At 38.1% G+C, this 144179-nt stretch overlaps 1 protein-coding gene across 1 annotated transcript; it reads left to right on the forward strand.

Annotated features, from left to right (window-relative positions):
• Positions 1-27282: 27282 nt before the first annotated feature.
• Positions 27283-81784, forward strand: LOC131658876 (uncharacterized). Its single transcript, XM_058928128.1, has 3 exons — positions 27283-27475; positions 80023-81394; positions 81436-81784. Exons 1-3 carry the CDS (start codon positions 27283-27285, stop codon positions 81782-81784), a joined length of 1914 nt encoding a protein of 637 aa, XP_058784111.1.
• The last annotated feature ends 62395 nt before the right edge of the window (positions 81785-144179 follow it).

Genomic DNA, 144179 nt, shown 5'->3' on the forward strand with positions numbered 1-144179 from the left:
CAGGACATGACGCAGATCACTGCTGGGCCCTGAAAAATAAAATACAAGATATGATAGATGCTGGGGAAATTGAGTTCGATCCTCCAGAAACTCCAAATGTCATCACAGCACCTATGCCAAAGCATGACAAAACTGTCAACGCTATCCTGGACACTGTTTACATCTATGATGTGAACGAATTATCAACTCCACTCTGCGAAGTCAAAGGAAAGCTAATCCGAGCTGGTTACTTCCCAGGATGTGACCCCGACTGCTTTTACTGCTCCTGCCTACCCAATGGAAATTGCATAGTATTAGAGTACCACATTATCTCATACAAAATTCATATACATTATTATTATCAAAACTAAGAATATTGATCAGAACAAATATTATTCTAACATGGCGGTGGTATGAAGCTACGTCTCTTTGGTACGTTAGTCCCCTGGCAGTAACTTAGATCTATTTCTATCGTGTTAGTCCCTTGGCAATGATACACAACTACGACTTATTACGTTAGTCCCCGAGCAGTAATGAGTTATTTCTTATCACGTTAGTCCCCTGGCGGTGGTATGAAGCTACGTCTCTTTGGTACGTTAGTCCCCTGGCAGTAACCAAGATCTATTTCTATCATGTTAGTCCCCTGGCAATGATACACAACTACGACTTATTACGTTAGTCCCCAAGCATTAATGAGTTACGTCTTATCACGTTAGTCCCCCGGCGGTGATATGAAGCTACGTCTCTTTGGTACGTTAGGCCCCTGGCAGTAACCAAGATCTATTTCTATCATGTTTGGCCCCTGGAAATGATACACAACTACGACTTATTGCGTTAGTCCCCGAGCAGTAATGAGTTATGTAATATCACGTTAGTCCTTTGGCAGTGATCTCCTTCAAATCATCCCGCTGATTAGTATCACGTTAGTCCCCTGGAAGTGATATAAAGCTACGCCTCTTTGCAAATAGGGATTTATTTTCCCTAATCACAAGGTTTCTCAAACAGTTCTCCAATTGGGTTTATCACGTTAGTCCCTCGGCAGTGATCTTCTTCAAAATTTCATCAATTACAAACAAGGTTCTGTTTTTTTTTTCTTTTCCAAAGTTACTAACTTTAACTAACATAACTAGCAATCATGCATCATTCAATTAACATACCTCATTCATACATAATGCATATACATACATCGCTCTCATTTATTTTGAGAAGCTCATTGCATCATACATCACATGCATCATAACATTGCATAAAATCCAGGTTGCCTTTTTAGGCCTTGCTACAACCAAGACACAGTGGTTCCTCGCAAAAGCATCTGCTTCACATCCAAGAAAAAGAGGGGTATTTACCTTGGATGGCATCTTTAAAGCCCATTTCCCACGGACCTCTTTCCCAACACAAGCAAATTTCAGGGCATTTCAGTGTTCAATCATCTTCTACCTTTAGACCACGATAGGCAGACGTGCCTATCTGATTCTTCAGGTTTAAGAAGATTGAACAGGGGCAGATGTCATACCCCAAAATTTGCCCTCCTCTATGCAACTTCAATGGCTCAAGGTTCAAAGGCTTATTCAGGTCGCTCCCTCTCCTAATCAAAGATCTCCAAAACTAGGGTTTTCATTTTATCAAAGGATTGTGAATGTTCAAGGCCTCAAATGGATCTCAAGGTGTATCACATATATCAAGGCACCTCCATGTCAAAAGTCAAGCTTCCATTCCAAAGATTGCTCAATCAATGGCTCAGATGACCAATAATCGACTATGTTGACCTAAAAGTCAACCATAGTCAAACTACAGTCAAACTTCAAGATTTTTGGTCAACATCAAGTATGTGAGGTTATATCCATCATTTGATCAAAGGTTGATCATGATCCATCAATAGAAACTCAGAAATGAACAAATTCAAATGGTTCAAATTAGGTTTTTTTATAGGAAAAGTCAACTCAACTTTGACTGCGCATAACTCTCTCATACTTTATCACAAATTCCTCACTCAAAGCCTATTCTGAAGGAAATTAGATTCTCTACAACTTTGTCTCTCACAAGCCAAGGTCAGAAATGCTTCATTCAAGAGATATGGTCCAAGAGATTATACAACTAATGGGCCTAAGATTGTCATTCCAAGCATGGCCATGACCCATAATTTGACCTCTAAATCCATCCCCATATTTTTATCATTTTTATTTATATTTATTTGAATTTTAGTCAAATTAAAATAAAAATAAATTAAATAAAATATAGGAAAGATGGATAAAATCTATGGCTTTAGTATGGGATCACATTTGCAGCCCAATTAACACCATGAGGTCCACAAAAACATGCAAGGCTAGGGCATGAGGAGAGACTTCAAAAATAGAAAGTTTGGTGCCATATTTGCCCTAAGATTTATAAGGATTTAAACAAGAAAACCTAGGCCATTGAGAACCCTAATTGGTTGGCCTATATATTCATGGTATTTGTCACGCAAAAAGGGGTTGGAGGATGGCTGAAAAGGAGCGCTTGTCAAAAGAGAAAAATTAGAAAGAATGAGAGCATGATCCATGGCATGATCTATCACGTTTCAGCGGACTCCAGACATCTACATGTATTCCTAGAGTTCCAAAGGGTTGAACCAGGTGGTCGCACGAAACCAAAGCCACTCAGATTGCTCTTCCAAGACCGCACCATTTGATGAAAGGTTCAATTTCGAATTCTCTTTATTTCTTGCGATATAAATCGGTTTTATGCACCCAGATATGTGGAGAGTCCTCTTTAGAATTGTTTAGAATCGTTGCCCTTGAGTTTATACGTGGGAATGGAACAGTGCCATTGTTAGGGCATAAGGTTTGTACCGGTTCGTATTGCCACTTGCAGGGAGTTTCATATCAAAAGGACCTCACCATCGAATTCGTGGGGTCCGAATTAGTGGGTAAGGGTACCTTTGGACTTCGTTTTGTGCAGGTTCGCCGGCTGAGCAAAATCATTCCATCGGAGAAGATGGATGAAACCACCGCCGGTGGTGGTTTGACCCTTCAAGGGCTGGTCAGAAGCCATCGTGGCACGTTCAAGCGCCTCCATTGGCCAGTCAGCGAACCCAGACTCTCTCTCCCCTTGTGATTGGATGCGCGCAGATCCTTGGGTCCCACGTGGATATTTGGTTTGACTGCCTATTAATTCTTTGTCTTTTCTATATAATTGATGCTGTGTATATTACAAATAACAAGTTATTCTCAACATAGTTGGCAAGGGACAAAGATGAGGCTCTGCTAGGGCACGAGCTCGATCCCTGGTAAGGGATTTGTTTTTTTTACAAATTAGTTGATGGTTGATCCGGTATGCATGCCCGATGCGTGTCTATGATAGACGCTTATCTTTCAGCCATTGGATCATCATGAAAGCAGATCCAACGTATCAGGGATTGGAGGAGTACCATGGACACCCAAGGAGCCAACGCACAGGATCTTGCCCCAGGTGTCTTTGTTTTATTGTTTTATTTTTGTTTTTTCATAACTAGATTAAAAACATCAAATTCAATTAATTTGTTTAAATAGGATTATTATATAATTAGGATTATAATAAAACTAGGATTAGGGCCATAGCTATTTCCCCGATTATCTTTCCGACTAGTCGATTTATTTATTTTAATTGATTTTAATTGATTAAAATCATAAAAAACCTAGGAAATTGTTATCAACTAGGATTTTTATTTATTATTCGTTCCGACTAAATCCATTAGTCGCAATGGTTAATAATCGATTAATTTAATTAATCAAATCCAACAATAAAATACAATTATATTTTGCTAAATGGTTTTAACCAAAGCTATTGGTTACGATGATTAGCATTTCTCCTTATCAATTCGTTATTATTCGTAATCAAATCTATTGATTATGAGGGGTAACAATCAAATTAATTATTTAAAATACACACATTTGTTATTCGTGATAATCGAATCCATCGATTATAGTGGTTAGCAATCCTTCCTTCAATCTGTTAACCATGGTGATCAAACCTATTGATCATCGCAACTAATGGTAACACATTAAATCAGGGTTGTACGCCCAAAACCTTAAAACATTTCCCAAACCTTTTCAAACTACGAATTATCACAACTACGATAGGCCACTCAAAAAGCCTCCAAAACCATATCAAATCAAATTTCGACCCTAAGGGCGTACAACCCTTTCCCGAACTACGTAGACTCTGATCCTCCATAAGGAGGTACGTAGGCACTTGGCAACAAGGCGAGTCCCCTTCCCCACAAATATCATTTTTTCCCGATTTTATTTCCTAAATCATAAACCTTTAATCTTAATAATTTGCCATTTACCCTATTAACTGTCTGTTACCTTTCTTTATGTTAGCCATAAACCTAACCTTATAGTGTAAACCTTAGGAAAAGGGTTGAGGGTGCCTAACACCTTCCTTCGACCTGAATATAGTATCTTATCATGAATCTCAGTAACTGCGCAAGGTTTCCTATTCGCCTTGGTAGAATAGGTGGCGACTCTAAAGGTTAATTTTTTAGGGCAAGTTGCTACACGTAGTAACTGAATTAGATCTTGGAAGGATGATCGTGTCTACACCGTTCGTGATGATAGAATTAGATCTTTGAATGTCGATCGTGTCAGCATCGTTCGTAGTAACTGAATTAGATCTTGGAAGATTGGAGATTTTGTTTATCTGCTTGTAGCTGTATCCTGAAAAAGTAAAATTAGTGTTTATGCAATGTCATGATGCATGTATTATGTGACGAGTCTCTCAAAATAAATGAGAAACTTGCGTGTTATGTATGAATTCATTATGAGGTAATGTATGCATATGATATGTGAATGTGATTTATGTTGTCTTGATTGAGAAAATAAATCTCTATGTCCTTGTGATTTTGTTGTCTGATCTTGTCTTGAAGATGCTCAGCTGGAGATTTGTGATTTTTGTTTGGGGATGAAAGCAATTTGAATGACTGATCTTGATGTACCTTGACCGGGGATAAGAGAGATGAATAACCCTATTTGGAGAAGAGAAAAAGTGTCGGGGAACCGACAATGTCGAAGATGTAAACTCCGTTGAGGAACTAAGTCTTTGTTGGGACGAGAATATTTGAAGGTATCGTCTTAATGATTACTCTGTGGGGATATGATCCTGTGTAACCGGCTTTGTGGGAAGGCATGAATGCTTTGAATATTGCCCCCAGTGATTTATAGCTCTTGCCATTCCTGGACTTATATTGATTAGGACACACCACTGAGTATTGATCAAGATGTCAAACTGGACTTGCATAGATTTGCCTCTGCTAGTAGGGACTTTTGGAAAGATTCGCCTCGCGAGGACTTTATGAGATGTGCACTATGGGCGACATGCCCCTAGTAATCATAGGCCCAAGACAATGTCCCATGTTGATTGGGAAGTAGCTTCAGATCTACTTGGATGCATGCCCTTGATTGTTTTGGCATCCTTGAGAGATTCTCAGACTCTGGACTTGATTGCCCTAAATTGGTCGGATAAACCATGTCATGCCCCTCCTATACATAAGAGACATTGCTTCTGAAGTGATTTTGTCTGTCGGGATAACTTTCAGTCATTAGTTGTACCATTTTCAAATTCTTCCTGATGCTAACATTCGAAATTATGTAGCAAAATATGTTTAATAATGAATTCATGAGATGCAGTGCATATGTCTGTCTTGAGTTTCTGAAAAACATTAAAACAGGAGATGTAAAAGCGTGATATTTGTAAAACGTGATGTTTGTAAAAACGAAATATCAACAGCATTTTTGGCAAACCTTAAGGAGTCAGGATACCCTTTTGGTGACAGTATGCTTTCGAACTAACCATGCTTTAGTTAGGACTTTCAAGGGTTGTAACGTGGCTTGGTTCACGGTTTAAGAAACAAGGGATAATAGCTCAAATTTTATTTGTACCCATCCCAATCTTCGTGATGTTCTTCGATCCTATGCTCAGTTAACTTTGCGTTTAAGTTCTAGTAGAGCTTTGTAATATTGACATTTGATGATGGTTAAAGCACCGACAGTTTATTTGGACAGGCAGTCATCCTTTTTTGTAATTCTTTTTCTTTTGTCGAGGATTTGTAGTGACCTCTTTTAAAATGTGTTCTTTTGTTGAGGATTTTTAGCAACCTCCTTTTTGACTTTGTTATCCCTAACTTTTGCCTGGTATGTTTATTTTGATATTATAGTCAGCGGGATGTTTCAATTTTATATAAGTCTCTTTCATAGGTTTTGACTTAATAGCTTTTTTTTTTATAGATGTTGACTGCCTGACTTAATGATTACGGGAAACCATCATTATTTGAATAAAAGCGTAATGGCATGACTGAGTTAACTGAGTAACTACCCTGCCCTAGGTTATGATCAAAGGTTTTAAATTTTTCAAGAAAGAAAACTCCTACACCTTAGGCTCAAAGGGTTTACGAGGGATTAACATCCTTATATCTCCACTGTTTAGGAATTGAAACAATGCCTGTACATCGTCAGCACAGTCTATTCAAAAGCACACTGTATGAGGTTGAGGTATCATTTTTGTCATCCTCCCTCAAATGGCATACATCTTTAGCAGGAGTTGAGTATCACAAAACATATGCAAAGTAAAGACACAATTTAAAATGAGTGATAGAGAAATAATTTATTCAAGGCAAACATATGCAATGCACTGATGATGATTATTAAAACAGATAATGTCTATCATAAGTCGAATGTTTAAACAAACAGAATAGAAATTTGCAAATGAAAGTAAAACTAATGATCTGAAAGTCCCTCCTTCTAGCCATCCACAACATTAGCAGTTACGTTAAGATTATCAGGAGGATTAAATTCAATTTCCCCAGCGTCGATCATATCTTGGATCTTGTTCCTCAATGTCCAGCAGCTATTCGTATCGTGACCAGGACTATCAGAGTGATATTCACATCTCACATTGGGATTATAGCTACGAGCAGAAGTACTAGGATTCTTAGGGGGGTCCTTTAAAGTGATCAACTCTGACTTCAATAGGTATTGTAATGCTTGAGCCAGTGACATATTGATCTTTGTGAACTGACGCCTAGGCATGTCTTGCTTGTTTTGACGACCTTTTTAAGGCGCCGATGTGGAGATCAGAACTGCCCCAACAGATTGGTCATGGTTACTCCTTTTCTGACCATGCACCTCATATGAATCTGACTTCCCATTGAGATGCTTCTTTGTAACACCTGGGGATGTAGCAGCTTGAATCTTTCCACTTTGGATGCCGTTCTAGACACGTTCCCCAGTCAGTATAAGCTCGGTGAATCCAGATGATGAACTCCCCAGCAAATGGCTATAGAAAGGACCAGTCAGTGTACTCATAAACATATCTACCAACTCTCTGTCATCTAAGGGAGGTTGAACTCTTCCAGCCAGGTCTCTCCATTTTTTAGCATGCTCCTTGAAGCTTTCGTTAGAACCTATAGACATGCTTTGTAGTTGCACGCGGGTTGGCGCGAGATCAGCATTGTATTGGTATTGCTTGTAGAAAGCACCGGCCAAGTCTTCCCATGTATGAATGTTGGCACCATCCAATTGATAGTACCACTCTAGTGGAGTTCCAGATAAGCTCTCTTGAAAAAAGTGGACCCATAGCATCTTGTCAGCAGTATGAGGCTGAATCTTCCTCACATAGGACTTTAAGTGCAGCTTAGGACAAGAGACTCCATCATACTTAGCAAAGGTCGGAGTCTTGAATTTAGGGGGAATAATAACCCCTGAGATGAGTCCTAGTTCTTCAAAGTCTAGCCCGGGTACCTTTTGAATTTCCATGGCTTTCACACGTTCTTCCAGCAACTTGTATTTGTCATCAGGATGTTCATCCTCATGGTAATAGTCCTCTTCTTCTTCAAAGGGCTTGGCAGAATCGTGGTTACTTTTCGCATTAGTTTTGACACTAGCATCATCATCTTGTTCATCGTCGTCACTGTCTTCAGAGACTTCGGCTTCCCTGAGTTGCAAGATCTATCTAAGCTTTTTCCCCAGAGTCTTCTTGCCCCTCTTCTTCTTCTTCTTCTTGGTAAGGATGGTCTTCAGCTCTTCTTGCCCCTTGGACAAATTCAGAATCAAGGCTTGGAACTCAGCATTCTGAGCCTGAAGGTCTTTGACTGATTGCTCGAGATCCATTGGTGCTGAAATAAACAGCGGGAGAAGATGAGAGACCTGTTATGGAAACCTGTTATGCGATGATATGAATGCAAATGCAATGCTTTCAAGGATCTTTAGGAAATTTAGTTAGCAACGTCGAAAAATGATTTGGTCGCATCTTCGTTTGAAGAACTTTGATTCTTGGATGTTCTTCTATGGGACGTCCTTCTTTGGGAATCAAGCTCACCATACCGAGTGGGTCATCGCCTCTGATTAGGGATACTTCTGAATTTGAAGGTACATGGCTAGAGGAAAATAAATCCTCTTTCCCCTTGATAGGTACTGAGTCTCTGAATTGGAAGGTATGTGGCAAGAGGAAAATAAATCCTTTTGCCCCTTGATAGGAATTCAGTCCTTGATAAGAGCACCTAACATTGTGCGTCCTAAATCCCTAAGATCCTTGAAAGGTTTAGTTAAATCATGTTATACTTATGATGTCATGATGTTATGCGAATGCAATGCATCAGGCAAAGCGTAAGATAGTAAGGATGAGTGAGTCCCACAAGAAAAACCTGCAAGAAAACCAAAGAGTTAGTAGCAAGCACAGACAAGTCACACAAGTGTCCTTAGGTTTAAAGGCTTGCATGAAGTTTGTAGGTAAGTACCCTCCCCATTGAAGTTAAGTTGGTTCAACCTGTCCTATATAAAGACCGGGTTCTAGGGAGCTCATATCATTGACCTTTCTCGAAGGCGCTTATCTCAGTTCGGCAATCGAATCACCAACCGAGAAGGTCCTGAAAGTCCAGTCCATATGAGTGTAGCTTCAAGTATCAATCAACTTTAGTCGGAACCAAAGCCAGCCATCTCGCTACTTTCTAATAGGCCAAAGTCAAGTTCAACTAGGGTTCTAGGGGCAAATTAGTGCTTAATGACACCACGCAGCAGCCAAGTGTTTCCTCAAGTCAAATCTCAAGGAACACCAGGACAAACCAATGTGTCAAACTAACGATGGCCACCATATCAACCACATCAGTATACGCTGTGCAGTCTCCTTGGTCTCATGCCATTTACCTAAGGTTCTCAGATTCGGGTTAGGATCTTACACACAAGTAAACCCAAACAGGCCCACAAATATAAAGCAAACAAATCAAAAATTTTTAAAGTGAATCCTAAACTTTAAGGTAACCCCTCTTTTTAATCGAATAAATCCCAGCAGAGTCGCCAGTTCTGTAATACGGTGAACTGACTTTATTGAAATGTCGCGGTAAGCAAGAGTCGCCACCGAATTTTATTTTATCCAATCAGGAAAGGCTAAAAGAACAGGAAAAGACCTTTTAAAAAGATTTTGAGTTCGGGGGTAAGTTATACAAAGGGAAGGTGTAAGGCACCCTTTGCATCCATGGTTATCCATGGGCTCTTAATTGCTTAGCTCACTCTGTTTTTAAAATGTTTGAATTGTTTGAAAAGTAGGGTGTGAATAGAAAAACCTTTGAAGAAGAACTTTAGCTTGTAAATAAGCGTAGCCTTTTTGAATTTGATTTGAAAAAGGAGTGGGAAAAGAGTTTTGAATTTAGAGCAAGCAATTAGTAGCAACTACCCTAAGTTTTGAAAGATCGTTCTTTTAGATTTTCGGGCGAAAGGGTCTATCCATACCATGAGAGGGCAGGGAGTCTTTCAATTGGATGTTAAGGGTCATCGAGAAAAGTATCGTTCGCCATAAAACTGTCCCTACCATAAAGGGGTAGATAGTCTAAGGGAAGGATATAATAGTCATTAATCTTTTAGGCATCATGCGAGGATACCTTAGCAATTGGGACAATCATCTTTTACCGAGGCAACTTCAAGGGACTAGATGATTTTAAATCTCTTTAGGCAACCTTGCTTTAGGTATCCTCGGAATCGAGGGACGTGACTATTTAGTACAATTAGAGGCAACAGGCAACATATAAATAAGGCAACAAGGCAACGAGAGGGATTACCCTAAAGGTGTGTGGGTGCACAATCACGTGGTTAACTTCGATGATATTTATCTTGTAAATTATTGATCTATCTTCAATTCATGGTTTATCACTCCCTAGGGTTACTATCCACGCAGTTTAAAATTGCAGAAATTAAAGGCAGAAAAAAAATAAAGTCCTACGCTATTACAATAAACACCTACGGGGAAAGGGAAATAAAAGCAAAAAATAAGAGGGATAAATAATTAATTTAAATATCTTGAATGCCTTGATCTTCCTCAATCTCTGAAAATTAAAAGGAAAATAATAAGGGTTAGTGTATGAGTGATTCATGGACTATTGATGTAAACCCTATTTTAATCAAGAGGAGAAATAAAAATAAAATGATGTTTAAACAAAAGAAATTAGAAACTTAGCTTTTTTTGATCTGGTAGGGCGCGTGGCTGAAAGATCTTGATTAACCCTGAAAATTAGCCACGAAGAAGAGAAAAAAAATGTTAGTGCATTAACTGATCTAAACCCTAATTGATTACAAACCCTAAAAAGTTTACAAACCCTAAAAAGTTTACCTAAAAGGGTTATTTAAGAAAACTTATTGTGACCAACAAGGTTTATAAGGCTTAAAAATGCATTAGTGGATAACACCTACCTGAGGATTCTAGGGTTTATAAATGAATCGAGGTTAACAAACCTAAAAATTAAATATTAATTTTCAACCTAATCAATTAATTGATTAAAAGTATATATGAAAATAGAATTGAATTTTAAATAAAAAACAACTATTAATAGAATAAAAAAAGTCGAGTTTATGATTAAAATCAATAATTATAAAAATTAACATTATTTAGTAAATATAACCCTTTTTAGAAAAGTAATTAATAATAAAAAAGAAAATAAAATAGAGAGAGATTATAATTAAAGAAAATTAAAAGAATTTAAAACTCAGCTTTGGATTTGGTGTAGTTGAGTCTTGAGGACATATGGTGGACTTGCGTGCCTGGAAGCGTTGGATCTGGCCACATGAATATCTGGTGGTTGATGGGTGAGGTATGCTGTGGTCCTCCCTGAGCGTGTTGCATGGAATCTGTAAGAAAAACATTGTAAAATTAAATTGCCACTGAGGGGGCTCGAACATGGTCCCCTTAAGTCATCAGGGTCTCTCTCTTGCCAACCGTACTAGAAGTATTAGCTGTTAATGGTAAGGAGACAAACAAATAAATATTAAAACACAATAATGGTGTAAACTCAAAAAGGGATAGTCAACGTGGTCCCCACATGCGCTGTCAACCACTCGGAGAGAGAGAGAAAAGTTGGATTGTTTGACTGGCCCATAAGGATACACCACGCGTCCATCTTCTTCACCATTCTAGGCATAGAAATTGCTACGGAATTGCTAGACAATTGGCTTCGATATTTCTGTGGTTAAACCTGCAAATCACACAATTCATGCAGGGGCTATGGTTCAGCTACCATTTAGCGGCGGTTGCATCCGTAGCTATACCTGTAAAACCAAAATTTATCGAAACAGCATCTAACAACTAATAAAAGCACCCGGATTACTTAATTAAGGTTCCCTGAATTCAAATATAGTGTTAGTTTTTAATGAAACCTCCTATAAGTATGAAAACGAGAATGAACAAGTTCCATGCCCTAATAATGGTGAATTCTTCCTTGCGTGTTATGGCAGCGTCCCATCGATCCAGGCTTCCTCTAAATAAACCATAAAGCTCAAATATGTAGTTAGATTTGATTAAAACACGTTAAATCATGGCAAACGAGATTCAAGTATGCATGGAATAATATGAACATGGTGCACTCATGCTACACGTTATGGGGCTTCAACCATGATCCATACTTACTCTATACTACCTGGAGAGGGGATTGGAAGGATCGTTTGGCCTTGAAAGTGGCTCCAATAGGGAATACGAATTTCAAACTTTTCTTTGGAATTTTGGAAGCATGGAAACCCTAGTACTTTGTCCTTTTTTCGTCCTCCTTTGCTGTCTAGAATTGTTAGGTATATATAGTGGGATGATTTAGGTTAAAAAGAATGGAAAGAAATCATGCCCTTGGAAAGATTGAAATTTGATTTGAATTAAGTTTAAAATTTCTATTTTTGCACCATATCTTTCCTATCATCAAACCAATGAATTTAAATTATTTAAATTATATATAATATTCATGATTTGATTGGAAAAATAATCTTTGAGAATCCCTTGAATATCTTCATTATTTATTTAATTAAGTTTGATTTTTAATGGATAAAAATAAAAAAATAATGAAATAAATAAAAGAATAATGCATGGATGGGTTTATTGGTCGTGGACCATGTTAGAAACAAGTTCCTAACATAAAAAGATAGGCCCATTTAGAAGAAAACCCTTTTTGCTCAATATTGACTTTATGCGCTTTCTCCGAAATTAGTCAACTTCAACAAGTCATAACTCATTCAATTTTTATCATATGGAGATGTTCTAGGTCTTTTTGGAAAGCCCAAGATGTCTTCTACAAGCCACTTTGGAACATATTTTGCATTTGGAGATTTTATCTTGATGATATGGCTCCTGACAAAAAATAGCTTTTGCGATCTTTTAGAAGGACCTGTAATGTATTGGCTCATATCTCTTATGCGGAAGTATTTCTTGACCTTGGGCCCAACATCAAAGTTGTAGAGAATCAAATTTCCTTGAGAATAAGCTTTCGTTGAGGAATTTCTGAGAAAGTATGAGAGAGTTATGGCTGGTCAAAGTCCGGTTGACTTTTACCTAGAAACCCTAATTTAGCAACTTTGTACTTTTGATGATTTCTGAGCTTTCCTTGATGAATCATGATCGATCCTTAATCAATTGATGAATGATACTTCAAAATATTGATGTTGACAAAAAATCAGGAGCTTTGACTGTGGTTTGACCATAGTTTGACTTTTAGGTCAACTAGTCGATTATTGACCATTTTAGCTGTTGATTGATCAATCTTATGAATCAGAGCTTGAAACTTGGCATGAGGACCCTTTGAAGCATATGAGAGGCCATGGTATCCATTTGAGGCATTATAATTTGATTTCTCCTTGAGAAAAACAAATCCCTAGTTGGAGGGTTGTTGTTTAGGAGAATGTGCAGTTAGTCAAGTCTTGAGCTTTTGACATCTTGAATATGGTGGGCAAATTTTGGGGTATGACACAAGCCTTGAAGATCCATCTGATTAGGTACGATAAAAAATGGTAAACCATAAATAGAGAAAACAGGTAATAACAATGTTTTGATTATTGATTATATATCAGATCAAACAAATTGATTAACCTTCTGATTTAAAAACATATTCAGAACACCAAGATAAAAGTGAAAATAAAGAACATTAAACAACTTATATAAGTAGAAATGCCAGTAGTTAACAACATTAAAAGGCAATTGAAAGCATAAAGACCAAAGATAAATTCAACATACTGAGCCAGACATCCAAAAGGTAATTCGAAAAGCTAATTCCAGCCCCTATAGTAGTAATCCCCTTTATCCATTTTGAAAATTTGAATTTCCAGCATAAACCTCAGAATCAGCACCCCTCAGAATCAGAATCGGGAGCCCCAATTGTACTAAGTTGTCGGAGTTCTTCCTCGGGACCCCCAGTTGTACTAAGTTGTTTGAGTTCTTCCTTAGATGTTGGAGATCCTCCAGATATGAGATCACGGAAAAGCCCTACGCTCTTGGCAAGTGCAAGTAAGGATGGTTTATATACCTTTCGGAATAGTACAAGAAGAATATTATAGCTACTCATCCAGAGATGATCGATGGCATAAGTAAATTTGCCATGATCCAAAATAAAAAAGTAATTTGTAGGTGGAGGGTTTAGATCTCCCTAGTGCAGCATGTCGACAATGAGCATCATATGTTTCTCATCTATTACCAAACATGAAATAAACTTTAGCATGAAAACAAAACAAAACAGAATTATGTTAAAAACAGATTATAAAAACATGAAATTAAGGTTTTAAGTTGCGAAACCCTGATATTGCAGTTGCAATAAATTGATCAGCCCTTTCAATTGCGCTCTAATTGTAAACCATAGAAATAAATTCCCACATGACAACATCACAGTAACTAAATTCCAATTTCAATTTAGGTTAAAACCAATTATAGTTTACCTTTACGACAATGTTTGATGGAAATTTCGGCCAACGAGAGACCACTGCGCACACATTCAGGAATTTCATTTGTGTCCCCGTAGCTAAAGATGGAAATGGTACCATGGTAGTTCATCTGAGTAAGTGTTGTACGGATGTTATCTTCTATATGAAGAGGATCAAAAATCTCGAAAACATCATAGTTTTTTAAGTTTTCTAAATCCCACCACACAGATACATTTGCATCTTTGTTTTCCTTCTCCTCTACATTATACAAGTCCAATTTCACATCTGAGTCCTCTTCCACCTTCGATTTTGTTACTGCTTCATAATCACCAAGTCGTTGTTGTAGATGTTTTCATATTGGTTGCATTTTGTGGTAAAACATTCCTGTGTGTGTGATGTCTTGACTAATGTCATGACATGCTATGTGTAGTGTTGTGCAGGAATTGACTGCTTAAGCTAATACAAGTTTTTGGTTGGATGTCATGCTCGATGTCATGACATCCATATCTGACAGCAGTAGTTATTATGTTTCCTTATTTATCTCAGGCTACAATTTAGAAAACTATATATTTAGTGATGTATGTTTCACGCAAAAAGATCTCGTCTACAACACATATGTTAACACCCTGATGATGTGGAAATTAGGTTAACCCTAATTTATGTTTGGAAGGCCCAAGGCCCAATTGCTTCCTATAAGAATATTGCTAATCCTACTTTCAGAGGCAAAGATTTTTGGCGTGAAGAATTTTGTGCATTGTGTTTATTTTCAGGTGTGTTTGTGTTAGTGTTTACTTGTAATCCAAACAATTGTCACTTTGATGATTGTATTGGAATAAGGTGTTTTGATTTATAATTGTTTGTGTCACTCTAAGCTTTTAAGCATGAGTGTTGTGTCTCTTGATTGAAGCTTTTAAGCTAGATCAAGATTTGTTTGAAGTGTGTCTTCAATTTGCTTTTCATAGTTTTCTGTTTGTTATCACTGTTGTGATTGAGGGGGAGTGAGTAGGGACTCAGGTCTAGCACTAGATTGAAATTGCATTGGGTAGGTCTTAAGTGAAGAGTTGTAAACAAGTAATTTAGCTCTGAATTAATACTGCTTATAGTGGATTTCCTCCCTGGCTTGGTTGCCCTCAAAGTAGGTGTTGTTGTACACCGAACTGGGTAAACAATCATCTGCTTTTGTTTACTCTCTGCAAAATTTTATAATTAATTCTGAAGTGGATGTCATAACATCCGATACGACATTCATCGTGTGTTACTAGAATTTTCAATTGGTATCAGAGCAGGCACCCTGCCTGTTTATTTTTGGGTGAGATCTAGGGACAATAAATTCTGGTACTATGGACAAGGATGTAATAGTATTTGGGAATAGACCACCCATTCTGGATGGATATAACTATGACTACTGGAAACCTCGTATGGTAGATGTTCTGAAGTCCGTGGACAGCAAGGCTTGGAGAGCTGTGAACAAAGGATGGGAACATCCTACGAAGAAAGATAAAGATGGAATAACTGTGTTAATACCCGAAGAAGAATGGAGAAAAAACGAGGAAGAGTTGGCTTTGGGCAACTCCAAGGCTCTAAATGCATTGCTCAATGGAATAGACAAGAACATATTCAGACTTGTGCAGCACTGCGAACTGGCCAAAGATGTTTGGGATACTTTCAAAACAACGCATGAAGGCACATCCAAGGTAAAGATGTCTAGACTTCAGATGTTAACTACTAAGTTTGAGAATATCAAGATGAAAGAGGATGAGACCATTCATGATTTCTACATGAATATTCTTGAAATTGCCAATACCTCATGAGCCTTAGGAGTGAAAATGTCTGAAGAAAAGCTGGTGAGAAAGATCCTCAGATCTCTTCCTAAGAGATTTGCTATGAAGGTTACTGCTATAGAAGAAGCTCAGGATATCAGCAAAATGAGGGTAGATGAACTCATTGGTTCCCTCCAAACATTTGAGATGAGCATATGTGACAATGTTGAAAAGAAGAACAAGAGCATATCGTTTGTATCTAACATTGAAGAGGACTAAAAAGAAATCAATGGTGGAAGCGATGAAAATCTATCAGAAGGCATAGCTATGCCTGGAAGACAATTCAACAAGTTTATTAAAAGAATATATCAGAAATCCAGACCAAATGTCAAGAACACTTCCTCTGACAACAGCAAGTCTTATGACTCTAGTAGAAGATCTAAATCTGAAGAGAAGCCCAACCAAGGTAAAGGGATTCAGTGCCATGGATGTGAAGGCTATGGACATGAAGGTGTTTGCATGTTGGCTGCATTATTGGTAAAACATATCTGGTTGATTGTGTATATGCAGGTTGCATATATGTGTGGAGCTAATACAGGTTTTGTAGTGAATGTCATGATCGATGTCATGACATCCATGTGTGACAGCAGGAGTTGTTAGTGTTTATTAATTGTGTTTCCTGATTTATCACTTTTATCTATTTAGGAAACTTTTTATTGAGTGCTACAAATTTCGTTCAGAAGATCCTACTGACAGCACATTGTGTAACAGACAGTTGGCGTGTGAATTAGGTTAACTTTGTTAACCCTAATATGTTTCTTAAAAAGCCTAAGGCCCAAGACTGCATATAAAAGACCTGCAATCCTAATTCGGAATGCAGACAGAAGATTGTGTATTGTGAAGAATTGCTGTTCTGTAACTGTCTCTTGTGATCCACGCTATTATCTTTGATGATTGCGTTGGAATTAGTTTGTGTTTTTGTTGTGTCACTCTAAGCTTTTAAGCACAGGTGTGTGTCTCTTGATTGAAGCTTTTAAGCAGATCAAGGTGTGTTTTGAAGTGTGTCTTCTATCTGTAATTGTTTATTGTTTATGTGCAATCATTGTTGTGATTGAGGGGGAGTGGAATGGAGATATTCCATATCTAGGTAGAACCTAGGTAAAAGGGTCATTGGGTAGTGATTAAGTGAGAAGTTGTAAACGGGGGAGTTTAGCTTTGAATTCATACTACTGATAGTGGACTTCATCCCTGGCTTGGTAGCCCCCAGAGTAGGTTGTTTGAACCGAACTGGGTAAATAATTATGTGTGTTCTTTACTGTTTTATGCTGTTTTGTTATTACTGTCCGTGTTGCATAATTGTGAATGTCATAACATCCAGTTTGACATCGAGCGTGTGTTACTAGAATTTTTAATTGGCATCAGAGCAGGCACCCTTCCTGTTTACATCTGGGTGAGATCTAGGGATAACAAAATTATGGTACTATGGAGAAGGAACGGTTAGTGTTTGGAAACAGACCACCTATCCTGAATGGCTCTAACTATGACTACTGGAAACCTCGTATGGTAGCAGTCATTAAGTCAGTGGACAACAAGGCCTGGAGAGCTGTTGAAAGTGGAAAGGAAAAACAGACTATACAAGAATCAGCCAGAGCAATGATTCATGCTAAGAAACTTCTCATGTATTTTTTGGCTGAGGCTATGAACACAGCCTGCTATGTCCATAACAGAGTAACATTGAGAAAAGGAACCTCCTCAACTCTGTATGAACTCTGGAGAGGAAAGAAACCAAGTGTCAAGTACTTTCATGTTTTTGGGAGCAAGTGCTATATCCTAACAGATCGAGATCAAAGGAGAAAAATGGACTCCAAAAGTGATGAAGGCATATTCTTGGGATATTCAACAAACAACAGGGCTTATAGAGTGTTCAACATCAAAACACAAGTGATGATGGAATCCATCAATGTGGTCGTTGATGATCAACATGGAGAATTCGATGTCATAGAGAATGTGGAATCATTCATTAAAATTCAGGCTGAACAGACAAACCAACCTGAAGCAGGCAATGAAACTCCTTCAGAACCAGAACCTGAGCCAATCAGCAAAGATCTATCTATTAGAATTCAGAAAGATCACCCCAAGGAACTGATCATAGGAGATCTCAACAGTGGAATAATGACCAGGTCAAAAGGAACTATAGCTAATTCCTGCTTTGTGTCCAAAGTCGAACCAAAAAGTGTAAAGGAAGCCCTGACAGATGAGTTTTGGATCAATGCCATGCAAGAGGAACTTGCACAGTTCAAAAGAAACGAAGTATGGAAAATAGTACCTAGACTAGAAGGGACAAATATCATAGGTACCAAATGGATATACAAGAACAAGACAAATGAACAAGGAGTCAGAACAAGAAATAAGGCCAGGTTAGTGGCTCAAGGATACACTCAAGTGGAGGGAGTAGACTTTGACGAGACTTTTGCTCCTGTAGCAAGACTTGAGTCAATCAAACTTCTACTAGGAGTATCTTGCATTCTGAATTTCAAACTTTATCAGATGGATGTAAAAAGTGAATTTCTAAATGGATATTTGAACGAAGAAGTTTATGTAGAACAACCTAAAGGGTTTGCTGATCCAAACTTGTCTGATCATGTATACAAACTGAGAAAAGCTCTCTATGGGTTGAAACAAGCTCCAAGAGCTTGGTATGAAAGATTAACTGAATTTCTGACCATAAATGGATATAAGAAAGGTGGAATAGACAAAACCCTCTTTGTCAAAAACATAGATGGAAGAATCATGATTGCTCAGATATATGTGGATGACATAGTGTTTGGAGGAATGTCAGATACAATGGTAAAACACTTTGTTGGTCAAATGCAGACTGAATTTGAAATGAGTATGGTTGGGGAACTGACTTACTTTCTTGGTCTTCAAATCAAGCAAATGGAAGACTCCACATTCATGTCTCAAAGAAAATATGCCAAGAATATAGTAAAGAAATTTGGTATGGACAATGCAAGTCACAAAAGAACTCCTGCACCAACTCATCAAAAACTATCTAAAGATGAAGGAGGCATAAGTGTTGACCAGAGTCTGTACAGAAGTATGATTGGTAGCTTGTTATATCTGACAGCCAGCAGACCAGATATTACATTTGCAGTTGGAGTGTGTGCCAGATATCAAGCAGAGCCAAAGGCAAGTCACTTAAATTAAGTCAAGAGAATTCTTAAATATGTAAATGGGACTTCAGACTATGGCATACTGTACACAAACATAAGTAACCCTGTCTTGACTGGATATTGTGATGCTGACTGGGCTGGAAGTGCTGATGACAAAAAGAGCACATCTGGAGGATGTTTCTTTCTAGGTAGCAACCTTATATCGTGGTTCAGCAAGAAACAAAATTGTGTCTCCTTATCTACTGCTGAAGCAGAGTACATAGCAGCTGGTAGTAGTTGTTCACAATTGGTCTGGATGAAACAAATGCTGACTGAGTACAATGTTCCACAAGATGTCATGACTTTATATTGTGACAATCTCAGTGCTATCAATATCTCCAAAAATCCAATTCAGCATAGCAGAACCAAACATATTGATATCCGACACCATTTTATCAAAGAGCTTGTCGAAGACAAGGTAATTTGCCTATAGCACATAAACACTAAACTTAAGCTACCTGACATCTTCACAAAAGCTCTTGATGCTACACAGTTTGAGAACTTGCGAAGCAAGTTGGGACTCTGCATCCTTGAAGAACTATAGAGTCAACAACAACAAAAAAACAAAAAACAAAAAAAATACAGGTGGAGAAGACACTTCTGTTGGTTTTGGCAACATTTATGGCCAAACAGGGGGAGAAGTATTATGTGTCACCCCAGAACAACAAGAACGGTGGTTGTGTGTAATCAACAATTCTATTTGCTTATCTTTGTGTTGATCTGTTTGTGGTTGTGCTACTCTTGTGGCTGTCTGTCTGTTTTTGTCTGAGCACTGTGTGCATACTGGTGATGTATGTTGTTTGTTTGTATTAGCTTGTGTTATTGTGTTTCGATTATCCGCTGCAAGTTTTTCTCTTGTATGGTGTGACATGATGTTTTAGCCAAAAATTTGCCAAAGGGGGAGATTGAAGGTGTTTGCACATTGGCTGCATTATTGGTAAAACATACCTGGTTGATTGTGTATATGCAGGTTGTATATATGTGTGGAGCTAATACAGGTTTTGTAGTGAATGTCATGATCGATGTCATGACATCCATGTGTGACAGCAAGAGCTGTTAGTGTTTATTAATTGTGTTTCCTGATTTATCACTTTTATCTATTTAGGAAACTTTTTATTGAGTGCTGCAAATTTCGTTCAGAAGATCCTACGGACAGCACATTGTGTAACAGACAATTGGCGTGTGAATTAGGTTAACTTTGTTAACCCTAATGTGTTTCTTAAAAAGCCCAAGGCCCAAGACTGCATATAAAAAGACCTGCAATCCTAATTTGGAACGCAGACAGAAGATTGTGTATTGTGAAGAACTGCTGTTCTGTAACTGTCTCTTGTGATCCACGCTATTATCTTTGATGATTGCGTTGGAATTAGTTTGTGTTTTTGTTGTGTCACTCTAAGCTTTTAAGCATGAGTGTGTGTCTCTTGATTGAAGCATTTAAGTAGATCAAGGTGTGTTTTGAAGTGTGTCTTCTATCTGTAATTGTTTATTGTTTATTTGTAATCACTGCTGTGATTGAGGGGAGTGGAATGGAGATATTCCATATCTAGGTAGAACCTAGGTAGAAGGGTCATTGGGTAGTGATTAAGTGAGAAGTTGTAAACAGGGGAGTTTATCTTTGAATTGATACTAGTGATAGTGGACTTCATCCCTGGCTTGGTAGCCCCCAAAGTAGGTTGTTTGAACCGAACTGGGTAAACAATTATGTGTGTTCTTTACTGTTTTATGCTATTTTGTTATTACTGTCTGTGCTGCATAATTATGAATGTCATAACATCCAGTTTGACATCGAGCGTGTGTTACTAGAATTTTCAGGACACATTAGAACTGAATGTCCCACCTACCTCAAGGAGCAGAAGAAAGGACTATCTGTCACCTGGTCTGATGGAGATTCTGAGAGTGAGTCTGAAGAGGAAACTGCAAAACACATCACAACAGTGACGAGTGTATGTGCATCTGATGATAATTCCAGTGAAGATGAACTGTCCTTTGATGAACTTGCAGCCTCATATAAAGAGCTACGTGTCAGGAGTGCTAAAGATTGTAAACAAGTGGAGAAGCAAAAGAAACTCATAAAGGAGTTGGAAACTGAGAAGAAAGAGCATCTTGCAAATACAAACTCACTAAATGGTGAAATTAACATGTTGAACTCCAAGCTTGATCAGATGTCAAAATCTGTCAGAACGTTGAACACTAGAACTGACACCCTGGAAGAAATTTTGTAGGTTGGACAAAGATCAGGAGACATGTCTGGAATAGGGTTTGTGGGTAAATTAGATGCCATTTTAAGGTCAAAACCTGAAGCTCACATGTCAAACCTGATGTCAAGACCAATGTCACAACATCATGGAAACAGAAACATGAACCAGACAAAGAGGAAATTTCAAAGATTGAAGTGTCACTATTATGGAAGATTTGGACACATAAAGCCATTTTGCTTCAGACTATTTGGATATCCTAACAATACTCATCAAGCCAAACCCAAATAGGATACTCCTGTCAAGAATCAACAATGGGTGGCCAAGAGTGTTGCTCTAATAGCTCACACCTCTCTAAGAGTATCAGCCAAAGAAAACTTGTATCTTGACAGTGGATGTTCAAAACATATGACTGGAATGAAGAACCTCTTGGTGGATATCAAAACTCATTCCACTAAGTATGTGACCCTTAGTGATGGAGCAAATAGGGAAATCATAGGTGTTGGAAAGTTAGAAGGTCATGGTGTCCCTAATCTGGATAATGTCTTGCTGGTAAAAGGACTGACTGCAAATCTTATTAGTATTAGTCAAATATGTGATCAAGGGTTCAATGTCAGATTCACTAAAGAAGGATGTGTTATCACCAGTGGAGAAAATGAGGAAGTCATGAAGGGATCTAGATCTAAGGATAATTGCTACTTATGGGAGCCTAAAACCTTAAATTACTCCTCTACATGTTCTATGGCCAAAGAAGAAATTGAGGGTAACCATCAAGAAAGACTTGTCAAACCAGAGGTTCCCTTTGCCAAGATAAAGAATCCTGTTGAGGAAGTGGATGAATCTGATGATGAGTCTTATGTTGGAGAACTCAACATTAATGAAATTGCTGCTGGGTTCTCTTAGACTTGCCTAAGGAATGAAAGACCGTGTAGAAGATTATTGGAATATAAGAATGCTCATACACTTCTACAAGAAGAAAGAGTAAGTCTCCTGTCAAACATTGCTGCCCTGGAGAGAAAGTTGCTAAACACAAGATCTAACAAACAGGCAACAATGGGAAGTAATCAAACTATAAATATCAACAAGTCAGAGGTAAGAGTCATTCCTAAGAAGATGAAGCAAAAGATGTCTAATCAAAGGCTCCAACATTTGGAAAAACATCAAGAAAATGGTACATCTCTCTCAGTCAATAGATGCTATCAATGTGGCAAGATAGGTCACTTGAGATCCACATGTCTTGAACCTCGTGCACCTACCAAAAGGAAGATCTCTCAACAGAAAAATCTTGCCAGAATAGAGCCACCTCAGCATGAGCTATGTGTTGACATTGAACACTCCAGTTTTGGCTTAAATGAAAAGAATTCTAGAGGCAAAACAGGAAGTTCTAAAAGAAGGAGACCAAAACAAGCTGAAGGTCCCAGAGAACAGGAGATCACCCCTGCTATAACCAATAACCCAACAATGAAGATTTATGCTCTAGAAGAAGCTGAGACAACTATCTCAGTAGTTTATGGGAATGTCAAAACAGATGTCTTAACATCTGAACATGTTAGAGAATCAAGTGTGTGCACTGAGATAAAAGGTTCCTTTGGAATCGGTAAAAGCTCATCTTTCAGTATTCAAAGTGTTCTCCATAAAGAGATTATAATTGAAAACCAACTACCAGAAGCTATCAGAAGATCAAGGGAAACATCTGCAACTAGCTGGACTATATGCAACCTTGACTTAAAGAAGATAATGGTGGTTCTTATTAATGACATATGGACTAGAGATATGCAAAAGGAATTGTGCCTGTTCAAGAGAAGCACAACATGGAACATGGTACCAAGGGGGTTTGTCTCTGTCAGTCTTGTTAGATATGAAGACTCCAAAGTAAGAAGTCTCTATGATAGTGATCCTTTTAATCTTATGGTGGACTCAGAACTTACCAGGATATCCGTTGATCACATAACCTCTGATAATGACTGGTCTCAATTAGGGTGGATACAACAAAGTCTTTTTAAGTATAATGTCAAAGAGGATGTCGTAACATTATTCTGCAACATCACTAGACATCTCTTCATCAAAGATTTAGTGGAGGACAAAGATATTACATTGAAGCATGTGGCCACTGATCTATAGATTGCTGATATTTTTACAAAGGCCTTAGTTGCAAATCAATTTGAAAAGTTAAAGGGTAAGTTAGACATTTGCCCTCATGTAAAATTATAGCAATTAATTCTATTTGGGGAATATATTTTGGGCTTTTTTATTCAATATTTGAAATATCCCCCAATTGATTACTATATCAAGTTCCCTCTTATTTCTCCATCACACCAAAAGGCTGCTCTCTACCCTATTGTCCTCAACAACCCAAATTTGCTCTTGAAATGATCTCTCACTCTCCACTATCGTGTCTCACGAATTGTTCTGGAATACTTCAAGATGTCGCAACAATCAGATTCTTCCTCTCCCAAGAAGTTGTCCCTCACCGATGTTCCTGACTCTGTTCCAAGGACTGAACTGGTTAACCCTAATCAAGTTCTTAATATTTCTCCATTAAGAATGGTTAGTGTTGATGATCTAAATTTCAAGAAATCTCGTACTCCACATGCAAGAAGACCCAAGGAAACATTTCAAGCTAAGGACACTAATCCTTCTTTGTCCACTTCTCGTGCGAACTTACCCAAGGAAGGATCTGAAGGATAGAAAAACACTTAGAAAGGGGGGGTTTGAATAAGTGTATCTTTAAAAACTTGTAAGATAAAAACTATTTGCACAATGATTTTTATCCTGGTTCGTTGTTAACTAAACTACTCCAGTCCACCCCCTTGGAGTGATTTACCTCACCTGAGGATTTAATCCACTAATCACACGAGATTACAATGGTTTTCCACTTAGCCAACTGCTAAGTCTTCTAGAGTATCCTGATCACAACTTGATCACTCTAGGGACAATCTGCTTAGATACCTTCTAAGACTTTCTAGAGTATACTGATCAACAACCTGATCAGTCTAGTTCTTACAACTTAATGTAAACAAATTCTAAGAGTTACAATGCTTCTTATAAAGCTATTATCACAACTGTGATTTTCTCTTAAGTTTAAGCTTAAATCTCACTAAGATATTACAACAACAATGTAGTGAGTTTGATGAAGTTTGAGAGCTTTTGAATTCGACAGCGTTTCTGTATAATGCGCAAGTGTTGTTTTTAGCTTCTCATCAGAACTTCATATTTATAGGCGCTTGAGAAAATGACCGTTGGGAGCATTTAATGCTTTGCGTAATTCGTACAGCATTGCATTTAATGTTTCACTCTTTTGTCAACTACCTCGAGCCTTGTTTTCGCTGTGTCTACTGGCGTTGCCTTTAATAGCTTCCAACGTTCCTTTTGTCAGTCAGCGTAGCCTGCCAGTCTAGTACTTGCTTCTGATCTGATGTTTGTGTAAACAACGTTTGAATATCATCAGAGTCAAACAGCTTGGTGCAGAGCATCTTCTTGTCTTCTGACCTTGAAGTGCTTATGAGCGTGATACCATGAGAACTTCAGTGCTTCTGCTTCTGATCTCAAGTTCTTCTGATGCTTCCATAGACCCATGTTCTGATTCTGCTTCTGATCTCAAGTTCTTCTGATGCTTCCATAGACCCATGTTCTGATTCTGCTTGACCATCTTCTGATGTCTTGCCAGACCATGTTCTGATGTTGCATGCTGAACCTTCTGAGTCAGTGCTTCTTGCGCTGATTTTGTGCATACTCATTATATAATTCCTGAAATGGAAATTGCATAGTATTAGAGTACCACATTATCTCATACAAAATTCATATGCTTGTTATCATCAAAACTAAGAATATTGATCAGAACAAATCTTGTTCTAACAATCTCCCCCTTTTTGATGATGACAAAAACATACATAAATGATATGAATTTGCGATCAGAATATCAGACGGCTAAAGACAATTACACAACTATAGCATAAGCATATAAACATAGTGTGTGAATATGTCTCCCCCTGAGATTAACAATCTCCCCCTGAGATAAATAATCTCCCCCTGAAATAAATAATCTCCCCCTGAAATAAATACTGGAAGAAATTTATAAATAAAGGACTTCCCTGAGTATTTTCCATTTCAGTTGAGACGATCACATATGCTTAGATCTTCAGAACATTCACAGCTTCTGATTCTTGCTTCCATAGGACAGCTTCAGAACTTGAATTTCTTCGATCTTCAGAACATTCAGCTTCTGATTCTTGCTTCCATTGGACAGCTTCAGAGCTTGAATTTTTTCTTGAATCATTGCATGCTAGATTGTATCAGAACATTGTTGAATGTACCAGAGCATCATCAGAGCATCTCTACATCCTGAAATGTTACAGAACAAGCTAATCGACAAAAGTCAGCATGAATGAATCAGAACATAAAATATGTATCAGAACATATAATATGTATCAGAGCAAACAACAGTAATGTTTCAGAGCATATTTTATAACTAAAAACATGCATCAGAACATATAAGGAATAAGAATGTGTTAGAGCATATTCTATCATCAGAATATCAGAACATTCTTCCTTCTTGCTTATGATCTTGAAGCCTTACAGCACTCAGCTTGCTTCAAGTTCCATGAGCTTGTTTCTATACAGAATTGCTTTTCCCCATGTCTTTGCTTCTCATGTTGAGCTTTAAAGAGGATCTTCAATTCCTGCAAAACACTCAAAGACACAGAAACTTGCAATTTCTTGTAAGAAATGTGGAGCCTTTCTCCCAGCAACTGATAATATAAATCAGATCATTTATCACATTTTCTCCCCCTTTTTGTCATAACATCAAAAAACATAAAAGATTCAGATGAAAAACAAGACAAACAATATGAGAGAAGAAAAGATAAATTTCATTGATTGCCAGAGAGAGAAATTATCAGAGGTACAAGAGGGATGCTAAGAAAACAGATGCAGCAAACAAAGAAAACAACTAAGACTCAAAGACTAAGATGACCCTAGCTTGGACATGATCTTGGCCAGCATGTCATGAATCCCATTGTTGCTCTCAGTCTGCCTCTCCATGAAGGTGCGGAACTCAGCATTGATCGTTCGTTGCTCATCCATGCGAGAAGATAGCTCAGCCTGGTTCTTCTGAATAACTTCCAGAGTCCTTGCGAGACGAGAAGGTTCATCAGAAGAAGCTTCACAACTTCTGTCCAGAGGGATAGCATTCTGAACCGCAGCTTCCATTGTCAGATCATCACCTTGATTTTCCTCAACAGGAATAGTTTGAGCAGGATGATCTTCAGCATCTGCTTCTTCCATAGAAGCATCTCCATACTCTGCAGCAGGCACCTCAGAATCTCCATTCTCAAGAACCTGAAGAATGGCAGCCAGATTCCTTGGGGCAGAAGGACCCTCAACTTCTGGTGGGTCAACAACTTCTGGAATGACCAAGTTTGGGTCTTCCTCAGAAGGATTTTCCCTCAGAAAGTCAAAGAGTGACTTGAAGTCTCCAATCAGAATTGGATACTGAGGTCTCCAGACCACCATATCTCTGCAAGGGTTAGCTTCCATTGCTGCAACCATTCTTGCTTCTTCAAGTTCATCAGTGAACTGCTTCTCCTCAAGAACTCTCCTGTTTATGATGGGATGATAGTAGATACCATTATCACCCTCAAGAAGATAACCAGCATAGCCAGGAGCAGCACCCACTAGTCTCTTCTGAACAGCCATAGCTTCCACTTGAAAATCCTTGCGAAAGCTTCTCCAGATGTTTCTTGTAGAGACATCATCAAGACCATTTAAGAAAGCATCCTTCAAAAGATCCATCCTACTGATCACTTCGTTTCTGAACATCTCCAGGTAGATATGGGGTTCAGGTTCAGGTGGGTTGAAAGTGAATTTGTAGTCAGGGTAGAGAAGGCAGTATGGGTTGGATTTTCTGGTAGCTATGGGATGGGATAGAGAAGGTGGAGGTGCAGTGGTTGAAGAAGATGGGATATCTGTGGGAATGATTGAGGAGGAAGGAATATCTGTGATGGGAGTTGATGAGGATGGCATATTTATAATGGGGGTTGATGAGTATGGCATATCAGAAAGAGTTGGGGGATGGATATTTAGTGGTGTATGGTTTAAGACAGGTGTAGACAGAGATGGTGGAGGTGGATTTGGTATGGTGAAGTTGTTTTGTGGTTCAGAAGGAGGTGGTTGATATACCTGCCTGGAGAAGTTACTAGAACGTATTGCTTGGAACGAATCTACTTTGAGAGGATCATAAGTGACCTTCTGCCTCTTAGCTTCTCTAGCCGCTTCTTCTGCAGCCTTCCTCTTCAGCCTTGCTTCTTGCTTCTTCTGATCCTTCTTCTGAAGATCAGCAAGAGAAGGAAGAACTCTACCACGAATCCACGCAGGATCAACGGCAGATTGAGTCCTAATAGAAGCTTCCAAGTAATGCTTGACTGCCTTGTGAAGTTCTAAATGAAACATAGTAGCAAAGCCTTCAACAGGAACTCTTCTTGACAGAATGTCTGGGAAGCTTGTACCAACAGAAGTTACCTCCCTGATGAGATCAAGTCTGAACAGATCAACACCATTGAAGACAGGACCTTGAACAACTCCAAGGAATTGGGACGCTCCAGTGGTCCTTATAGAATCCAACAAATTACTTTCTATCAGAATATCAGAGATCATTCTGGCATAGGGAATAATATTTCTTGGAATGTGAGGACACTTCGCACATTCTTCATCTCTAGACTCTACAATAGACGTCTTCAGATTCTCAAACAGAATGTGAGAAATGTTGAGTTCCAATCTTCTTCCAATGCAGAAGAGAGTGTATTTGTGATCAGGACTGATGTAGGCGGAGGAGGAGAATAACTTCTTTCTGTGATGAAGAGAACCCGGAATAATTTCAGCCCACACCTGATAAAACGCCCTCAATGTACCAGTTTTATGAGATTCAATACCGGTAGCCAATGAGATTTGTTGTTCAACCTGAAACCAGTTAACTCTTCCAGTAAGAGGACCGGTGCAACCTTCTTCATCATCCAGGTTGTATAACTTCCTGATCAGTTTTTCAGTAACTACAACTTCATGCCCTAACACGAAGGAGATGATTGCAGTTGGAGTAACCGTTGCATGAACCCAGAAGTCCTTCACCAGGTTAGGATAAATTGGTCCAACCAATCTATCAAGATAGTTTGACCATCCTTGTACTAAGATCCTTGCATCAGTATGGAAACCATTTGCTCTTAGGTTTTCGAAGTCCAGAGTGGACTCACACAGAACTTCCAAATCGTTAGTGGGTATCATGCATGTCTTCAATGGAGCATACCCATGCTTTCTCAGAAGTATTTGAGTGGAAGTGAGTCTTTCTGCTGGGCTAGAGGAACTTGATGAAGAATGCATGATGATTTGCTTGGTTACAAATCAAAGCTAGGGTTTGAGAGAGAAATGCAAAGAGAGAGAGACACAAGAATAGAGAGAGAGCGAAAAAGATGAAATGAAAATGAAGCGGGTTATTTAAACGGTTTGAATAAAAGAAAAAAAATGATTACAGAAAAAACATGACATTAATATGCATTTAATGAGAAATGACGTTAGGAGAGATAAAGTGACAAAATGAACTGATTTGCACAGTTACCTAGGGCGGCGTCTCCTCAACTGCACGCATGCTTGTCCAAAAATAGTGAACACGTGTTCATTTTCTGGAAAGATTGGTGACAGCTGTTTTGCTTTAAAAGAGCTTATGAATCAACTTAGATAATGAAACGTTAGTAATAACAGAATCAGAACTTCTAATTGATCATTATCAGAACTTCTTATAAACATAAAATCCTAACGCATTTCAGAAGATACCCATACATGAGATATTCTCATCTTCTCATTCTGGGCATGAATCCATACTGATATTTTTCAGAATGAACTTAAACCTATCTTCAGCAAGGGGTTTTGTAAAGATATCAGCCCATTGATGGTCTGTATCCACAAAGTTCAAAGAGAGAACACCCTTATGAACATAGTCCCTCATAAAATGATGTTTAATCTCAATATGTGTAGCTTTAGAATGCAAGATAGAATTCTTAGATAAACATATAGCAGAAGTATTACGACAGAAAATAGGAATGTTACTCTCATATATCTGATAATCTTCTAGCTGACTCTTCATCCAGAGCATTTGTGTGCTACAACCAGCAGCAGCGACATATTCTGCTTCTGTTGTTGAGAGGGCTATGGTAGCTTGCTTCTTGCTGTACCAGGAGATCAAATGACTTCCAAGAAATTGACAACTTCCAGAAGTACTCTTCCTTTCAATTCTATCTCCAGCATAGTCAGCATCACAGAATCCTACTAAGTTGTATTCTTTAGATCTTCTGTAGACTAAACCAACATCAGTAGTACCTTTCAGATACCTCAGAATTCTCTTAACAGCAGTTAAGTGAGATTCTCTAGGATCTGATTGGAATCTAGCACACAAACAAACACTAAATAGAATGTCAGGTCTAGAAGCAGTTAAATATAGAAGAGATCCAATCATACCTCTGTACAACTTCTGATCTACCTTCTTACTTACCTCATCCTTACCTAGAACACACGTTGGATGCATAGGAGTTTTGGCTTCTTTGCTTTCAGAAAGATTAAACTTCTTCAGAAGTTCTTTCACATACTTCGTTTGATGAACATAAGTTCCAGAAGTTTGGTTGATTTGAATCCCAAGAAAATACTTGAGTTCACCCATCATACTCATTTCAAATTCAGCCTGCATAGACTTAGCAAACTCCTTTCCAAGTGAAGCATTAGATGTTCCAAAGATAATATCATCAACATAAATTTGATAAATTAAAATTTCCTTCTTAGACGTTTTACAGAAAAGAGTCGTGTCCACTTGTCCTCTAGTGAAACCATTGTCCAGAAGGAAAGAACTTAATCTTTCATACCAAGCTCTAGGAGCTTACTTCAGTCCATACAATGATTTCTTTAGTTTGAAAACATGTTCTAGAGACTTGGAGTCTTCAAAATCAGGAGGTTGGTGGACATAGACTTCCTCATCTATATAACCATTTAAGAAGGCACTCTTAACATCCATCTGATACAGAGTGATGTTATGCTGAGTGGCAAAAGAAATTAATAAGCGGATAGATTCTAACCTGGCCACTGGTGCAAAGGTTTCTGTATAGTCAATCCCTTCTTGCTGACTATATCCCTGAGCCACCAGTCTGGCTTTGTTTCTTACCACTTCTCCCTTCTCACTAAGCTTGTTTCTGAACACCCACTTTGTACCAATGATGTTGAATCCTTTTAGTCTAGGAACCAAATCCCATACATCATTCCTTGTAAACTGATTTAGTTCTTCTTGCATGGCAATTATCCAGTCTGGATCTTCTAGAGCTTGATCAACAGAAGTTAGCTCGATCAAAGAAACAAGACCTAATTGACATTCTGCATTGTTCTTAAGGAATGCCCTTGTTCTGATAGGATCGTCTTTCTTTCCAAGGATCAAATCTTCTGAATGAGCTGAGGTGAGTCTAGAAGATCTTCTGACTGTTGGTTCTTCAGAAATTCTGAGATTCTCTAAAGATGCAGCAACTTGATCTTCTGATTCTTTGCTTCTGAGACTTTCAGCTTCTGGAGCTTTGCTTCTTGGTTCTACAACTTCTGATATGTCAATATCTATATCTGCAAAATTCTCAAACTGCTTTGGCTTTTCAAGACCAAGCTTATCATCAAATCTGATATTGATTGATTCTTCTACAACCAATGTTTCAGTATTGTATACTCTGTAGCCTTTAGAGCGTTCAGAATATCCAAGAAGAAAACATTTTTGTGCCTTAGAATCAAACTTACCAAGATGATCTTTAGTATTCAGAATAAAACACACACATCCAAAAGGATGAAAATATGAAATGTTGGGCTTTCTGTTCTTCCACAATTCATAAGGAGTCTTATTTAGAATAGGTCTTATAGAGATTCTATTCTGAATATAACATGCAGTGTTTATTGCTTCTGCCCAGAAGTGCTTAGCCATATTGGTCTCATTGATCATGGTTCTGGCCATTTCTTGCAAAGTCCTATTCTTTCGCTCTACAACTCCATTTTGCTGTGGAGTTCTAGGGCAAGAGAAATCATGGGCAATACCATTTTCTTTGAAGAAATCCTCAAAGTATCTGTTCTCAAATTCGCCACCATGATCACTTCTGACCTTTATGATTTTGCACTCCTTCTCAGATTGGATCTGAGTGCAGAATTCAAAGAACACTGAATGAGACTCATCCTTGTGTTTTAAGAACTTTACCCATGTCCAGCGGCTATAATCATCTATGATGACTAATCCATATTTCTTCCCTCTCACATATGCTGTTTTGACTGGTCCAAACAGATCAATGTGCAGAAGTTCTAACGACCTTGAGGAAGAGACAACATTCTTAGATTTGAATGCAGGTCTGGAGAACTTGCCCTTCTGACATGCTTCACAAAGAGCATCTGATTTGTATTTCAGATTTGGGAGTCCTCTGACCAGATTTAGTTTGTTAATCTGAGAAATCTTTCTCAAACTAGCATGTCCTAATCTTCTGTGCCAGACCCATTGCTCTTTAGAAACAGACATAAGACAAGTCACCTTCTGCTTCTCAAGATCAGAAAGATCAATCTTATAAATGTTCTTTCTCTTGCCTGTAAATAGGATTGAGCCATCCTTCTGACTTACAGCCTTGCAAGACTTTTGATTGAAGATTATGTCATAACCATTGTCACTTAATTGACTTATGGACAATAAGTTATGCGCTAATCCTTCTACAAGAAGTACATTAGTTATGGAAGGAGAGTTACCAATACTTATGGTTACAGAGCCAATAATCTTGCCCTTCTGATCTCCTCCAAACTTGACTTCTCCACCAGACTTAAGCACCAGGTCTTGGAACATAGACCTTCTTCCCATCATGTGTCGCGAGCACCCAGAGTCCAGGTACCATGACATTTTGTGCTTTGCCTTCTTTGCTGCTAAGGATATCTGCAACATAAATTATCTCCTCCTTAGGTACCCACAATTTCTTGGGTCCTTTCTTGTTAGTTTTCCTCAAATTCTAATTGAACTTGGGTTTAGCATGATAAGTAACAGGAGGAACAACATGATATTCTTTGGGTTTGGCAGCATGATATCTTTTAGGTTGTGTCACATGCTTCTTGGTGTGTGTCGTGTTAAAGCTCTGTGCATGTGATGTGAGCTTGATATCATGTGAGTGGCCATATTTGAACTGATCATACAATGGCTTGTATGTGATTTTCAAATCATCAACAGGTTCAAATTTATGTGAGGTATCACCCTCATAGCCAAAACCAAACCTTTTATTTCCAGAAACACCATATATCATATAAGCAAGATGACTTCTGCCAATACTTCTAGATAGAAACTTTCTGAAGCTCGAGTCATATTTGTTGCACCCCAAAATTTGCCCATCTAATTTTATTTCTAACTGGCTTATACATCTCATAATCTCATCTATTAGGTCAGCCCACGCATCATGCATTCATTCATCAATAATAATATTGGTTCATTAAATCAGTGGTAATAGATTAAATGCTTGATCATGGTTTATTTCCATATTCATCTGATAACCAAGAGAATCTTCCCTATGAAGTTGGACATAATTATTTAGTGTACTTCTTGAATTATATGTTATGGTGTAATACTTGGCAAATCAGCTTGGACAAAGATGTTAGCGTACGACGAGTCTTGTGAGATTGAGATCCTTATGGCATTTGTTTGAATAGAAAGAAATTAAGCACCTTTTGGTTATTGCTACGTTTTGGCAAGAGAAGACCTTTGGAAGTTATTCACAACTTTGACTTTTGACTAAAGTCACGTTGACCTGTATCTTTGATCATCATTCCAATTGGGTTTTATTCATTCAAGATTGCACATTGAAAAGAAAAAAAAAGGAGAATCATTTCAAATGTCAAAGGCATCCATTTGGAAACATGCCGAGTTCATATCCAAAAGACAATTACATAAAAATTCAGCAATAAACTCCAAGTATTTATTCTTCAAAATCCTTCCTAAACTTATGCTATTCAAACCCTATGACACATTCAAGCTAATCCAAAGAAAATTACCCACAACATCATTTACATCAAAATACATTCAAGTGCATTACACCTTTTAATACAAAAATAATTGTCCTAAATCTATCTTCAATTTCTTTTCATCTTTGAGACCCCCACCACCTGTATCATGTAACCATTGTTATCCAAGTGTGGAATAAGTGTGTTATACACCAGTTGCTATGTGCTATACATACTTTCCTTCTTCACCAACCTATTGCACATATAACATACCAAATCTGCCCCAATTCTACCATAACCTGCATCATTAATATACAAAACAGTCTATTCAATACCAACCAAATAACACTAAATTTATAAATGCATACATTAGCGGACCTACGTATTCATGCGCAATAGTGGTAAATACCATTAACATCAAGCATATGGCCCTGCAAGTGATAACAGTTGGCTCATAAAAACAGTCAGAGAAAAAAAACCAAAGATCCTACATGTTCAGAACTGAACCGGGCAAGTTACGTGCAAATCAAATGCACTGAATCTTCATCCAATCAGTTCACACAGAATCAATTTAAGAGCTGCACATGTAATCGGCCCTGCAACACACACGAAAATATATTCAGCATACTTCGTCCATATTCAATTATCCGGTTTCAAACTTTCATCAACACCAGAAGAAAACGATTCAAAAAAAAATAGGCATTATGTCATTCAGTTCGTCAGTTAAATATCATACAAATTAATCAGGTTCATTGACAACCAAAGATTCACGTCGGTTCCCATCTTGTGATATCACGCAGAATATATATCAGGATTTAATATGTGTATCGGTATAGCCCATTCATCATCAAGCGTGTGGGTTCGTGATTCATATTGCAGAGGCCAGAATATTACGCAATCAAACAGAACAGAAACAATGCATACGGCAAAAGACAACCCATATAAGTCCAACAGAAAATCAAATAATCCAAAACCTTCATAACCAGCATATAACCAACTAACAGAAATATCCTAACTTCTCACAACCTTCTAACAACCTAGTACAACTTCCTAACCTCCTAACTGCCATAACAGAAAGACAGGTGTAACTGATTCCCTAACAGTCTCTAACCAACCCTAACTAACTTCCAAAATCAGTTACAGTCCCTAACAAATCCTATAACAGAATTTAACTGAAACAGTTAACAGAAAATCAGAGAAAAACTCACTGCTATAAATCAGAATGTCTTCACCATTTTTCATCTTCTTCACTTCCCACTCCACCATTTTCACTAATCCTCCACCATTTTCCACCTTCACTTCTTAACTTCTCTTCTCGACCATTTTCTTCACCATTTCATAATCTTCGTCTTCCTCCTCTTTCCACTCTCTCTGAATTTTCCCATCTCCTCCTTAACCAAACCCACTCAAAGCTTCTTGAACCGTCCTCTTCAGAGCATTGATCAAGCTCTGAAAGAGGTGAAGCATAGCCTCCTTCGACCTTCACCTTCTTCACCACCAAAGCCTCACTCACACTCTATTCAACAACAACGAACACACACAACAACATCTCATCCACACAAAAAATCAGAAATCCGGGAAGAAGAAGAATGAAGAGCTAAAGAAGAAACACAAGTTGGAAAGAATCAAGATTACCTGAAGAATTTAGCCATTCTTCCGCATTCACCTCGCATCAACTCCGGTTGTGCGTCAACTCCGATTGGAAGCTTCTCCGGTCTTCTTGATCTCCAATTGTCTTCTGCGAATCCAGGTTCTATCTCAATTTAAGCTCGATTTTGAACTAGGTAGGGTTTTTGTGAGTCAAAGTTAAGGCTTTGAAGGTTGAGTAGTATGGACAATTTCGTTTGATTGAGAGGGCGAGGCAACGAGTGTTGTGTTAGTGGTGGCCGAACGGTGGTGTTTTGAATCACGGCGGAGAAGAAGGATTCTCCGTCGCGCCGTCGCCGTTGGAGAGAAGAGAGAGGCGAGAATGAGAGTCTGAGAAATTGAATAGGGAACGACGCTTCTAAACCCTAATTATCCCCTTTCTTCTTTTTTATTAGTAGTATTAATTAATTGATTAATTGAGTTTTAGAGGTTTAAAATGCGTGATTAACGTTAATCAGATTTGGTAAATAGAGATTAAATCATTTTGTTAAAAACCTAAGATAACAAAATCTGCACATGATAAGTCTGTTGGATCATCACAACTGGGCCACGAAACTGCTAAGTCACACCCCCACTGGCCCGTGTACCGTTTTCTTTCACTACAAAAATTGCAACAAAAACAGCTCCTGGTCTCATGCTTTTGGGCCCTGCGCCCCAATTTGCTATCTACACCTTAAACTCATTTTGCACCCCCTGTTCATGTTAGATTTAGGTTTTAATTAGTTTTTTTTCCTATTTCTTTTAGGTACTAAAAATACTAATTTTCTACCATCATTTTAGACCTTTAATACACAATTTTGACATAGAGAATAATCATAAAAAATATTAGTTTAGGCTAATTCATTCTTTTAATTCTTTTTGCTTAATTTGTAATTCAATTCCTCTCATTAAAATCAATATAAAATATTCTTAGGCCACTTTTGTACTATATTTTTTGGCTTGTTGCTTCATGCTTGTGTATAATTTGGTACCATTATACCATTCTCAATTTTGCTCATGTATCTTACTTATGACTTCTAATTGTGACTTCATTTTCATGTCTCTTTAATTCCTAACTTTAGGTAGAAACCATGACAACATTAGGACTTAGAAGTTCCCTTCATGACACTTAAGCTAGTTATTCATTTTAGGCTAGTTTTCCTTTCCTTTTTCTTTGCAACATTAAAACATTAACAAATGGAGATGCGAATCACATTAAGAAAGTGATAGAGAAATGAGTGGGATTCATTCCCTAATCTGTTTCTCAATCACTTAGTGGCATAGAAATGAGTGGGATTCATTCCCTAATCTGTTTCTCGGTCACTACTTAATGGGAGGGAAATGAGTGGGATTCATTCCCTAATCTGTTTCTCGAACATTAACTAATGGGATAGAAATGAGTGGGATTCATTCCCTAATCTGTTTCTCGAACATTACATAATGGGATAGAAGTGAGTGGGATTCATTCCCTAATCTGCTTCTCGATCATTATACATTTTATGTGATTCGAATCACAAAGTAAATTCCCTTAAAAAACACTCAACCAAAAACACTTAAAACACTTAATAAAGGCTCAGACCTAAATCAAAGTAATGAAGTGGTGCGAAGCCTTGTATTGGGTTTTGTTCATCATGGAATTACATCTAAAAGACACAAACCAAGTTTCTCTCTTCTCTCTCTTGCCTCCGAGGCATTCTTTCTCTTGCCTTCAGGGCATTCTTTCTCCTAATCGGACACGTTATTTCCGCTCCATTCCCAACTTAAGACTCCAGAGGTCGAGCAGCGGAGTGCGAATGTAACTTCGTCCACTAAAAAACACAAAAACAAACAAAAGCTAAAGAGCCGAACTACGGCGCTCTGATTCCTGAAAAGGATACGTAGGCATTGGGTCGCGGGGCCTAAGCGAGCACAACTATTTATAAACCTTATTTTCCCCGTGTTTCTTTTCTTTCATTTTCATGCATTCCCTTAGTAATTAAGCTTTAGATTTATACACCCTTTAGATAGCAACAAACATAGGTGGATACCATCGAGTACGATGGGCGTGAGGGGTGCTAGCACCTTCCCCTTGCGTAACCGACTCCCGTACCCTATCTCTGGTCGAAAGACCTCGTTCTTATTCATCTTAGGTTTTCTGATATTCCTTTCCCACTTTGGGATAAATATATTGGTGGCGACTCTGTTCATCATTTCGCGAGCGTGCGACAGCTGGTGACTCTGCTGGGGACCTAGCTTAGTCGATCCTAGCTTTTGTTTGTTTTCTTTTCTTTGGGTGTTTATTTATTGCTTTATTGCTTTATTTCTTTATTGCTTTATTTCTTTATGTATCGCATTTTATTTTCATATACTATGATTATTATTATGCTATTCTGTTGGGATGGGATGTTACTGATTTGAGGTAAAAGGCCCAATACCCAGGCCAGAGTGTTACTTAGGCTACCTAGGATAGAGTGGATAGTCATGACGCCAACAGAATGTCAGGTTCTGTTGATTGCGATCATGAGACCCACGACCAGTTGAGGTTCAAATGGGATACCATTGTTGGCATGTATTTGCAACAATGATGGTGTCTCAGGAGAACTGTTAACGCTGGAGACCTATTAACCTACCTTATACTAGATCCTACTTGTGAGAGGGGTTGGGAAATTTTTTTTTGTAGGAAAACATGCCTCCATCCCACCCTATGCCCATTCAGACTATCTATCATAATCAACGTCGAACCTCTGAATCTGGAGGGTTCGACCTTATGTGACTTATGCAAAGGTTATCTATCCTGAATCAACGTCGAACCTCTGAATCTGGAGGATTCGACCATCTTTGACTTATACAGAAGTTTTACATCAGTTATCTATCAGAATCCACGTCGAACCTCTGAATCTGGAGGGTTCGACCATCTTTGACTTATGCACCGCCTATTTATCAGGAAAGCAACGTCGAACCTCTGAATCTAGAGGATTCGACCATATCTTATCGACCATGAGAAGTTATTATCACAAGAGGCCTTGATCCTTGATCCTGATTTATGTTGCATTTGCATCTTCATTGACATTTTTGCATTCATGCATGTGCATCCATGGTGACCAAGACTCTTACCACTATTCCTCTCCATCAGATCAGACAAGGTGATTCCTCGATATCGATATCTGACAAGCGCCAACATACAAAGAATCATGGGGAATTGCGAATAAGATCAAGCTTCTATCAGAGAAACCCATGCCTCTTCATGGGGGCACCTTCCACCATTGGAGCCTAAAGACTTTGTGTTTGTCAGAGAACATTTCATTTGCATCAAAATAAGGCCAAACTTGCCATTGTATAGATTTCTCTAGTATTTTCAATTGTATTACTTTTGTTGTTATCAAGTACTTCTCATTGTAAGAAACTCATTCTCTTTGAATAAATAAAAATAATGCAATATACATGTTTTTCTCAAGTCATTTCATCTTTGTCATTATGTTCATTGATACTTCACTCATTTGTCTTAAGCAACTAAAAAAGGAGAATGATGAAAAATCAAAAATACATGAACTACTAACTGTATGCTTTTGGAACAAAGATCCTGCTGACGATGTACAGGCATTGTTTTAATTCCTAAACACCGGAGTTATAAGGGAGTGAAACCTTCGTAAACCCCTTTGAGCCTAAGGAGTAGTAGTTTCTTTTCAAAAAAAAAAAATACAATGAAACCCTTCATCTTAACCAGGGGCAGGGTAGTCTTCAGTCAGTGCGACCGAGTGCTCAACTTTCAGGTATTCCATCAGAGGATCAATCATATTCCATCTCTCACAACAAAAGCAGAAGAGTACAATCCACAATGGATGCCTCTCACTCACCAAGAACAAGGCAGTCGCTACCTTTTCATCAAGTCAATCACAAATGTCATACAACTTGTTCCCGAACGAGACAAAAAAAAAAGAATGAAAAGAAAGTCATGAATAATCAAAAAAAAAGAAAAGAAACAATAGCCCGCTAAGTCAAAAAGAAAAAAGGAAAAGCTTTGAAGCAAATGACTTAGGCAAAAATTAGGGCATACCCCGCTGGACAACAGAAACCAAATTCAAAAGAAACTTCTGTCCAAGCAAAAATTAGGGAAGGCAAAAGACAAAGCAAAAGAAAATTCCTCCAAAGGGACAAGTTGTTGTGACCATCAACAAAATCACCAAAGGTGAATGCCACCTCCATCAAAGCCATAAAGGATCCTCATCCATCACAATCCTTCCTAAAAGGTGAACACTCGTGTCAAACTAGCTGAACGTAGGACTGGAGAACATCACGAAGAAGGGGTGGGTTAAGTAGAACTTGAGCCTTTATCCTTTGTTTCTTAAACCGTGAACCCGACCACGTTACAACCCTAAAAAGTCCTAATTGAAGCAGGGTTCATTCCGAAAGCATACAAACTGTGAAATCATGTCAAACTGACTCCCAACGTTGCTTGTCACTTGTGTTAGTATCAGTACAACATTTTGACAAATAAAGCTTTTCTTGTGAGATTAACGTGCGCATTGCATTCTCATTATCGTTTTCAAAACAGAATTGTCTCTAACTTGAAAGTAAGTACTTGATACCAAGGAAAGTTCAACATTGAAATTCCATCGAGTAGTCTTACAAAGGCAAAGGTTGGTCATCCACTGAGCAAATACCTGAAGCATCCATTAGGTGGAAGAGTTCCTTTCAATCTGGGGCATCCATTCCATGATCTACACTGGGGCAGACCATCGCAAATCTCCATGATTCAAGCATTATCAAAGTTCTATCTCAAGAGATCATACACGCTGGGGCAAGCTGTAACACCCTTCTAAACCCCCGCGGAAAATATAATAATAATAATAATAATCAGAGTAAACATGAAATACAAGGATGTCACAATTTCTTTAACATAAAATACCATAGTCATTTGTCATGCCACATGAGGAACCATTTAATATAAACAAAATTCATGTTCAACACAGCGGATTATAACTCATAACATTGCATATTAATCATCCATGCAAGTTACTATAATACAATTATAAAACAACAAAGCCAACAGAGTAATTCGTCTCTAAACTAGCGTTCCCCAGTGTTACAATCAGAGCATGACTCGACACGAACTATGGACTAGCCTACGAGCTATCCGTACCCAATCAAGAAGCCGCTACATCCTTAATCTGAAATCATCAAAGTAAGGGTGAGTTTCATTCGAATTAATAAGCATTATGCAGTCATAAGCAATAAAATCTCATAGTAATTATCATCCACTCAATCATACATATAATCGGAATTATTACAACAAGCAAGCATCAATTCAACAATATTGGCCATCGGCCCACAACTCATCAATTTCATCAATGATCAAGTTATATTAACAACATCACCTTAATACATCAATCATGTAAACACACCAAGGCATAACACTGGATCTCATCCAATCATGTTATAACCAATGCATATGATTCAACTGACACTATGCATGTGGTACCAAAATTCGTGAATCACATTCACAGGACTTATCTCTTTGATACTGCCCTCTAGTCGCTCACACCCCACATGGGCACACGACTACTGCCTCATCGCTCACACCCCACATGGGCACACGATGACTTCCCGCTAATCTCCGCACAATGGGAATTAGCCTTCCAATGCAAATGATTTATGAATAATGCACACATGACACATACTTACATCATCATACCTCATCATCATTCCGATGCTTAACATCGCTTATCACCTCTTACCAATAAAGTCACAACAAGTATGTACATGTATAGGCATAATTAAATCATTCACATACATACACCACATCATCACAATAACATACACATCATATTAATGTTCACAATCATCAATCATCACCATCATCATACATCGTTACATCTATCATCATTACACACCATATAATAAATTGTTAAAACAACCCAACAACATAATCACAAAACATGTATTCATTTACGACATGTTATAAACCAACATCACCCAATGAATATCATAATCCCATCACCAATACAAAACATGTATCAATAATCATATATAAATAAGCACATATACATATACTATATTCCAATTCATCAACAATCAAATCGAATTAAAATAAAGTCGGCCACTGCCCATTTCATCACTTTATCAATTAAAGCATCTCATTAGCTTCGCAACGCCCAAAACGGCACATAAATCGGATACTCGGATCAAAAGTTATGGGTTTTTAAAGATAAAACATTTTTAGAAAAAATGCTGCAGAACCCGGGTTGTCCCTACATGGGAACCGGTTCCTGGCAGCTTCCCAAACCTCGTTTCTTATTTTTACTATGGGGAACCGGGTTGTCCCACATGGGAACCGGTTCCTACGTACCTGCACAGCCAAATTCACCATTTTGACAGCATTTACCCTATCCCATTTCCCCAATTTCAGGTACATACGAACATAGCACACAAATACCATCAATTTTCACATAATCACACATTTCAGACAAGTTTTATCCAAGTATTAACAGCATATATCATGAGTATTAACAGAATCATGTAATTCATACAAATTCATCAAAACCTAACAAAATTCCCAAACCCGACACATACGATTGAACTAGACCACAATCCTAATCAATCATACTACCTACAATCACATAAGGAATACTAACCCGAAGAATCCCCCCTTACCTCAGAGTCGAATCTTCGAAGGTCTTCTTCCCCTTTGACTCTTCTCTCTTTCACGTGTTCTTCTTTTCCTCAGACTCTGTCACTAGTGCTTCCACTTCCTCTTTTCCCAATTCCTTTATTTTATGAAAAATAAAATAAAATATTATAATGGGCTTGCTTAGTTAACACCCCCTTACTGCTAACCACCACTCTAGGCCCAATGCCAATATTTCATCATTTTCTAAATAATTCCAAATAAAAATACTAAAATTCCAATTATTTAATTTAAATCCAAATTAAATTAATAAACTGAAATTATGGGGTGTTACAACTCTCCCATACTAAAAGAGTTTTCGTCCTCGAAAACATACTTCAAGTGAAAAGTCCCAGATAAGAGTACTTCATTTGACTCTCCCATTCTCCGTTAACACCTTCTTAGTCGAGTCTCAAAATTCATCTGACATAACCAACACAAGCATATCTCATGCATTCAATCTCAGTTCTTACGTTGCATTTGACCATCCCCAGGTGTACCACTCGCTATAACTCCAACGGTTAACAACAATGAAACTTCGAGGTGCGATCCATACAATACGCTCAACAATTGAATAATACAATTACACAATCCATGGTATGATCACAACTGATCAACACTGTAGTAATGGATTCCATTTACCCACGTACCAACCTTAGGCACACTCTTCCAATTGAGCGATAAAGTAATACTTACACTTACTCAGAGCAAATTCCCGAGTTACTTCATCTATTAAAAACATTCCCACTATCGGAACAAACACACATCAGTAGTTATAATTACATAGCTCATTATCCTCAATATATCATTGCTTACAAGATAGCTCAATTGAGTCCCATTCTCCACTAAGAATCAAATTAACTTCGTCCTTCGCAGAGTATAATTCCTCATTATATTCATAAATTTACATAACACCTTACAACAGTACAAAATTATTATGGCATTACATAGTATCAACTCGTTGTCTTAACTTCTCCGAACACATACTCATTAACTACATACAACCATAACAACATATTCATCGTCTCGGCAATTATTCAAAAGGGTCTGAATCCTTTGGCACGACATCTTTACGTCCACGAGATTCTAAACCCAACATATAGATAAACACATATTCTCTATGTAGGATTCCGACATATTAATTCCTCACTGGTCACGAGTAACACTCATCACACCACTCTACATCATACTTTCGCTGTGCGACTACAATTACCCGTCTTAAGTCACCGCCAATACTTTGCACTTTTTCATATTCACTTCCTCATAAGTTCCTACAATATGGTGAGTGGTTATTCTCACATCTCAGCATTCATCACATCTTATACCATTAAGGTAACAAGCAATCTTATACCATCTATATGATTCCGCCTATTATCAACAAGAGATTAAGGGTGATCAAGTCCTCAATTTGTCAATAGATAGCCGACAATCATATTTAAGCATAAACCGTTGTTACTACATAATAGTGTCTTTTCCGAGTTTGCACCCAAACTCATTAACATTGTCATAGTCTTAAAATTCTCTATGGTGTCCTTCTTCTAGAATATTCTTTCTCAACTTGGTAACATCTGGAACACAAACGCAACTTCTAGACCTCATTACACCATCCTCGTCAATTCTGAATTCACCGTCTTTACCTTGGTAATTCAAATTCGACTTATCGATCAACTCAACATCAGCTTTCTGACTTTCTCTAATCTCGTCAAGAACACCATTTCTCTGAATTGTTCAATTAAATCAAACTCTTTCACCATCAGCATCGACATTTTTAGAGGTAACCTCGAACCATACAAATAATGTCACTGCAACATCAAAACAAAACCATGGCTGCCAATTCTAAATCATGAGTCAGATAATTCCTTTCATGCGTTTTCAATCGTCCCGACGCATAAGTTACTACTTACTGGTTTTACATCAACACACCATCCAAACCCATCAACGACGCATCACAATATACCACAAATGGTTCCAAAGTCCATTTCACTTTTTCTACTGATTTACTCATCACTCAAATCCATCGATACTTAAATCATCTTTATCATCTTATTCATCAACGACATATTCTACTCGACTTCGTTTCAAACAATCGCGGTAATAGGCATCCCTATTCAACACTTGTTCATGCTTCTTTAACCGACATCATAATATCTCCTCATAGGACCACTCTATGGTATTTATAACTCTTCCACAATGTAGAACATAATCTCTCCTCTTCGTGGGTTCAAACGGTACATTAATCCGACACTAAGAGCTCAAGACATGAATTTTCTAATTGTTATCCAAAAATGCAACACCGACGCCATGCTGCTACACTCTATAGGATATCTCCAGAACTCCTCAATTGGAACACCTATTCCTAAAATTGCTTCACAACAAGCCTTCTCATTATCCTCTCAATCCGTTCAACTCTGACGCTGAAGTCTCGTGCGGTACCAATGAACAAGTCTAGTTCTAAGGACAAGTGTAGTCGTAACTTCACCTCTTTCTAACATCATCCTGACACAATTAAATATGTTACAGCTGCTGCAACCATTTTTATAACAAATTTCATCTCGTTAGCTTTCCGACGCTTCAAACGGAACTCAAATCGGATGTCCAGAACTCCAGTTATGAATTTTTGAAATTTCATAACGATTCAGCAATCTTCCTGCGATTTGCTTACGGAAATTCTGCTCCAAAACTCATCCTTTTCAAATTAATCTCATTATTAACATCATCTTATCACATCTCTTCGCTTCCAAACTTCTTATAACTTAAATAACACATTTCATCGCTGAAGTTCGATTTCTGCAACATCCTGAAACCAAATTCATGTACGCCATCATCAACCTTCTTATCCTTGGGATCATATTCGTCTCTTTGCATTACTCGCACTTCGAAACTTTCTCAACAACATCGATAACCTCTACTATCATCTCAATTACTTACTAGTAATCCTACGACAAGGTCTACGACAATACTTCCTTTAATCATTGCTTCAACAGCGACCTTTCACATAGGGCTACTCACACCACAACATCACAGTCCATCAGTAGCACTTGAAGCATCACAGCTTCGAAATTCCATTTCTCAGAAATAACCATTATCTACTCCGAGACACTCCAACGGAATAAAAACCACAGTCTTCAGCCCATGTCACCTTCACTTCAGAAAACAATAACTCCACACTCTTGTACTGCTGCCCTACGCATCACTCTAACATCTTGCATCTGAGACATATCCGAGAAGCATGACTTCCCCCCCACTAGTTTCAATCCCACTCTGCAGGCAAACAGTTAGAACACACTGAGTACCGACAGTGTTTCACACACATGTCGCATACCGAAAGGAAAAATTAACAACAAGACTCTGGTCACAACGACCGACTATGCTCTGATACCACTATTGTAGCACCCTTCTAAACCCCCGCGGAAAATATAATAATAATAATAATAATCAGAGTAAACATGAAATACAAGGATGTCACAATTTCTTTAACATAAAATACCATAGTCATTTGTCATGCCACATGAGGAACCATTTAATATAAACAAAATTCATGTTCAACACAGCGGATTATAACTCATAACATTGCATATTCATCATCCATGCAAGTTACTATAATACAATTATAAAACAACAAAGCCAACAGAGTAATTTGTCTCTAAACTAGCGTTCCCCAGTGTTACAATCAGAGCATGACTCGACACGAACTATGGACTAGCCTACGAGCTATCCGTACCCAATCAAGAAGCCGCTACATCCTTAATCTGAAATCATCAAAGTAAGGGTGAGTTTCATTCGAATTAATAAGCATTATGCAGTCATAAGCAATAAAATCTCATAGTAATTATCATCCACTCAATCATACATATAATCGGAATTATTACAACAAGCAAGCATCAATTCAACAATATTGGCCATCGGCCCACAACTCATCAATTTCATCAATGATCAAGTTATATTAACAATATCACCTTAATACATCAATCATGTAAACACACCAAGGCATAACACTGGATCTCATCCAATCATGTTATAACCAATGCATATGATTCAACTGACACTATGCATGTGGTACCAAAATTCGTGAATCACATTCACAGGACTTATCTCTTTGATACTGCCCTCTAGTCGCTCACACCCCACATGGGCACACGACTACTGCCTCATCGCTCACACCCCACATGGGCACACGATGACTTCCCGCTAATCTCCGCACAATGGGAATTAGCCTTCCAATGCAAATGATTTATGAATAATGCACACATGACACATACTTACATCATCATACCTCATCATCATTCCGATGCTTAACATCGCTTATCACCTCTTACCAATAACGTCACAACAAGTATGTACATGTATAGGCATCATTAAATCATTCACATACATACACCACATCATCACAATAACATACACATCATATTAATGTTCACAATCATCAATCATCACCATCATCATACATCGTTACATCTATCATCATTACACACCATATAATAAATTGTTAAAACAACCCAACAACATAATCACAAAACATGTATTCATTTACGACATGTTATAAACCAACATCACCCAATGAATATCATAATCCCATCACCAATACAAAACATGTATCAATAATCATATATAAATAAGCACATATACATATACTATATTCCAATTCATCAACAATCAAATCGAATTAAAATAAAGTCGGCCACTGCCCATTTCATCACTTTATCAATTAAAGCATCTCATTAGCTTCGCAACGCCCAAAACGGCACATAAATCGGATACTCGGATCAAAAGTTATGGGTTTTTAAAGATAAAACATTTTTAGAAAAAATGCTGCAGAACCCGGGTTGTCCCTACATGGGAACCGGTTCCTGGCAGCTTCCCAAACCTCGTTTCTGATTTTTACTATGGGGAACCGGGTTGTCCCACATGGGAACCGGTTCCTACGTACCTGCACAGCCAAATTCACCATTTTGACAGCATTTACCCTATCCCATTTCCCCAATTTCAGGTACATACGAACATAGCACACAAATACCATCAATTTTCACATAATCACACATTTCAGACAAGTTTTATCCAAGTATTAACAGCATATATCATGAGTATTAACAGAATCATGTAATTCATACAAATTCATCAAAACCTAACAAAATTCCCAAACCCGACACATACGATTGAACTAGACCACAATCCTAATCAATCATACTACCTACAATCACATAAGGAATACTAACCCGAAGAATCCCCCTTACCTCAGAGTCGAATCTTCGAAGGTCTTCTTCCCCTTTGACTCTTCTCTCTTTCACGTGTTCTTCTTTTCCTCAGACTCTGTCACTAGTGCTTCCACTTCCTCTTTTCCCAATTCCTTTATTTTATGAAAAATAAAATAAAATATTATAATGGGCTTGCTTAGTTAACACCCCCTTACTGCTAACCACCACTCTAGGCCCAATGCCAATATTTCATCATTTTCCAAATAATTCCAAATAAAAATACTAAAATTCCAATTATTTAATTTAAATCCAAATTAAATTAATAAACTGAAATTATGGGGTGTTACACAAGCTAGTAACAATTCATCTCTTCATCTTCAATCAAGTGTCAGATATCAAGACAAGTGTCGAGGAGTCAAGCCCAACACCTTCACAAGTTCTATCCTTCAAGAAACAACCTTTCCGCAAGGGCATCCTCCCTCAACTCCTTGTATCTTGGAAGCAATCATTCCATTCATAATCATGCATGCATCATACATGTCATTGCATTCACATCTAATCATCAATAAAGCAGGGGCATCCACCTTACCTTGATTCTCAAACAGAGTTTCTGAACTCCACCTAATCTATTCCCCGCACAAAAGCAGAAACCCCGATCAATCAATCAGTACACTGCATATAGAATTCATTGCATTGAATCTCCAGAAGTGCATAAAACAAATCAAACATTTCATGTGAAGCATAAGCCAAGTTACTCATCAGATGAGGTCCCTACAAAGTATTCAAGTGGATATTCCACTGGATCACTCAGAGTTACTATTGTGGTGTCATCTCCCAAAGTCAATCATGTTCATCTTTCTTCAACCCAGAGTTGATGTTCTTGTGTTCAACCCAGAGTTGATTTTCCTTTCATCTTTTAACCCCGAGTTAATTATTTTTTCCCTCTCACCCAGAGTTGACGGATATTTCTTTTATTCTTTCCCACTCAACCCAGAGTTGACGGTTATCCTTTGTTCAATCCAGAATTGATTCCTTTCCCACTCAACCCAGAGTTGACGGTTATCTCTTGTCTTTCCCACTCAACCCAGAGTTGGCGGTTATCCTTTGCCTTTCCCTCTCAACCCAGAGTTGACGGTTACCTCATATCTTTTCCCTCTCAACCCAGAGTTGAAGGTTGTCTCTTATTTCCCACTCAACCCAGAGTTGACGGTTATCTTTTGTCTTTTCCCACTCAACCCAGAGTTGACGGTTACCTTTTATTCAACCCAGAGTTGATCCTTTTTTTCCCACTCAACCCAGAGTTGACGGTTGTCTTTTCTCCTTTCCCACTCAACCCAGAGTTGACAGTTATCTTTCTTCCTTTCCCACTCAACCCAGAGTTGACGGTTATCTTTTCTCTTTTTCCACTCAACCCAGAGTTGACGGTTACCTTTTGTCTTTTCCCACTCAACCCCGAGTTGACGGTTATCTTTTCTCTTTCCCACTCAACCCAGAGTCGACGGTTATTTCTAATTGTTCATCTTTCCTTCTCTCAACCCAGAGTTGATGTCTATCTCTTGTTTTCAACCCATAGTTGATTTTCTTTCCTTGCTTTCTTTGTCAACCCAGAGTTGATGCCTATATCCCTTTCCTTTATTCTTCGACCCAGAGTCGACCCAATTTTCTTCTTCAACCCAGAGTTGAGTTCTATTTCATTTCTAACCCAGAGTTAATTTGTTCAATCCAGAGTTGATACAATCTTCCTCAGTGGAGTTGACACCATTTCTTCCCCAGTGGATCATATCACTCATAAGGCAAATTTTCAGGTTCACTTAGTATTTAATCTTCTTCCACCTTGAATGCGCGAAAGGCTAGCGCCAACCTCTCCTTCAGGTTTAAGATGATTAAATAGGGGCAGCTGTTGCACCCCAAAATTTGCCCATCTAATTTTATTTCTAACTGGCTTATACATCTCATAATCTCATCTATTAGGTCAGCCCACGCATCATGCATTCATTCATCAATAATAATATTGGTTCATTAAATCAGTGGTAATAGATTAAAGGCATCAATTTGATCATGGTTTATTTCCATATTCATCTGATAACCAAGAGAATCTTCCCTATGAAGTTGGACATAATTATTTAGTGTACTTCTTGAATTATATGTTATGGTGTAATACTTGGCAAATCATCTTGGACAAAGATGTTAGCGTACGACGAGTCTTGTGAGATTGAGATCCTTATGGCATTTGTTTGAATAGAAAGAAATTAAGCACCTTTTGGTTATTGCTACGTTTTGGCAAGAGAAGACCTTTGGAAGTTATTCACAACTTTGACTTTTGACTAAAGTCACGTTGACCTGTATCTTTGATCATCATTCCAATTGGGTTTTATTCATTCAAGATTGCACATTGAAAAGAAAAAAAAAAGGAGAATCATTTCAAATGTCAAAGGCATCCATTTGGAAACATGCCGAGTTCATATCCAAAAGACAATTACATAAAAATTCAGCAATAAACTCCAAGTATTTATTCTTCAAAATCCTTCCTAAACTTATGCTATTCAAACCCTATGACACATTCAAGCTAATCCAAAGAAAATTACCCACAACATCATTTACATCAAAATACATTCAAGTGCATTACACCTTTTAATACAAAAATAATTGTCCTAAATCTATCTTCAATTTCTTTTCATCTTTGAGACCCCCACCACCTGTATCATGTAACCATTGTTATCCAAGTGTGGAATAAGTGTGTTATACACCAGTTGCTATGTGCTATACATACTTTCCTTCTTCACCAACCTATTGCACATATAACATACCAAATCTGCCCCAATTCTACCATAACCTGCATCATTAATATACAAAACCGTCTATTCAATACCAACCAAATAACACTAAATTTATAAATGCATACATTAGCGGACCTACGTATTCATGCGCAATAGTGGTAAATACCATTAACATCAAGCATATGGCCCTGCAAGTGATAACAGTTGGCTCATAAAAACAGTCAGAGAAAAAAAACCAAAGATCCTACATGTTCAGAACTGAACCGGGCAAGTTACGTGCAAATCAAATGCACTGAATCTTCATCCAATCAGTTCACACAGAATCAATTTAAGAGCTGCACATGTAATCGGCCCTGCAACACACACGAAAATATATTCAGCATACTTCGTCCATATTCAATTATCCGGTTTCAAACTTTCATCAACACCAGAAGAAAACGATTCAAAAAAAAATAGGCATTATGTCATTCAGTTCGTCAGTTAAATATCATACAAATTAATCAGGTTCATTGACAACCAAAGATTCACGTCGGTTCCCATCTTGTGATATCACGCAGAATATATATCAGGATTTAATATGTGTATCGGTATAGCCCATTCATCATCAAGCGTGTGGGTTCGTGATTCATATTGCAGAGGCCAGAATATTACGCAATCAAACAGAACAGAAACAATGCATACGGCAAAAGACAACCCATATAAGTCCAACAGAAAATCAAATAATCCAAAACCTTCATAACCAGCATATAACCAACTAACAGAAATATCCTAACTTCTCACAACCTTCTAACAACCTAGTACAACTTCCTAACCTCCTAACTGCCATAACAGAAAGACAGGTGTAACTGATTCCCTAACAGTCTCTAACCAACCCTAACTAACTTCCAAAATCAGTTACAGTCCCTAACAAATCCTATAACAGAATTTAACTGAAACAGTTAACAGAAAATCAGAGAAAAACTCACTGCTATAAATCAGAATGTCTTCACCATTTTTCATCTTCTTCACTTCCCACTCCACCATTTTCACAAATCCTCCACCATTTTCCACCTTCACTTCTTAACTTCTCTTCTCGACCATTTTCTTCACCATTTCATAATCTTCGTCTTCCTCCTCTTTCCACTCTCTCTGAATTTTCCCATCTCCTCCTTAACCAAACTCACTCAAAGCTTCTTGAACCGTCCTCTTCAGAGCATTGATCAAGCTCTGAAAGAGGTGAAGCATAGCCTCCTTTGACCTTCACCTTCTTCACCACCAAAGCCTCACTCACACTCTATTCAACAACAACGAACACACACAACAACATCTCATCCACACAAAAAATCAGAAATCCGGGAAGAAGAAGAATGAAGAGCTAAAGAAGAAACACAAGTTGGAAAGAATCAAGATTACCTGAAGAATTTCGCCATTCTTCCGCATTCACCTCGCATCAACTCCGGTTGTGCGTCAACTCCGATTGGAAGCTTCTCCGGTCTTCTTGATCTCCAATTGTCTTCTGCGAATCCAGGTTCTATCTCAATTTAAGCTCGATTTTGAACTAGGTAGGGTTTTTGTGAGTCAAAGTTAAGGCTTTGAAGGTTGAGTAGTATGGACAATTTCGTTTGATTGAGAGGGCGAGGCAACGAGTGTTGTGTTAGTGGTGGCCGAACGGTGGTGTTTTGAATCACGGCGGAGAAGAAGGATTCTCCGTCGCGCCGTCGCCGTTGGAGAGAAGAGAGAGGAGAGAATGAGAGTCTGAGAAATTGAATAGGGAACGACGCTTCTAAACCCTAATTATCCCCTTTCTTCTTTTTTATTAGTAGTATTAATTAATTGATTAATTGAGTTTTAGAGGTTTAAAATGCGTGATTAACGTTAATCAGATTTGGTAAATAGAGATTAAATCATTTTGTTAAAAACCTAAGATAACAAAATCTGCACATGATAAGTCTGTTGGATCATCACAACTGGGCCACGAAACTGCTAAGTCACACCCCCACTGGCCCGTGTACCGTTTTCTTTCACTACAAAAATTGCAACAAAAACAGCTCCTGGTCTCATGCTTTTGGGCCCTGCGCCCCAATTTGCTATCTACACCTTAAACTCATTTTGCACCCCCTGTTCATGTTAGATTTAGGTTTTAATTAGTTTTTTTTCCTATTTCTTTTAGGTACTAAAAATACTAATTTTCTACCATCATTTTAGACCTTTAATACACAATTTTGACATAGAGAATAATCATAAAAAATATTAGTTTAGGCTAATTCATTCTTTTAATTCTTTTTGCTTAATTTGTAATTCAATTCCTCTCATTAAAATCAATATAAAATATTCTTAGGCCACTTTTGTACTATATTTTTTGGCTTGTTGCTTCATGCTTGTGTATAATTTGGTACCATTATACCATTCTCAATTTTGCTCATGTATCTTACTTATGACTTCTAATTGTGACTTCATTTTCATGTCTCTTTAATTCCTAACTTTAGGTAGAAACCATGACAACATTAGGACTTAGAAGTTCCCTTCATGACACTTAAGCTAGTTATTCATTTTAGGCTAGTTTTCCTTTCCTTTTTCTTTGCAACATTAAAACATTAACAAATGGAGATGCGAATCACATTAAGAAAGTGATAGAGAAATGAGTGGGATTCATTCCCTAATCTGTTTCTCAATCACTTAGTGGCATAGAAATGAGTGGGATTCATTCCCTAATCTGTTTCTCGGTCACTACTTAATGGGAGGGAAATGAGTGGGATTCATTCCCTAATCTGTTTCTCGAACATTAACTAATGGGATAGAAATGAGTGGGATTCATTCCCTAATCTGTTTCTCGAACATTACATAATGGGATAGAAGTGAGTGGGATTCATTCCCTAATCTGCTTCTCGATCATTATACATTTTATGTGATTCGAATCACAAAGTAAATTCCCTTAAAAAACACTCAACCAAAAACACTTAAAACACTTAATAAAGGCTCAGACCTAAATCAAAGTAATGAAGTGGTGCGAAGCCTTGTATTGGGTTTTGTTCATCATGGAATTACATCTAAAAGACACAAACCAAGTTTCTCTCTTCTCTCTCTTGCCTCCGAGGCATTCTTTCTCTTGCCTTCAGGGCATTCTTTCTCCTAATCGGACACGTTATTTCCGCTCCATTCCCAACTTAAGACTCCAGAGGTCGAGCAGCGGAGTGCGAATGTAACTTCGTCCACTAAAAAACACAAAAACAAACAAAAGCTAAAGAGCCGAACTACGGCGCTCTGATTCCTGAAAAGGATACGTAGGCATTGGGTCGCGGGGCCTAAGCGAGCACAACTATTTATAAACCTTATTTTCCCCGTGTTTCTTTTCTTTCATTTTCATGCATTCCCTTAGTAATTAAGCTTTAGATTTATACACCCTTTAGATAGCAACAAACATAGGTGGATACCATCGAGTACGATGGGCGTGAGGGGTGCTAGCACCTTCCCCTTGCGTAACCGACTCCCGTACCCTATCTCTGGTCGAAAGACCTCGTTCTTATTCATCTTAGGTTTTCTGATATTCCTTTCCCACTTTGGGATAAATATATTGGTGGCGACTCTGTTCATCATTTCGCGAGCGTGCGACAGCTGGTGACTCTGCTGGGGACCTAGCTTAGTCGATCCTAGCTTTTGTTTGTTTTCTTTTCTTTGGGTGTTTATTTATTGCTTTATTGCTTTATTTCTTTATTGCTTTATTTCTTTATGTATCGCATTTTATTTTCATATACTATGATTATTATTATGCTATTCTGTTGGGATGGGATGTTACTGATTTGAGGTAAAAGGCCCAATACCCAGGCCAGAGTGTTACTTAGGCTACCTAGGATAGAGTGGATAGTCATGACGCCAACAGAATGTCAGGTTCTGTTGATTGCGATCATGAGACCCACGACCAGTTGAGGTTCAAATGGGATACCATTGTTGGCATGTATTTGCAACAATGATGGTGTCTCAGGAGAACTGTTAACGCTGGAGACCTATTAACCTACCTTATACTAGATCCTACTTGTGAGAGGGGTTGGGAAATTTTGTTTTGTAGGAAAACATGCCTCCATCCCACCCTATGCCCATTCAGACTATCTATCATAATCAACGTCGAACCTCTGAATCTGGAGGGTTCGACCTTATGTGACTTATGCAAAGGTTATCTATCCTGAATCAACGTCGAACCTCTGAATCTGGAGGATTCGACCATCTTTGACTTATACAGAAGTTTTACATCAGTTATCTATCAGAATCCACGTCGAACCTCTGAATCTGGAGGGTTCGACCATCTTTGACTTATGCACCGCCTATTTATCAGGAAAGCAACGTCGAACCTCTGAATCTAGAGGATTCGACCATATCTTATCGACCATGAGAAGTTATTATCACAAGAGGCCTTGATCCTTGATCCTGATTTATGTTGCATTTGCATCTTCATTGACATTTTTGCATTCATGCATGTGCATCCATGGTGACCAAGACTCTTACCACTATTCCTCTCCATCAGATCAGACAAGGTGATTCCTCGATATCGATATCTGACAAGCGCCAACATACAAAGAATCATGGGGAATTGCGAATAAGATCAAGCTTCTATCAGAGAAACCCATGCCTCTTCATGGGGGCACCTTCCACCATTGGAGCCTAAAGACTTTGTGTTTGTCAGAGAACATTTCATTTGCATCAAAATAAGGCCAAACTTGCCATTGTATAGATTTCTCTAGTATTTTCAATTGTATTACTTTTGTTGTTATCAAGTACTTCTCATTGTAAGAAACTCATTCTCTTTGAATAAATAAAAATAATGCAATATACATGTTTTTCTCAAGTCATTTCATCTTTGTCATTATGTTCATTGATACTTCACTCATTTGTCTTAAGCAACTAAAAAAGGAGAATGATGAAAAATCAAAAATACATGAACTACTAACTGTATGCTTTTGGAACAAAGATCCTGCTGACGATGTACAGGCATTGTTTTAATTCCTAAACACCGGAGTTATAAGGGAGTGAAACCTTCGTAAACCCCTTTGAGCCTAAGGAGTAGTAGTTTCTTTTCAAAAAAAAAATACAATGAAACCCTTCATCTTAACCAGGGGCAGGGTAGTCTTCAGTCAGTGCGACCGAGTGCTCAACTTTCAGGTATTCCATCAGAGGATCAATCATATTCCATCTCTCACAACAAAAGCAGAAGAGTACAATCCACAATGGATGCCTCTCACTCACCAAGAACAAGGCAGTCGCTACCTTTTCATCAAGTCAATCACAAATGTCATACAACTTGTTCCCGAACGAGACAAAAAAAAAAGAATGAAAAGAAAGTCATGAATAATAAAAAAAAAAGAAAAGAAAAGAAACAATAGCCCGCTAAGTCAAAAAGAAAAAAGGAAAAGCTTTGAAGCAAATGACTTAGGCAAAAATTAGGGCATACCCCGCTGGACAACAGAAACCAAATTCAAAAGAAACTTCTGTCCAAGCAAAAATTAGGGAAGGCAAAAGACAAAGCAAAAGAAAATTCCTCCAAAGGGACAAGTTGTTGTGACCATCAACAAAATCACCAAAGGTGAATGCCACCTCCATCAAAGCCATAAAGGATCCTCATCCATCACAATCCTTCCTAAAAGGTGAACACTCGTGTCAAACTAGCTGAACGTAGGACTGGAGAACATCACGAAGAAGGGGTGGGTTAAGTAGAACTTGAGCCTTTATCCTTTGTTTCTTAAACCGTGAACCCGACCACGTTACAACCCTAAAAAGTCCTAATTGAAGCAGGGTTCATTCCGAAAGCATACAAACTGTGAAATCATGTCAAACTGACTCCCAACGTTGCTTGTCACTTGTGTTAGTATCAGTACAACATTTTGACAAATAAAGCTTTTCTTGTGAGATTAACGTGCGCATTGCATTCTCATTATCGTTTTCAAAACAGAATTGTCTCTAACTTGAAAGTAAGTACTTGATACCAAGGAAAGTTCAACATTGAAATTCCATCGAGTAGTCTTACAAAGGCAAAGGTTGGTCATCCACTGAGCAAATACCTGAAGCATCCATTAGGTGGAAGAGTTCCTTTCAATCTGGGGCATCCATTCCATGATCTACACTGGGGCAGACCATCGCAAATCTCCATGATTCAAGCATTATCAAAGTTCTATCTCAAGAGATCATACACGCTGGGGCAAGCTGTAACACCCTTCTAAACCCCCGCGGAAAATATAATAATAATAATAATAATCAGAGTAAACATGAAATACAAGGATGTCACAATTTCTTTAACATAAAATACCATAGTCATTTGTCATGCCACATGAGGAACCATTTAATATAAACAAAATTCATGTTCAACACAGCGGATTATAACTCATAACATTGCATATTAATCATCCATGCAAGTTACTATAATACAATTATAAAACAACAAAGCCAACAGAGTAATTCGTCTCTAAACTAGCGTTCCCCAGTGTTACAATCAGAGCATGACTCGACACGAACTATGGACTAGCCTACGAGCTATCCGTACCCAATCAAGAAGCCGCTACATCCTTAATCTGAAATCATCAAAGTAAGGGTGAGTTTCATTCGAATTAATAAGCATTATGCAGTCATAAGCAATAAAATCTCATAGTAATTATCATCCACTCAATCATACATATAATCGGAATTATTACAACAAGCAAGCATCAATTCAACAATATTGGCCATCGGCCCACAACTCATCAATTTCATCAATGATCAAGTTATATTAACAACATCACCTTAATACATCAATCATGTAAACACACCAAGGCATAACACTGGATCTCATCCAATCATGTTATAACCAATGCATATGATTCAACTGACACTATGCATGTGGTACCAAAATTCGTGAATCACATTCACAGGACTTATCTCTTTGATACTGCCCTCTAGTCGCTCACACCCCACATGGGCACACGACTACTGCCTCATCGCTCACACCCCACATGGGCACACGATGACTTCCCGCTAATCTCCGCACAATGGGAATTAGCCTTCCAATGCAAATGATTTATGAATAATGCACACATGACACATACTTACATCATCATACCTCATCATCATTCCGATGCTTAACATCGCTTATCACCTCTTACCAATAAAGTCACAACAAGTATGTACATGTATAGCCATCATTAAATCATTCACATACATACACCACATCATCACAATAACATACACATCATATTAATGTTCACAATCATCAATCATCACCATCATCATACATCGTTACATCTATCATCATTACACACCATATAATAAATTGTTAAAACAACCCAACAACATAATCACAAAACATGTATTCATTTACGACATGTTATAAACCAACATCACCCAATGAATATCATAATCCCATCACCAATACAAAACATGTATCAATAATCATATATAAATAAGCACATATACATATACTATATTCCAATTCATCAACAATCAAATCGAATTAAAATAAAGTCGGCCACTGCCCATTTCATCACTTTATCAATTAAAGCATCTCATTAGCTTCGCAACGCCCAAAACGGCACATAAATCGGATACTCGGATAAAAAGTTATGGGTTTTTAAAGATAAAACATTTTTAGAAAAAATGCTGCAGAACCCGGGTTGTCCCTACATGGGAACCGGTTCCTGGCAGCTTCCCAAACCTCGTTTCTGATTTTTACTATGGGGAACCGGGTTGTCCCACATGGGAACCGGTTCCTACGTACCTGCACAGCCAAATTCACCATTTTGACAGCATTTACCCTATCCCATTTCCCCAATTTCAGGTACATACGAACATAGCACACAAATACCATCAATTTTCACATAATCACACATTTCAGACAAGTTTTATCCAAGTATTAACAGCATATATCATGAGTATTAACAGAATCATGTAATTCATACAAATTCATCAAAACCTAACAAAATTCCCAAACCCGACACATACGATTGAACTAGACCACAATCCTAATCAATCATACTACCTACAATCACATAAGGAATACTAACCCGAAGAATCCCCCCTTACCTCAGAGTCGAATCTTCGAAGGTCTTCTTCCCCTTTGACTCTTCTCTCTTTCACGTGTTCTTCTTTTCCTCAGACTCTGTCACTAGTGCTTCCACTTCCTCTTTTCCCAATTCCTTTATTTTATGAAAAATAAAATAAAATATTATAATGGGCTTGCTTAGTTAACACCCCCTTACTGCTAACCACCACTCTAGGCCCAATGCCAATATTTCATCATTTTCCAAATAATTCCAAATAAAAATACTAAAATTCCAATTATTTAATTTAAATCCAAATTAAATTAATAAACTGAAATTATGGGGTGTTACAACTCTCCCCTACTAAAAGAGTTTTCGTCCTCGAAAACATACTTCAAGTGAAAAGTCCCAGATAAGAGTACTTCATTTGACTCTCCCATTCTCCGTTAACACCTTCTTAGTCGAGTCTCAAAATTCATCTGACATAACCAACACAAGCATATCTCATGCATTCAATCTCAGTTCTTACGTTGCATTTGACCATCCCCAGGTGTACCACTCGCTATAACTCCAACGGTTAACAACAATGAAACTTCGAGGTGCGATCCATACAATACGCTCAACAATTGAATAATACAATTACACAATCCATGGTATGATCACAACTGATCAACACTGTAGTAATGGATTCCATTTACCCACGTACCAACCTTAGGCACACTCTTCCAATTGAGCGATAAAGTAATACTTACACTTACTCAGAGCAAATTCCCGAGTTACTTCATCTATTAAAAACATTCCCACTATCGGAACAAACACACATCAGTAGTTATAATTACATAGCTCATTATCCTCAATATATCATTGCTTACAAGATAGCTCAATTGAGTCCCATTCTCCACTAAGAATCAAATTAACTTCGTCCTTCGCAGAGTATAATTCCTCATTATATTCATAAATTTACATAACACCTTACAACAGTACAAAATTATTATGGCATTACATAGTATCAACTCGTTGTCTTAACTTCTCCGAACACATACTCATTAACTACATACAACCATAACAACATATTCATCGTCTCGGCAATTATTCAAAAGGGTCTGAATCCTTTGGCACGACATCTTTACGTCCACGAGATTCTAAACCCAACATATAGATAAACACATATTCTCTATGTAGGATTCCGACATATTAATTCCTCACTGGTCACGAGTAACACTCATCACACCACTCTACATCATACTTTCGCTGTGCGACTACAATTACCCGTCTTAAGTCACCGCCAATACTTTGCACTTTTTCATATTCACTTCCTCATAAGTTCCTACAATATGGTGAGTGGTTATTCTCACATCTCAGCATTCATCACATCTTATACCATTAAGGTAACAAGCAATCTTATACCATCTATATGATTCCGCCTATTATCAACAAGAGATTAAGGGTGATCAAGTCCTCAATTTGTCAATAGATAGCCGACAATCATATTTAAGCATAAACCGTTGTTACTACATAATAGTGTCTTTTCCGAGTTTGCACCCAAACTCATTAACATTGTCATAGTCTTAAAATTCTCTATGGTGTCCTTCTTCTAGAATATTCTTTCTCAACTTGGTAACATCTGGAACACAAACGCAACTTCTAGACCTCATTACACCATCCTCGTCAATTCTGAATTCACCGTCTTTACCTTGGTAATTCAAATTCGACTTATCGATCAACTCAACATCAGCTTTCTGACTTTCTCTAATCTCGTCAAGAACACCATTTCTCTGAATTGTTCAATTAAATCAAACTCTTTCACCATCAGCATCGACATTTTTAGAGGTAACCTCGAACCATACAAATAATGTCACTGCAACATCAAAACAAAACCATGGCTGCCAATTCTAAATCATGAGTCAGATAATTCCTTTCATGCGTTTTCAATCGTCCCGACGCATAAGTTACTACTTACTAGTTTTACATCAACACACCATCCAAACCCATCAACGACGCATCACAATATACCACAAATGGTTCCAAAGTCCATTTCACTTTTTCTACTGATTTACTCATCATTCAAATCCATCGATACTTAAATCATCTTTATCATCTTATTCATCAACGACATATTCTACTCGACTTCGTTTCAAATAATCGCGGTAATAGGCATCCCTATTCAACACTTGTTCATGCTTCTTTAACCGACATCATAATATCTCCTCATAGGACCACTCTATGGTATTTATAACTCTTCCACAATGTAGAACATAATCTCTCCTCTTCGTGGGTTCAAACGGTACATTAATCCGACACTAAGAGCTCAAGACATGAATTTTCTAATTGTTATCCAAAAATGCAACACCGACGCCATGCTGCTACACTCTATAGGATATCTCCAGAACTCCTCAATTGGAACACCTATTCCTAAAATTGCTTCACAACATGCCTTCTCATTATCCTCTCAATCCGTTCAACTCTGACGCTGAAGTCTCGTGCGGTACCAATGAACAAGTCTAGTTCTAAGGACAAGTGTAGTCGTAACTTCACCTCTTTCTAACATCATCCTGACACAATTAAATATGTTACAGCTGCTGCAACCATTTTTATAACAAATTTCATCTCGTTAGCTTTCCGACGCTTCAAACGGAACTCAAATCGGATGTCCAGAACTCCAGTTATGAATTTTCGAAATTTCATAACGATTCAGCAATCTTCCTGCGATTTGCTTACGGAAATTCTGCTCCAAAACTCATCCTTTTCAAATTAATCTCATTATTAACATCATCTTATCACATCTCTTCGCTTCCAAACTTCTTATAACTTAAATAACACATTTCATCGCTGAAGTTCGATTTCTGCAACATCCTGAAACCAAATTCATGTACGCCATCATCAACCTTCTTATCCTTGGGATCATATTCGTCTCTTTGCATTACTCGCACTTCGAAACTTTCTCAACAACATCGATAACCTCTACTATCATCTCAATTACTTACTAGTAATCCTACGACAAGGTCTACGACAATACTTCCTTTAATCACTGCTTCAACAGCGACCTTTCACATAGGGCTACTCACACCACAACATCACAGTCCATCAGTAGCACTTGAAGCATCACAGCTTCGAAATTCCATTTCTCAGAAATAACCATTATCTACTCCGAGACACTCCAACTGAATAACAACCACAGTCTTCAGCCCATGTCACCTTCACTTCAGAAAACAATAACTCCACACTCTTGTACTGCTGCCCTACGCATCACTCTAACATCTTGCATCTGAGACATATCCGAGAAGCATGACTTCCCCCCACTAGTTTCAATCCCACTCTGCAGGCAAACAGTTAGAACACACTGAGTACCGACAGTGTTTCACACACATGTCGCATACCGAAAGGAAAAATTAACAACAAGACTCTGGTCACAACGACCGACTATGCTCTGATACCACTATTGTAGCACCCTTCTAAACCCCCGCGGAAAATATAATAATAATAATAATAATCAGAGTAAACATGAAATACAAGGATGTCACAATTTCTTTAACATAAAATACCATAGTCATTTGTCATGCCACATGAGGAACCATTTAATATAAACAAAATTCATGTTCAACACAGCGGATTATAACTCATAACATTGCATATTCATCATCCATGCAAGTTACTATAATACAATTATAAAACAACAAAGCCAACAGAGTAATTTGTCTCTAAACTAGCGTTCCCCAGTGTTACAATCAGAGCATGACTCGACACGAACTATGGACTAGCCTACGAGCTATCCGTACCCAATCAAGAAGCCGCTACATCCTTAATCTGAAATCATCAAAGTAAGGGTGAGTTTCATTCGAATTAATAAGCATTATGCAGTCATAAGCAATAAAATCTCATAGTAATTATCATCCACTCAATCATACATATAATCGGAATTATTACAACAAGCAAGCATCAATTCAACAATATTGGCCATCGGCCCACAACTCATCAATTTCATCAATGGTCAAGTTATATTAACAACATCACCTTAATACATCAATCATGTAAACACACCAAGGCATAACACTGGATCTCATCCAATCATGTTATAACCAATGCATATGATTCAACTGACACTATGCATGTGGTACCAAAATTCGTGAATCACATTCACAGGACTTATCTCTTTGATACTGCCCTCTAGTCGCTCACACCCCACATGGGCACACGACTACTGCCTCATCGCTCACACCCCACATGGGCACACGATGACTTCCCGCTAATCTCCGCACAATGGGAATTAGCCTTCCAATGCAAATGATTTATGAATAATGCACACATGACACATACTTACATCATCATACCTCATCATCATTCCGATGCTTAACATCGCTTATCACCTCTTACCAATAACGTCACAACAAGTATGTACATGTATAGGCATCATTAAATCATTCACATACATACACCACATCATCACAATAACATACACATCATATTAATGTTCACAATCATCAATCATCACCATCATCATACATCGTTACATCTATCATCATTACACACCATATAATAAATTGTTAAAACAACCCAACAACATAATCACAAAACATGTATTCATTTACGACATGTTATAAACCAACATCACCCAATGAATATCATAATCCCATCACCAATACAAAACATGTATCAATAATCATATATAAATAAGCACATATACATATACTATATTCCAATTCATCAACAATCAAATCGAATTAAAATAAAGTCGGCCACTGCCCATTTCATCACTTTATCAATTAAAGCATCTCATTAGCTTCGCAACGCCCAAAACGGCACATAAATCGGATACTCGGATAAAAAGTTATGGGTTTTTAAAGATAAAACATTTTTAGAAAAAATGCTGCAGAACCCGGGTTGTCCCTACATGGGAACCGGTTCCTGGCAGCTTCCCAAACCTCGTTTCTGATTTTTACTATGGGGAACCGGGTTGTCCCACATGGGAACCGGTTCCTACGTACCTGCACAGCCAAATTCACCATTTTGACAGCATTTACCCTATCCCATTTCCCCAATTTCAGGTACATACGAACATAGCACACAAATACCATCAATTTTCACATAATCACACATTTCAGACAAGTTTTATCCAAGTATTAACAGCATATATCATGAGTATTAACAGAATCATGTAATTCATACAAATTCATCAAAACCTAACAAAATTCCCAAACCCGACACATACGATTGAACTAGACCACAATCCTAATCAATCATACTACCTACAATCACATAAGGAATACTAACCCGAAGAATCCCCCTTACCTCAGAGTCGAATCTTCGAAGGTCTTCTTCCCCTTTGACTCTTCTCTCTTTCACGTGTTCTTCTTTTCCTCAGACTCTGTCACTAGTGCTTCCACTTCCTCTTTTCCCAATTCCTTTATTTTATGAAAAATAAAATAAAATATTATAATGGGCTTGCTTAGTTAACACCCCCTTACTGCTAACCACCACTCTAGGCCCAATGCCAATATTTCATCATTTTCCAAATAATTCCAAATAAAAATACTAAAATTCCAATTATTTAATTTAAATCCAAATTAAATTAATAAACTGAAATTATGGGGTGTTACACAAGCTAGTAACAATTCATCTCTTCATCTTCAATCAAGTGTCAGATATCAAGACAAGTGTCGAGGAGTCAAGCCCAACACCTTCACAAGTTCTATCCTTCAAGAAACAACCTTTCCGCAAGGGCATCCTCCCTCAACTCCTTGTATCTTGGAAGCAATCATTCCATTCATAATCATGCATGCATCATACATGTCATTGCTGAAGGATAGAAAAACACTTAGAAAGGGGGGGTTTGAATAAGTGTAGCTTTAAAAACTTGACAGATAAAAATAAATTGCACAGTTATTTTTATCCTGGTTCGTTGTTAACTAAACTACTCCAGTCCACCCCCGCAGAGATGATTTACCTCAACTGAGGATTTAATCCACTAATCGCACGGATTACAATGGTTCTCCACTTAGTCAGCAACTAAGTCTTCCAGAGTCTTCTGATCACACACTGATCACTCCAGGAACAACTGCTTAGATACCCTCTAAGACTTTTCTAGAGTCTACTGATCCACACGATCACTCTAGTTACAACTGCTTAGTTCACTCCTAAGACTTTCCTAGAGTATTCTGATCCACACGATCACTCTAGTTCCTTACAACTTAATGTAATCAATTCTAAGAGTTTACAAATGCTTCTTAAAAGCGATAATCACAACTGTGATATTTCTCTTAATCGTTTAAGCTTAATCTCACTAAAATATTACAACAGCAATGTAGTGAGCTTTGATGAAGATGAAGATTCTGAGCTTTGATTTGAACAGCGTTTCAGCAAGTTAATTTGAGTTGTTTTTGTTCAGAAATCGTTAACCTTGCTTCTCATCAGAACTTCATATTTATAGGCGTTGGAGAAGATGACCGTTGAGTGCATTTAATGCTTTGCGTGTTCCGTACAGCATCGCATTTAATGTTATACGCTTTTGTCAACTACCTCGAGCCTTGTTCACGCTGTGTCTACTGACGTAGCCTAGAATAGCTTTTAACGTTCCTTTTGTCAGTCAGCGTAGCTTGCCACTTGTACTTTCTTCTGATCTGATGTTTGTGAATACAACGTTTGAATATCATCAGAGTCAAACAGCTTGGTGCATAGCATCTTCTGATCTTCTGACCTTGAAGTGCTTCTGAGCGTGATACCATCAGAACTTCAGTGCTTCTGTTCTCTTGTTCTTATGATGCTTCCATAGACCCATGTTCTGATTCTGCTTCGACCATCTTCTGATGTCTTGCCAGACCATGTTCTGATGTTGCATGCTGAACCCTTTGAGACAAAGCTTCTGAGCGCTGAATTATGCGTACTCTTTATATATTTCCTGAAAAGGAAATTGCATTGGATTAGAGTACCATATTATCTTAAGCAAAATTCATATTATTGTTATCATCAAAACTAAGATAATTGATCAGAACAAATCTTGTTCTAACAATCTCCCCCTTTTTGATGATGACAAAAACATATATAAATGATATGAATTTGCGATCAGAAAGAATAGACGGCAAAAGACAAAATACACAGCTATATCATAAGCATATGAATATGTCTCCCCCTGAGATTAACAATCTCCCCCTGAGATAAATAATCTCCCCCTGAAATAAATACTCGAAGAACTTTAATAAAAGACTTCCCTGATTATTTCGGTAGAGACGATCATATAAGCTTCTGTCTTCAGAGAATTCATAGCTTCTGACTTCTGCTTCCATTGGACAGCTTCAGAACTAGAATTTCTTTAGATCCCTAGAACACTCACAGCTTCTGATTCCTGCTTCCATCTAGGACAGCTTCAGAACTTGAATTTCTTTGATCTTCTGAACATTCACAGCTTCTGACTTCTGCTTCCATCTAGGACAGCTTCAGAACTTGAATTTCTTTGATCTTCAGAACATTCACAGCTTCTGATTTCTGCTTCCATCTAGGACAGCTTCAGAACTTGAGTTTCTACCAACATCACTTCATGCTAGATTTGTATCAGAACATTGTTGAATGTACCAGAGCATCATCTGAGCACCTCTACATCCTGGAATGTTACAGAACAAAAACTAAACGACAAAAGTCAGCATGAACGAGTTAGAACATAATATGTATCAGAGCAAATAGAATTTTGTCAGATCAAATAGACAAATATGGATCAAATTCTATCTTCTTTCTTGCTTCTGATTTCTGAAGCTTGACAGCACTCAGCTTGCTTCAGTTTTCATGGTTTTGCTTCTTGTGTTTGCTTTGAAGATTCTCTTCACTTCTTTATGCCTGCAAAACACTTAAACCATATAGAACTTGCAGTTCTTGTTAATAAATGTGTGGGAGCTTTACCCAGCAACTGATAGATTTAATCAAATCATTTATCATTTATCTTCTCCCCCTTTTTGTCATAACATCAAAAAGAATATTTCAAAAGATTCAGATGAATAAAACGACAAATAAAAACACTGGAATGTAAAACAAGGAAGGTTTTTATTGATAATCAAAAAATATTACAAAAGGTTCCTATGTTTAACAAGATGAGAAACATTCCTAGCAAATACATAAAAAGTCATCCCAAGAGGAAATGACTACAAAAATTAAAAACAGCACCCTAGCAGGACACGCTCTGTGTCAACCCATCAAGAATCCTTGTGGACTCTTGTCTTCCAGACTAGAACCTCCACTGTAGAAGAGATCCAAGTGACCAAAGAGGAAGAGAGGGACAGTTCACAGACAGAGAGCTAATGTTGCAAACGGGGCTTTCCCTCAACATAGAAGTTAAGAATATCATTCTTAACCTCCTCCCATAACTCAAGAAAGTCTTCTGTCTTTGGGTGAAAGTTGATAACAACATCAAAGAAGAGGTCTGACTTGAGAGGTATTAGGAGAGCCATTCCGAGATATGCATAGATCTGTCGCCTTTGAGTCATAGATCCTCAACAGACTTAGGATGAACGCTAGGTTTGGGCTAGGATTTTTAAAAGAAGAAAAACTTGTTTGAGCAAGAGAAGAAAACGGAAGAGAGAGAGAAATAACTTGAGGAGGAATGCAAAGAGAGAGATATAAGAGAGAAAAGAAACATTTGAAGAGTTTAAAAAGAATAAACTGAAAGAGAGTAAATGATGAAAAACATTTAATGTTACGTGACGTGAGGAGAGATAATAAAGACAAATGAGGTGACTAGCACAGTTACCTATGGTCGGCGTCCCTTCAACTGCACGCGCGCTTATCCATGAATAGTAACGACAGGTTTACCATCCCGAGATAAAACGTTACAGCTGTTTTGCTTTAAAAGAGGTTCTGAATCAACTTAGACAATGAAACGTTAGTAATAACCGAATCATAATTTCTAGAAGATTTCAATCAGAACTTCTGATTTAAAAAAAAATAGTCCACTTTCACTTCAGAAGATACTCATACATAAGAACATCTCATCTTCTCATTCTGGGCATAAATCCATACTGATGTTCTTCAGAATGAACTTAAACCTATCTTCAGCCAGGGGTTTTGTAAAGATATCAGCCCATTGATGGTCTGTATCAACAAAGTTTAAAGATATAACACCCTTCTGAACATAGTCCCTTATGAAATGATGTTTAATCTCAATATGTTTAGCTTTTGAATGAAGAATAGGGTTCTTAGATAAACATATAGCAGAAGTATTATCACAGAATATAGGAATGTTACTCTCAAATATCTGATAATCTTCTAACTGACTCTTCATCCAGAGCATCTGTGTACTGCAACCAGCAGCAGCGACATATTCTGCTTCTGTGGTTGATAGAGCAATAGTTGCTTGCTTCTTGCTGTACCAGGAGATCAAATGACTTCCAAGAAATTGGCAACTTCCTGAAGTACTCTTTCTTTCAATTCTGTCTCCAGCATAGTCAGCATCGCAGAATCCTACTAAGTTGTATTCTTTAGATTTTCTGTAAACTAAGCCAACATTAGTAGTACCTTTCAGATACCTTAGAATTCTCTTAACAGCAGTTAAATGAGATTCTCTAGGATCTGATTGGAATCTAGCACACAAACAAACACTGAACAGAATGTCAGGTCTAGAAGCAGTCAGATATAGAAGAGATCCAATCATACCTCTGTATAACTTCTGATCTACCTTCTTACTTACCTCATCCTTACCTAGGATGCATGTTGGATGCATAGGAGTTTTGGCTTCTTTGCAGTCCAGAAGATTAAACTTCTTCAGAAGTTCCTTCACATACTTGGTTTAGTGAACATACGTTCCTTCTGATGTTTGATTTATTTGTATTCCAAGGAAATACTTGAGTTCTCCCATCATGCTCATTTCAAACTCAGCCTGCATAGACTCAGCAAACTCCTTTCCAAGTGTAGCATTAGATGTTCCAAAAATAATATCATCTACATATATTTGACAAATTAAAATATCCCTTTTAAAGGTTTTACAAAAGAGAGTAGTGTCCACTTTTCCTCTAGTGAAACCATTATCCAGAAGGAAAGAACTTAAGCGTTCATACCAAGCTCTGGGAGCCTGTTTCAATCCATACAATGATTTCTTTAATTTAAAAACATGATTAGGAGACATAGAGTCTTCAAAACCAGGAGGTTGATGGACATAAACTTCTTCATCTATATAACCATTTAAGAAGGCACTCTTAACATCCATTTGATAGAGAGTGATGTTATGTTGAGTGGCAAATGAAATTAATAGACGAATAGATTCTAACCTGGCCACTGGTGCAAAGGTTTCTGTATAGTCAATCCCTTCTTGCTGACTATAACCCTGAGCCACCAGTCTGGCTTTGTTTCTTACCACTTCACCTTTCTCACTGAGCTTGTTTCTGAAGACCCATTTTGTACCGATTATATTGAATCCATCTGGTCTAGGAACAAGATCCCAAACATCATTCCTTGTAAACTGATTCAGTTCTTCTTGCATAGCAATTATCCAGTCTGGATCTTCTAGAGCATGATCAACAGAAGTTGGCTCGATCAAAGATACAAGACCTAATTGACAATCTGCATTGTTCTTAAGGAATGCTCTTGTTCTGATTGGATCATCCTTCTTTCCAAGAATAACATCTTCTGAATGACCAGAGATGAGTCTGGATGATCTTCTGACAGATGGTTCTTCAGATATGCTTAGATTCTCCAGAGAAGCTGATACTTGATCTTCAGATTCTTTGCTTCTGAGAAGTTCTGCTTCTGATGCGTTGCTTCTTGGCTCAACAACTTCTGATATATCAATATCACAATCAGACTTTATAGTTCCAGAGCCAATTATCTTGCCCTTCTGATCTCCTCCAAACTTGACTTCTCCTCCAGACTTAAGCACCAGGTCTTGGAACATAGACCTTCTTCCTGTCATGTGTCGTGAGCATCCAGAGTCCAGGTACCATGACATGTTGTGCTTTGTCCTTTTTGCAGTCAAGGATATCTGCAATAGGAATAATCTTATCCTTAGGTACCCACATCTTTTTGGGTCCTTTCTTGTTAGATTTTCTCAAGTTCTGATTGAACTTGGGTTTAACATTGTAAGCAATAGGAGGAACAGCATGATAATTCTTAATGTGAGTTTCATGATATTTCCTAGGTTGTGTCACATGCTTTTTGGTGTGTGTTATGTGAAAACTTTGAGCATGTGAAGTGTGCCTAATATCATGAGAGTGGCCATACTTGAACTGATCATACAATGGCTTGTATGTAATTTTCATTTCATCAACAGGTTCAAGTTTGTATGGGGTTTCACCCTCAAAACCAATGCCAACTCTTTTGTTTCCAGACACAGCATATATCATAGAAGCTAGCTGACTTCTGCCAATACTTCTAGATAAGAACTTCCTGAAACTTAAATCATATTCTTTCAGAATATGGTTTAGACTAGGAGTGGATTTTTCTGAATCAGAAGGAGATCCAACATTATTGGATAATTTTAAAAGTTTTTCTTTTAATTCAGAATTTTCCAACTCAAGCTTCTTTGTTTCAAATTCAAATAGCTTTTTCAGCTTTTTGTATTTGAGACTGATTTGAGACTTGAGTTCCAGAAGTTCAGTTAGACCGGAAACTAACTCATCTCTAGTAAGTTCAGAAATACCTCTTCAGAATCTGATTCTGATGTAGATTCTGATCTGTCATCTTCTGTCGCCATCAGCGCACAGTTAGCCTGCTCATCTTCAGAGTCTGAATCATCTTCTGACTCATCCCAGGTTGCCATAAGACTTTTCTTCTTATGAAACTTCTTCTTGGGATTTTCCTTCTGAAGATTTGGACATTCATTCTTGTAGTGTCCAGGCTCATTGCATTCATAGCACATGACCTTCTTCTTGTCAAATCTTCTTTCATCAGAAGATTCTCCACGTTCAAATTTCCTTGAACTTCTGAAGCCTCTGAACTTCCTTTGCTTGGTCTTCCAGAGTTGATTTAGCCTTCTGGAGATCAAAGACAGTTCATCTTCTTCTTCAGATTCTGATTCTTCAGGATCTTCTTCTCTAGCCTGAAAAGCGTTAGTGCATTTCTTGATATTTGATTTTAATGCAATAGACTTACCTTTCTTTTGAGGCTCATTTGCGTCCAGCTCTATTTCATGACTCCTCAAGGCACTGATAAGCTCTTCCAGAGAAACTTCATTCAGATTCTTTGCAATCTTGAATGCAGTCACCATAGGACCCCATCTTCTGGGTAAGCTTCTGATGATCTTCTTTACGTGATCAGCCTTGGTGTATCCCTTGTCAAGAACTCTCAATCCAGCAGTAAGAGTTTGAAATCTTGAAAACATCTTTTCAATGTCTTCATCATCCTCCATCTTGAAGGCTTCATACTTCTGGATTAAAGCTAGAGCTTTAGTCTCCTTGACTTGAGCATTTCCTTCATGAGTCATTTTCAAGGACTCATATATGTCATAGGCCGTTTCCCTGTTAGATATCTTCTCATACTCAGCATGAGAGATAGCATTCAGCAAAACAGTTCTGCATTTATGATGATTCCTGAAAAGCTTCTTCTGATCATCATTCATTTCTTGCCTTGTCAGCTTTACGCCTCTGGCATTTACTGGATGTTTGTAACCATCCATCAGAAGATCCCATAGATCACCATCTAGACCAAAAAAGTAACTTTCCAGTTTATCTTTCCAGTATTCAAAGTTTTCACCATCAAATACCGGCGGTCTAGTATAACCATTGTTACCGTTGTATTGCTCAGCAGAGCCAGATGTAGATGCAGGTGTAGGTGTAGACTTTTCACTTTCATCAACCATCTTTTACTGAAGCGTTTTTCTCTTCCTGAATCTTTTCTAAACACGGTTAAGTGCTTGCACCTTAGAACCGGCGCTCTGATGCCAACTGAAGGATAGAAAAACACTTAGAAAGGGGGGGTTTGAATAAGTGTAGCTTTAAAAACTTGACAGATAAAAATAAATTGCACAGTTATTTTTATCCTGGTTCGTTGTTAACTAAACTACTCCAGTCCACCCCCGCAGAGATGATTTACCTCAACTGAGGATTTAATCCACTAATCGCACGGATTACAATGGTTCTCCACTAAGTCAGCAACTAAGTCTTCCAGAGTCTTCTGATCACACACTGATCACTCCAGGAACAACTGCTTAGATACCCTCTAAGACTTTTCTAGAGTCTACTGATCCACACGATCACTCTAGTTACAACTGCTTAGTTCACTCCTAAGACTTTCCTAGAGTATTCTGATCCACACGATCACTCTAGTTCCTTACAACTTAATGTAATCAATTCTAAGAGTTTACAAATGCTTCTTAAAAGCGATAATCACAACTGTGATATTTCTCTTAATCGTTTAAGCTTAATCTCACTAAAATATTACAACAGCAATGTAGTGAGCTTTGATGAAGATGAAGATTCTGAGCTTTGATTTGAACAGCGTTTCAGCAAGTTAATTTGAGTTGTTTTTGTTCAGAAATCGTTAACCTTGCTTCTCATCAGAACTTCATATTTATAGGCGTTGGAGAAGATGACCGTTGAGTGCATTTAATGCTTTGCGTGTTCCGTACAGCATCGCATTTAATGTTATACGCTTTTGTCAACTACCTCGAGCCTTGTTCACGCTGTGTCTACTGACGTAGCCTAGAATAGCTTTTAACGTTCCTTTTGTCAGTCAGCGTAGCTTGCCACTTGTACTTTCTTCTGATCTGATGTTTGTGAATACAACGTTTGAATATCATCAGAGTCAAACAGCTTGGTGCATAGCATCTTCTGATCTTCTGACCTTGAAGTGCTTCTGAGCGTGATACCATCAGAACTTCAGTGCTTATGTTCTCTTGTTCTTCTGATGCTTCCATAGACCCATGTTCTGATTCTGCTTCGACCATCTTCTGATGTCTTGCCAGACCATGTTCTGATGTTGCATGCTGAACCCTTTGAGACAAAGCTTCTGAGCGCTGAATTATGCGTACTCTTTATATATTTCCTGAAAAGGAAATTGCATTGGATTAGAGTACCATATTATCTTAAGCAAAATTCATATTATTGTTATCATCAAAACTAAGATAATTGATCAGAACAAATCTTGTTCTAACAATTGCATTCACATCTAATCATCAATAAAGCAGGGGCATCCACCTTACCTTGATTCTCAAACAGAGTTTCTGAACTCCACCTAATCTATTCCCCGCACAAAAGCAGAAACCCCGATCAATCAATCAGTACACTGCATATAGAATTCATTGCATTGAATCTCCAGAAGTGCATAAAACAAATCAAACATTTCATGTGAAGCATAAGCCAAGTTACTCATCAGATGAGGTCCCTACAAAGTATTCAAGTGGATATTCCACTGGATCACTCAGAGTTACTATTGTGGTGTCATCTCCCAAAGTCAATCATGTTCATCTTTCTTCAACCCAGAGTTGATGTTCTTGTGTTCAACCCAGAGTTGATTTTCCTTTCATCTTTTAACCCCGAGTTAATTATTTTTTCCCTCTCACCCAGAGTTGACGGATATTTCTTTTATTCTTTCCCACTCAACCCAGAGTTGACGGTTATCCTTTGTTCAATCCAGAATTGATTCCTTTCCCACTCAACCCAGAGTTGACGGTTATCTCTTGTCTTTCCCACTCAACCCAGAGTTGGCGGTTATCCTTTGCCTTTCCCTCTCAACCCAGAGTTGACGGTTACCTCATATCTTTTCCCTCTCAACCCAGAGTTGAAGGTTGTCTCTTATTTCCCACTCAACCCAGAGTTGACGGTTATCTTTTGTCTTTTCCCACTCAACCCAGAGTTGACGGTTACCTTTTATTCAACCCAGAGTTGATCCTTTTTTTTCCCACTCAACCCAGAGTTGACGGTTGTCTTTTCTCCTTTCCCACTCAACCCAGAGTTGACAGTTATCTTTCTTCCTTTCCCACTCAACCCAGAGTTGACGGTTATCTTTTCTCTTTTTCCACTCAACCCAGAGTTGACGGTTACCTTTTGTCTTTTCCCACTCAACCCCGAGTTGACGGTTATCTTTTCTCTTTCCCACTCAACCCAGAGTCGACGGTTATTTCTAATTGTTCATCTTTCCTTCTCTCAACCCAGAGTTGATGTCTATCTCTTGTTTTCAACCCATAGTTGATTTTCTTTCCTTGCTTTCTTTGTCAACCCAGAGTTGATGCCTATATCCCTTTCCTTTATTCTTCGACCCAGAGTCGACCCAATTTTCTTCTTCAACCCAGAGTTGAGTTCTATTTCATTTCTAACCCAGAGTTAATTTGTTCAATCCAGAGTTGATACAATCTTCCTCAGTGGAGTTGACACCATTTCTTCCCCAGTGGATCATATCACTCATAAGGCAAATTTTCAGGTTCACTTAGTATTTAATCTTCTTCCACCTTGAATGCGCGAAAGGCTAGCGCCAACCTCTCCTTCAGGTTTAAGATGATTAAATAGGGGCAGCTGTTGCACCCCAAAATTTGCCCATCTAATTTTATTTCTAACTGGCTTATACATCTCATAATCTCATCTATTAGGTCAGCCCACGCATCATGCATTCATTCATCAATAATAATATTGGTTCATTAAATCAGTGGTAATAGATTAAAGGCATCAATTTGATCATGGTTTATTTCCATATTCATCTGATAACCAAGAGAATCTTCCCTATGAAGTTGGACATAATTATTTAGTGTACTTCTTGAATTATATGTTATGGTGTAATACTTGGCAAATCATCTTGGACAAAGATGTTAGCGTACGACGAGTCTTGTGAGATTGAGATCCTTATGGCATTTGTTTGAATAGAAAGAAATTAAGCACCTTTTGGTTATTGCTACGTTTTGGCAAGAGAAGACCTTTGGAAGTTATTCACAACTTTGACTTTTGACTAAAGTCACGTTGACCTGTATCTTTGATCATCATTCCAATTGGGTTTTATTCATTCAAGATTGCACATTGAAAAGAAAAAAAAAAGGAGAATCATTTCAAATGTCAAAGGCATCCATTTGGAAACATGCCGAGTTCATATCCAAAAGACAATTACATAAAAATTCAGCAATAAACTCCAAGTATTTATTCTTCAAAATCCTTCCTAAACTTATGCTATTCAAACCCTATGACACATTCAAGCTAATCCAAAGAAAATTACCCACAACATCATTTACATCAAAATACATTCAAGTGCATTACACCTTTTAATACAAAAATAATTGTCCTAAATCTATCTTCAATTTCTTTTCATCTTTGAGACCCCCACCACCTGTATCATGTAACCATTGTTATCCAAGTGTGGAATAAGTGTGTTATACACCAGTTGCTATGTGCTATACATACTTTCCTTCTTCACCAACCTATTGCACATATAACATACCAAATCTGCCCCAATTCTACCATAACCTGCATCATTAATATACAAAACCGTCTATTCAATACCAACCAAATAACACTAAATTTATAAATGCATACATTAGCGGACCTACGTATTCATGCGCAATAGTGGTAAATACCATTAACATCAAGCATATGGCCCTGCAAGTGATAACAGTTGGCTCATAAAAACAGTCAGAGAAAAAAAACCAAAGATCCTACATGTTCAGAACTGAACCGGGCAAGTTACGTGCAAATCAAATGCACTGAATCTTCATCCAATCAGTTCACACAGAATCAATTTAAGAGCTGCACATGTAATCGGCCCTGCAACACACACGAAAATATATTCAGCATACTTCGTCCATATTCAATTATCCGGTTTCAAACTTTCATCAACACCAGAAGAAAACGATTCAAAAAAAAATAGGCATTATGTCATTCAGTTCGTCAGTTAAATATCATACAAATTAATCAGGTTCATTGACAACCAAAGATTCACGTCGGTTCCCATCTTGTGATATCACGCAGAATATATATCAGGATTTAATATGTGTATCGGTATAGCCCATTCATCATCAAGCGTGTGGGTTCGTGATTCATATTGCAGAGGCCAGAATATTACGCAATCAAACAGAACAGAAACAATGCATACGGCAAAAGACAACCCATATAAGTCCAACAGAAAATCAAATAATCCAAAACCTTCATAACCAGCATATAACCAACTAACAGAAATATCCTAACTTCTCACAACCTTCTAACAACCTAGTACAACTTCCTAACCTCCTAACTGCCATAACAGAAAGACAGGTGTAACTGATTCCCTAACAGTCTCTAACCAACCCTAACTAACTTCCAAAATCAGTTACAGTCCCTAACAAATCCTATAACAGAATTTAACTGAAACAGTTAACAGAAAATCAGAGAAAAACTCACTGCTATAAATCAGAATGTCTTCACCATTTTTCATCTTCTTCACTTCCCACTCCACCATTTTCACTAATCCTCCACCATTTTCCACCTTCACTTCTTAACTTCTCTTCTCGACCATTTTCTTCACCATTTCATAATCTTCGTCTTCCTCCTCTTTCCACTCTCTCTGAATTTTCCCATCTCCTCCTTAACCAAACTCACTCAAAGCTTCTTGAACCGTCCTCTTCAGAGCATTGATCAAGCTCTGAAAGAGGTGAAGCATAGCCTCCTTCGACCTTCACCTTCTTCACCACCAAAGCCTCACTCACACTCTATTCAACAACAACGAACACACACAACAACATCTCATCCACACAAAAAATCAGAAATCCGGGAAGAAGAAGAATGAAGAGCTAAAGAAGAAACACAAGTTGGAAAGAATCAAGATTACCTGAAGAATTTCGCCATTCTTCCGCACTCACCTCGCATCAACTCCGGTTGTGCGTCAACTCCGATTGGAAGCTTCTCCGGTCTTCTTGATCTCCAATTGTCTTCTGCGAATCCAGGTTCTATCTCAATTTAAGCTCGATTTTGAACTAGGTAGGGTTTTTGTGAGTCAAAGTTAAGGCTTTGAAGGTTGAGTAGTATGGACAATTTCGTTTGATTGAGAGGGCGAGGCAACGAGTGTTGTGTTAGTGGTGGCCGAACGGTGGTGTTTTGAATCACGGCGGAGAAGAAGGATTCTCCGTCGCGCCGTCGCCGTTGGAGAGAAGAGAGAGGCGAGAATGAGAGTCTGAGAAATTGAATAGGGAACGACGCTTCTAAACCCTAATTATCCCCTTTCTTCTTTTTTATTAGTAGTATTAATTAATTGATTAATTGAGTTTTAGAGGTTTAAAATGCGTGATTAACGTTAATCAGATTTGGTAAATAGAGATTAAATCATTTTGTTAAAAACCTAAGATAACAAAATCTGCACATGATAAGTCTGTTGGATCATCACAACTGGGCCACGAAACTGCTAAGTCACACCCCCACTGGCCCGTGTACCGTTTTCTTTCACTACAAAAATTGCAACAAAAACAGCTCCTGGTCTCATGCTTTTGGGCCCTGCGCCCCAATTTGCTATCTACACCTTAAACTCATTTTGCACCCCCTGTTCATGTTAGATTTAGGTTTTAATTAGTTTTTTTTTCCTATTTCTTTTAGGTACTAAAAATACTAATTTTCTACCATCATTTTAGACCTTTAATACACAATTTTGACATAGAGAATAATCATAAAAAATATTAGTTTAGGCTAATTCATTCTTTTAATTCTTTTTGCTTAATTTGTAATTCAATTCCTCTCATTAAAATCAATATAAAATATTCTTAGGCCACTTTTGTACTATATTTTTTGGCTTGTTGCTTCATGCTTGTGTATAATTTGGTACCATTATACCATTCTCAATTTTGCTCATGTATCTTACTTATGACTTCTAATTGTGACTTCATTTTCATGTCTCTTTAATTCCTAACTTTAGGTAGAAACCATGACAACATTAGGACTTAGAAGTTCCCTTCATGACACTTAAGCTAGTTATTCATTTTAGGCTAGTTTTCCTTTCCTTTTTCTTTGCAACATTAAAACATTAACAAATGGAGATGCGAATCACATTAAGAAAGTGATAGAGAAATGAGTGGGATTCATTCCCTAATCTGTTTCTCAATCACTTAGTGGCATAGAAATGAGTGGGATTCATTCCCTAATCTGTTTCTCGGTCACTACTTAATGGGAGGGAAATGAGTGGGATTCATTCCCTAATCTGTTTCTCGAACATTAACTAATGGGATAGAAATGAGTGGGATTCATTCCCTAATCTGTTTCTCGAACATTACATAATGGGATAGAAGTGAGTGGGATTCATTCCCTAATCTGCTTCTCGATCATTATACATTTTATGTGATTCGAATCACAAAGTAAATTCCCTTAAAAAACACTCAACCAAAAACACTTAAAACACTTAATAAAGGCTCAGACCTAAATCAAAGTAATGAAGTGGTGCGAAGCGTTGTATTGGGTTTTGTTCATCATGGAATTACATCTAAAAGACACAAACCAAGTTTCTCTCTTCTCTCTCTTGCCTCCGAGGCATTCTTTCTCTTGCCTTCAGGGCATTCTTTCTCCTAATCGGACACGTTATTTCCGCTCCATTCCCAACTTAAGACTCCAGAGGTCGAGCAGCGGAGTGCGAATGTAACTTCGTCCACTAAAAAACACAAAAACAAACAAAAGCTAAAGAGCCGAACTACGGCGCTCTGATTCCTGAAAAGGATACGTAGGCATTGGGTCGCGGGGCCTAAGCGAGCACAACTATTTATAAACCTTATTTTCCCCGTGTTTCTTTTCTTTCATTTGCATGCATTCCCTAAGTAATTAAGCTTTAGATTTATACACCCTTTAGATAGCAACAAACATAGGTGGATACCATCGAGTACGATGGGCGTGAGGGGTGCTAGCACCTTCCCCTTGCGTAACCGACTCCCGTACCCTATCTCTGGTCGAAAGACCTCGTTCTTATTCATCTTAGGTTTTCTGATATTCCTTTCCCACTTTGGGATAAATATATTGGTGGCGACTCTGTTCATCATTTCGCGAGCGTGCGATAATACTCTTTCAGAATATGATTGAGACTAGGAATGGATTTTTCTGATTCAGAAGGAGATCCACTATCTTTGGATAATTTTAAAACTTTTTCCTTCAGTTCAGAATTTTCCACTTCCAGCTTCTTAGTTTCAAATTCAAATTGCTTTTTCAGCTTTTTGTATTTGATACTAAGATGAGCCTTGAGTTCCAGAAGTTCAGTTAAACTGGAAACTAACTCTTCTCTAGATAGTTCAGAAAATACCTCTTCAGAATCTGATTCTGATGTAGATTCTGATCCATCATCCACTGTAGCCATCAGTGCAAAGTTAGCTTGCTCTCCTTCAGAGTCTGATTCTGATTCTGATTCAGAATCATCCCATGTTGCCATAAGACATTTCTTCTTATGAAACTTCTTCTTGGGATTTTTCTTCTGAAGTTTTGGACATTCACTCTTGAAGTGTCTAGGCTCATACGACCTTCTTCTTGTCAGATCTTCTGCCACCAGAAGATTCTCCTCGTTCAAACTTCTTTGAACTTCTGAAGCTTTTGAACTTCCTTTGCTTGCTCTTCCAGAGTTGGTTTACCCTTCTGGAGATCATGGACAGTTCATCTTCTTCTTCTGATTCTGATTCTTCAGAATCTACTTCTTCAGCCTGAAAAGCATTAGTGCATTTTTTAATATTAGATTTTAATGCAATAGACTTACCTTTCTTCTGAGGCTCATTTGCATCCAGCTCTATCTCATGGCTTCTCAAGGCACTGATTAGCTCTTCCAAAGAAACCTCATTCAGATTCTTTGCAATCTTGAATGCAGTCACCATTGGACCCCATCTTCTGGGTAAGCTTCTGATGATCTTCTTTACATGATCAGCCTTGGTGTAGCCATTGTCCAGAACCCTTAATCCAGCAGTTAGCGTTTGAAATCTTGAGAACATCTTCTCAATATCTTCATCGTCCTCCATCTTGAAGGCTTCATATTTCTGGATTAGAGCAAGAGCTTTGGTATCCTTGACTTGAGCATTTCCTTCATGGGTCATTTTCAATGACTCATATATATCATAGGCAGTTTCTCTGTTAGATATCTTCTCATACTCAGCATGAGAGATAACATTCAGCAAAACAGTCCTACATTTATGATGATTTTTGAAAAGCTTCTTTTGATCATCATTCATTTCTTGTCTTGTAAGCCTTATGCCAGTAGCGTTCACTGGATGTTTGTAACCATCCATCAGAAGATCCCATAAGTCACCATCTAGACCAAGGAAGTAACTTTCAAGTTTATCTTTCTAGTATTCAAAGTTTTCACCATCAAATATTGGCGGTCTAGTATAACCATTGTTACCATTTCCATTGTATTGCTTAGCTGAGCCATATGTAGATGTAGATGAAGGTGGTGGAGTCTCAACCATCTTGACTTAATGTTTTTCTGTTCCTGAATCTTTTCTAAACACGGTTAAGTGCTTGCACCTTAGAACCGGCGCTCTGATGCCAATTGAAGGATAGAAAAACACTTAGAAAGGGGGGGTTTGAATAAGTGTAGCTTTAAAAACTTGTAAGATAAAAACTATTTGCACAATGATTTTTATCCTGGTTCGTTGTTAACTAAACTACTCCAGTCCACCCCCTTGGAGTGATTTACCTCACCTGAGGATTTAATCCACTAATCACACGAGATTACAATGGTTTTCCACTTAGCCAACTGCTAAGTCTTCTAGAGTATCCTGATCACAACTTGATCACTCTGGGGACAATCTGCTTAGATACCTTCTAAGACTTTCTAGAGTATACTGATCAACAACTTGATCAGTCTAGTTCTTACAACTTAATGTAGACAGATTCTAAGAGTTACAATGCTTCTTATAAAGCTATTATCACAACTGTGACTCTTAAGTTTAAGCTTAAATCTCACTAAGAAATTACAACAGCAATGTAGTGAGTTTGATGAAGTTTGAGAGCTTTTGAATTTGACAGCGTTTCTGTCTAATTCGCAAGTGTTGTTTTTAGCTTCTCATCAGAACTTCATAGTTATAGGCGCTTGAGAAGATGACCGTTGGGAGCATTTAATGCTTTGCGTAATCCGTACAGCATTGCATTTAATGTTTCACTCTTTTGTCAACTACCTCGAGCCTTGTTTTCGCTGTGTCTACTAACATTGCCTTTAATAGCTTCCAACATTCCTTTTGTCAGTCAGCGTAGCCTGCCAGTCTAGTACTTGCTTCTGATCTGATGTTTGTGTAAACAACGTTTGAATATCATCAGAGTCAAACAGCTTGGTGCAGAGCATCTTCTTGTCTTCTGACCTTGAAGTGCTTCTGAGCGTGATACCATGAGAACTTCAGTGCTTCTGCTTCTGATCTCAAGTTCTTCTGATGCTTCCATAGACCCATGTTCTGATTCTGCTTGACCATCTTTTGATGTCTTGCCAGACCATGTTCTGATGTTGCATGCTGAACCTTCTGAGTCAGTGCTTCTTGCGCTGATTTTGTGCATACTCATTATACAATTCCTGAAATGGAAATTGCATAGTATTAGAGTACCACATTATCTCATACAAAGTTCATATGCTTGTTATCATCAAAACTAAGAATATTGATCAGAACAAATCTTGTTCTAACAGGATCAAAGTATGTTCACGAAGCCATTACCAAAATTGTCACTCGTATCTTGGATGAACAACATCAGGTCCCTGGGATATCCTTTCCTCTGCAAACTGTGATCCCTGAAACCATTGCTGCACCTAGGGCAAACATCATAGGGAAGTCATCTAATGATGATGATGCCCACATGGTTGATGACGATGTACACTCTCCTGATGGTGGTGTACATATGACTAAGGAGGAAGATAATGATGATAATGTCCAAAAAGACAATGTTGATGCAGATGTCATTGAGGATGTAAATGACATTGGGGATACTGGTGCTGATGCTGGTACAAGTACTGCCACTAACACAAGCACACAAGTTGTGGACCTTGATGACTATTCTGATAATGATATGGTAGCTGCTATGAACCCTAGCATAGACAAAAGGCTCATGACTAGGAGGAAAGGTAAGGTTGTTGTTCAAAGTTCTCCCAAGAGAAAGGTTGCTCCTAAAAGTCCCTTTGCTAACTCTATCAAGAAGAAAAGTACCTCTACAGGTCCCATTAAGAGCAGAGCTGTATCTCAGAGTGTTGGTCCTACCAAATCTTGGAGCAAAGTGGTCCCCAAGAAAAGAAAGGCTCAAGCCATTGTTGACTCTGACTCTGATGTTGATGTTGATGTTCAAGACATTCCACTAAGGAAGAAGCCAACAACTAGTAAGCTTGCTGCTAGCGTTCCTGAGGTACCCATTAATAATATCTCCTTTCATTATCCTTCCAGTGTCAATAGGTGGAAATATTTCCACCACAAGAGGTTAGCCTTGGAAAGGAAGTTGGCTCAAAATGTCCTTGAGAATAAAGAAATCATGGACCTGATTCATGAAGTTGGTCTAATGAAAACTGTTGTTCATTTGCCCAAGTGCTATGAAATGCTGGTAAAAGAGTTCATTGTGAATCTATCAGAAGACTGTGCAGATAGAAAATCAAAGGATTTTAGGAAAGTGTATGTGAGAGGAAAGTGTGTTATCTTCTCCTCGACTGTTATCAACAATTTTCTTGGAAGATCTAATGAAGCCCAACCTGAGTTAGAAGTGTCTGACAATAAAATATGTGAGGTTATCACTGCTAAGCAGGTGAAAGGATGGCCCCTGAAAGGAAAACTTTCTGCAAGCAAGCTCAGCATAAAGTATGCAATGCTACACAAGATTGGAGCTGCTAACTGGGTGCCCACAAACCACAAGTCAACTGTTGCTACTATGCTGGGAAAGTTTATATATGCTGTTGGAACCAAGACAAAGTTTAACTATGGTACTTACATATTTGATCAGACAATGAAGCATGCCGGGAGTTTTAGTGTGAAGGGTCCTATTGCCTTCCCATCTATCATATGTGGTATAATTTTAAATCAGTATCCTAATATCCTAAGTGAAATGATTCTGTTTGCAAAAGGGAAAGTGCTCTCTCATTTCACTACAAGCTGTTTCAAGGAACCCATGTTCCTAACATTGTCACAACATCAGCTGGAACATCCAAAGACAACACATCTACAGGTAAAGATGATGTGATTGCAATGCTCAGGGAAACATGCAAGGAGCTGGAGTCCAGAAAACTGGCTCTTGAAAAATTGATCAGCTCTCTTGAAATGGAAGAAGGTGCGGAATTTGCTGTGAATGAGGAAGCAGGTCCTGAGGCAGATGATGAACAAGAGGATGATTCAGATGAGGTGGAAGAAGAAGAGGCCAGTCCAGATGATGGCACAGATGAAAAAGGTGATGAAGACAGTTCTGGCGGTTCTTAATCTGAAAACTATAACTGCTATTAATGATGTTTTTTTTGTGTTCAATGAATTTGTTTCTTTCTGATTCAGGCATATACTTAATTGAATTTCAAGGTTGCTTTGGCAACATTTCTGGCAAAAAGGGGGAGTAGTGTAGTCACCCCAGGACAACAATTTTTGTGTGCTGTTGAATGAAGTTTAATTCTGGAGGTTTACTACTGCAGTTTATTTTTGTAGTTAGTAGTGTTGCTGCATAAGGAAGTATTGATCTGTTTGTGAATGAAGTTTAATTCTGGAGGTTTACTACTGCAGTTTATTTCTATAGTTAGTAGTGTTGCTGCATAAGGAAGTATTGATTTGTTTGTGCGGTGGTATGCATGATGGTAGTTGTAATACGGTGAACTGACTTTTATATCGAAATGTCGCGGTAAGCAAGAGTCGCCACCGACTTTTATTTTATCCAAATATCAGAAAGGCTAAAAGAACAGGAAAAACCTTTTAAATAAAAAAAAGGGTTCAGGTGGTAATTATGCAAAGGGAAGGTGTAAGGCACCCTTTGCATCCATGGTTTTCCATGGGCTCTTAATTGCTTTGCTCTTTGTTTTCAGAAATGTAGAAGAAGAAGAAAGTGGACTTTAGCTCGTAAATGAGCGTAGCCATTTTTGAAGGATTATGAGAAAGAATATGAAAAAAGTTTTTAGAGCAAGGCAAACCAATTAGGGGCAATTACCTTAATATTTGAAAAAATGTTCTTTTAGCCTTTCGGGTAAAAGGGTCTATCCTCGCCATAAGAGGGCAGGAAGCCTTTCATTTGGAGGTTGAAGGGTCATCGCATTGTCGTTCGCCATAAGACTATCCCATGCCATAGAGAGGCAAGTAGTCTAAGGGAAGGACCAGAATAGCCTTTTTCGTAGGCAGCCAGAAGATACCTCAGCCTTTTTCGTAGGCAACTTCCGAGGGTCGAAGTCATATTAGTGTATCGAAGGCAGCATCATTAGGGACTTATGACCTTTATTTGTATCGAGGCAGCATGGTTGAGGTATCCTCGTATTCGAGGGACATGGCTATTCTGCAAAAACAAGGCAACAGACAACAAGGCAACAGGCAGCAAAGAGGTTACCCCAAAAGCGTGCGTGTGTGCAACAATCATGTGATTATATTCAGAAAATTATCTTATAATTAATTATCTAAATTGATTTAAGGCTTGCACTCCCTAGGATTACTAACCACGGCAACTAATATTAGCAATTAAAGTAACAGTAACGGGGAAGGGAAATTGCAACCAGCGGAGGAGAGGGGAATTGAAACCAGCGGGATAAAAATAATATTATAGATCTAACACAAGTAATAATCAAGACCAAGGTTTAGGGCTACCGATATTTGAAGCTTTGGCAATTGGCGAACCCCTGAAAAAAATGAAAAAAATAGAAAGCAAAATAGGGGTGAGTGCATTATCGGCTCCAATGCAGGTATGCTTAACCCTAATCAATAAAAATAACAATAAAAGAAAAAAAGGTAAAAGAAACTTAGCTTCGATTGATGAAGGTTGATAGTCGGAGGTTGTCTTGAGCATTGACTCTGACCATCTGAGAATTGACAGAAGAAATAATAGGAAGTAGTGAGTGTATGGTTAATTCAATGGCAATTAAAGTTAACCCTAATTTGATAAAAAAACAAAAATAAAATAGAATGATTATTTAAAATAAATATGAAATAGGACTTAGCTTTGATTTGATCTGATATAGTTCGTAGTCGGTAAGTATTTGAGGAGTAACCCTGAAAAATGGGCAAAAACAGACAGAAAAGGGAGTGAGTGCGGAGAGAGTCCATTGACTTTCGAGGTTTTAGCCCTATTATCAATTTTATAATGCAAATAAATATTTAAAGGAAAATAAAATCAGAACTTAGCTTTGTAAAAGGCGAGGCACGGGATCGGGAGGTATCTGAAAGTGACCATGGAAAGAATGCGCAAAGAAACATTTCTCAGTGTATGACTAATTCTCGCAAACCCTAATTAGGACACAAGTTAACCATGATTAATAGAATAAATAAAATCGAACTAATTAATTATTGGTTTTCAACCTAATTAATTAAATCGGTAAAATATATATTTTTTGATTTAAATTATCTAACCCTAATAACTTAATCAATTAAAAAATAAAAATAAAAATAAATTGAATAATTAAACAAATAGATTAATTTATTTAATCATTTAAATTAAATAAAATTATTAGTAATAATAAATATTTTTATGTTTTATGTTTTTTTAAGAAAAAGGAAAAAAGAATTATAATGATTTTTATTAAAATGAATTTTGGAAAGAAAGAAATATATAAACCAAATAAAAATAATGTTGTATAATTAAAATATAAAAAAGAATTAGAAATACTCAGCTTTTATCCAGTGTGGTTGGCGCTGATGACCATGGTATGTTCCTCATCTTTTAGATGCGTTGGATCTGAGGTTGTCTTGATCTGATAGCTGGAATTGAGAGGCTTACCATGCACGTTGACGGGCTAGGAACACTGGATCTTTGATCATGTAATTGATAAAAATAAATTGGCGAGCCTGGGGATCGAACCCAGGTCCCTCAATTTGCAAGTGCGCCTTTTACCACTCGTGCTTGTTGAATACAATTGATCCCCTGAATATTATATAACGAAAATAATAATAAAAAATTTCAAAACGTAAAAGAAGGCGCGCGCAGGTCGTCTTCTTCATTGGGATTATTCTGAACCAGACAACCCTTTACCTACGGCTTTAAGCGTAGCTATTTATCTCCCTCATCCAAAACGGTAAATCACAACCAATAAACACACAAAAACAATTCGAATCAACCATAAAGGGCCTCGCAAACTCATTGGACTTATCAATTTGCTCCAAAATTGCCTCTAACTCAAACCCCTATCTTAGAGCAACCGGAACCCTAACAATGGCATATTTCAACACCTGCACTTAAAGTTCAATCAAATAGCCCAGAAAGGTTCTACGACTCAAGACAAACATGAATATATGATCGAATTACGTTTATGACTCATAAATTCTTGAAATCGAAAATTTTGGAAAAGAGTGTGCAAACCGAGTTTGTGTATTGGATGACTGCTACTCTGTGCTTCAATCACGATCAGGATAGGTTCAGAGAGGCTCCAAGAACATGACTTGGTCTCTAAAACCTCTTGAATTACTCTGCAACTTAGGAACCGATTTCAATTTGCTCTTGCAACTTTTTAGTTTTTTGTTTGTTTATTAGGGGTCATAAGGATGTCGAATCTCGCCCCCTGCAGGTCTGCAATTTCTCCCCTTATATAATAGAACTCATTAGGGTTAGAATTATAGGCCAAACCCTTCTAAATCTTGGATTGCAAGTTTTGAGAAATTTGACTTCAAATCTTTCTAAAATTGACTCAACTTCAATCTTTTCCACCCAATCTGATTATGCACGAAATTTTATTGGCATTTAGGCATAAATGATGATTATATTTGACACATATGAGATCTCTATCAAATATTTGATTTTTTTACTTGATTAAAATCACTTTTTAAATGATTAAAAAATCATATAAAATCAAATAAAATGTTAAAATTCGTGCCAATTATATTTTAAGTCTTGGATGACTTGAGGATTAAGATTGGGTCATAAAAAGTTGGGCTCCTTTTGCAAAAAATTCAATTTGAGGCCTTTTTATTTCATATTTTCCTCTTAAAATCGACCAATTTTGACAAGGCATATCTCCCTCAATTTTTGAGATATGGAGGATTTCTAGGACTTTTTGGAAACCTCAAGATGTCCTCTACAAGCCACTTTGGAAGCTTTTTTCCATTTGAGGATTTTATCTTGATGATATACCCTTTGACAAAAAACTGCTTTTGGTTGACTTTCAAAAAGGACCTATTATGTTTTAAGTCATATCTCTCAAAAGAAGCATTTTTAGACTTGGCATGTGAGAGACAAAGTTGTAGAGAATTCAATTTCCTTCAAAATGAGCTTTGGAAGGAAAATTTCTGATGTTCCATGTAGGAGTTATGGCTGGTCAAAGTTCAGTTGACTTTTCCTATACAAACCCTAATTTAGAAACTTTTTGACATGTTGATTTTTGATCTTTCCTTGATGAACCATGATCAATTCTTGATCAAATGGTGAATTATACTTCAATATGAGGATCTTGACAAAAAATCAGGAGTTTTGACTATACTTTGACCACAGTTGACTTTTAGGCTAACCTAGTCGATTGTTGACTTTCAGAACAATTGAGTGACCAATTCTTTGAGCTGAGACTTGATACTTGTCATGGAGGTAATGTGAGATATGTTGATCCATATAGGATGCCTTGGAGCCATTGATTCATTGTTTTTCCTTTGAACAACCCAATCCCTAGTTTCTGATCTTTGCTTAGGAGAGTGTGTCTAGGAGCCTTAGGTATTGATTTGAATTTGAGCAAGAGAAATAGTATGGGCAAATTTTGGGGTATGACAGTAGTGTAGAATATGCATGATGGTGTGTGTGATAGTATGATAGTTATGTAGCTATGTATGCTAATTGATGTGGTAGTTTAGCTGTAATGGTAGCTATACCTGATGATTGCTTGATGGTACTGTGTAGTTGCATTAGATACTCCTGCAGGTGTGGTTGTTTGGTTGTGTGTTGTGTGTTATTTTTTCTGCTGCAAATAGTCTCTGATGATGTGGTGATAGGTTGTTTTAGCCAAAAATTTGCCAAAGGGGGAGTTTGTAGATGTTTTCATATTGGTTGCATTTTATGGTAAAACATTCATGTGTGTGTGATGTCTTGACTAGTGTCATGACATGCTATGTGTAGTGTTGTGCAGAAATTTGTTAGAACAAGAAATGTTCTGATCAATATTCTTAGTTTTGATGATAACATTATGTATGAATTTTGTATAAGAGAATGTGGTACTCTAATTATTCACGTTTTCCATTTCAGGAAAAGTATAAAAGAGTATGCACAAATCAGCGTTCAGACGCACTGACCCAGAAGTTCTGGATGGCTTCATTAGCACATGATCTGGCAAGACATCAGAAGATGGTCCTATAGAATCAGAACATGAACTGGAAAGCATAAGAAGATGGCAGTCAAAAGCAAAGCTCTGAAGCTCTGATGGTATCACGCTTAAAGCACTTCAAAGTCTGAAGACAAAAGTTGCATCTGCACCAAATGCTGAAGACTCTGATATTCAAACGTCTATTCTACACATTCTGAGTCCAGAAGAAAGTACAAGTACAAAAGGCTATAATGTCAAATCTCTGACTGACAAAAGGAACGTTAGAAGCTACAAAAGGCAAAGTCAGTAAAAGCAATGAAAGCATGGCTCGAGATAGTTGACAAAAGTGTGAAACATTAAATTCAACGTTGTACTATTCACGCAATGCATTAAATGCTCCCAACGGTCATTTCCTCTCAAGCGCCTATAAATAGAAGTTCTGATTCAGAAGCAGTAACAACACTCTTGCGCAAAAATACCAAAACACTGTCAAACTGAAATCAAGAAAAGCAAAGAAGAACTTTATCTTCAACCTCACAACTTTGTAATATTTTAGTGAGTGTTAAGAACTAGAACTTAAGAGAAATATCACTTGGTGATTACAGCTTTATTAGAAGCAATCTAAACTCTTGTAAACTTTTATTTTACATTGATTGTAAAAGGATTTTCTAGAGTGATCAAGTTGTGATCTGTAGACTCTAGAAGACTTAGAGGGTATCTAAGTGGAAAACCATTGTAATCAGCTTGATTAGTGGATTAAATCCTCAGTTGAGGTAAATCACCTTGTTACGGGTGGACTGGAGTGGTTTAGTTAACAACGAACCAAGATAAAAATAATTGTGTTCTTTGTTTTTATCTACAATTTTTGAGAAGTTACACTTATTCAATCCCCCCTTTCTAAGTGTTTTTCACTCCTTCAATTGGCATCAGAGCGCCGGTTCTTGGTGCAAGCACTTAACTGTGTTAGACAAAAGATTCAGGGAGAAAAACATAAATAAAAATGGTTGAAACAACTACTTCTACTTCTACTCCTGAGCAAAACAATGGTAACAATGGAAGCAGTAGCTTCAATGGTTACAATAGACCACCAGTATTTGAGGGTGAGAATTTTGAGTATTGGAAGGATAGACTTGAAAGTTACTTTCTTTGTCAAGATGGTGACTTATGGGACTTAGTGTGGGATGGTTACACACATCTTGTAAACACTCGTGGAGTCAAGATTACAAGATAAGAAATGAGTGATGACCAAAAGAAAGAATTCAAGAATCATCACAAGTCAAGGACCATATTGTTAAATGCTATCTCTCATACTAAGTATGAGAAGATAACAAACAGAGAAAAAACTCATGATATCTTTGAATCCTTAAAGATGACTCATGAGGGTAATGCTCAAGTAAAGGAGACCAAGGCTCTAGCTCTAATCCAGAAATATGAAGTGTTCAAGATGGAAGAAGATGAGAACATTGAAGCAATGCTTTCAAGATTCTAGACTCTGACTGCTGGATTGATAGTGCTTGATAAAGGCTACACCAAAGCTGATCATGTAAAGCAGATTATCAGAAGCTTACCCAGAAGATGGGGACCCATGGTGACTGCCTTCAAGATTGCCAAGAATCTGAATGAGGTGTCTCTTGAAGAGCTGATAAGTGCCCTAAGGAGTCACGAGATTGAGGTATCCGAAAACACATTTTTTCCAATTTAAACATTGGATTTAAAATGTCAGGTGTTCTTTCGGAGATGCATCTTCGAAAAAACCCTTTCGTAGCCAGTTTACTCAGTAAAGGAGAAGAGAATCACACTCTTATTCGACGGACACTTATTTCGGAGTTGACTTCGCATATGGACCTCTACACCCGACTTTATGAGAAATAAGAAAACTTTGATAAAATTCATGATGCCATTGATCCATCACTTACCGATCACGCACCGGTTTCAAAGTGGATATCCTTCCCCGAGATGGGTCGTCTTATAGAAGGTGCATACGATCGGGTGTGTGTCGATTTGACAAGATTTGGATTTTCGAAGACATTTTTTCCACTTTATAGTCGCCCACCTTTAGACACGTCCATCCGCATCATTTGTATTGGGTATCTAAGATCGCGCCACTTTGTACAATTTTTTTTGAAACCGAGGTGTCCTATCTCGGCTATGTCGTGTGAGTGGACGGTGCATCATGCGAAAGAGGCCGACACTTGGCCAAATCCTTTTTTTATAAGAATGGTTGAGTTCGAAGAAATGATGAATCAAGAGATGGAAGAAAATAGAGAGAAGTCGAAGAGTTTACCGGTTTTAGAATTAAGCGGCGAGGGTTCGTTTAGCGCATTTCAGATTATACCAGATCTTTTTTGTATGTATTGATTGGATGTGTGTCATTTTTTGTATGCATTGTCCTATTCCGGTGTAAAACCAAATCGATTCAATACATATATAATATATTTATATTTAATATTGTCAATGTTTACACTATTCTGATTTAATTGTTGTCGTTGGATTGCGCCTGAAATTGGACAAAACAGACTGTTGTTTTTCTGTTTATGTTTCTTCATAATTCGAAAGTGCACTTCCAAAATTTTAATGCTTCAGGGCTTATTTCGGAAGTGCATTTTCGAAACCTCCACTGATGCAGGATAAGATTTGTTAGGTCCTTATTACTCCAAAAAGTCTATCAATAATACTTATATACATTTTCATCAACATCTCAAGCCACAAACAGAAATGACTCAAACCTACTCCCACCTTGCATTTGTCTACTTCAATAGTGGTTACCCGATGTCGCTTCAATTTACGTTCTCGCGCGACACGCCGTTCGCGGAGTTGATTCCGACATTGAACTCTCTTGCAATATCCAGAAAATTGAAAGGTGGTCGAGCTTCACTACCGTTCACCTTCAGTAGACGCCGAAGGAAATGTCCAGTTCACCTCATTTGAGCTCAAGAACGACGACGATTTAAAGCTTATGTGGACAATTTTTTATCGATATTTTTCAAAGGGTATGATCGAGTTGGATGCGAAACTTCAAATATCGGGAGAAGGCGTTATCAAAATGTTGTGCCATCCTCAGCTACCCGTGTTTAACAATATGTAACTTTAATTTTATGTTGAACTATCTATGTAATTTCGATTATTTATGATAAATCGATGGTTTTTTGCTTTGTTTTTTATTGTTCTGTATCAGACTATATTTCAGATATGCATCTTCGAAATGTCATTTTTCTAAAAAAGGAGTTATTTCAGATGTGCATATCCGAAGTCACCTTATTTTAAAAGAAAAAGGGTATCTTCGGATGTGCATATCCGAAGACACCTTTTTTTCTAAAAAAAAGGTTTCTTCAGATATGCACATCCTAAATATAGGAGTATTTTTGGAATTTTGTCACGGGTTTATAAGAAGCCATATGGGTGTAAAAAGATTTTGTCCTATATTATGCCATATTTGCCAGGCAACAACCTAGGGGAGAGCTACATCACTTCAAAAGAATTAATGAAGAAAAGGTGTTGACCCAAATCATTATAGACCAGTGTGCATGGGTTAATAATTAAACCAAACTAAATCATTATAGACAGCATGTCACTCATGACGGTATAACTTGTTTTTCTTTGTGGCCTTTGTTAATTATTTTGATTCGGGAAACTAATTATTTAATTTTCTTATTTCAGGGATGGATCCTATAGCACTTCCCCCGCATCTCGGGTTGGTCACTTGCAGAAAGTTATACTAAAGATAAGCTGCGTGCCTGTGTATAAGATCCCCCTCTGAGGGAACTAGGCAGTAGAGTCATTCTGGTTGTATCTTGACCGGTTGACACATGAGGACGTACACTTCTCTTCATACGTCGACCACCGTGAGACGATACCATTTGACGTGAAATTCTGGTGTGTCAGACTATATATGTCGTATTAGATGTCGAGACATCTGATCCAACTTTCGCGCACAGCAAGGTATATAGCAGAAAATAAACAAAACTGAAAATAACGAAGAACACACAAAATTGTTCACCCAGTTCAGAAACAACCTTCCTAATCTAGGGGCTACCAAGCCAGGGATGAAGTACAATATCAATAGTATCATTTCGAAGTTAAACACACCGCTTACACTTCTCACTTAATCCCTACCCAATGCAACCTCTTGCTCGAATGAGGCCTCCGGCCACGTTCAGATTTTGCCAAAGCCATCGGGATCGAGACGTCCGCCACTCTGGATGAATTTTTCCTCAAGGCCAGGGCGTATATACAATGTGAGGAAAAAGAGGCTACTCACGCGGTCCGTAACTCTAGACAGGAAGAAAACACTAAAGGCGCCCGTCAAGACGATTCTCGCCGGGGATCCGACAAGAAGAAAGAAGACAAAGGTCGAGATCCTAAGGACTACAAAGCCCCGGCAGAAAAATTCCGGGAGTACACTCCATTGAATGCTTCCAGGGAATGCATCTTGAACGAATGTGCGAGCGCCGAATTTCAAACGGGCAAAGTCCGTTTCCCAAAGTCCATGCCTGCACGGCCGAACATGGACAAATCAAAATTCTGCCGTTTCCACAAGGGCCACGGGCATAACACCGACGACTACATCCACCTAAAGGACGCGATATAAATAATTATCCGAGAAGGACACCTGAAGCAGTACGCAAAGAAACAAGAGGCCACCAAAGAAGCCAAACCGGTCGTCGAGGAGAAGCCAGCGGAAGACACGCCCGCCATGCAAGTGGCAATGAGTATCACCCGATAGAAGGACTTTTACCTCCTTGACTGGGCTAGAATGTCATCCACCCCTCTTCTCACAGCCCATGGGAATTCTTCCCTTCCGCCATGGTCATCTCCGGAGGAGGGTTCAACAAGCTCACCGTCGGATCCGTAAAACGGAAGTTCGACGAGCTAATTTCAGCGAATTCAAGCAAAGTCGCTACTCTTGACCTCGCCAAAGGCGGCTCCTCCCCCATAGCGTTCTACCGAGAAGAACTGCCGGGCGGCGCACCAAACGCGACCACCCCTCTCCTAATCCGGGCTCGAATGGCCAACTTTGACGTACGTCGCATTTTGGTCGACCAAGGGAGCTCGGTGGATATTATGTACTCCTAACTATTCAAAACACTGCAACTGAACGACAGCCACCTCACCCCCTACGTATGCTCTGACCTACAAGGTTTTAATGGCACTGTGACGAAACCGTGGGGATTCGTCGAGCTTATCGTCTCGGTTGGATCGACAGAAACTGTGAGGGCCTTTAGAGTCCAGTTCTTAGTCATCGACTGCCCCTCGATTTACCAACGCATCTTGGGACGCCCGACGCTGACCGAACTGATCGTCGTCCCCTTGACCGTGCATTTCAAGCTCAAATATTACACGGCTAAAGGACAAGTCGCCACGATCCACAGAGACATCGAAGCGGCCGGAAGGTGTTTCGAGGCCTCCGCCAAAGGCCCCAGCTCGATAAGGGCAAACGCTCAAGACAAAGCAACGACCAACGCAAGTTCCGAGCCCAACAAGTCGATGCCGCGTATCGATATCATCGACCTAGACAGCCGCTTCCGTAAGGAATTCGAGGGGAAAGCAGACACGAAGACATTGACGGAAGGTTTGCGGCCAATCCCAGACGGGAATTTCGAGCTAATAACCCTCGGAGGTGACCCGACCAGAGGAGTCAAGATAGGGACGGACCTACCCGAACTGGCCAGAAGACAACTTAAAGCCTGCCTCTGGGAGAACGCCGACCTATTTGCTTGGAGTGCAACTGAGATGCCCGGCCTCGACCCAGAGGTAGCTTGTCATCGCCTGACTATCGACCCCACTTGGAGAGCCGTCGCCCAGAGGAGAAGGAAGTAGTCCCCAGAGAAAACGGCTGCTGCCAAATTAGCTGATAAGGACCTCCTAGAGGCTAAATTCATATCGGAAGCCAAGTATACTACTTGGCTCTCCAACGTTGTACTTGTAAAAAATCCAATGGAAAATGGCGCATGTGCATTGACTACACCGATCTTAATAGGGCTTGCCCAAAAGATGCTTATCCTTTACCGAACATAGATAAACTAGTTGATGATTCCGCCGGTTTTAAATTACTATCATTTATGGACGCATATTCGAGATACAACCAAATACCCATGTCTAAAATGGACAAGAAATATACTGCTTTCATGACCGAATCGGGCAACTATTACTACAACGTATTGCCCTTCGGCCTAAAAAACGCTGGGGCAACGTACCAGGGGATGATGAACAAAGTATTTCGAACGGAAATAGGCGATATGCTCGAAGTATATGGACGACATGATCATCAAATCCCAAGAAGAAACCGACCACGCCGTCCATCTCAAAAAAGTCTTCGAACAGGCCCGAAAATGCAAAATGAGGTTTAATCCCGAAAAATGCACTTTCGGAGTTCGAGCTGGCAAATTCCTCGGCTTCCACCTAACCGAAAGAGGAATCGAAGCAAACCCTGACAAATGCAGAGCCTTTTCGGATTTCCCCACGCCGAACTCGAAGAAATCTATCCAATCCCTAAACGGAATGCTCACGCCATTGTCCAGGTTCGTGGCCAGGTCCGCCCAGCATGCTCTTCCCCTCTTCAAACTTCTGCGAAAGGAAGCTGCGTTCGAATGGACGGAAGAATGTGAACGTGCCCTCTCCCATCTAAAGCAAGTTCTCTCATGCCCGCCTGTCCTCTTGAGACCTGACAACGGGGAAACCCTCTACCTATACCTCACCGTCTCCGCCGAAGCCGTGAGCGCTGCTCTCATCCAAGAAACCCCGGAAGGCCAGAGACCCATCTATTTCACGAGAAAAGCGCTCCAAGGCCCCGAGGTGAGATACCAACAGATCGAGAAAGTCGCGCTCGCACTAATCAACGCGGCCAAGAGACTGAGGCACTACTTTTTAGCACACACCATAGTCGTTCGTATCGAACAACCCATAAAGCAGTTACTCGGACGCCTCGATATGGCCGGAAGGATGCTCCGCTGGTCATTGGAACTCTCAGAATTCGACATAAAGTACGAAGGAAGGAAAGCCCTTAAAGCACAGGTCCTAGCAGGCTATGTGGCCAAGATGGCCTTCCCGGAAACAACGACTGGGGTAAGATCAAATAATATTACTTTTTATTTTATGAAATTAATCTTATAATATTATTTATAAAATATCTTTATCAACAAGCATTGTATATAGAAAGAAAAACAAATTTGTGTATCACAATTTTTTATAAAGCTAATTGATCTTACCGAGCAGATCAGACGACCAGCAACAGCGAAGCTTGGAATCCGGAACGGTTGGAGGGGAAAAAGGTGGTTGTACCTGCAAGGCACTCCGATGTCAAAGTAAGTGTTCGGACAATAAGGTACAACAACAAAGTGAGAGATTTTGGGTAAGAAAGAGATTACCTTGCCTTCTAGGGGTAGAGGGCTATTTATAGGATTATCCTATGCGAAAAAGGCTCCATTTTTTGAGGACCCATGCGAGGCGCTAGGCTAGAAATACGCGGATTGGCTGTTACCGAGCACGAGGATTCAGCGTGCTCGGTTAGGTCTGGTGTTTGCTCGGAGCGGGCCGGGGAACGCTGTCGCGTGTGTGGGCCAGAATGCCTTGGGCCAAAGAGTGGATTGGCCCAATTGAGATAATTGGGCCAGTCCAGAACACTAATATCTTTATTTTTTAAATATTGTCTATGAAAATAAGAATATTTTTAATATATTAATTATAATAATTATAAACGTAAAACTTTTTATGGTAATATTTTAAAAATGAGTCACTAAATAAATTATTAGAGTGTATGATTCTTATACGTGATTTTGCTTACTACTAATCTATTAGTTGAGTGTAATATTTTTTTAAATTTTTGATAAAAAGAATAATTATAATATTTTAATTTAAATTATGATAAAAAAACATGAAAATAAAAATATATGTGACCAAAAACTTAATTAAAATTTATATTTTTCTAAAATTGTCAACATAAAAATAAGAAAAGTTATAACAAAATTAGAGGATTTCTTAAGCCACCCCATAGCTATGAGGCGCACCACCGAATTGACCAGTTTGTCCTCGTGCTTCCGTAGATGCATCTCCGAAATACCCATTTTTTTAACGCTGTTCTATTCCGTAGATGCAGCTACGGAAGACTTCCATAGTTACATCTACGGAATCACCCCAGACCCAGAAAACCAGAATACCAACATTTTTAACCATAAAAGATCCATTCATTGATTACAATCGACATTACAAAGAAAGTTCAAATGGAAAATTATGAAAAATAAGAGATCTAAGATATTACAACAGTCAAAACAATGTCATCTGATCCATGCACCATTAGACTGGAATCAATGTCGCCTTCCACTTCATCTCACCAACGTTGCTTTTCTCCGGTCTCAAAATTGGTCCTTCTTCTAAGCCGCTGGATCCTTCTGATGACTTTGCCACGTTCGTACTCCCCCGCTAACTGGGACATCAGAGTCCTCTTGAGTTGGTCGAAGATATGGATGTTCCAAAACATAACCGGCATAGGGGGTGTCATACCCCAAAATTTGCCCATCATATTTCAAAATATTTTGACTCATATGATCTTCAATTGCTCAAGACAATACAAGGATTGGGCACACATACCTGGCTCATAAGCAATTAACCCACATCTAGGGTTTTCCTTCTCTCAAGGTGAAATCAGTTTCTGAGGCCTCAAATGAACCTCATGAATTCTGCAGCCTCAAGGAACCCTAGCTCAAAACTTCAAGATTCAAGAAAAAAGTGAAACTCGAGTCCCTTTGTTGCAGCCCCTTCCAAGAGCAAACGATCATCACAATCTCTCCAGAAGGTGGTAAAAGTCGCTAATAAACCAGTCATGAAGTCCCATGATGCTTGGAATGATCGTACCTTGTTCATATTGTTTCACACGTTCTAAAATTTCGTTCTCCATGTTTTATCATGTTTTCATTAATATTAACGTTTCATATAAGTTTGTGATGATCTTCAGAACACGTTAGAACCTTGAAACCGAAGCGTGGACGCAAAATCACTCAATCACCATGGCTAGGGCACAAAGGAGCCTCACGCTTGTTTTCACATTCTCGGGTGTTTTCAGGACGTAAAACTCGTACCATTGAATTCGTGGTCCTCTAAATAGGTGATATGGGTTATTTTCCTTTTTGTTTCTTGTTGATTTCGCAGGTTCCAAATTGAAGGTGAAGAAGACGAAAAACCTGCGGAAAAATCTGCAGGTAAATCCGAAGCAAAAAGAGCAATAAAATCCGCAGGTATGGCGGAGAAGATGATGAACAGTGGCTGTTGGGGAGAAGACCGCGTGTGTGGCACACATTCATTCGGTGGTCATCCACCCATTATCTCTCTGTAGGCGTGTCTCCACCTCATTCGTGGGTCAATAATTCAACTTCCCTCTCTCTATTTCCTATTGGCTCATTCTCCATCGCCGGGCCTACAGTTTGACTGGTTTGAAAATTCCATTTAGTTACTTTTATTATATTTATATATTACTAACCAGTACTATTATCGAATAAAAACGTGGCTCAATTGGCAAGAGAAGGATGGTTGCATCTTTAGAAACCAGGGTTCGATACTCCCCAGGACCATTATTCTTTTTTATCAATAGTTGATAACAGATCCTGTGCAGTGCATCCACACATGCTTACCATGCACCATCAACACCATCCACCGAATTCCACTAAACAGCAGATCCAACATCCCACAACACAGAGACGCATCATACACCCTCAGAAGCCAGCCACACCTGATCCAAAGCTAATATTTCTAATATTTCTTTTTTTTATATATTTAATTACATATTTCCTTTTTTCTAAAAAAACTATTTTCTTTTGTTTTTATTAACTATTAATTATTGTTTTCTTTTCTAGAGAAACATATTAACTAAAAATAATGTTTTATTTTAACTATTAATTTTAACCGAAAACTCGTTTTTAATTTCATCAAAAATTATTTCTTTAACATTTAAAAATTAATTGTTTTGCACATTTTTTATCAATTAAATAGTTAATTTAAAACATCAAAATTAATCATTTTTGCACATAATTTTAAATCAATTATTTTAATTAGGATTTAATTGATTAATCGAGATTATGATAGATGGTTCCTTCATACACTGATCCTATTTTCATTCTTGATTTTCAGGATTATCAAAGATTCGACGACGATTCCAGTTTATTTATAACTATAGTTTTTAATTTCATGGTTTTTTAATTTCCGTCTTTACTTTCCGCATACCCCCTACAGGTGTTTATTGTAAATCCCCCATCCCCTAAAAACTGTAATAGCTTAGAGTTTTACTTTCCGCACTTTAATTTCTGCACAATATTTGCTGCGTGGTTAGTAATTAGGGAGTGCAACCCCTGAATTGAATTAGAATAATTTATACAAGATAAATATAATCGAATTGAATCACTTGATTGATGCACACACACACCTTTAAGGTAATCCCTCTCATTGCTGCCTTTCAATCAAATAGTCAAGTCCCTTCGAGTGTAGGGATACCTTAGCCTGTTGCCTTCGATTCAAAATCACCATGTCCCTCCGATAAAAGATCATAGTCCCTTCGAGTTGCCCACGATAAATATGATCTCGTCCCTCGATTAAATGGTGATAGTCCCTTCGATTTCTAAGGTATCCTTACTGTTGCCTAAAATGACTATTATATCCTTCCCCGACACTACCTGCCCCTTTATGGTAGGGACAGTCTTGTGGCGAATGATTATTTTCGATGACCCGCACATCCAATGAAAGGACTTCCTACCCTCTTATGGTATGAATAGCCCTTTCAAATGAAAGACTTAAAGAACAAGAAAGACAAAATTAGGATAGGTACTCTTAAATGCTTGCTCAAACATTCAAACTTTCAAATTACTTTTCACACCACCTTTTCAAATCAATTCAAAAAGGCTACGCTTATTTTACAAGCTAAAGTCCTTATTCAAATCTTTTCAATTCACACACCACACTCTTTCAAACAATTCAAACAAACAAGTGAGCTAAGAAATTAAGAGCCCATGGATAACCATGGATACCAAGGGTGCTTACACCTTCCCTTTGTATAACCTACCCCCCAAACTCAAAATCTTTCAAAGGTCTTTCCTGTTCTTTTTGCCTTTCCAATTGGATAAAATAAAAGTCGATGGCGACTCTTGCTATCCGCAACATTTCTAAAAAGTCAGTTCTCCCACCGTGTTACAGAACTGGCGACTGTGCTGGGGATTTCGAATAAAAGAGGGGTTACCTTAAAGTTTAGGATCACTTAAATGTTTTCAATTGTTTGTTTTGATTGCTTTATTTTAAAGGTTAATCGGGAATTAAATGAAGGACGAATCCTATTCCCGGATTCAAGTACACTTAAGATAGGAGTGGCATAGTCATGGCGACCTCTTTCACATATGTGGGAGATGAGTCAATATGAAGTTCACACTTAAGTTAGGACACTATAGATATATACACACCTTGCTCAAATGAGGGAGGTCTATGTATATACCTTTGGGTGCACCAAAGCTTAAGGACCTTTAGTTACCCTTTAACCCATCTTGGCCTTTAGGATGTAGTGGGGGGGCTACTCTTGACAAATGTTGAGGGCCTAGTCCCTACTCGATACTACAACTCATATAGGTTCTTTCTTAAAGTATCATTGCATGATGCGAATGCATCATGTCCGAGGGTGCTTTAGAGGGGATGATAATTCTGAGTAACCTGGTAGAACCCGTTGCTGATCTCATCCTTATCCTTAGAGGTACCTTTGGGGAAGGGTATCTCACCTGGTCAAACTCCATGCAAGCCTTTAAACCTAAGGACATTTGTGTGACTTGCTTGTGTGTGCTACTAACCCTTCTATTTCCTTGTAGGATTTGCTTGTAGGACATTTCGTCCTTATTACCTTATGCTTTACCTATTGTATTACATTTGCATGACATCATGACATCATAACATCATAACATCACATGTTAACTAACCCTTTCAAGGATCTTAGAAATTTAGGACGCACAATTTCAGGTGCTCTTATCAAGGACTGAATTCCTATCAAGGGGCGAGAGGATTTATTTTCCTCTAGCCACACGTCTTCCAATTCAAAGATACAATACCTATCAAGGGGCAAGAGGATTTATTTTCCTCTAGCCATATGCCTTTAAATTCAGAAGTACAAGTATCCCGAATCAAAGGCTATGACCCACTCGATATGGTGAGCTTGATTCCCCTAGAAGAACATCCGAGAATCAGAGTTCTTCAAACGAAGATGCGACTAGATCATTTTCCAACGTTGCTAACTAAATTCCTAAAGATCCTTGAAAAAATTGCATACACATTCATAACATTGCATCACAGGTTTCTATAACAGGTCTCTCATCCTCTCTCGCTGTTTATTTCAGCCATCATGAATCTCAAGCAATCAGTCAAAGACCTTCAAACCCAGAATGCTGAGTTCTAAGCCCTGATTCTGAATTTGGCCAAGGGGCAAGACAAGCTGAAAACCCTCTTGACCAAGAAGGAGAAAAAGCCTAGAAGATCTGTGGGTGTCCTTAACACGGGAAGAAGATTCCGAGGACCACTCAAGAAAGCTAAAGAAGTCAAGGTTTTCCAAGAGGATGACGATTGTCATACCCTAATTTTTGACCCCCCTGAGATGACATATCTTCAGGATTTTCATCAGGTCAAAGCAAGTACCCAGAGCAGTCACTTCTTCATCTGGCATTTAATCGAGGATGTTCAAAGACAAGAAAACTCAGGCAAAGGATCAATCAGTAGAAGGATTAGTCTCTAACATAATCATAGGACTCAAGAGCTTCATTTTTTTTCACCTATGATTGATTAGACACTCAGTCATCTGAGTACAGGTTTACTCAGGTCACCAGACTAGGGTTTTTGAACCTTTCAAGGACTGAAATCAGGGATCACCTTTGGGAAACCCTAAAAAGCTCCAGGACATCTATTAAATACTTCAATCATCTTCAAATGATCCATATAATAAGATCCACTGGACATCACACCTCAATTCAAGATCCACAGCCACCAATTTCATCTGGTCGACAATTAGGGTTTTTGACCTAATTCATCTGGATAGTTGACTTTTAATCAGGGCATGGATCCAAAACTCAAGACATGATTAAAGAACCTCTACTACCTCAATATAACCCATTTACATCACTCATTTGAGGAGAATATCTTGATTTTACACAAAAGTCCAAAATCTCACTTTATCTGGAAAAAGTCAACTGTATGGGATCACCTTTGACTTTTAAGATTTTTGGTCAAACCATGACTTTCAAAGATCAAAATCATCAATATATGGATATTAAAATCATTTGACCAAAGAAATTCAAGAAGAATCATCAAGGGGCAAAAAGTCGGGAATCAGGGTTTTTGAGGGCATTGTGGGAACTCAAAATTTCACCTACACAACTCAAAAAACTTCCAACATGAAAGTTGTAGATCTTGCAAAATAAAACAACATCTTACATAGGAACTTTTTTCAAAAGATCAACCATTTAAGAGTTTTGGAAATTTTGAAGTTTTAGGTCATAAACACTTAGAAAATTTTCTAAGTGTTTTAACCTAGTTTTCTTCCAACTTTGGCCTCATTTTTCACAAATTTGCCAAAGGATTCTGAAGAAGCTCCAAACTAATGATTTGAAGTAGATGTTTAGGGCTTTCCAAATTGTGTTCAAACTTCTCCAAATTCATTTTGAGCTAGGAGTTATGCTTGTTCAAAGTTGGCCTCATGAAGTGAAATTATAGGTCATGCATCATTTTTGGACTTTGCAATTTTGTGCACATGACCTCAATTATGGATGCTACACGGCCCATAACACATATGAAAACATGCCATGCATTCATTTTTTACCATGCCATAATAATTGAGGAAGATTCCTAAAACAAGAACATGTGATTATGTAATGATTACATTTGAGAATTTATGGCAAATTGATGAATCACCCAAGGAATCTTCTCACCAACCAATTAGAGCTCACTTTGTATCTGAAATGTTCCCTAAGATCAGATAGAATCAATGGATAGGGAGCTGGCTCAAAAATGCAATGATCACACTTGGATATTCTTTGAAATTACTTCATGGCTAAGAAACCAAATTCACTTCACTAAGCAAGCTCACTCTCTCAATCAGTACTGAATCATTTGCCTATAAATAGGAGAGCATACCTCAGTAGAAAAACACACCAAAGCAACCATATTCCTTGCTTTCTCTTTCTCTTCTCATGCTTATGGTTTTTCAAAGTTCTTTGGCAAGAAGAATCGTTTTCTTCAAACCAGAGCTTATCTTTGGAAAGTAAGCATTCTAACATCTCAAAGGGGTTCATTTGAGGTGATCCAAGCACCTGGATCACTTCTGTAAGTGGAGGAACGCCATTGTTGCTCTCACTTTGGAGCTGTTGCAGTTGGAGGTCCACAGAGCAATTCAGAAGGCTCCAAGCAAGGTTAAGCATCCAGGCACGTTCCATAGGAGGTAGTGGAGCTATCCTGATGGTCGCAGCTCATCTGTAACTCAAGAATCATCACTCTCCATGTCCACTTGAAGCTCAAATCGAGGGAGGTCCATAGAGCAATTCAGGAGAATTGAAGTTACAATAAACATCCAGTTAGCATCACTGAGTCACAAGGAAGCTTTTGGGATCATTCATACAAGCCCAGGTGCTCTCTACCATCCTCACGACCTCCATTTTCAGAGGTAAGTTTCTGAACTCCACCTCTTTAATTTAAGCACTCTTTGTGGTAAAGCTCGATTCTATCTTGTTCAGCATCATCAGAGGATTGAAAACCCTCTATCATCATTCATTTATTCATCTTGTGCATCATTTAATTTTAAAATTAGGGTTTATTTGTTCTTCGTGTTCATGATGAAATTCGTTAGTTACACTTAGAATAAATGAATTTTGAGCCCATGATCATGTTCCTTGTCCAAAAACGAGTGAGATTGATGTTTACATCATGCCATTTAGTTGAGAAACCAGAGAGTTAGGAATTTGAAAAATCTAAAGCTCGAGGAAGAAGATGAACATGGCGCGCGCAAAATTTGAATCTTCTGGCTTGTTTTAAAATATATTATGTTGGATGCGTGTGAATAACAAACTGCGCGCGTAGCCTAGATGGTGGGAGTTTTGGCCAATGACTTGGAGGGCGCGAGTTCAAGCCCTCTAGGTGACAAAACCATTTTTTTTATCACCTTTTCCACTTAATTTCTTCACAACTTTAACCAATTAGTTAACCTATCAAATTAGCTCCTTTTTAATTCATTTTTTATGCACTTATTGATTAATATATATATTTTATAAATAATCAAAAAAGTCATAAAAATATTATTTATTTTATATGTTTTTATTAGGTTAAAAATGGTGTTGTTTTAAGTATTTTAAAATATATTTCAATATATGTTTTCATTAAAATTTCAAAACCTAATATTTCATAAGTGTTTTAGTGATTAAAAACCCTAATCATTTAGGTCTTAATTAGGTATAGATTTTGTCTGTACTTCAATTAAGTTGACTTTTGTCAAAATTCAAATCATATTCAAACTTCAAAGTAAACAGACGATCGAGGTTTTCAAACAACAGAACCCCGTATCTTTTCAACTGTTTTCATAAACAGTAAATCATTTTTTTAAATGGGCCTCTAATAGAGTATAAGTCCCGACACCTTCTCTTCTTAGCTTGTTTTACAAAACTGTATTTTCAAAATCTTCTTTCTGTTTTCAAAACATTCTTCTGGTATTTGAAGGGCATTATTCCCGGTGAAACTCTTCAGATACCTAAGTGACCTATGTCCATCTTCACTTCTTCTGTTTTCAAAAACCATTAACTGTTTATCATATATATATTCAACTGTTATCCACCAATTACTGTTGAGGCTCTGTACATACTTCTTCAAAGGCCTCCACTCCATCCAGGTTAGGCTTTACAAGCTTTCAATTTACAGTCTTTATTTAAATTACTGTCAAATATAAACTGTGCATATATTAGTTTAGAACTACGTTTGAGTGTAAACCCTAGGACAGTTAAACTATATATATTATAGGAATATGGCCTAGGATTGAGAATGTCTTCCCGGTGAAGGCTCTTTCCTAATTAGAGATCTGTAGTTCAAAACCCCCAAGATGAATTATTCCCGGTGAAACATCTTGGCAAAAACCTTAGAATAAAAAAAAATAGGACACATCCACCCAAGAGGAATTATTCCCGGTGAAACCTCTTACCCATTTGCTTAGAGCCAAAATAAGTTCAAAACTACATAGCTTTCTCTTGTGCTATAACAAGGACCCTCGATGACCCTCGATTAGCCTCCTCTTGGGCTTTGTACAAGGACCCACAGGCTTCTTAAAAGCATTTCCAGCTTCCTCTTGAGCTTGTATACAAGGACCCATCAGGTTTCTTATAAACATAGGAACAGGTCTTTAGTCACCTTTTAACATACCCTGGTGAGTTTCTTCCAATTTAAACCAGACTTTAAACAAGCTAAGTTTGTCTCAATTTTACATTGAGTACACCTTTTGGAATGAGAGACATCGACAGTCTCTGTCACCCTTATCTTCATCAATCTTCCTTAGCAGAGTCTAGGATCCATGTTTGCTTATCCTCAGTCAGTGTCAGCCTTCATCTTGGGCTTTAAACAAGAAGTCTCCACTAGATAATCTTTCTGCCATTCATTCTTTCATTTTAACAAAAACCCCTAGAAAGGGTTAGCCTCCAAATCATTTCCTTCATTTTAACAAAAATCCCTGGAAAGGGTTAGCCTCCAAATCATTCTTTCATTTTAACAAAAACCCCCGGAAAGGGTTAGCCTCCAAAATCACTTCTTCAAAAACAAAAGATTCATTTCTCTTAGGAGATAATTTCCCCAAAAGAGTCAAAACCCCTGGAAAGGGTCAGCCTCCAAAAACATGACAAAAATCAGTCTTTTAACAGACAATTTCTCCAGCTGAGTCAAAATCCCTGGAAAGGGTTAGCTTCCAAAAAAATAAGTCTTTTAATAAATCCTTCAGTAGAGTCAAAAATCCAACAAAAATAGTTAGCCTCAACCTTGGGCTTCATACAAGGCACCAAAACAATAAAACTCCTTGTTAATAGTCAGCCTCAACCTTGGGCATTGTGCAAGGCAGATAATAGAGTCTCCCCTAGTGAGTCCTTCATTGTTCAGTAGCCACAACCTTGGGCTTTGTACAAGGCAGATAAACCATATTTCATATGTCAACGATTCCTAATATCTAGGATCTTTTCCCATAGAGTCATCCATACTCAGTTTATTTAAGAGTCCGCCACAATCTTGGGCTTCATACAAGGCAGAAAATAATATTTCCCCTAGTAGAGTCAGGCTCAATTCTGGGCTTTGTACAGAACACCAAATAAAACCCATCAAAATAGATTTTCCCTAAGTAGAGTCAGCCTCAATTCTGGGCTTTGTACAGAACATAAAAATCCCTTGTAAATTAATCCCCAGTGGAGTTTTCTCCCAGAATCATAATAATAATCATTAATCAAAAAGCCTCAAGCTTGGGCCTCATACAAGCCAGTTAAAAATCAAATCTTTTATACAGTAGATAGACATAGCTTATCTCTATAGAGAGATCTTTCCTCTATCTCACCACATTCAAACAAACAAACATTACATTTCATTTTAATCAAGTCTCCCATTTAGGATTTTGAAAGGCATGAGCTGGCAGTAAAACCCAGACATGTGGTAACTTTCCCTAATTTGGATGAGCATCTTTCTTTCATTTAAGAGGCATTTGACCGGTATACTTGCACATACACAAGTAAGGTCCCCTTCTTGAATGAAATGAATTCAGTTATTCTGTCACTCTTTTAATGTTTGTGGTGGAATAGTAGAAATACCTCTCTATAAAGATGACTTCATGTCTCTTTACTGTAAACAGAGATTTAATTCAAGCTTCAACCTTGAGCTTCAAGCAAGGCACCCAAAAATAATTAATAATTAATTAGTTCCCCGAACTACATTAAGCTCTGACTTCCATTAGGGATATGTAGGCATGAGGTTCACAAGGAATCTCAACGAGCTGATAAAATACCACAAATAGTCAGTCAGTCTGTCTGTCTTTCTTTTATTCAATTCAATTCCTTCTCCTAATACAAAGGAGAAACTTTCCCAATAATCATTAGCAGCACAAACACATTTAGACACAGAGAAGGTTCCTGTAGAGTACTACAGATATGTAGGGTGTTTAAACACTTCCCTATGTATAACCGACCCCCCGGACTCCAGAATTTCTAGTCTAGGTGAAATCCCCACACTTAGCAAACTCCTAGGGTTTAGTTGAGATTTTTTTTCCTCTTTCCTACTCGTAGGACAAATAAGAAAGTTCGTGTGATATCGTAGGAAGAACTGAAATAAAATTCATCCCACCACGGGCGCATTCTCCTTCCAAATTTCGCGTGAAGGGTCTAGCGTGCCGTCCTCCCAAGTGAAACGGGGAGGTAAAAAAAACGACCACCACAACGATGAACAAAAGGAAGATGCTAGTGTCAAAACTAATGCAAAAAGCAACCATGATTCTGCCAATCCCTCTGAGGAAGAGGGAGACTACTACTTCGAGGATGAACGTCCAGACGACAAATACAAGTTGCCGGAAGAATGCATGAAAGCCATGGAAATTCAAAAGGTACCTGGGCTGGATTTTGAAGAACTAGGACTCATCTTAGGGGTTTTCATTCCTCCGAAATTCAAGACTCCGATCTTTGCTAAGTACGACGGAGTCTCTTGTCCTAAACTGCATTTGAAATCATATGTGAGGAAGATTCAACCTCATACTGCCGATAAGAAGCTATGGATCCATTTTTCCAAGAGAGCTTATCTGGAACTCAACTCGAATGGTACTATCAACTGGACGGTGCCAACATTCATACATGGGAAGATTTGGCTGGTGCTTTCAACAAGTAATACTAATACAATGCTGATCTCGTGCCAACTCGCATGCAACTACAAAGTATGTCTATGGGGCCGAAAGAAAGTTTCAAAGAGTATGCTCAGAAGTGGAGAGACCTGGCTGGAAGAGTTTAACCCCCGTTGGATGACAGAGAGTTGGTTGATATGTTTATGAGCACGATGACTGGTCCTTTCTATAGTCATTTGCTGGGAAGTTCATCATCTGGATTCACTAAGCTTACACTGACTGGGGAACGTGTCGAGAACGACATCCGAAGTGGTAAGATTCAAGCTGCTACATCCTCAGGTGTTACAAATAAGCATTTCAATGGGAAGTTAGATTCAAATGAGGTGTATGGTCAGAAAAGGAGTAACCATGACCAATCTGTTGGGGTAGTTCTGATCTCCACACCGGCGCCTCAAAAATGTCGTCAAAACAAGCAAGACACGCCTAGGCGTCAGTTCACAAAGATCAATATGTCGCTGGCTCAAGCATTACAACATCTGTTGAAGTCAGAGTTGATCACTTTAAAGGATCCCCCTAAGAATCCTAGTACTTCTGCTCGTGGCTATAATCCCAACATGAGGTATGCATATCACTACGATAGTCCTGGTCACGATACGAATAGTTGTTGGACATTGAGGAACAAGATCCAAGATATGATCGATGCTGGGGAAATTGAACTTGATCCTCCTGAGACTCCTAACGTGACTGCTAATGCTGTGGATGTTGTCATACCCTAATTTTTGACCCTAAGATTACACATCATTTGTATACCAATCATCAATCAAGAGTTTCATCTTAGAGATCTGCTTGTGATGTTGTGCTCAATCTATCTGCAAAGGAATCATCGAGCACCCATGTTTTAGTCTTGTATATATTGTTTTACTAACCAAATACCAAAAATATTGCATTGTGCTTTTGTGTGTTTGTGTTTTGTAGGTACCAAGTCAAAATATCCCTCAAAAAGGCATTTTTCAGCGTTCAGGAAGCAATCGGATTGCATAATGGAGCAATCGATTGCACCAACTTGATTTCCACCAGATTTGCATTCTGCTTTTTGTGCAATCGATTGCACCAAAACAGCAATCGATTGCACCAACTCTTTTTTCACTAAATTCAGGCAGTGCAATCGATTGCACCAAAACAACAATCAATTGCACCAATGGGAAATTTTGAAGAATGAAGGCAAAATTCAGCTTTTGAAAGTGTTGACATCATTTGCAAGCATGGGAAGCATCACTTGGTTCTTACATTTGATTTCCTACATCATCTAATCATGAACCCTCATGTGATTGCATCAAGACCATTGGATTTCATTATTGGCTCCAAAACCATTTCCCAAGCCTAATTCTATTTTCCAATCCTAACTCCAAGCCACAAAATCTCCCAAGCCTAAGTGCTATAAATTGAGGCACTCCCCTCCTCATTTTTCAAGCTTTGATAGCCAAGAAAACTCTTGCTCTTTCTCTCCTCACCTCTTCCAAACCCATCACTCAAAGCTCTTTTTCTTCCATAAAAATTAGTGAGTCACATCTTGAACCTCACTAATTTAGAGCTAAACCTCAACATAAACACTACTTTCTTCATCAATTGTGAGAGATCAAGGCTTGTGGTTGTGTGTTCTTGGAGAAGATTCAAAGTTTGTGAAAGATTTGGTAAAATTCTAGATCCATTCCATAATTCAAGATGTGATCCGTTGTTGTTTATGCTTGATGCACCTTTGGTGCTACATTGATGAGATTTGCTTGCTTACTTGATACATTTTCGTGCACAAATTGATCCAAGATCTCAAGGTGTTTGATTTTATGTTTAAACTAGTTTTACTCCTTTTGATTGCTGTTTTTTTGAAAAAATTGCCTAGTGCAATCGATTGCTCTCTTGCTGCAATAGATTGCACAGTTGAAAAACTGCACAGATTTTGAAAATTGAAGAAGGAGCAATCGATTGCACTCCTGGAGCAATCGATTGCTTGTTGAGCAGAATGTGTTTTTTGCCTTTTTAAAGCTTGTTTTGGTTCTAACTCTTCTTCTACTCCATTCTTTTGATATTTTCTTTGAATCACAAGTTAGAGGCCTAATTTCTCTCTACTTTCAATGGACTTAGGGCGTCGATAGGATGAGAATCCAAATCCGCAAAATTATGTGATTGAAATTATGGATGAAAGGAGATTTTAATGTGGTTCCATCTTTTACTTCTCTTTATTTTGATCGATGAAAGTCTTAATACCTTGAGGATTCTTATGGATTCTTGGTAAAGACGAGATCACTCACCATTTTTCTTTTCGTGCGGTATTACTTTCGGAGAGTGATCTACATATCGCTTCTCTCGCATGCATTAGCACATAAAGTTTTGACCGGCCTCGTTGTAGGGTGATTTCTACATAAATCACTTGGCGATCTGCTTAACATAGAGCAATATTTCGTGTCCCGAATCAAAAAGATCAAATATGGAAGAGAATTGTATGCGGTTGATTTAAGACTTATGGAAATTTATCGTGTAGTCGCTATGATTTTATCAAGCTTCTGATAAGTTTCCATTTACTTTAAATCCGAGAACATTCTTCACTCACCATCGATCTTAATTACTAACTTTGATAACATACTTGACAAGTTTCAAGATGGTTATCTTTAACATCTAACAATTGACTTTAATTTCCGCAATTTATTATATCGCTCTTTTATTTTACGCTTTATTGCTTTATTTTATCATTTCATCATATTTACATTCCGCCATTTTTTCTCTGTCCATTTGGACGTTTATAATTCCGCTATTTTCTCTTTGTCCACTTGGACATATGTTTATGTTTCTGCTATTTTTCTTTTGTCCACTTGGACCATACTTTACTTTTATGCTAAAACACTAATAAATAACAAAAATATAAAAAATACCTAAGGCTCTCTTTTGGACTATTGGTTACTATCCCTAGCATTTTGGAGATTCGGACTTATGGACTTAGTACCTCTGGACTCTTATGATATTGTTCTCTGTTGTTACTCTGTCTGTCTGGCATTGGATTGTTGTTTGTTTGTATGTGCAGGTATTTCCTTGAAAGCCCTTGATGGTTAATTCCAAGGCACTGATATAAGGATTTTACCCGAAAACAGCCGTTACTCTGCCCGATTTTCGTCAGAATTTTAATGTGCTTAATGCAAAATGGTGCTAAGATAATAAGTTCATCTGGATCCCAAGTGGTAATATGCTGGTATTAATAGTCCAAAGGATGGGAAATCTACCTTGACTCATAATGTCAAGTGTTGGCTTATTCTTCGGTTAGACCGTTTCTTTCCTTAGCTTTTATTTTACGCAATAGGATAGCCTCTTCATCTCCTCCCATTCTTAAATTTTCAAAATCTTCTCCCTTTTTCAAAAACCTTCTTATGTTTGCAATCTTTTCAAAATCTTTTCTCTTAAAATATCTTTTGCCCTTAGTGGCCTTTTTCTTCAAAAATTTTAGACATTGTTAATTGTCAAAACGAGTGGTTATACCCCACGATTTTGAAATTGATTGATATAATGAGATCTTTTCCGCGTGAGAGAGCTAGTGGCATACTCGTCGATTTTATCCGAGTTGGAGCCCTTCTTTCATTAGCGATGCAAAGAACTCGTTTATTCTCATGCTCAAGATCAATGGCTGAGTATTTCTCTCCAACGACGATAAAGTGTTTATTCGTTTTAAAAATGTTTTCCCTTTAAGCGGAACTACATTAGCTCTGACTTCTCCATTGCACCGAGGAGGTATGTAGGCACAAAGCTTAACGCTTTGCCGAGCTTATTTTAAAAATAAAACAAACCCTTTTTAGCACGCACGACACAGATTTTCAAAAAGGTTCCTGTGGAATACCACAGATATGAGGGGTGCTTAAAACCTTCCCCTTATATAATCAACACCCGTACCTGAGATCTCTTTCTTGTTTTAAAAACAAAACTTTGGGTTTTACGTTCTTTTCCCTTTTCCTTTGAAAAAATAAAGCGCGGTGGCGATTTCAAACGAAATATTGATTCGAGTCAATCCTATGGCTTCGATATCAGATTTTCCCCGCTACAGAAAAATGGCGACTTCACTGGGGACCCGGTTTTAAGTGTGTTAAGCCTATTTTTGTTATCTGTATGCTTTATTTGTATATATTATTGTGTGCTTTGTTTGTTTATCTTCTTTTTTATTTTTGGTGCTCGATGGTTCCTCTGTGATGAGATAAAGTTCTAACCCGGACTTTGGTGAGTAACTTGAGATAGGAGGTGGTAAGACCAATAGTCGCATGTCAGGAGCAATCCTTACCATGAGCGTCATATGGTGGAACCCCAATCAGTGGAGGCCTCATGGAAGGTAGTGGAGGTTGTTACGAACCATCGTGATAACGCTATTACTTTCAATAGTGAGTGTCCGTAGAAGCTGAATGGCCTAGAACCTTTTTAACCAATCTAAGCCTTTTTAGGATGTAGTGCAGAAACAAGATCAAGTACCAATTTGAGCTTGTTGTCATGCGATACTACGCTCAGACGAGGTCTTTTTAGGCATATTATTGGCGCCCATGAGCAATTGTGCGTGCCGGTAATATCCGATAGAAGATTGAAAACTCTGGGAACCTTTGTAGAACCCGATTGGCAGGTACAAAATTCCTTAGATCATACCTTTTGGGGATGGTTGGACCCATGGCTCCATGCTCGTGACGTCGAACCTTTGAACTATGATCTTATGTGACCTTGCGTACTCTTGGTTGTGGTTGATGCATAAACCATGCATTCATGCATCCATGAAAACTTTTTTTCTTTTGATTTTCAAGGAACTTAGAGGTCTTTCCTTGTAAACATCATAAGTTTCATCAAACTCAATGGATCTTGGGTGTTGATGGGGTGAAAATTCTAATCCACCAAAATGGATGATTGATTTTGATGATAACTTAATCAAAGCTTTAGTCCAATGTTTGAGTGTTTACAATAGGGGTGTCAATGGGGAGGGGCGGGGACGGGGGGTATATTCCCATCACAATCCCTGCCCTCGAATTTATTCCCCATCCCCGCTTTGGTTCCCCGCTACGGGGGAATTTTCTCCCCCATCCCCGTCCCCGCGGATCCCCGCGGGTCCCCACGGATCCCCAAGGTTCATGCAGAGATCCATAAACATGATTTTTTATTTATTATTTTAAATCAAATTAATAGGAAAAGCTTTAAAAACTAACCACAAAAAATTTAAAAATTATTCCTTTATGATAAATATATTGCTTTAACAATATTTAATCTATAATATTGAGTGTCATGACGACAAAAATTTCAAACTAAAAAAATATTGAAATAATAATTTAGATCCCACTCTTTTTTACTAACAATACATATATATTTTAAATTTGTGTATAAGATTAATTATATGAAATGAAAAATAAACTTACATAATAATTTAAAATTATACATAAATTAAGGACATTATGCTATTTTAGGCGGGGCGGGGACTCCACGGGGCGGGGGATATTTACGGCACCCCCATCCCCGAAGTGCCTTCGGGGAGACTTTGTTCCCCATCCCCGCCCCCGTGGGGAGAAAATTCCCCGTCTTTGGGGCCCCAAATGGGGAATCCCCACGGGGATCCCCACTAAGAGAGGCAAGTTGACATCCCTAGTTTACAAGTTAATATCTTAAGTTCCTTGAAACTCAAAAATTAAAATAAAATAAAAAAAACAAATTACTGCATTGCATGCATCATTCTACATTTGGTCCTGCTTTCTAAAGAAATTCTCCAGAGCCTTATTTCCTTTCTCCTGGTATCATCAGTACAACACTCTTGCTAAGAAGAAATGGAAAGCATCAAACAAGAGATTCTTGAGCTCCGTGAAGAGGTGGTTACTTTGAAGGCTGGTATGGAGCATCTGACTGCTCTGGTTGAGGCTTTAGTTGCTGCCCAAGTCAATCCTTCTATGAAGGAAGAAAGGATGGCAAAGGTCTTTCTTGAAACTCTGAACTCATCCTTTCCTAAGGGGGTAGTAGTCCATACACCTACTGACTCCCGTGGAGAGGTGGATATGAATGCGCTTCTAGAAAATGATGTCCGAAAGGAGTGTTTGCTTGAAGAAGGTAACTCAGTTGGTAGTGTGAAGAAGTTTGGTAATGACTTTTCAAAGAAGAGAATCAGGGGAGGAAACAATCATCATCAACATCAGCATGTTTCCTATGTCATTCCTGTATCCAATTCAGTTCATGCAATTCCAGATTATCAGCAGAATACTCGTCAACGAGCTCCTCCACTGAATGAGCAAAATCAATCTCGAAAGCCTAATTTTGAACCTATCCCTATGACCTTTACGCAGAATTGTTCCCTGCTCTAATTCATAAGAATTTGGTTCAGACAAGGTCACCACCTCCAATTCCAGAGAAGATTCCTTGGTGGTACAATGCTAATGTCACTTGTGCTTTTCATCAGAATGCTCCTGGACATGACTTAGATAATTGTTGGCCTCTAAAAAATGAAGTTCAAAGATTAATCCATGCTGGTATTTTGACTTTCCAAGATGTTGGTTATGATGTTCAAGCCAATTCTTTGCCAAAGCATGATTGAATCACTATTGATGGTAGCCTGAAGCTCGAAAGATGTTTCGTTCAGCATATGCCCAGATGGAGAGAGTTTTTCTCAGTTTTTAGTATTCTTATTGATTTCCATTTGTAATATTTTTTATTTTTCAATGCATTGTTTGCATGTAGAAACTTGTTTATTTTTGAATGTTAATGCTAATGCAATGATAATGTTTGTCTTGAAGTAATCCATTCGTTTCACTCATGTTTATTTGTTTTTATGCATTATGATACCAATTACTTTTGCCAAACTCTTGCTTACGCAAAGATTGGAGGGAGGATGATGATCTGAAAACGCAAAATTTCTGGTTGTATGCTTTTGAATAAAACCCTGCTGATGATGTACATGCATTGTTTCAAATTCCCAAACACCGGAAATATAAGGAAGATAATCCCTTGTCAACCCCTTTGTGCCTTGAAGTAGGAGTTTCTTTTCTAAATGAAAAAACCCTAATTTTTAACCTGGGGCAGGGTAGTGTTCAGTTGATTTGACCAAGTGTTCATATTTCAAAAAGGATTGTGCATCCAAAGGTCAAGCATGTCATATCCACATCAATGGTTGGAGCATGGAAAACCACAATGGTTATTCCACCGCGTATCAAAAGGCATGGAAATGTGAAACCACAATGGTTATCCTCCATCCGCCAAAGAATGAGGCAGTCACAACCCTCTCAACAAGTCAAGACAAAGTCAATGTCACACAATTTGTTCAAATCAAAAGAATAAAAAAAAAGAAAGAAAAAAAAGCTCGCTAAGTCAGAAACTTGAAAACAATTGACTTAGGCAAAAGTTAGAGCATCCCGCTGGACGACCAATTCAAAAGAATCAGTCCAGGCAAAAGTTAGGGAAAATAAAAAAAAAAGTGAAAAGTGAAAAGAAAGGACTACAAAGCAAAAGTCCTCAACAGTGAACAAATATGTGTGAATACAAAAATGAAGACAAAAGGGTGACTGCTACTCCAAGAAAGCTTCATTAGGTCCTTAATGGCACAAAATCCTTTTGAGAGATGAATACTCATGTTGAGTTAACTGAACATAGGACTGGAGAACATCACGAAGTTGGGGTGGGCCAAATAAACTTTGAGCCTAAAAATCTTTTTTTCTGAAAACCGTGAACCAGGCCACGTTACAACCCTCAAAAGTCCTAATTGAAGCAGGGTTTACTTCGAGAGCATACTTAAACAAGAAAGCGTTCCTGACTCCTATCACTTATGCTGAAAATTGTGGTGGTATCATATGCATACAAAAATCAATGTCATCTCTTAACTAGTGATTCATTCACAAAGTTATGCGCATCTTTTCGAAACTTCAAGACTTACATAATTGTTGCATTTTCATTATCATTCTCAGAATAAACATTTTTCTGCTTGTAAACATTTGTTTGACATCCAGGAAGTTTACATCTGATCATCATTAGAAAACTAAAACATTGCCAGGGGCATGTTGTTTTCCCAGTATAATGCTTTTGCAAGTTTGATTACCATCATGGGGCAAAGCTCGAAGACTTTGTCGAGTAAAAGAATGTGCCAAGTTTAGTCAATCTGGGGCAGCTACGTCAAGATATGACAAATCTCAAAAAAATCTGTTGATCCGGGGCAGATTATTCCAAGTCTGCATGACGCCAAGGATCTCTATGAACCTTTTTGAGGTAGTCTCCTTTCATAGACCATGTAATCTGGGGCAAGTTGTGAATCTTAAGTTACCTTGATCACCTCATTAGCTTGAAGTACAAAGGTTGTTGCCATGATCAATCCAGAGTATGTCACCCTCTACCAAGAAGCTTTGAGACAACGGTTGACTGTTGGGTTTTCTTTCTCACCTTGTGTTGAGTTTTGAACTAAAATCCCCCGCATGTTAACTTGTTTGCTTTGATGTTAACTTCTTAGTTCCTCTGCAAGTTCGGAATGGTGATTTTCTCCAAAGAAATTTTCTCTGATTTCCCATAATAGAGCTTGATGTGTTGTCCAATCTTTTTGATAAGAAGAAGATGATCTGTAAATTCCTCACAGAGATTGATTAATCCCCAGTTGAGTTTATTCCTCAAGGGGCAAAGCTTTGTTTGACCGTTTCTATCCAGTTTGTTCTTGGAGTTGAACTTTGGTCTCTCGCAATACTATTTTGAACCTCTCTAGGCTGGGAAACCTAGATTGAGAAGGCATTTATTTTGCACCTCTTGAGGATTTCTTCTTTCCTCAACAATGGAGAACTTGTTTGTGATTGATGTTCCTATCAGATATCGAAAGATTTATTTTCCAGCAGTGATGTTATTGCACTCCCTTAGAATTTGTGCTTGAAAGCAAGGGGCAGGTTTTGACTTTAAGCAACTTATGTTATCCCCATCATGTTTTGGTTGACAACAAGCCTCTTTATTCGAGCAAGTTTGTACGTCTCCACATATCAATCTTATCTTCAAAGCAAGCAAAAAATCTCCCTCAAAGAGTAAGTTTGTTCACTACTTTTGTTATCCCCAACGGGTCAGTAGACGACAATCTTCTCTGGAAGATAGTTTGTCCACTTTTGAACTTCCCAAGCAGGTCGACAGTTGACAATCTTCTCCAGAAGATAGCTTGTCCGCTTTCAAAGTTCCCCACCAAAGTCAGCAAATGGCGGTCTCCTCCATTAGAAGACAGTTTGCTCACTTTTTCCTAAGATGGGTCAACGAATGGCAGTCTCTTTCAGCAGAAGACAGTTCGTTCCACTTAAGGATTTCTCGACAGGGTCGGAAAATGGCAGTCTCTTTCAGCAGAAGACAGTTTGTTCCCTTTGAGATAACGGATGGCAGTCTTCTTCATGAAGATAGTTCGTTTAAGAATTCTTATTTTAAAGTCAGCAAATGGCAGTCTCCTCCATTAGAAGACAGTTTGCTCACTTTTTCCTAAGATGGGTCAACGAATGGCAGTCTCTTTCAGCAGAAGACAGTTCGTTCCGCTTAAGGATTTCTCGACAAGGTCGGCAAATGGCAGTCTCTTTCAGCAGAAGACAGTTTGTTCCCTTTGAGATAACGGATGGCAGTCTTCTTCATGAAGACAGTTCGTTTAAGAATTCTTATTTTAAAGTCAGCAAATGGCGGTCTCCTCCATTAGAAGACAATTTGCTCACTTTTTCCTAAGATGGGTCAACGAATGGCAGTCTCTTTCAGCAGAAGACAGTTCGTTCCGCTTAAGGATTTCTCGACAAGGTCGGCAAATGGCAGTCTCTTTCAGCAGAAGACAGTTTGTTCCCTTTGAGATAACGGATGGCAGTCTTCTTCATGAAGACAGTTCGTTTAAGAATTCTTATTTTAAAGTCAGCAAATGGCGGTCTCCTCCACTAGAAGACAGTTTGCTCACTTTTTCCTAAGATGGGTCAACGAATGGCAGTCTCTTTCAGCAGAAGACAGTTCGTTCCACTTAAGGATTTCTCGACAGGGTCGGCAAATGGCAGTCTCTTTCAGCAGAAGACAATTTGTTCCCTTTGAGATAACGGATGGCAGTCTTCTTCATGAAGATAGTTCGTTTAAGAATTCTTATTTTAAAGTCAGCAAATGGCAGTCTCCTCCATTAGAAGACAGTTTGAGGATTTCTCGACAAAGTCAGCAAATGGCAGTCTCCTCCATTAGAAGACAGTTTGCTCACTTTTTCCTAAGATGGGTCAACGAATGGCAGTCTCTTTCAGTAGAAGACAGTTCGTTCCGCTTGAGGACTTCTCGACAGGGTCGGAAAATGGCAGTCTCTTTCAGCAGAAGACAGTTTGTTCCCTTTGAGATAACGAATGGCAGCCTTCTTCACGAAGACAGTCCGTTTTGCTTAAAGATTCCTCAGCAAAGTCAGCAAATGGTAAGTCCCTTCATCAGAAGTGACAGTTTGCATCCAGTTCCTTTTCTCAAGCCCTGTCCTTGAAGAAATTGATCCCTATTCTTAGCGGCAACTTATTGTTCTCAGCAGCTTATCGTCAACCATTGAGGCGATAATTCAATTTTCTCCTACCTTCAACTATTGAGTTGGTAGCTTATCGTCAACCATTGAGGCGGTAATTCAATTTGCTTCTACCTTCGACTATTGAGTTGGTAGCTTATCGTCAACTATTGAGACGGTGATTCGATTTTCTTCTACCTTCAACTATTGAGTAAGAGGATGGTCCACGAATCAAAATGTTATCGTCAGTGGTACGGAGATACATCTCTTCATATCATCAGTGGTACGATGGTGTGTTAACGAAAAATTGGTATTCTGATTCAGGATGCGTACTTTCTCATCCCCAGTGAAAGAGGATGCCCCCCTTTATCATCCCCAGCAAAAGGTGATTGCTTTAACCTCTCTGGTGCGAAATGTTTTCCCCAGAGAAGTTTCTTTTCCCACCAAAGTTTCATCTCTACAACAAAGTCTTGCCTTCCCCAGTGGAGTTATGCCAGCAAGACATTTGTTCCCCCAGTGGAGTCCTTTTCCTCCCCCAGTGTTGTCGTGTTTTATCCTCATCATATGCATTCATTGCATAGCATCTTAGGTTCAAAAATGGTGCTTTATATATTTAAGTCTCTTCGATTTCGTCAAAACGAAGATTTCCAATCATCGTATCTCCAAATCGAAGAAACTTAAATAGGGGCATCTGTCATACCCCAATTTTTGACCCTAAGATTACACATCATTTGTATACCAATCATCAATCAAGAGTTTCATCTTAGAGATCTGCTTGTGATGTTGTGCTCAATCTATCTGCAAAGGAATCATCGAGCACCCATGTTTTAGTCTTGTATATATTGTTTTACTAACCAAATACCAAAAATATTGCATTGTGCTTTTGTGTGTTTGTGTTTTGTAGGTACCAAGTCAAAATATCCCTCAAAAAGGCATTTTTCAGCATTCTTCAGGAAGCAATCGATTTGCATAATGGAGCAATCGATTGCACCAACTTGATTTTCACCAGATTTGCATTCTGCTTTCTGTGCAATCGATTGCACCAAAACAGCAATCGATTGCACCAACTCTTTTTTCACTAAATTCAGGCAGTGCAATCGATTGCACCAAAACAACAATCAATTGCACCAATGCGAAATTTTGAAGAATGAAGGCAAAATTCAGCTTTTGAAAGTGTTGACATCATTTGCAAGCATGGGAAGCATCACTTGGTTCTTACATTTGATTTCCTACATCATCTAATCATGAACCCTCATGTGATTGCATCAAGACCATTGGATTTCATTTTTGGCTCCAAAACCATTTCCCAAGCCTAATTCTATTTTCCAATCCTAACTCCAAGCCACAAAATCTCCCAAGCCTAAGTGCTATAAATTGAGGCACTCCCCTCCTTATTTTTCAAGCTTTGATAGCCAAGAAAACTCTTGCTCTTTCTCTCCTCACCTCTTCCAAACCCATCACTCAAAGATCTTTTTCTTCCATAAAAATTAGTGAGTCACATCTTGAACCTCACTAATTTAGAGCTAAACCTCAACATAAACACTACTTTCTTCATCAATTGTGAGAGATCAAGGCTTGTGGTTGTGTGTTCTTGAAGAAGATTCAAAGTTTGTGAAAGATTTGGTAAAATTCTAGATCCATTCCATAATTCAAGATGTGATCCGTTGTTGTTTATGCTTGATGCACCTTTGGTGCTACATTGATGAGATTTGCTTGCTTACTTGATACATTTTCGTGCACAAATTGATCCAAGATCTCAAGGTGTTTGATTTTATGTTTAAACTAGTTTTACTCCTTTTGATTGCTGTTTTTTTGAAAAAATTGCCTAGTGCAATCGATTGCTCTCTTGCTGCAATCGATTGCACAGTTGAAAAACTGCGCAGATTTTGAAAATTGAAGAAGGAGCAATCGATTGCACTCCTGGAGCAATCGATTGCTTGCTGAGCAGAATGTGTTTTTTGCCTTTTTAAAGCTTGTTTTGGTTCTAACTCTTCTTCTACTCCATTCTTTTGATATTTTCTTTGAATCACAAGTTAGAGGCCTAATTTCTCTCTAATTTCAATGGACTTAGGGCGTCGATAGGATGAGAATCCAAATCCGCAAAATTATGTGATTGAAATTATGGATGAAAGGAGCTTTTATTGTGGTTCCATCTTTTACTTCTCTTTATTTTGATCGATGAAAGTCTTAATACCTTGAGGATTCTTATGGATTCTTGGTAAAGACGAGATCACTCACCATTTTTCTTTTCGTGCGGTATTACTTTCGGAGAGTGATCTACATATCGCTTCTCTCGCATGCATTAGCACATAAAGTTTTGACCGGCCTCGTTGTAGGGTGATTTCTACATAAATCACTTGGCGATCTGCTTAACATAGCGCAATATTTCGTGTCCCGAATCAAAAAGATCAAATATGGAAGAGAATTGTATGCGGTTGATTTAAGACTTATGGAAATTTATCGTGTAGTCGCTATGATTTTATCAAGCTTCTGATAAGTTTCCATTGACTTTAAATCCGAGAACATTCTTCACTCACCATCGATCTTAATTACTAACTTTGATAACATACTTGACAAGTTTCAAGATGGTTATCTTTAACATCTAACAATTGACTTTAATTTCCGCAATTTATTATATCGCTCTTTTATTTTACTCTTTATTGCTTTATTTTATAATTTCATCATATTTACATTCCGCCATTTTTTCTTTGTCCATTTGGACGTTTATAATTCCGCTATTTTCTCTTTGTTCACTTGGACATATGTTTATGTTTCTGCTATTTTTCTTTTGTCCACCTGGACCATACTTTACTTTTATGCTAAAACACTAATAAATAACAAAAATATAAAAAAATACCTAAGGCTCTCTTTTGGACTATTGGTTACTATCCCTAGCATTTTGGAGATTCGGACTTATGGACTTAGTACCTCTGGACTCTTATGATATTGTTCTCTGTTGTTATTCTGTCTGTCTGGCATTGGATTGTTGTTTGTTTGTATGTGCAGGTATTTCCTTGAAAGCCCTTGATGGTTAATTCCAAGGCACTGATATAAGGATTTTACCCGAAAACAGCCGTTACTCTGCCCGATTTTCGTCAGAATTTTAATGTGCTTAATGCAAAATGGTGCTAAGATAATAAGTTCATCTGGATCCCAAGTGGTAATATGTTGGTATTAATAGTCCAAAGGATGGGAAATCTACCTTGACTCATAATGTCAAGTGTTGGCTTCTTCTTCGGTTAGACCGTTTCTTTCCTTAGCTTTTATTTTACGCAATAGGATAGCCTCTTCATCTCCTCCCATTCTTAAATTTTCAAAATCTTCTCCCTTTTTCAAAAACCTTATTATGTTTGCAATCTTTTCAAAACCTTTTCTCTTAAAATATCTTTATCCCTTAGTGGCCTTTTTCTTCAAAAAGTTTAGACACTATTAATTGTCGAAACGAGTGGTTATACCCCACGATTTTGAAATTGATTGATATAATGAGATCTTTTCCGCGTGAGAGAGCTAGTGGCATACTCGTCGATTTTATCCGAGTTGGAGCCCTTCTTTCATTAACGATGCAAAGAACTCGTTTGTTCTCATGCTCAAGATCAATGGCTGAGTATTTCTCTCCAACGACGATAAAGTGTTTATTCGTTTTTAAAACGTTTTCCCTTTAAGCGGAACTACATTAGCTCTGACTTCTCCATTGCACCGAGGAGGTATGTAGGCACAAAGCTTAACGCTTTGCCGAGCTTATTTTAAAAATAAAACAAACCCTTTTTAGCACGCACGACACAGATTTTCAAAAAGGTTCCTGTGGAATACCACAGATATGAGGGGTGCTTAAAACCTTCCCCTTATATAATCAACACCCGTACCTGAGATCTCTTTCTTGTTTTAAAAACAAAACTTTGGGTTTTACGTTCTTTTCCCTTTTCCTTTGAAAAAATAAAGCGCGGTGGCGATTTCAAACGAAATATTGATTCGAGTCAATCCTATGGCTTCGATATCAGATTTTCCCTGCTACAGATGGCTAGAAGGAGGGACTTTCAGATCATTAGTTTTACTTTCATTTGCAATTTCTTTTGTGTTTGTTTAAACATTAGACTTATGATAGACATTATCTGTTTTAATAATCATCATCAGTGCATTGTATATGTTTGTCTTGAATAAATTATTTCGCTGTCACTCATTTAAACTGTGTCTTTACTTTGCATATGTTTTGTGATATTCAACTCCTGCTAAGATGTAACCTTTTTTTGAAGGAGGATGACGAAAACGATACCGCAACCTCATACAATAATGCTTTTGAACGGACTATGCTGACGATGTACAAACATTGTTTCAATTCCTAAACAGTGGAGATATAAGGATGTTAATCCCTCGTCAACCCCTTTGAGCCTAAGAATTAGAAGTTTTCTTTCACAAACAGATTAAAACCCTTGATCATAACCTGGGGTAGGGTAGTCACTCAGTTAACTTAGTTATACTAGTTGTTGTTTACACAAGTAATGATGGGTTCCCGCAACCATTAAGTCAAGCAGTCAATATCCACCAAAAAGAAGAAAAAGATGTTAAGTCAAAACCTATGAAGAAGACTTATTAAAAATCGAAACATCCCGTTGACTGTAATCTCAAAACAAACAGTTCAGGCAAAAGTTAGGGACAACAAAGTCAAAAGAGAGATTACTACAAATCCTCGACAAAAGAGAAAGAATTACAAAAAGGGATGACTGTCTGTTCAAATAGACTGCTGGTACTTTAACCATCGTCAAATGTCAATGTTACGACTTCAAGATCTGCTAGAATGTAAATGCAAAGTTAACTGAGCATATGATCGAAGAACATCACGAAGATTGGGATGGGTACAAATAAACTTTGAGCCATTATCCTTTGTTTCTTAAACCGTGAACCAAGCCACGTTACAACCCTCGAAAGTCCTAACTGAAGCATGATTAGTTCGAAAGCATACTGTCACCAAAAAGGTATCCTGACTCCTTAAGGTCCACCACAAATGCTGAGTTGATATTTCGTTTTTACAAACATCACGATTTTACAAACATCACGCTTTTACATCTCCTGTTTTAATATTTTTAATAAAAACTCAAAACAAGACATATGCAGTGCATCTCATGAATTCATTATTAAACATATTCCGCTACATAATTTCAAATGTTAGCAACAGGAAGAATCTGCACAGGGTACGACTGATGACTAAAAGTCATCCCGATAGACGAAATCACTTCAGCAACAATATCTATTACACCTGACTCAATGAATACAAGGGCATGACATGCGTTGTCCAATCAATCTGGGGCAATCAGGTCAAAATTCAAATAATCTCTCAGGAGCATCGAACAATCAGGGGCATGCACCCAAGTGGGTCTGAAGCTACCTCCCGACCAGTCAGGGGAATCATCCTCAGTTTATGATTACTGGGGGCACACAAGAGTTGTAAGTATCAAGCTTTAGGGATTTGAGGAAGAAGATGAGAAACTCGTTGTCTGGAAACCTGTTATGCAATGATATGTATGTAAATGCGTATGCTATGTTTTCAAGGATCTTTAAGGAAATTTAGCTCGCGACGTTTAGAAATTGATCGGTCACAGCTTTGTCTGAAGAACTCTGACTTTCGTCTTGGGACGTCCTTCTTTGGGAATCAAGCTCACCATATCTAGTGGGTCATCGCCTCTGATTCGGGATACCTCTGAATTTGAAGGTACACGGCATAAGTCCTCTTTCCCCTTGATAGGTACAGTGTCTCTGATTTGGAAGACGGATGGCCAGAGGAAAATAAATCCTCTTGCTTCTTAATGAAAATTTAGTCCTTGATAAGGGCACCTAAAATTGTGCGCCCTAAATTCCTAAGATGATGTCATGATGTTATGCAAATGCAATGCATCAGGCAAAGCGTAAGATAGTTAGGACAAACAAGTCCTACAACAAAACCTGCAAGGAAATCAAAGGGTTAGCAGTACACACAAGCAAGTCACACAAGTGTCCTTAGGTTTAAAGGCTTGCATGGAGTCTGACCAGGTAACTACCCTTCCTCAAAGGTACTTCTATGGATAAAGAGATTTAGTAACAGGGTTCTACCAGTTACTCAGAATTGTCAGCCCCTCTAAAGCACCCTCGGACATGATGCATTCACATCATGCAATGATACTTTAAGAAAGAACCTATCTGAGTTGTAGTATCAAGTAGCGACTAGGCCCTCAACATTTGTCAAGAGTAGCCCCCTGTAGCGGTAAAAATGTGACTCGAGCGCAATCGCGCGCTCGAAGTACAACAGAGTCGCCACCGAACTTTATTTATTCCAAAAGGAAAGGGAAAATATCGATAAAACCCACGGATTAAAGGAAAGCGGATAAGATGGTCATCGCAACCAAATTTTAGGTTCGGGAGTCGGTTAAGCAAGGGGAAGGTATTAGCACCCCTCACCTCTATCGTACTCGATGGGACCCATTTAGTTAGTTTCATGTTTGAGTGTTAGTGTAATATTTGTGTTCTTTAGCTTATTGATCGAGAAAAGATAAAAGAAATGTTTTTTAGCGTTTTTATTGTTATGAGGAAAAAGAAATGTTTTTTTTATTATTATGCTCGCCAAGACGTTTGTATCTTGTGCCTACGTATTCCCTAGTGCAATGGGAAAGTCAGAGCAATCGTAGTTCGGGCGATGAACCACGAAATGTTTGTTGGTTGATTTTAGCGAGAGGTACTCGATCGCTTTCAAATGGAAATACTACGCGCACATGGATATAGATGGTTTGCATCACTACAAGAATGGATGACTAAATCAAGATTAGAACAAGATTTTGGCCATCATCGCATTCGAGTGGAAAACGTTTGATATTCACATGTGGAAGTATAATTGCATTTGAATTTGGACTAGTGTCTCGTTTATGAAAAGAGTTTTAAAAGCCATAAGGCAAAAAGGTTGAATGAAATTGAAGTTGTGTTTTAAAGGGACATTTAGCAAAGGATTGAGCATAGGTGTTCACCTAGCGCGTCTTTACCCAAGGTATTGAACAGGAGCGAGCCCCATTGTCACTTGTTGTCCTTGTAAATTAATGTATTCAAAAGATCAAGGTATTCAAGAGGTGTGCACCCCTTGTCACTTAATCTTTTGATTTGATTAAAAAAGATTCGAAAGATCAAGGTATTCAAGAGGTGTGCACTTCTTGTCACAGGATCTTTCGGTTTGATTAATGTGTTTTAGTTTCAAAAGATCAAGGTATTCAAGAGGTGTTCACCCCTTGTCACAGGGTCTTTTGGTTTTATTAATATGTTTTAGATTCAAAAGATCAAGGTATTCAAGAGGTGTGCACTTCTTGTCACTTGATCACTTTGATTTGGTTAAAAAAAAGGTTCAAAAGATCAAGGTATTCAAGAGGTGTTCACCCCTTGTCACTTAATTTCTTGATTTTATTAATGTGTTTTGATTCAAAGGATCAAGGTATTCAAGAGGTGTGCACCCCTTGTCACTTGATCACTTTGATTTTATTAATGTGTTTTGATTCAAAGGATCAAGGTATTCAAGAGGTGTTCACTTCTTGTCACTTGATCACTTTGATTTTATTAATGTGTTTTGATTCAAAGGATCAAGGTATTCAAGAGGTGTTCACTTCTTGTCACTTGATCACTTTGATTTGAATAAGAAAGCTTTTTATTTAGTATTTTAATCCAAAAGAACCGAGGTATTCAAGAGGTGTACACTTCTTGTCACTCGATCTTTTGGTATGGTTTAAAGGATTTTTGTAAAGAAGAAACTCGGCATTGAATCGAGAAGTTATTATGAAGCGACTTGGCGTTGGACCAAGGTTTATTTATTTTATGGGAAGTGAAAAAAATGATTAATTTGAAAAGACTTGGCAATGGACCGAGATTTAGATTTATTTAAATGAAAATTATTTCTTGAAGCCTTGTTTAATCAATTAAAATGTACTTAACTAATTAATTAAGTTATTAAAAATTTACCTAACAAAAATTAACTAGTTAAACAAACAAGCTAGTAAAATAAAAGAAATTAAAAGGTGGAAATTGGGCTATGGTGGTGTGAAATCCGGATGGATGTGTCAAGGGCCCAACATGTTTAAGATCTGAACAATAAAAAAAAGTAGATGTCTGGGCCGGACCGGGTTAGTATGACCCGGATCCGCCTCCTCTCAATGTGCTAATGGGTTAAAAGAACCCTAAAAAACAAAATGAAGAAGTCAGCGGCTCCCTCTCCTTTCTTTCCATGATTCTGGAAAAAAAAGAGAAACTCAGGAAAACGATTTCCTTCTCTCGACCTCGCACTCTCTCGATCTCTCGCTCTCTTCTTTCTTTCTATCGCGTGAACAAACAACAACTCATAAACCATCTCGGTCTCACCTCTCTCAGATTCAACTCTTAAACCAACCTCTTATAAATCCTATCCCTAAACTCTCATCTATACACCATGAAAATCAGAACTCACACACTCTCTCTTACACGGTTACAGCAAGAATACATGTCAGAACAAAAATCTTTTGAAACCTAAATCTCAAAACCATGATCATGAATCCACACAGACAAGAACAATCAATATGAGTAAAACAACAATAAGTACTTCATAGTAGTTGAGCAAAAATGAAGATTATAACAAGCACATAGAAATAGAAATGTTCAGAAAAGAAAGATTAACCGACTCCAAATGTTCTTGGAGGTGACGAATCCACGGTAATATTGATTCTCTGCTTTGATCTTCCCCTTCTAGTAACTTCAGGCTTCTTGTGTGGTTGTTGACGTGATTCTGAAACGTTGTTGGGTTGATTCCGTACGTGTGGATTGTTGTTGTATTAAACTGTGTGTGTTGACTTGGTTGTTGTGTTGCTTAAGTCGTTGTGAGAGGGGATGTTGATGATGTTTGTGGGGTTCATCGGATTTTGGTATGAAGCTGAGTTTATGGAGAGATGAAGGTGTTTCGGTTTTGGTGATGTAGAGTTTATGAAGATGATTTGGTGTGGATTACATGGAGGTTGTTGAGTATTGTTGACATGCTTGTCTGAATGAAGGTGCGAAAATAGAGATGTCAAAAGCTATTGAAGATGATGGATGGTTATGTGATTTGTGAAACAGAAAATGCAGGTGTGTGGTTGCGTGGAGATGTGTCAAGGTAGTGTGGGTTTGTGTTGTTTTGACAGCGTTTCCCTACTGATCTCTCTTTCTCTTGTGTTGTTGTGTTGTATGCCTTCTTTTATAACTGGGATTAGGGTGATTTTGGGGGGAAAGTTTGAGGGATTTTGAACAATTGTATGATACTAATTCAATGCTTTTTTTAGTGCAGAATTGGCAGGAACAAATTGGTGCAAAGACTCGGCTTGTAGGTGCAGCAGGAATGCAGAGTATTTGGACAGTTATGTGCAGGGTTTGGACCGTTCTGTTTGGCATGGAATAGCAGCATTGGAGATGTAGAGACATGGGACCAATTCGATTATTTTTACTTTTATTTTTGCTGGTGTAAAAAAAATGTACAATGGACCTTTACTAAAAAAACAAGTTGGGCCTAAACTATGGAATCTAAAAAAAACTCTTTTTTTTTTTGTGTTATATGATTAATATTAAAATAAAATAAATTTAACTAAAAAAATAAAAATAATATTAAAACTAAAAAATTAACCTAAATTAAATCTAAACTAAAAATAAGAATAATATTAAAGACTAAAAAATTAATCTAACCTAAACTAAAAAAAAAAAAAAATAAAAATAAAAAAAAATAGTATAAGAATTAAATTTATTTTAAACTATATAAGCTATTTTGTTGACTTTAATAAAAAGTCTAATTTTTTCTAAAAATATGCAACGATGTGACAATTTGAATGCAAAAGAATTACGAATGCAACATGATCTTATGAATGAAATTTGTAGGTCAAAATTTGGGGTGCGACAGATGCCCCTATTTAATTATCTCGAGCCAGGTAGCATGAATGACTTTAGTCTTCATGGTATGAATGGCGGAAGGTAATTAAATATAGAAAGACCCAAATTTTTGTCCTTATGCAAATGAAATGTAATGCATGAACTTCTTTTGTTATTTTGAATGCAATATGATATGAGACATATGTTAAACTCTGTGGAGAACTAGTGCCACAGGAGACAAACTGTTGATGGAGAAACTTGGAAAAGGGGGATAAAACTCTGGGTAAGAAAAGATAGGAACGTCTAAGGGTAGCATTAGATGGCGAAAATCATCAGAGACATTCAAGAGTGGCTTTGAATGAATCTGAAATGAAACTTGGGAAGGAACGCCTAAGAGTGGCTTTAGACGGCAGAAATCGTCAGAGACATTCAAGAGTGGCTTTAAATGAATCTGAAAAAAGTTCCAAACTCTGAGGAAACATCGGAGACATCCAATAGTAGCTTCGGATGGAAGGAAACCAACAAGACTCAAGAGTAGCTTTGAATGCAAGGGGAGACCTACAAACTCTTAGTTATGGCAGAGACGTCCAAGAGTAGCTTTGAACGAATGGAATCCAAACTCTGAAAACAACGGGGATAATCCAACAGTAGCTTTGGATAAAACGGAAACCAAAGAGATTCAACAGTAGCTTTGAATGCAAAAAGGAAACCTGGACCAGAAAATATATCAGAGTCATCCTGAGGAGCAATAGATGAAATGGATACCAATTTTGGAAAATACGAGCGACCATCTAATAGTAGCATTGGATGGGAAGGAAAAACAAACTCAAGAACATCCAAGAGTGGCTTTGGATGAGAAAAGAATGGTATTCCCGCTCAAAGATATAAAGATCATTCAACAGTAGCTTTAAATAACACTTTACTAGGGATTGTGATATCCAACAGTAGCTTTGGATAAAAGGTGAGAAACAACATGTCCAACAGTAGCTTTAGACAGAGAGAAACAAATACAAATCCAAGAGTAGCTTTGGACGAAGAGAAACAATAAGACATCCAATAGTAGCATTGAACGAAAAGAGACAAATACAAATCCAAGAGTAGCTTTGGATTAAGAGACAAACATCATTTTGGTAGATGCCAAGTAAGTAGGGCTTTGATAACAAGATAAAGTGTTGATAACAACGGGACCTTGAAAGAATGCAAATGAGTATGAATTTTGTTTCTATGCATGATATTGAATTTTTTCTATGCATGAGATGTGAATGATTAATGTAATGTAATTGGGTACGACAACTGAAGTAGACTCTTTTGTGAGGGAAGATTGAGACTCTGATTCCTCAACACAAGAACATTGCCAAATCTGTTATGTCACACTGATGATCCTTTTTAGAAGGACTGGTAAACTGCTTGGGGATCGCTGAAGAAGACTGCCCCTGATTGATTGATTGTTAACTGATCCTTGCTTCAGTTCTTTGAAATGAATGTCGGGAACGCATGCCCCAGGTGTAAATCTTGAACAACAGGATCTTGAAGTAACGTGTCCCTGATAGGATCACTGATCAAGTTTCTCGACTGTTTGAACTTCCTTGAAAGATGAGTACTTACAAATAAAATGTTCATTCAAGAATAGTAATTTTAATGCAATGCTCAAAGCATATTTTGAAATCAAAGTCATTTAGGAATGATATTATTGATGTAAAGCAAATGAATTCTAGACATTCAAAGTGATGGATAAAGCAAAAGGCATGGTAAAACAAACGATTTGCAAAGATCTTTAGGAGTCATGTTAACGCAACCTTGTTGTAGTATGCTTTTAAAATAAACCTTGCTTCAATTAGGTCTTTTGAGGGTTGTAACATGGCTTGGTTCACGATTTTAGAAACAAAGGATATAGGCTCAAAGTATATTTGTACCCACCCTATTCTTCGTGATGATCTCCAATCCTACGTTCAGTTAAATTCAACTATACATTCAGGTTCCAAGAGGCTTTTGGAATTGCACCTATTCATATGATGATGACTCATAAGCCAAGGGAATGGCAGTCACTTCTTCCTTTTGATAGTCACAACGTTTTATGGTTGTTCAAGGAATTTATTGACTTCTTTTTTTTTATCCCTAACTTTTTCCTGAACTGTTTCTGTTAGACGCTGGCCTATAGATCTAGAGGGGGGGGGGGGTGAATAGATCTCACTAAGTTTTTACAGATTTTTCTACAAACTTGAGCGAAAGCGGTTCTGAATCGACTTGCGTCTATTCTGGACCGCTATTGCAAAGGTCGTATGTGTTTCAAAACCAAATAGTAAGTGGAATTGATGGTGAAGTAATATGATAGCTAACCAATACGTTTAACAACTGAAATCCAATTAACTTCTAGATTGACAACTTTGATTTGCAATGCAGTAAGATTGGATTAAGCAAACACAAACACTTGGTGATAGGTTCAAATTGATAGTGATTCAAGTTGTGGTGAATTGTGATGTTTGTGCAGAATTTTAATTCACAATTTTAACACTTGAATCGTTGATCAATTTTGCACTTATAACCAATTATGAACAGAAAGTAAAAGAGAAAGTAAAAGCGACAAGAACACGATATTTGTTTAGGCAGTTCGTCGATCGTCCTCGCTACGACTACGTCTGCCCCCAATTCCAAATTGAAATTGGGTAATCTTTCATTAATGTTGAAAGTAGTATATACAAAGAAGATAACAAAGCGATAAACGATAAACCAATTATGTCGATCCTTTGAATCTTCTTCCCCCTTAATCTTGAGCCAGATCAAGGTTATCCAAGAGCTTCACTTTGATTCCCTTCTGCAGTGTCTTGATTCCTTGAACTCCCCGTTCCTCAATCGTTACACTCAGCCGAATCCTCAATGAACGCCTCTTGATAAAAACCCCCAAGAACCACCCGTCGTGGAGGACAAAACCCGCAGATTTTATTCACCAACAAACCCCACAAACCTTCACCCACTAGGAATCTTCAATTCCGTTCCATGGACGTTATCGAACTCATCACTAACCCGCAACGCAAGAATGATTATGTGTAATTGTGTTGGAGATGATGAAGAACGAAGATGAGAAGCGTTTGTGTATCTTTCAGTCGTTGGTGTTCCTTGAATAATTACCCTTGCACAATATATATGATTGCATAACAGTTAGAACCAAGAAAAACTGATTTTTGAACTTTCTTGATCAGTTAGGTCGACCACTTGTAGTGTTTAGGTCGACCTAACAGAGCTTGCAGAATTTTTCTCCCAGTTAGGTCGACCTGTTGAAGGAGTAGGTCGACCAGAATCCTCTTCTGATGCATTCTGGGGACATTTTCACAGATTAGGTCGACCTAGTTGCCATGTAGGTCGACCTAGCAGACTGATGTGAAGATTTCTTCATTTTGAGTCGACCTAAATGGTCTGTGAGTCGACCTAGCAGAGGTATATGGATTTTCCTTCATTTTAGGTCGACCTAGGTTGACAGTAGGTCGACCTAACTGCTGATTTTCTGCATTTTTCATGTCCAGCTTGTGTTGAGTCGACTTATATGCATAGTGGATCACCTTGTGCTTTCATGAGTGATCAAATGCTTTGCTTTTCTGATTCCTCCTTGTTGTTTGAATGCTCATTTGAGTTTGCCATGAATCAAAAACCTCTTTGAGTGTAATCTTGTATTCACAAACTCCCCCTTTTTAATGACGGCAAACCAATACTCAAAAGCTTTGGTAGTAAGTGCCGAGGACTCAAAAGAGCTCCCCCGTACATCCAGCATCTATCTCTCAAAAGGGCAATCTCTCACCAAGGCTCCCCCGTACACTCAGCATCTATTGTATCTATCTCCCCCTTTGACAACATCAAAAAGAGAAACAAAGAGAGCAGAGTAGAATAGAAACAAGAAAAATAAAGAATACCGGTAGTCATAGAGATAGATAACACGTAAATGGTGAAATCATAAGGGCTAATCATGTTTTAAAGCAAGCTAACAACATACACAGTAGTTCAAAAGAGTTATAAAAGAGAACATAGAGTGCTACATCATATAATGTTTTTAACAACAAAACAAAACAAAAGTAACTTAATGGCATGAAATGCAATGAAATGATGATATGATAAACGATATGTCCTAACGCCTGCCCCTTCTTCCTCTTCCTCTTCCTCTTTGAAATGTGTGAGGTCGATCTTCTTCAACCTGTTCCAACAAATCCAGCACCGACATGTTAAGAGTGTTGAAGCTTTGGCTGATGTTAGCATGACGATGCAATGCCGTTTCCTCAAACTGATTTTGCCTCAATACAGAGTTGGATGCAAACGTCTCAAAGTCGTTCTTTTGTTCCTGAACCAGGCCGTCCAACGATTGATATTGACGTTGTTGTTCCTCATATCTCTCTTGTTGAAGCTGCTGCATTGTTTGAAATTGAAGCTGTTGAGTTTCAAAGTTCTGCTGTTGTTGAAGTTGCATAGCTTCAAGCATAGATATTATGTTGGATTGATCAGGAGGAGGTGGAGCTGTGTATCCCCAAGGGATATCCTCTTGTTGTGGCGGAACATATCTCCAATTTGCATCCGTGTCATGAGCTGCATCTTCCATGGTATGATCCTCGTCATTTGCTATTTCTTGATCATTTCCTTCCTCTTCATTTTCTGCAGTGTGACCAAATTCTGTAGGATCATCATAGTTGTAGATGATTTTTCCGGTCCCCTTTTGAATGAGATAATAGGTTCCCCTATTTGGATCCCAATGATATCCCATGAGAGTTAAGGTTGTTTGGGAAAAGTCCTGGTTCTGTTTCATGCTAATGTATGATAATCCATCGAGCTTCATGCCGAAATGGTTCACAATTGTTTGTATGATCGAGCCATAACAAAGAGCAGTAGTCTTCTGCTTTACTTCTTCAAACTTAGCAGTTAGAAAGTGTGGCCAGTGCACACGTGTTCTGTTTTGAATCAAGTACATCAACATAATCTCATTCCTTTCAATTCTGGAAATTCCGCCTGCTCGTGGTCGAATGACTCTTGAGATGACCCAATTTAGAAGCCTAGGATATCTCTTCAGGTGACCGGCTGTTATTGTTTCACTTGGTTTGTCAAAGACGGAAGGATCTTTGAGGATAGATTTCATGTAGGCCACATGATCATAGACTCCCGGTACGTCCCCGTCTTCTATACGTAATTCATCGCCTACAATGTTGAGACCAAAGATACTGATCCAAGCACGTTTGTCAACGATATGAGATTTTGACCCCATCTTAAACCTAAAATTACAGCCGGCCTCTCTTGTGAACCCTGCATAGAATGCCCTAACAGTGTTCTCACAGTATGGTGTGGCACATTCCAAAAGGGGGTGAACATTTTGATGCTCAATAAGACTCACAACTTCAGGAATATGCATATTTTTAGCAACATGTTGATTGAAGATATACTGCTTCACTACCTTCCTTTTCATTTGCCATTTTTCAAAATTATCTCTACAATCAGGATGAACAAGAGCTACAGCACTTACCGGTTGTGAGGATGATCCAGACGCAACTTCCTTTCCCTTTCTTGACTTTGGAGGCATGATTGTTGATGATTTTGTGTGAGAGGGATGATTTTTGGACAATTTGAGTTTGAGGAATTAGGGTTAGCCGTACCAAATGTGATGAGAATGAGAGGGAATGCAAAGATGGAATGTTTTGAATGAATGACATTGGGTCGGGTCGACCTAACAGGCCCAATTATGGAAAAGTTTACGCAGTAGGTCGACCTAAAGTGAAGCTGGGTCGACCTAACAGAAGTAACAATACAAATAACCAAATTAGGTCGACCTAATTTGTGAGTAGGTCGACGCAACTGGCCCTTTTTGGTTTTTCTAAAGAACCTTCTTATGTAGGTCGATTCAAATACAGGGTAGGTCGACCTAAGTTGCTTTCAATGATGAAAATGCCTTAGAAATGTTTCTATATGATGTATTTTTGTTTTGTCATTTGCTTGAATGCACAACCATTGTATGTTATGAATGAAATGATGAACACATATACATAAGTATTTGAGAAGAGTAGATAAAAGCACATGAAGTCACTATAAGCATGTTAATTGATAGCATATTATAGCATCAACAAAATTTTTGGAAGTGAACAATAAACATGTTACCGCTTTCTCAATATGTAGGTGTTTTGTCATCATTTGTGTGGAGTCTTTTTGTCAGTGTGCCATACTCCTAGATTTGATAATGAATTGTTTTGATGGAATGTTTCACAGGTTGATTCTTGCGAAAAACTTATCTAGTATCAATTACTCGATGTTCTCCCGGATGCGGGACATAGTCCCAAACAATATTCTGCTAAGAATAGGTTTAAAATCTCTTTGCAATGCAACTTGCCAATTTGCACATCAAGTACTGCGTCCTATGTGTTTCTCGGAATATCTGTATTTGTAATGTATCTCATACATTTGCTATGGCTAGGTCACCTACATTTCCTTTGCCAAGTATGATTCTTCAAACTGTCTTCATAGATGACATACCAAAATTTGTATGTCTTCCTATATGTGTCTTGAGCACCATCTATCAAGGAACTACCACCGTTCGGCGATGTCAAGACACTTTTCCTGCGAGATTAAATTAGAGTAGAAGGTCCCCAATCTTCATTGGGTCCTGGATGGTGAGTACACAATTTGTTGCACTTAGGCAACCATTGAAATACTCCTTTAGGAACTAAAATTTTCTTAAATTTGCATTTTTCAATGGTATGTCCCTTTTTGCAACAATAATGACAGGTAATATGATGAGAATATGGAGTTTTGCTAGTTGATACTTTTGGTACAAAAGTGTATTTACTATATAAAGGAGTATACGATCTTTTGAACTTGTTTGGATCAACCACAAAAGTCACTTTTGGTTGTAGAGCCTTGTCTAACTTGGCTTTTAGATCTCTCACTTCTTTTTGCCAAATGTGACATGTCTCACAACCAAACCATGATGTAGGATCTAATTCAACTTTGTCCTTTTGAATGTCTAGCATAGATTGTTTTAAAGCTTCCATATCCCTTTCGGTTTTCTCAACTTTTGATTCAAGATATGAAAATATTTTCTTATTTGAGGCCAAAAGATTGAAAGCTTTAATTGCATCTTTATGTAATTCTTCAAAAGCAAGTTTTAGTTGAGAATGAGATACCTTATCTACGAGTTCAGGTTTAAGATGACTTACAGCTTTCTTTTTCTTGTTTTGATGAGCCATGAAACATAGGTTTGCTGATTCTTCTTCATCGCTTGACGAGCTTTCACTAGATGAATCACTTTCCCATGCTATGTAAGCTCTTTTAGATTTGTTATGACCTTTGCTTTGGTTCTTCTCCTTTTCTTTCTTAAGGTATGGACAATCCGGTTTGTAGTGACCGGCTTTCCCACAATTGAAGCAAAGACCTTTGATCTTTCCTTTGTTGTCGTCATCTTGTTTGAACATGTTTGATTGCTTTCTATAGTTGATCAATCCTTTGTCGGAATGTTTTGCTCCATTTTTCTTTAGATATTTGTTGTATCTTCGCACAAACAGTCCCATTTCCTCATCATCGGAGTCTTCGTCATCACTTGTGTCACTATCCTTTGGCTCTCGTTTTGAGGTCTTGGAGCTCGAAGCTTTTAGAGCTATTGACTTCTTCTCTACCTCTTTCTCCATGTTCTTTTCTTTCTTTGTCCTCTTCTCATGCATGTCAAGGCATTTAAGATGCTGTTCATGTTCCTCTAGTTTACCAAAAAGAGTGGTAATGTCTAAAGTGTTGAGATCATTTGCTTCCTTAATTGCTGTAACTTTGGGCTGCCATTCCCTGTTCAAACACCTTAAGATTTTGTTAGTAGCAACTGCATTGGAAACAGGTCTATCAAGAGAATTTAATCGATTTTTCAGGTGAACGAATCTTTTCTGCATGCTTTCGATGGTTTCACCATCTTCCATGTGGAAAAGTTCGAACTCTTGAGTTAACGTATTGATCCTAGCTAGTTTGACATCATCCGTTCCCTCGTGGGCAACTTGCAATGTGTCCCACATAGCTTTAGCTGATCTACAATGGGAAACGCGATAGTATTCATCAACTCCTAGAGCTGAGATTAGAATGTTTCTCGCTTTCCAATCGTATGCATATTTCTTTTCATCTTCAGCATTCCAAGTATCTTCTGGTTTTGGAACAACTGCACCAGCTGCATTTGTCATAGTGATCTGAAATGGACCATTGACAATAGCTGTCCAGATGTTCCTATCAATTGCATTGATATGGACACACATACAATCCTTCCAATAGCCGTAGTTTTCTCCGTTGAAAACTGGAGCTCTATTATGAGCCCCTTTAGGTCCAGAAGCCATCTTTCCAATAAGTGTTTCACGTAGCACGGAATAAACCAGAGCTCTTGATGCCACTTGTTAGACGCTGGCCTATAGATCTAGAGGGGGGGGGGGGTGAATAGATCTCACTAAGTTTTTACAGATTTTTCTACAGACTTGAGCGAAAGCGGTTCTGAATCGACTTGCGTCTATTCTGGACCGCTATTGCAAAGGTCGTATGTGTTTCAAAACCAAATAGTAAGTGGAATTGATGGTGAAGTAATATGATAGCTAACCAATACGTTTAACAACTGAAATCCAATTAACTTCTAGATTGACAACTTTGATTTGCAATGCAGTAAGATTGGATTAAGCAAACACAAACACTTGGTGATAGGTTCAAATTGATAGTGATTCAAGTTGTGGTGAATTGTGATGTTTGTGCAGAATTTTAATTCACAATTTTAACACTTGAATCGTTGATCAATTTTGCACTTATAACCAATTATGAACAGAAAGTAAAAGAGAAAGTAAAAGCGACAAGAACACGATATTTGTTTAGGCAGTTCGTCGATCGTCCTCGCTACGACTACGTCTGCCCCCAATTCCAAATTGAAATTGGGTAATCTTTCATTAATGTTGAAAGTAGTATATACAAAGAAGATAACAAAGCGATAAACGATAAACCAATTATGTCGATCCTTTGAATCTTCTTCCCCCTTAATCTTGAGCCAGATCAAGGTTATCCAAGAGCTTCACTTTGATTCCCTTCTGCAGTGTCTTGATTCCTTGAACTCCCCGTTCCTCAATCGTTACACTCAGCCGAATCCTCAATGAACGCCTCTTGATAAAAACCCCCAAGAACCACCCGTCGTGGAGGACAAAACCCGCAGATTTTATTCACCAACAAACCCCACAAACCTTCACCCACTAGGAATCTTCAATTCCGTTCCATGGACGTTATCGAACTCATCACTAACCCGCAACGCAAGAATGATTATGTGTAATTGTGTTGGAGATGATGAAGAACGAAGATGAGAAGCGTTTGTGTATCTTTCAGTCGTTGGTGTTCCTTGAATAATTACCCTTGCACAATATATATGATTGCATAACAGTTAGAACCAAGAAAAACTGATTTTTGAACTTTCTTGATCAGTTAGGTCGACCACTTGTAGTGTTTAGGTCGACCTAACAGAGCTTGCAGAATTTTTCTCCCAGTTAGGTCGACCTGTTGAAGGAGTAGGTCGACCAGAATCCTCTTCTGATGCATTCTGGGGACATTTTCACAGATTAGGTCGACCTAGTTGCCATGTAGGTCGACCTAGCAGACTGATGTGAAGATTTCTTCATTTTGAGTCGACCTAAATGGTCTGTGAGTCGACCTAGCAGAGGTATATGGATTTTCCTTCATTTTAGGTCGACCTAGGTTGACAGTAGGTCGACCTAACTGCTGATTTTCTGCATTTTTCATGTCCAGCTTGTGTTGAGTCGACTTATATGCATAGTGGATCACCTTGTGCTTTCATGAGTGATCAAATGCTTTGCTTTTCTGATTCCTCCTTGTTGTTTGAATGCTCATTTGAGTTTGCCATGAATCAAAAACCTCTTTGAGTGTAATCTTGTATTCACAGTTTCTTTTTAGGATTACAGTCAGCGGGATGCCCCACTTTTGCCTAAGTCTCCTTCGTAGGTTTTGACTTAGCGGGCTTTTTCTTTGAATTTTTTTTGATATTGGAAAGATAGTGACTGCCTTGAAAATGATTAATGATAACCATCTTGGTCACTTTTGATCGAAACCCTTATTGAAAGGTATACTTAATGATTATCTTGAATTTGAATGCACAGGCAAATTAACTGAGAACTACCCTGCCCAGGTTAAAATTAAGGGTTTTTTCGTTTAAAAAGAAACTCCAACTTCGAAGGCTCAAAGGGGTTGACAAGGGATTAACTTCCTTATTTCTCCAGTGTTTGGGGATTGAAACAATGCCTTTACATCATCAGCAAAGTTCTATTTGAAAGCATACAATTCAATAATTTGGGTATTTCGTTGTCATCATCCTCCCTCCAATCTTTGCATAAAACAAAAGTTTGATAAAGAAAGTGAGCAAGGTATATATTTTTGTTTTTTTGAAAGATAAAGTATAAAGATAAACACAATGGATGTAAATGGATTGATTCAAAGATGCAATGCTCATTTCATTAAAATTAACATTTTGAAACAAACAACTTTCAATGCAGTACACCGGATAAAACAAGGAAATTACAAACAGAAAGAAACAAGGCCTAGTGACTAATCAGTGACGAGGATGAACAGTCCTATCTGATATATTGGCTCTTCAATTGGATGACTTGTATTCTTAATAAATCTTGGCCTCGTTGAAGTTCTTTCATAGTGCCCCTGTTCAATTATCTTAAACCTGAAGATGTAGAGTGGTTTGTGTGCCAGTCGGTATCTGAAGGTGGAAGATGATTGAACACAAGAATACCAAGAAATTTGCCCTATTTGAAGTAGGGACTTTTGTCGGAGATGGGCTTGTAGATGCCATCTGGTAGTTGTTGGAGTATGGATTGTTGCAAAATTTCTGCTTTTCTTGTCTTTTTTTTTTGAATGTTGAGGAACCGTCAAAGGTATCGACTCAAATCTGTGTTGGGTTATTTAAGGAACCGTCAAAGGTATCGACTTAAATTTGAAGCATATTGTTGAGGCACCGTCAAAGGTATCGACTCAGATATGCAGATAGATTGTATAAGGAACCGTCAAAGGTGTCGACTTATATCTGAAGTATGTCGTTAAGGAACCGTCAAAGGTGTCGACTTAACTCTTGATGTGGGTTGTTAAGGAACCGTCAAAGGTATCGACTTAACTCTGAAGCATATCATTGAGGCACCGTCAAAGGTATCGACTCAGATATGCAGATAGATTGTATAAGGAACCGTCAAAGGTGTCGACTTAATACTTGAAAATAGAGGTAGTAGTATCCTGAAAAGTAGAGGTTAGTTTTCTTATGTCATGATGCATGTGTTTATGTAATGAGTATCTCAAAATAAATGAGAAACTTCATATGTTATGGATTTGTTATGCAGTGATGTATGCGATGTATGTTTGTGTCATGTGGTATGCGAATATGATTTATGTTATCTTCGTCGAGAAAATAAATCTCCAGGTCTTTGTGTTTTTTATGTTTGATTTCGTCTTGAGGATGCTCAGCTGGGGATTCACGGTTTCTGCTTAGGGATGATCAGTAATTTGATGTACCCTGATTTAGAGATATAGATGGACCATGTTGAAGAAGAGAAACTTGTTGGAGAAATAATAGTGTTGAAGATGTAAACTCTGTTGGGGAGTCATGTCTTTGTCGGGACGAGCACATTTGAAGATATCTTCTTAATGATTACTCTGAGGGGATATGTGGGTGTCTTGAAAGTTGCCCCCAGTATCATAGTTATTTACTACTCGATTCAGGACACACTACTGAGTATTGATCGAAATGTTGAACTGGACTTGCATAGATTTGCCCCAGTTAACAGGAACTTTGGAAAGATTCGCCTCACGAGGTCTTTGTGAGATGTACACTATGGGCAATATGCCCCCAGTAATCATAGGCTCATGACAATGTCTCGCGTTGATTGGGGAGTAGCTTTAGATATACTTGGATGTATGCCCCTGATTGTTTTTGGCATCTTTGAGAGATTCTCGGAATCTTGACTTGATTTCCCCAGATTGACCGGGAAATAGTTTGACTTCCGCTTGGGATGTATGCTTTTGTCTTTTTGGCATTTGAGAGATTCTTCGAATCTTGACTTGATTGCCCCAGATTGATTGGGAGAAACGTGTCATGCCCCTTGTATATGTAGGAGACGTTGCCTATCGGGATAACTTTCTAGTCATTAGTTGTACCCTGTGCAAGTTCTTTCTGATGCTAACATTTGAAATTATGTAGCAGAATATGTTTAATAATGAATTCATGAGATGCAATGCATACGTTTGTCTGGAGTTTTTAAAAAAAAATTAAAACAAGAGATGTAAAAGCGTGATATTTGTAAAACATGCTATTTTTTGTAGAAGCGAAATATCCACTCAGCATTTTAGTAAACCTTAAGGAGTCGGGATACCTTTTTGGTGACAGTATGCTTTCGAACTAAACATGCTTCAGTTAGGACTTTCAAGGGTTGTAACGTGGCTTGGTTCACGGTTTTAAGAAACAAAAGATAAAGGCTCAAAGTTTATTTATACCCATCCCCTTCTTCGTGATGTTCTTCATTCCTAAGCTCAGTTGGTTCGACTTATGCATTCAGGTTCCAAGAGACTTTTGGATTTGCGCCTTTGATAATGTTGATGGTTCGCAAACAAAGAGAACTTTTGAGATGGCAGTCACTTCTTCCTTTTGGTAGTCACAACTTTGAGTTGTTCAAGAATTTATTGACTTCTCTCTTTTTTTTTCCATCTTTTTGATATCCCTAACTTTTGCTTGAACTGTCTATTTTGAGCTTACAGTCAGCGGGATGCCTTGATTTTTGCCTAAGTCACCTTTTTGATTTTTGACTTAGCAGGCTTTTCTTTGTATATATGTTTTTTCATTTTTTTTCCTTTTGAAAGATATTGACTGCGTTGCTTAATGATTGATGAACCATCATTGTCTTTTGATTGACATCTCCAACACTTCTTTGATGTGTGCGGTTGAACGTATGTGTTTGAAACTGTTGTTGAAAGGTGTACTGAATGATTCTCTTAAAATAGAATGCACAGCCAAATTAACTGAGAACTACCATGCCCCAGGTTATGATCACAGATTTTGAATTATTCAAGAAAGAAAACTCCTACAACTTAGGCTCAAAAGGGTTAACGAGGGATTATCATCCTTATATCTCCACTGTTTAGGAGTTGAAATAATGCCTGTACATCGTCAGCATAGTCCGTTCAAAAGCATACTGTATGAGGTTGCGGTATCGTTTTCGTCATCCTCCCTCAAAAGGTATACAACTTTAGCAGGAGTTGAGTATTACAAAACATATGCGAAGTAAAGATGCAGTTTAGAATGAGCGATAGCGAAGTAATTTATTCAAGACAAACATATGCAATGCACTGATGATGATTATTAAAACAGATAATGTCTATCATGATTTGAATGTTTAAACAAACAGAAAAGAAGCTTGCAAATGAAAGTAGATCTAATGATCCAAAAGTTCGTCCGTCTAGACGTCAATCAATCTTGTCATGACTAGGCATATGGGCGGTGATCACCACAGGGATTTCAGGAGGGTTGAATTTTATTTCCCCATCACCGATCAGATCTTGAATCTTATTCTTCAATGTCCAGTAATTGTTTGGGTAATGTCCAGGAATGTTGGAATGGTACGCACACCTCGCATTGAGTTTATAGCCATAGGTGTTAGAATTCTTAGGAGCATCCCTCAAAGTAGTCGATCTGATCTTCAACAGATATTGTAATGCTTGGGCCAACGTCCCATTAATCTTAGATGCATCCGGCTTGAAGGAGACAAAGCCCGAGAAGAATTGTCTCGTAGAAGATTAACTTGCGAAGCTCCTAGAAAGGATGAGAAGTTCTTTGATTGTTTCTGAATTATCTTTGAAGAAAGACCAGTAATGAAGTGTCAGAATTGTATTTGTCTTGGATGAGTATTGAGATTGAATCGTTGATACGATTGTATTTGCACCGCACTTGGATGATAATATTCTTTCGACTTTGAAGTGACCTGAAAAGGAGAGATTAGTTTTATGAATGCTAATGCAATATTTTCAAGGATCTTTAAGAATTTAGTTGGCAACATTAGAACGTGATTTGGTCGCGTCTTTGTCTGAAGAATTCTGACTTTCGTCTTTGAACGTTCCTCTTTGAGAATCAAGCTCACCATATCGAGTGGGTCATCGCCTCTGATTCGGGATGCTTATGAGTTTGAAAACACATGGCTAGAGGAAAGTAAATCCTCTTGCCCCTTGTTAGGTGCTAAACCTTTGAATCGGAAGGTATGTGGCTAGAGGAAAATAAATCCTCTTACCCCTTGATAGGGATTTAGTCCTTGATAAGAGTACCTGAAATTGTGCGCCCTAAATCCCTAAAATCCTTGAAAGGGTTAGTTAACATGCTATGTTATGATGTCATGATGTAATGCAAGTGCAATGCGTTAAGCACAACGTGGGATAGGAAGGGCACAAAAGTCCTTTAACAAAACCTGCAAGGAAACAAATGTTAGTGGGTTATGCGAATGCAACTTATTAGGCCTAGCGTGGGATAGTGAGGGCCAACAAGTTCTTTAACAAAACCTGCGAGAAAACAAAGGTTAGTAGCAAATGTAAACAAGTCACACAAGTGCCCTTAGGTTTAGAGGCTTGCATGAAAGACGATCTTAGGGTAATAAGGACGAGTGAGTCCTACAAGAAAACCTGCAAGAAAACCAAAGGGTTAGCAAGCACAAACAAGTCACACAAGTGCCCTTAGGTTTAAAGGCTTGCGTGAAGTTCGTAGGTAAATACCCTCCCCACTGAAGTTCAGTTGGTTCAACCTGTCCTAGATAAAGATCGGGTTCTATGGTGCTCATATCCCTGATCTTTCTCGTGGGCATTGTCTCAACATAGCGCACAATCGGCTAGCCAAAAGCATCCCTTGAGTCCAATCTCAATGAGTGTAGCATCGAGTATCAACCAGCTTCAGTCAGGAATCCAAAGCTAGCCATCTCGCTACTTCCTATAGGCCAAAGTCAAGTTCAACTAAGGTTCTAACGGCGAATTAGTGCTTGTGACACTACGCGGTAGCCAAATGTCTCCTCGATCATATTCAAGGGCCATCAGGAAAAACCAAAGTGTCGCACTAACGGTGGCCACCAGTTCAACCATAACGATACATGTCGTACAGCCTCCCTGGTCTCATGCCACATACCTAAGGTACACTAGATCCGGGTGTAGGATCTTTCACACAGCAGAATACCCAAAACAACCTTTAAAGATAAAGCAAACAAGTCAAACAAATTTAAAGTGATCCTAGCTCTAAGGTAACCCCTCTTTTAATCGAAAAATCCCCAGCAGAGTCGCCAGTTCTGTAATACGGTGAACTGACTTTTAGATCGAAATGTGCGGATAGCATGAGTCGCCACCGACTTTTATTTTATCCAATTAGGAAAGGCTAAAAGAACAGGAAAGACCTTTTGAAAGATTTTGAGTTCGGGGGGTAAGTTATACAAAGGGAAGGTGTAAGGCACCCTTTGCATCCATGGTTATCCATGGGCTCTTAATTGCTTAGCTCACCTTTTGTATTGTTTGAAAAGTTTGAATAAGAAAAGATTCGTTTAAGGACTTTAGCTTGTAAATAAGCGTAGCCTTGTTTTGGAAGTATTTGAAAAATGAGTGGGAAAAAGTATTTTGATTTGAATTTGAATCGAGCAAGCAATTAAAATCTACTTACCCTAAGTTTTAAAAAAACGTTCTTTTAGCTTTTCGGGTGAAAGGATCTATCCATACCATAAGAGGGCAGGAAGTCTTTCAATTGGATGTTGAAGGGTCATCGAGGTTTATCGTTCGCCATAAAACTGTCCCATGCCATAAAGAGGGCAGGTAGTCCAAGGGAAGGACATAATAGTCATTTTATCTTTTTAGGCATCATGCGAGGATACCTTAGCAATTGGGAAAATTATTATTCTTTATAAGGCAACCTCGAGGGAGTTTCAATAACTTTGAAGGCAACAGGCAACATTGCTTTAGGTATCCTCGGAATCGAGGGTCTTGACTATTTAGTATACTTAGAGGCAACAAGGCAACAACATAAGGCAACAGGCAACAAGAAGGGTTACCCTAAAGGTGTGTGGGTGCACAATCATGTGGTTAACTTCGATGACATTTATCTTGTAATTAGGTGATCTACGTTTAATTCATGGTTATCACTCCCTAAATTACTAACCACGCAATTAAAATAAAATAAATCAGAAATAAAATTTCCTACGCTATTACAATAAACACCTGCGGGATGGGGGAAATTAAAAGGCGGAAAGTAAAGGCATAAAATAAGAGAGATCAATAATTAGTTTTAAACTTCGAATGTCTTGATTCCCTCGAACCTTCGATCTACCCTGAAAATTAAAGTGAAAATAATAGGAGATGAGTGTATGGGGAACTCTTGGCATTGAAAAGAAACCTCAATTTAACCTCTGGGCAATAATTAAAATAAGAGGTAACATAATTTAAATAATAAAGAAGGAAGGATCAGAACTTAGCTTTTCAATTGCCCTGGCGCGTAGTAGGAAGATTTTTTATAATCCTGAAAATCAGCCACGAAGGAAAAACGTTAGTGCATGAATGATCTATAAACCCTAAAAGGTTTACAAACCTTACCCTTAAACCAAAGGTTTATTCAAGAAAACTGATTGTGACCTACAGGGTTTGTAAGGCTTAAAGAATGCATTGGTGTATAACACCTACCATTGACAGTGATTAGTTACCATTGACAATGATTAGTTATCATGCTAAAAATAGTGAGCTAAAATAAAATCAGGGTTTAAGGCATTCAATTAACCCAAAAAATAATATTAGCCTAAAAACAATTACTTTAATGTTATGAGAAAAGTCGGGTTTTTGATTAAAAAAAGTGGTGATTATAATTTTACTATGTAAAAAATAATTTATTAAAATAAGTAAAACAATATAAATGATAATAACTATAATAATAGAAAAGAAAAATAAAGAAGTTAAAATAGAAATATTCATGTAATAAAAGGAAATTGAGAAACTTAGCTCTGATCCAGTGTGGTGAGACTTTGAAGGAGTATAGTAGGTATGTGCATTCGGGGCCGTTGGATCTGGAGAGGATGGAATCTAGAGGGTCCTTACGTGATCTTCACCGTAGTCCTCGCCGGGTGCGCTGTATTTAATCTGCACACAAGTAAATGGTAAAAATTACGTTGTAAATGCCTGGGGATCGAACCCAGGTCATGTATGATGACAATGGAGGGCCCTTGCCAGCAGTGCTGCATGTTTATTCGTTTGATGAAACGACTTTGAATAAATAAATATACAAATCAGTAAAAACATAAAAAAACAAAGCAAGTCAAATATGGGTCCCTTATCTTTAACGTGAGCCAATGAAAACGGAGAGAGAAAGGGGTCTTGATAGACTGGCCAATGAGAACAATCAGAAGAGCCACGCAAGCATTGACTGGGGCTGAGAAATTTCAAACCACCGCACGTGGTGGTTTCCACCGTCTCTTCTGATTATATCAGTCTTCACACCTGCGAAATTCTCAAAATAAAAGATCAAGATTGACCCTACCCCCCCCCCTAAACCGGGGTCTGCGAGTGCGGTGGTGGTGTTGTTTTTCCCTGAAATCGCCTGTAGAGTGGGTTTCGAAGAAGACAAGCCGAGTTGCCCTAACAATGGCAACAGTCCGTTCTGGCGTTAAAACTTGCATGTAAAGCATCAAGCGTGTTCTAAACATGTATATGAAGCGATCGGTGTGTCTTCGTTGATGCGTTGTAGGATGCCCTAAGCTCGTGTGAGAGTATGGATCGATTGCTGGGACCTTCAGGAAGTTGTTTGAACGTTTAGAATGGATTGTAAATGGCTGGCACTTGATCTTCAATTGTGCAAGCTTTGTTTGAAGTTCTTTGGATACAACCCTATTCTTTTGGTGTCTCCTCCGTCCCAGGAATCCTCCCTTTGCCTCTGACTCTGCTAGGTACTTATAGGAACAAATTTAGGTTAACAAATTCGCCAGCAAATCAAGTGATTGGCATAATGGATATTTGATTTGAAAATATACTAAATCTTTCCAATTTTGGCCATATTCCATATCACACGATCATTGAGTCCCAAGGAATGTTATTTGGGCTTTACATCTGATCCCTGGTCTCATGCCACATACCTAAGGTACACTAGATCCGGGTGTAGGATCTTTCACACAGCAGAATACCCAAAACAACCTTTAAAGATAAAGCAAACAAGTC

Source organism: Vicia villosa, linkage group LG1 (genome assembly GCF_029867415.1).
Source record: "Vicia villosa cultivar HV-30 ecotype Madison, WI linkage group LG1, Vvil1.0, whole genome shotgun sequence".
NCBI lineage: Eukaryota > Viridiplantae > Streptophyta > Magnoliopsida > Fabales > Fabaceae > Vicia > Vicia villosa.

What these genes read in the sequence shown, in the direction of transcription:
- LOC131658876 (XM_058928128.1), top strand. Translation starts at nt 27,283, where the DNA reads ATGATTGAGGAGGAAGGAATATCTGTGATGGGAGTTGATGAGGATGGC. An exon ending in GTTTTGTGGTTCAGAAGGAG is followed by an intron (nt 27,476 to 80,022) that starts GTGGTTGATATA and finishes TTGTTCTAACAG; the next exon opens with GATCAAAGTATGTTCACGAA. An exon ending in TGTGGTATAATTTTAAATCA is followed by an intron (nt 81,395 to 81,435) that starts GTATCCTAATAT and finishes TGTTTGCAAAAG; the next exon opens with GGAAAGTGCTCTCTCATTTC.